This window comes from Pseudorasbora parva, chromosome 24 (assembly GCF_024679245.1).
Source record: "Pseudorasbora parva isolate DD20220531a chromosome 24, ASM2467924v1, whole genome shotgun sequence".
In the NCBI taxonomy this organism is placed as follows: domain Eukaryota; kingdom Metazoa; phylum Chordata; class Actinopteri; order Cypriniformes; family Gobionidae; genus Pseudorasbora; species Pseudorasbora parva.
In genome coordinates this window covers 7,428,479-7,558,469 of record NC_090195.1, presented here as the reverse complement: position 1 = coordinate 7,558,469, position 129,991 = coordinate 7,428,479, and the positions used below count along the sequence as shown (strand labels likewise).

Below are 129,991 nucleotides of genomic sequence, written 5' to 3'. Positions count from 1 at the left end.
TAAACCCTAATGGTTTTCCTCTGCGTCTGCACTTTCACAACGTAATGCCACTTTGACTGCCGGATAGAAGTCCTCTGTGTAGCTTGCAAACTTGTGGGCTCAGCTGAAGTGCGCGTCAAGGGTGCATAGCAGATCGACTTCAAAGGGTCACCCTTCTTTAAAGCTACACTGTGTAACTTTTTTAGTTTATTCTTAGCTAAAATCACTTAGTTCTTTCAAAAATATATGTGCTCATTAATGTATATTTACTTCTTTCAAGTAATAATGCATTCTCGTAATTTTATAATATACCATTGAAAATGCATAAGTGTTAGGGGTTCGGATGGCGGTCGCCATGTTGCTCCTCCATCTTGAAAGTACATTTGCCAAAGAGGGACATACCCGTAAATTCAAGCTTCGCTTTTCGCGTTTTTACACTCGATGGCACCGTGTCGCATGTGAAGAGGAGGATTGCTTGAGGATATGATGATGGAGGATCACTCTTAAGCCCCTTTCACACTGCACGTCGGACCTGCAATATTCCCGGAACATTGCCGGGTCGCCTTCTGTGTGAAAGCAACCACGTCCCGGAATTGATTACCGAATTCGACCCGGGTCGGGGACCTAGTAACATTGCGGGATATGTATCAGAGTCGCCAAGGAAGCGGAAAAGAGAATTAAGACGGCAACGCAACGGGCAAATCAACAAGACAAAAGTAAATACTGGAGTGGCCTTTCCAAGATGGAAAGAGCTCATGAGGAGCAACGATTTTAAAAAGAACGCCGACATTTCCTGCTTTCTTCTCGACAGGTAATATTAATTCAGCCTTTTATTGTTGCTTGGCTAATTATATCATGGTGTGCTGAGCATAACACTAGAACGACGTCTAGGATAGTTTTCCTCGCGTCAATGATGAAAAAGTATTGTTTACCTTATAACATAAATCAGTGTTCTATGACGGATAACATGAGATTAATTTTTGAATTGCATTATAATTTGTTTGCCTTACGCTAGTGATGTCATATAATATAAAGAATAACGATAGCACTGATAAAAAAAAGTTCCTTTACTAAGAATAGCTTGCATTCGTCTGGAACCTGATAGCTGATGTTAGCAATGAAATGGTAAAAAATAACGAAAACGTAAAACTATTATTCATTTTACATATATTAATTTGATCATAGATCATTTGGCAAATTAAATAACTGCAAATTATAATAGTTTTCAAAAGTAACCTCATCACTTGCAACACTCACCGAAGAGGTCGAACTGGAAGCCGTGACTAAATCGGCCACCGTAGGAGTTGAAACGAAATCGAAATTAAGAGGAACAGAAACTATTATACACTGGATGGTCATATACCGTTTAACCACTAGATGGGGGAAAATATCACACAGTGTAGCTTTAAGCTTAAATGACGAATGGGACACCCTGCGGTCTCGTGGATTTAAAGGATTTTGTAAGTCCAAATGGCCGAAAGTGCACATGAAGTGTGCTATTTGGGACAGGGCCAACATGAACATGACTCTTTAGCTCCGCCCACCGTATCTAGTTTTATAAAAAAAATTAAAGACAAAGACTTTTCGGCGATATGAAGGATGCAATACTACTCTATCCACTTGTTAAGTCGTGACGTAAGGAACGCCGTTTCTGGGTCCAAGCCTCAACTCGTTTCACTTGAGAATGCCATTCACGCCTAGCCTAGAAATCTAGACGCACCCTACCGGCAGCAAATCTAATCTGCCCGCAAGTGTCGTCTAGCAACTCTCAATACCCTTCTGAGCTGTATTCCCCTAACTCTTGCCGGGCCAATCACATCGTGTATAGAGTCGGTGGGCGGGGCCATAATGACGACGGCTGAGTTGCGTTTGCGTGCTTCTAGTAAACACAGAAACTGGAGAACGGCGGTCTTTCGAATCAGCTTTGACCGCGACTCTGGAAGATTTGGAGTTAAGCTTTTCTCTGAGAAAAGAACAAAGAACGGCACTGAAGTCATTCTTAAAAAGGGAAGATGTGTTCGAGTTTTGCCGACCGGATACGGCGAATCAACAAGCTCTGCTTCACCTTCGTTGCTCTGGTTGGTGTAGCGCTATCCAGGGGCGTGGGACTGGGGGCATAAAGGGTACTGAGTAACCAGGGCCCAAGGCAGGGAAGTCCGTTTTCTATACATACACATACATGGTACGGGGGCCCAGCAAGATGGTTTGTACCCAGGGCCCAAAATTTGGTGCTACGCCCCTGGCGCTATCCTATCGCGTGCAGAGGGAGTTTGAAAGACAACCGTTTATCCCGCCCCTCGGATTGAGCTGTCAATGGTGAGTTTCCAGACCAAACATCTTGATGTGGGTCTGGCTTGTCAGGCTAATTGACGCCCGTTTATGAGCGCTATTTTTTCATATTAAAAATCAAACATTTAAAAAAGGTAAACATTTTAAATACTTACAGTCTACACAACATTCTCTATGGTCACAGCGTTACAGACATTAACATTTTAACGATTTATAAAAGATGAATTACTGTCTGGCCATCTGGAATTTTGGTATGGAGAAAAAGGTTATTATTATACTTTTTTTGTAGTATTACACCACATTGTGTGTGTGTATATTAGCACCGTTTGTAGTTTTTCTTGTGGTATAAGATAAAGAGTTTGGACCCGGAAGCGCTGCCGCGTGACGTCAGCCTTAACAACCGGATAGGTACTCAAGATTGACATGAAATTGACAGAAACTGTGTGTGATACTCCTGTTTATTATATTTAAATGAATATACACATAGGCCTATAATTAAAAACATTTTACCTCATTTTTTAAAATAAAATTTTCTATAGACACACACATATATACAGTATTGTTCAAAATAATAGCAGTACAATGTGACTAACCAGAATAATCAAGGTTTTTAGTATATTTTTTATTGCTACGTGGCAAACAAGTTACCAGTAGGTTCAGTAGATTCTCAGAAAACAAACAAGACCCAGCATTCATGATATGCACGCTCTTAAGGCTGTGCAATTGGGCAATTAGTTGAAAGGGGTGTGTTCAAAAAAATAGCAGTGTCTACCTTTGACTGTACAAACTCAAAACTATTTTGTACAAACATTTTTTTTTCTGGGATTTAGCAATCCTGTGAATCACTAAACTGATATTTAGTTGTATGACCACAGTTTTTTAAAACTGCTTGACATCTGTGTGGCATGGAGTCAACCAACTTGTGGCACCTCTCAGCTGTTATTCCACTCCATGATTCTTTAACAACATTCCACAATTCATTCACATTTCTTGGTTTTGCTTCAGAAACAGCATTTTTGATATCACCCCACAAGTTCTCAATTGGATTAAGGTCTGGAGATTGGGCTGGCCACTCCATAACATTAATTTTGTTGGTTTGGAACCAAGACTTTGCCCGTTTACTAGTGTGTTTTGGGTCATTGTCTTGTTGAAACAACCGTTTCAAGGGCATGTCCTCTTCAGCATAGGGCAACATGACCTCTTCAAGTATTTTAACATATGCAAACTGATCCATGATCCCTGGTATGCGATAAATAGGCCCAACACCATAGTAGGAGAAACATGCCCATATCATGATGCTTGCACCTCCATGCTTCACTGTCTTCACTGTGTACTGTGGCTTGAATTCAGAGTTTGGGGGTCGTCTCACAAACTGCCTGTGGCCCTTGGACCCAAAAAGAACAATTTTACTCTCATCAGTCCACAAAATGTTCCTCCATTTCTCTTTAGGCCAGTTGATGTGTTCTTTGGCAAATTGTAACCTCTTCTGCACATGCCTTATTTTTAACAGAGGGACTTTGCGGGGGATTCTTGAAAATAGATTAGCTTCACACAGACGTCTTCTAACTGTCACAGTACTTACAGGTAACTCCAGACTGTCTTTGATCATCCTGGAGGTGATCATTGGCTGAGCCTTTGCCATTCTGGTTATTCTTCTATCCATTTTGATGGTTGTCTTCCGTTTTCTTCCATGTCTCTCTGGTTTTGCTCTCCATTTTAAGGCATTGGAGATCATTTTAGCTGAACAGCCTATCATTTGTTGCACCTCTTTATAGGTTTTCCCCTCTCTAATCAACTTTTTAATCAAAGTACGCTGTTCTTCTGAACAATGTCTTGAACGACCCATTTTCCTCAGCTTTCAAATGCATGTTCAACAAGTGTTGGCTTCATCCTTAAATAAGGGCCACCTGATTCACACCTGTTTCTTCACAAAATTGATGACCTCAGTGATTGAATGCCACACTGCTATTTTTTTGAACACACCCCTTTCAACTAATTCAACTAATTGCCCAATTGCACAGCCTTAAGAGCGTGCATATCATGAATGCTGGGTCTCATTTGTTTTCTGAGAATCTACTGAACCTACTGGTAACTTTTTTGCCACGTAGCAATAAAAAATATACTAAAAACCTTGATTATTCTGGTTAGTCACATTGTACTGCTATTATTTTGAACAAGACTGTAAGTATGTATCTATATATAAACGGATTAAAAAGGAGAACTATAATGTAGTATGACGGAATAGCACTTCTGAGAGTATTTCGACTCGGCGCAGTAAAAAGTCCCGGCTGAAACATCCCCTCACATCTCCCCCTCCCCCCTATTGACAGAAATGATAGGGAAGTACGAAGTTCTCTCAGATGTGCTATTCTGTCATATAATAGTTCTCCTTTTTAATCCGTTTAGAAAAGCGACACATTTTATTTTATGTCATCATACTTGATCGTTCAACTATTCGTGTAACTGTATTTAAATCGGAGAATTGTGGAGGTGTTTGGTCACTTCTAACTTGATCTCTGTGTGGTACCATAGTGAATGAACTGGGCTTAGTGGGCTAAGCTAAATGCTATCAGATCGTCACTGCACGTCAGAGAGATTAAGTGCACGCACTGAGACGAGAGAGGGATGTATCAACTCGTTTTAGTGAAGGGAATAACATAGTTTAATATGAAAAAGTTGTGAAGTATGCCTTTAAATTTAAAATGTGTGTGTGCGTGTGTAATAAAAATTAAAATATATTTTATATGTGTGTGTATATAAAAATACATATATTTTATTTAAAACATTATTCTGTGATTAGTCATTCTGAACTGTTGACCACACCCCACTACCTTACGGCCAATCACTTCCCAGAGCATTCGACCTATCCAAAAAGTGAAGGAACTGACTAATTAATAAAAAGCTGCGGTCACCTGACATCTTTTCCGACAGAGAGACAAATTCCCCTTAAACATTTCCGACATGTCATGCATGTCTAATTAGCTGACCGACGTGTTTTGAAATCTCTTCACGTTGTCTGGTCCTGAGGACCTTATCCTGGGTGAAAGGTGACTGATGCTGAGTGATGGGTCCATCGTGGTCGCCCCATGAAAGGACAGAGAGTGTCGTCTGAACAGGTGGCTTCTTAGACAGGGTTCATGATGATGAATGACATCCATTCAGGGGTGCAAGAAAGATTTTGTTTAGTCACATAAAGAGGAAAAAATGGTGTCGCTCTTGGCCTTGGTCTCCAGTTGGATGAGTGACTGACCCTGTACAAATCCTCTGAGCCCTGGAATGGGATTCAGAACATGTTGCCCCGTGACCTCTGAAGCTGAGGGGACAGAAAAGCTGATCAAATCAGATTAGTTACTTCTAAATGCTTTTATTTATCAGATCTGTAAATATTTAGGGATGATTCATGAAATAAGGTTGTTATAAGACTTCATAAACAACATCATAAATAGGAGGGAAAAAAGCATAGTATGGAAATGAAGTGAATATACTAAAACATGTCTAGGTCATATATTTTACCAATAATTGGATTTTGGTTATATTATATTTGGGGAAAAAATATTGTGATTACTGTTGCAATGTGGCAGTATTTTCATACAAATTCGGCACATTTTCCCTGTATTTTTCTGGATGCTTTTTAAATGATTGTTTATAGTAATGTATAGTAATGATTCATTATTACTATAATCGATAATGATTATGATTAGATTTTTGTTGCTAAAATTCTGTAATTTTTTTAAATAGTACAGTAAAAAATACTGTAATATAATGATTTAAAAAAAATGAAAGATTTTTAAGATTTTTCACATTACATATGAATTGAGAAAAATTAAAGTGATTATTTGTCATGCAAAAATGTCAATACAAAAAAAAATACTTTATTGTCTTCACGTATTACAATGTGGCATTATTTTCATAAACATATAAGGTTTTTCTGAATTCTTTTTTATTAATTATTACTATAATCAATAATGATTGATTAGATTTTTGTTGCTAAAATTATGAGAATGTTATAATAGTACAGTAAAAATGCTGTAATATAATGGTTTACAAAAATAAATAATTGTACGATTTTTCACATTACAGAAAAATAAAATTGATAATTTGTCATGCAAAAATGTCAATTCAAAAAAAAAAACAGATGGTCCTAAAAATATACTTTATTGTCTTCAATGTGGCATTATTTTCATAAACATAAGGCACATTTTTTCTGGATACTATAATTGATTATGATTTTATTTTTTATTGTGCTACAATGTACACTTTAATATAGTACAGTAAAAATTCTGTAATAGGCTATAATTTTACAAAAATACTTTTTTTTAAAGGTTTTTCACAAATTTGAGGAAAATGAAAGTGATTATTTGTCATGCAAAAATTGTATATAAAAAAATCCAGATGGTCCTAAAAATATACTTAATTTTCTTTGCTTATTGCAATCTGTCATTATTTTCATAAAAATTAGGCACATTTTCCCACAGATTTTTCTGTGTTTTTTTATTTATTGTTACTATTATTAATTATTAATAATGATTGTTTTTTTGTTTCTAAAATTAAATTTTTGAAATATGGTAAAAAATATATACTTTATTGTCTTCACACAATGACAGTGAAGCGTTTTTCCGTGACAGTGATATTTCAGACCATTAAATGTTTTGGGAAAGAAAATCTTTTGATTTTGGAGCGTATTAAAAGGGAAAAGAGAAAGTGAAATAAAGAGAAGCAGAAAGAGTGTGAGCTCATTATAAAAGACTGTCTTTATGCCAGAGATTTTCATGGTTCGTGAATGTCTTACACAGAGAGTTGACTCCTAGTTTGACCTCTGATTGGCCCGGTCACACATCTTTTCCAATAGAATAAAACTTAATGCATGATGGGAAATGCATGCAATTGTTTTATGTCAACTTTGAGATAGTGGTATATACACTGCACCAAATATCCATCACTATTACTGAGGATCTGTTTGACATTATTAAAAGACTGAATTGATCTGGAGTGATTCATTTTCATTCAATCACAGCTGTAGAGGCCAGACCTCCATCTGGAGTGTGTGAGCGAGTCCTCCATCTGACCTTCACCATCCACCGTCTACATTTTAATCTGAGAAAAAGGAAGGACCCTATAAAGCCCAAACAACCTGCCAGACGCACTGGACTCTGAGAAACAAACATTTGAGTGTGATAGAAGGTAAAAACATTTACTACCTGCAGGAACTGTTTATAAGCTCTGGTCTGACAGACATTCACCTCAAACTCAAATGCTGTTGAAGATTCAATCAGTCCTATAGTAAAAATTCCACTCTTAAAAATACAGACTCCAAAAGGGGGTTCCCACATTGATGCCACAGAAGAACCCTTTTTTGGTTTCCCAAAGAACCTTTTAGTGAAAAGTTCTAAAAAGAAGATAATTTGAATAATCCAAAGAACCTTTTAAATAAAAAAAATGTGTCATTGGTGTCTCCACTGCACAAAAGCTTCTTTATAGTGGAAAAATGTTGTTTAGGTCATCAAAACGCTCTTCACACAAAGAAAAACTAGCTCTTTTAAGAAATGTTCTTTGAAAGGTTCTTCGGGGAACCAAAAATTGTTCTTCTATGGCATCGCTGTGAAAACCCTCTTTTGGGACCTTTATTTTTAAGAGTGTATCTTATCTTGGAAGGTTCCATGGATGTTAAAGATTCTTCATGGAACCATAGACACCAATAAAGAACCATTATTTATTGCCCATGACATTCAAATGTATTCTATTTTAATTTCTTAAAGGGATAGTTCACACAAAAATGAAAATTAGCCCATAATTTACTCAAGTCATGACTCTCTCAAGTCATCCTAGGACAATCGGATTACAATACAATCGGAGTTATATTAAAAAATCTCCTGGCTCTTCCAAGCTTTTTGATGGCAGCCCAAAATTTGGAGCCCAAAAAAGGCCTCAATCCATTATAAACATACTCCACATGGCTCCGGGGGGTTAATAAAGGCCTTCTAAAGTGGATCGATGGGTTTGTGTAAGAAAAATATCCATATTTAACACGTTATAAAGCAAAATATCTAGCTTCCAGAGGACTGCCTTCTGTAGTCCATACTCAGAAAGTGTAATGCCTCTCGCTGTTCAAAACGCTTGCGTTATGTCTGAAGTCATCTGCGCGCCAGTTACATTTTTCCCATAACTTGAATAGGGAATGCATTCTGGCGGAAGTGAGTAAATCATGGGGTAATTTTCATTTTTGGGTGTTTTTAAGTTTTTTTGTCTCATTGCAGATGATTCATTGGTGCAAACGCCAAACTCTGGTCAGGCCAATCACATCGTGTATAGAGTTGGTGGGCCGGGCTATAATGACGACGGCTGAGTTGCGTTTGCGTGCTTCTAGTAAACACAGAAACGTGCGAACGGTGGTCTTTCGAATCAGCTTTGACCGTGACTCTGGAAGACTTGGAGTTAAGCTTTTCTCTGAGAAAAGAACAAATAATGGCACTGAAGTCATTCTTAAAAAGGGAAGATGTGTTCGGAGTTTTGCCGACTGGATACAGCGAATGTTTAATCTATCAACGAGCTCCGTTTCACCTTCGTTGCTCTGGTTGGTTGTAGCGCTATCCTATCGCGTGCAGAGGAGTTTGAAAGACGACCGTTTATCCGCCCCTCGGATTGAGCCCTGTCTATGGTGAGTTTCCAGACCAAACATCTTGATGTGGGTCTGGCTTGTCAGACTACATGAACTCACTTTTTAAGGTTAAACTGTTGTTTTTACAGTCACATTAAAGAAGTAAAATGGGTTTTATATCCATAAACACACCACAAGCCGAGGGCCAAAACCGTAAGTAAGGCCTAAATAACACTGATGTAGAAAAAAAATGTCTGAAATCAAATACTTCCCTACTATATAGTAGGTGAAAAAAGAGACAAGACACTAGTATGTACAAATTATTTCAAAAACAGTTGAGTCCCTGGTTGACCTACTACTTCTGCCGAGATTGTGAAGTGCATATTCAATGGACAACTTACTATCCAATGAGGCCACGGGAGAGGATTTATGAATGTAAGTAAACCAAAGCTACTGACATTGGTAGGTCACATGACACTAACAACATGGCGGATGTAGTACTAAGTAGAATTTCATTCATACTAAATAGAACATACTTTTTTAATAGTAAAAGTACTTTACTTACATACTTTTTTCCCGCAAAGTAAATTCAAATCAAATGTAGTAGCTACTCATACAGTACGCGATTTCGGACACACCAATAATTTTTCCTAATTCATACCCAGACAGTGTGTGGCCCAGTGTGTGCATTTCTTGTGTTCCGGATCTGGGCCGACATTATGTTGCTGTCTGGGCAGGCTATAGTGACTGATTCATTGATAGATCAATAAGGAAATGCACATATCTGATCAAATTTCCATTTAATGGAAAATGTATTTGAAGGGATGTAGATGCGAATGAGAATTACAGCAGCAGGACAGGAAAAGAAAAAGAAAAATAATCCTCATATAATAATTCATCACACACATTCCCTGCCATAGATGAGAGTGACGCAGATACATAACGGTCACCTGATGCTCTTTCATATTGAAACCAAAAAAAAAGAGAGAATCATTACCATATTTACACTGAAAATAAGATGCAATATTATTAATCACATTCTGGAAATCTCTGAAGATAGATACACATTTACATATTAACACCCATACTCTGCATAGTGCTCTAAATATCACAAGAAACATATTCCTTCTCGGTCTAGTACGTCTGTGTGCAATAAAAGATGCCAGCTAACATTACACACGAAAAAAAAAAAAACAGGCTTTTGACACCCTGACACTGCAGACTAAAAGTAAATCGCTGAAAGCATCAACTGGAATATTATTTCACGGCAAGCCATTACCACCAAGTTATATTGTTTTGTTTTATGTCCCTAGTTCATAATTAGCACTCACAAACAGTCAGGGAACAAATATCTGCAGTGTTTCCGCAGAGGAACACAAGAGGATCATTTTTGGTCAGGTTACACTGGATATCTAACGGATGATGATACGTTTGGGTTAATGCTTCACGATTCAAACTCATTTAGGCATCCGACTAGTCAGGTATTACCGAGATGGAATTGGAACGTGGTTTACGTTATTGCACATATAGCTGATTATGTCAGGTTACATATTATAAAACATCTCACAGGCTTCTTTGATGGCCACAGACATAGAAAGACACACAGTAACCTCCTCGGAAGCTTCTCGTCCGGACGTCTTTCCTCTGTGATGAAGTGCTTCTTTCTCCGGGCTTTTTTCTTTTTTGGTTCTTGATTTTTGGATTGCAGGGCAAAGAGTTCTGCCTTTAAACCCACATCTAGAGACTAATGATGAGGGGTGTTTGAGCAGGTCTGTCTGCTTGCCCCGGGCCCAAAGGAAAAATATGCGAGAGGACAAAAAGAAGAAGAGGAGGAGGAGGGATAGCAAAGGGGGACGGGATAGGCCGTCTGGAGTAGGTGCGTATGTCCTAATCGGCGTATATAATAAAACCAGAGAAGGTGCTGTACTTGTTGTTGTTTCCCCCATGGGCTTTTCCCCCGTCTAGTTTGATGTAGACTTCGTCTCCGGGCTCCAGGTGAAGAACGGCGCTGTTGCTGGCGTAGTCGTAGTTTTGATCTGCGTCCTGGGCGATGGCACTGGCGCGGACCTGTGGGAGGAAAGGAACACTTAGTGCAACGATGGCAAAATTGCATATAAGGCCTTCTATGCATATATATTAGGTGTCAAGTCGTTACAGACCTAATGAGACCCAGCAAAAACGACAAAAAAAGGATTGGGTAAGGTCTAGAGTTTAGTGATCACATTATGATTGTATAAATAAGTTAATATTAAATGTATAACACATAAATGTAAACATATATTTGGTAATATTGGCACACCCACAAACCTTTGGTTTCAATTAAAACTGCCTAATTGTTTCTTTAAGATACACCAGGATGTAAAACAGTGGCAGGGAGCTTTGTATTTCATTGTAATATAGATATAGATATATACAGTCTAACAAATGTATTCAGACACCTTCAACATTTTCTCACATTATCACAGTTGATTAGCTATAGTTTAGAAAATGGTAATAAAATATGACAAGAACTCAGAGTTAAACTGTGTCAGAACAAATTCATCTTGATAATGTCAGATAACTTTGATAGGAAGGTGTGTAATGGATTACAATCAACCAATCAGCTGTCAGCTGTTATATTTAAGTACATAATTAGATAATACTAATTTAGGTCAGCCAATGACCAAGCAATGATTCATTTTGTTCAGTCTGTGATGTAAAAGGTTACATTAGCAATGAAAGAAAAACCACTTCAGGTCAAAGTGTCTAATTTTTTACTGGTAGTCGACTGTATGAAGAATTTTGGGGGTATAATATGTCACAGCTTACTTTATTTTTCTATCCTCACTTACATAAATGAACTATAGTGTACTGCACCAGCTAAAACTGATATCTGAATCATTTTTGTGTGATTTTACTGTGTGTGTATATTATTAGAATGCCTTTGTTTTAAGTATGTCAAAATATGACACAATTAGGGTTTCAAGATATATATTGATAAATTGTCATGTGAGCAAAAACTGGATCCTGGTGTTACATGAAGCATGCAAAATTTCTTTTGACTCACTCAAGCTGTTGAATCTATTAACACATTTTAAGTTTTTAGCTAAAGTGTGAACACATTCAAGTCATTAATTTTCACCTTGTGAAACCGTTCACCGCAATATAAAATTTTCAACGCTCTTCCTGAAAACTCAATCCAAATTCCTTACTATAGGACACTATTTTATTGAAATAAAGATGCAGAGATTTTTTCATTAGATTTTTTCCCCTCTTCTTGATTAATTTGCTGAAAGGTGATGGATTATAAAAATGTTTTGTCCATAAGCAGAATATATGGAAGAAAGATATTGTTCATTGTTTCAGAATGTATTTCTCGAATCAGAACACCAGAATATGAACATTTCAGCAGTTGATTTAGTGAAATGGTTTAACAAGATAATAATAATTATGATATTACTACTATTAAAATTATTAATAATTTAATTCATACTTGTTTGTGGTCTGCTCATTTTATCCCATATTATATTTCAACAGCCCTAATGGAAAATTATTTTATCATCTACATATAATTATGAGAATATCGAAGTTTTCGATTCACATATTTTGCGATTTTTGTAAAGCTATACGAATCCTCCATTTGGAATTGAACAGAACATTTTCAAGCGTGATTTTCTGAAGATGGAAACAAACTTAGATTAATCCTGTACAGGTATTTTTATGTACCCCTATAAATATTTTAGAGAGAAATAAAAGAAAGAGGTTTATAATTATGTCTATAAATGTTGTGTCATATTTTAGTGCCTTAAGTTGTGCGCGTGTGCACGCGCGCGCGCTCACCTGGTTGTTCTTACACAGATCAGCCCACATGCTGGTTCCGTCTCCTCCTCGCATGAGCACATGGTAGGTGAAGAAGTATATTCCCGGTATGGAGCAGGTGAATTTGCCCGTGGTGGGGTCGTAATGATTCCCGAGATTCGTGACCACGTCGTCAAACTTCAGCAGCTCGTAGCCCTCATGCTGCTTTTTTAGCCCTGCGTAAAAGGCGATTTTGGGCACGGTGCTGTAGGTGGCCGCGCTGATGGCACCGGTGGCCATATTTGGTCCCGGCTGCCCGGGTAATCCAGGTCGTCCCGGTTGCCCCATCTCTCCGGGAGGTCCAGGGGGTCCGGGTGGTCCGGGCTCACCGGGAGGGCCCCTCGGCCCCGCTTTCCCCGGGCGTCCCGGTTCACCTTTCGGACCTTGTATAAAAGTTGGTAAAGACTGCATAAGGTTGCTGTCCCGGACCGGATCTGCGGAGACCGTGCTGGTCGGGGATTTGGTACCGTAAGGATCGCAAACCATCCTGCAGGTGCCGAGCATCTCGTAGTGCGCGGCGGATGTCCCGGCAGAGCTCACCAAAACCGGGATCAGGATCACCAGCACCAGGACCATGACCACACCAAGCACCCCAGCCGCGATCAGCCGCTTCCTGCCGACGAGTCGCGTCAGCACCGGCCGATCCTCCTGTCTGCTTTTGGGCGAAATTTTGAAGGTTGGTGGGGCACCACAACAGATGAGAAAAAAAAAAAAGTCCGATTGGTTTTGTTAACGAACTTTTGGGCTGGGCCCCAACAGCCTCTCTCTTCCTTTTTTTCTTCTTCTTCTTCTTGTCCTCTACTCTCACTTAACTTCTTTTCTGCTGATGTTGGCTCACTCACAGCCCTTCTTCAGCATCAGCACCTCTCCAGAAGCGCATCACCATCAGCGTCTCTCCACATGTGGACGCGCAAAGAAAAACTCCACTGATGGACGAGAAAAGCTGCCCGAGATCCTTGAACACACCCCGGTATCCTGCCCTCGCTTTTAAAGTCTTTACTCTGCGCACAGAAAACGGGATGAGCTGGATAAAGGTGGATGACATGAAAATCTGGAGAACTGAGACGCTCTGCGTGAGTGCGAGTGTGAGCGCAGCGCAGGACACGAGAGAAAAAAGAGGGAGGGAGAGATCCAGCGCTGGCTTTTAACACACAACACGCGAAATCACAGACATACAGAGATCAAACACAGGACAGACAGACAAAAACAAGTCTAGACTGTTAAAATACACTGGAAATATAGCGGGACATATGTTGTCACACTCTATGGGGAACCATTCATTAACATTGCACCAAGATAAATACCTTTTTTAAAATATTAAATATTTATACTTAAGTTAAAAAGGCTATTCAACATATTACAGACTAGCCTACTTAAAGGATTTCCAGCAATATTAGGCCAGCAAAACATTTATATATATTTAAAATAAATACAATATTATGATCATAATAACAGTATTTAAACAATAAAAAATTTTTTTGGGTAACTGATATTGTGATCAATGAAGAGTATAATTTAAATATATAACTTAAATATGATCTGTAAATATATATATATATATATATATTTATATATATATATATATATATATATATATATATATATATATATAGTATATGTGTATATATACACACATATATTATGTTAAAAAAAACTTGTCAGAAGCGAATTGACAGCATATATATACATATACATATATACATACACATGCAAATATTTCTTAAAATATTTAAATGAATAAGTGTGCATATATATATATTATATATATATATACGCACACATACACACAATAATTACACACAGCACACATGTAAACAAAGTTGTTTTGGATGCGATTAATCGATTTGACAGTATATATATATTTTTATTAGGAACACCTGTTCAATTTCTCATTAATGCAATTATCTAATCAACCAATCGCATGGCAGTTACTTCAATGCATTTAGGGGTGTGGTCCTGGTCAAGACAATCTCCTGGACTCCAAACTGAATGTCAGAATGGGAAAGAAAGGTGATTTAAGCAATTTTAAGTGTGGCATTGTTATTGGTGCCAGACGGGCCGGTCTGAGTATTTCACAATCTGCTCAGTTACTGGGATTTTCACACACAATCATTTCTAGGGTTTACAAAGAATGGTGTGAAAAGGGAAAAACATCCAGTATGTGGCAGTCCTGTGGGAGAAAATGCCTTGTTGATGCTAGAGGTCAGAGGAGAATGGGCCGACTGATTGAAGCTGATAGAAGAGCAACTTTGACTGAAATAACCACTCTTAACAACCGAGGTATGCAGCCAAGCATTTGTGAAGCTACAACACGCACAACCTTGAGGCAGATGGGCTACAACAGTAGAAGACCCCACCGGGTACCACTCATCTCCACTACAAATAAGAGGAAAAAGAGGCTACTGTTTGCTACAGTTGAAGACTGGAAAAATTTTGCCTGGTCTGATGATTCTCGATTTCAGTTGAGACATTCAGATGGTAGAGTCAGAATTTGGGGTAAGCAGAATGAGAACATGGATCCATCATGCCTTGTTACCACTGTGCAGACTGGTGGTGGTGGTGTAATGGTGTGGGGGATGTTTTCTTGGCACACTTTAGGCCCCTTAGTGCCAATTGGGCATTGTTTAAATGCCACAGCCTACCTGAGCATTGTTTCTGACCATGTCTATCCCTTTATGACCACCATGTACCCATCCTCTGATGGCTACTTCCAGCAGGATAATGCACCATGTCACAAAGCTTGAATAATTTTAAATTGGTTTCTTGAACATGACAATGAGTTCACTGTACTAAAATGGCCCCACAGTCACCAGATCTCAACCCATAGAGTATCTTTATGTTGTGGTGGAATGAGAGCTTCGTGCCCTGGATGTGCATCCCACAAATCTCCATCAACTGCAAGATGCTCTCCTATCAATATGGGCCAACATTTCTAAAGAATGCTTTCAGCATCTTGTTGAATCAATGCCACGCAGAATTAAGGCAGTTCTGAAAGAGAAAGGGGGTCAAACACAGTATTAGTATGGTGCTCCTAATAATCCTTTAGGAGAGTGTATATATATATATATATACACACACACACACACACTCAGGTTTATGTTTTATATCAAAAGATAAACATTCAGATGAAAAGTTTGGATGCAATACTTAATTTGGACTTTTGAATCAATTTTTTTTTACAACAAATGTGTTACTTTAACTTTTAGACATGCAACCCAAACTTCTGCATTCTTACAGTCCCCCTTTTAGTCAAGTTGATGTTCTAGGTCACTGCACAGTAAAAAATGAAGCTATTGGAAATGTTTATTCACGTATCCCTGAGAATGAGCTTTGAAGGTAACAGCGCAACCACAAAACGACACGTATGCCAATAGTATAGACCTGCCAGTGATGCACTGCCACTACAGGATGCAGGAACAAATCATTCATTTAACTCCAATCTGGGAATCGACCACCTTGCAGTTGCACGACTATGGGCTACTGAACGGTTGAGGTGCATCTCATTCTGTTGAATTCAACAGGTTAGCAACCTCTGTTTCGCATGATTATTGATTAGAAGGACTGGTTGCCTCTAGAGCAGCAGTGGCATTGGCACCGAATCTGTTGTATTGTTTCGAGTTTTGACTCAGCGAGGTCTTGAACGCATCCAATTATCTTTGGACGACACAATGGGCCACTATCCATACTGCTTACCCTGAGCGCTTGATGAAAGTCTAGGCTCAACAGAGTCTCCGACGACGCCGTTTCATTGGTCGGCATGGGACCTGCTCTCCAGAGGAGTTTCCCTCGCCCCATAAATCAAACGGCAAAAATCAATGACCTCGGTTAGCGAGGGCCGTAATGCCCTTCAGCATATGAGCTGCATAGAGAGTACGCCACGAGAAATCGTTTTAAACAGGGTGATAAAACAAACTAAACAAACAAAAAAAGTAATCAAGAGCAGCAAAATCGCTACAAGTCTGTAACTCAGGCAAGGGAAAAAGACATTCAAGGATTTCTCTGAAAGGTCAGTGAGTAATTGTCGGCCGTGCCGCGTGCATGGTGATCCATCGCCATTCGGACTCATTTTTAAACTTCACCGTCCCACTTCCTATCGACGCTGGCAGAAGGATGGGACAAGCTCGGGTCGGGATCTAAAGAACCGTTTCTCCGCGGGGCAAGAGATTGATCGCCAGAAGACTTTGGGCCATAATGAATGTCCAACAGTTTGTGGGAAACTTTTCAAAACCACACCTCCCCAAGACTCATCATTTGAAACGCAAAGAAAACTTTCCAAAAGTGGATGAAGAATTCAGGAGGGCGAGAGACAAGTCGGAGAGTGTGGAAGAGGTTCGGTGCGCGGTGTGGACTTGGCCATTGACAGATGTTCCTGCTGAGCGCAAGAGGAAAGTGTATTAGGGCGAACGCGCGCTGGACAGATGTGCCTGCTGAGAGTGTTCGACAGAACAGAGAGTGTGAACGAGGAGGACAGGGCGACGCACATACGGCGTCTGGAAGGGGTAATAATAATGTGAGCAGAATATTAGCAAAGAGAGACAGGAAATCCCACGCGGCCCTCATGGACCTTCTACAAACACAAGCGCGCACCCCATCAACATCATCTGACTCACAGCATTGAAAGGTCAGCTCCTTTACCCCTGATCTCCTGTCATGGAGGTGGTCCGGACCATGACAGGGCCTCCAATGGGAAAATCATTTTTAGATGTGATGATCCTCTGTAGCCATTTCAGATCACACCCTGCAAATCAAGCATTCTGCTTCAGAACTTTCTTTCTAACTTTAACTTATTTGTCAAGCACACAAAAATCATTTAATCCACCTCATATTGTTCCAAACCTGTATGTTCCGTATCTTCTGTTGGTAACCAGACAGTTGATGGTAGCCATAGTATGTGTTTTCCTAATATGGCTCCCGTCGACTGTTAAAATATGAACACAAAAGAAGAAAGAAACTCATACAGGTCTGGAACAACTTGAGGGTAAGTGATGACAAAATATTCATTTTTGGGTAAACAAATTGTGCAACTGAGAAAACAGACACAAGAATACACGCTGAAAAAGCTTATTTTTACATGCAAATTTACAATCGGGTTATACTTGTGTGAGCCTTTTTAAGTTTAAAAGCACTCAATTGTCAATAGCGTAGCAATGAATGAAGCACAGCTCACACAGTCACTTTCAAACCAATCAACTTTAAATTGGTCGATTCGGCAAATTCAAGTGAACCAATTTGAACCCATTGTGAAATCTGAGTGGGGAAAATATAACACTCTAAAAAATGCTGGGTTAAAAACAACCCAAGTTGAACCCAGTGAATGGACCCATTCAAACAACCCAATTTCTGTGTTTGTCCATTTTCCATTTGTCCAGTTTTAAACCCAGCTTTTTTTAGAGTGTAAAGAACATAAGGAATCCCTACATTAGGAACAACAGAATTCCGTCACAGAATAAAACATTTTAAAAGATAATTATGACTTTTTATCTCTCATTTGGGAGTTTACCTCTGGCAATTTTAATTTTTTTCACAGAATTGCCAGATGACATCGCAATTGCGAGTTTTTAAGTCAGAACTGTGAGATAAAGGCTCAGTTTCACAAACAGGGCTTAGGCTAAGATAGGATTAGGCCTTAGTTCAATTAGGACATTTAAGTAACTTTTATATACGTACCCTCAAAAAAACAACAACTGGTGTGCATCTTGAGACAAAACAATGACACTAGACATATTTTAAGACATCTCCGTGCAAGTTTCTTTCAGTTAAAGCAGCTCAAACATGCATTTTACTCTAGGACTAGCTTAAGCCTTGAACCTTGACTTTTTTTTGTGTGTGTCGGAAACAAGCTTATATGTGCACTTATGCTGGTTGAAAATTCCCAAATTAGCTAATCATGGTTCTAATTTATGGAGGCAACAAAAATGAGATTTGTTTGGAGAAATAGATGAAAGTAAGCCTGGGGAAAGCGGTCTCATCTCTGGTTGGTGCAGGACTTCCACTGGAATGGGCGTCAGGGTTCAGATAGGGTAGTTACAACACATACCAGTAGGAGTTAATAGAGCCATGCCAACAACAGCTTCATTTGGTTTACATGCACAATATTAAGGAGTAGTTCATGTTCGAAATTCAATCATTTCAATAGGAATCTACGCATTTATATATTTAACATGAAGGCAAAAAATTTCCCCCATGCAGATTTCACAATGGGTTCAAATTGGTTCACTTGAATTTGCCGAATCGACCAATTTAAAGTTGATTGGTTTGAAAGTGACTGTGTGAGCTGTGCTTCATTCATTGCTACGCTATTGACAATTGAGTGCTTTTAAACATAAAACGACACACACAAGTATAACCCGATTGTAAATTTGCATGTAAAAATAAGCTATTTCAACGTGTATTCTTGTGTCTGTTTACTCAGTTGCACAATTTGTGTATGTTGTAAATCTATTCTCACGTAAATTGTCAGATTCAATTAAACGCAAACAATTGTTACATGAATGAGAAGTCTTTAAAGTAAAAAACATTATGTGGTGATACCAGTACCGTTCAAAAGATTGGGGTCAGTGAGATTTTTATTTTCAAAGAAATGTATACTTTCTTTTTGCAAGGATGCAATAAATTAAAGTACCAACTTTTATACTATTCCAAATACATGCGGTTCTTTTAAAATTTCTGTTAAAGGATCCTAAAAAAAATGTTATATGGTTTCCACAAAAATATTATACAACTGTTTTTCAACATTGATAATAATCAGAAATGATTTCTGAAGGATCATATGACACAGAAGACTGGAGTAATGATGCTGAAAATTCAGCTTTGGCATCACGAGAATAATATTTAATTGTAATAATTGTACATATTTTTGGTAATTTGGATCAAATAAATGGAGTCTTGGTGAGCAGCAGAGACTTTTTATTTTTTTTACGTTTAAAAAAAAAATCTTACCAACCCCAAACTTTTAAATGGAAGACACATAGAAGGATGTATGAACTAATGATTCACCTGACTACTGAAAGAAAAACTGAATCGTCCAACAAAATGATAATTTTATTTCAATGTCAAAAATTCAGTACATAGCACACTGATAAGTGTGCACATGATAAAAGATGTGAAAATATTACAACTTTAAACGTGATTTTGAAACAGTTTGTGACCTTTTTTAAAATAAACAAACAACAAAACATCCATAAAAAAGTCAAACTTAAATTCAGCCAAGCTTTGCAGAATTACATGGTGTTAGTGTACGCAATCTGTAGTGAAAGACGACAGCAGAAATGACAATTATTAACCGCAAACTGGTTCTTTACAAACGCTGTATATAGTTCTGTAAAAAGTTGCACCGTCATGTTAACTCGGATACATAGTAAGAAACAATGGCCAACCGCTTCAAAGAACACCATCTGTGGTTTGTTGCGATATCTTGTTGACCCTCTCAAATGGCCACCGGGGTGTTTCTGTCTGGTATCTGCTGTGTACCACCTGAAACTCCCGTTTGCAGCCATTCATATCTGTCATTAAGAGGCAGAGAAGGCAGTCAGCGGTGTACCCCCGGAGACCTGACACAATCCTGCTCAGACTCCACTAAGACCCCCAAACTCCTGCTAAATCCCTCTTCGGCTACAAAACACTCGTCACCACCTCCCACAATTCACTGCTCCCCTCATCTGGATGGTTGAATAGGACAACACTCCCGCCGCCTCTCAAGAGACGCAACAGACACGTGTTCAGGAATCTGATTAGCACCCAACGCAGGTCCGAAGTAGGCAGAAAGTGGCATTGGACAAGGACACTTCTTAAAAATGGAAGTAATGATTGCCGTGTATCAAGCCATTTGGCGATTGCATGATTAACATAATACTGAAGCAATAAAAAAAAACATACTTTATGAATAAATATCAAACGAAGAAGGCACATGCAGTGAGGTTCATCTCGGATGGTCGGTTGAATCGGCTCTTCTTCACTTGTTCTTGGCCGCCAGCGGCTTGCGGCTGATCTTCTTTGATTTGTCGGCATTCTTTTTGGGCGCCTCTGGGTTGGCCTGCATGTGTCGCCCGTAAAGACTGCAAAACACAAACAGACATTGTGTGATCACACCTGGCCGCTCGTAGGTTCTGCAAAAGGCTTGAATACAGAGTAGCGAGAAAGAGGAGTTATATTTTTAGTGTTAACCAGCGGAAAGAGGATTAATTGAGTCCAACACACTGACGGGTCCCCCACTGGGACACTGAACTCTCTGTGCTGTCCAACACCCCTCGGCTACAGCTGTGTATGGCACAGAGAGACAATTATCCACAACTACCCAACACACAGAGCTGAGAGAGAGAAAGAGAGAGAGGAGGACATGTAGGGAAAGCAATTTCCAGTCCAGTGGTCCCTCTCTATTTCAGCAGCACTCAAAAGCTGGGTTCAGTGATATAAAGGAGAAGACAAAGAGAAAAGAGAGAGTAAGAAACAGACTTTAAGTGAATGAGAGTGACAATGTTTATTACGGAGGATTCATTGGCTCTGTACCAAAACCTCTACTGCCTACATATAGGCAACATCCTGAAAGAAACCGATTTGAAACCCTTTACCGAATTCTCTCAAGTCAATTTATGAAGCAGCCATCTTGGTAACGCCACCAGGCAGCTACATTTTAGGCAAACTAGTAAAGCTCCTATCAACTTGATCGGAGATAGAGCAACAAAACAACAATGGCATCATAAATTTAGCTGCTTGTTCTAAAATCACGCACACACACATTTATCAGGCAAAAAACAAAAAATCATTGGATCTGTTAACTGAAAGGCGGGTCTTTCAGATCTTGAAGTCGATATTAACTGGAAATTACAACAGACCTTTCTTCCCTATTTGACTACCTTTCTTCTGTGAAACACAAAACACGATATTTTGTCTTAATGTTTTTTTTTCCCTCTGTACAATTCAATTCAAAATGAAAGCCCATTTCTGCCACAAGAAAAAAAAAACATTTGGTGAATCATAATTACCAAATGATGACATATGAGATAAAAAAAAAAGTCAAAAATCAGATAAACAGTCATAGTTATGACAAATCATAATTATGAGTTTTCTTCCACACACACACACACACAAAATCTCAAGCTTTGGTAAATCATAATTGTCATAATTATGAGGAAAAAAGTAAATTATGACATCAAAACATAAAACATTCCGACATTGTTGAAGTTGAAAATTATTAAACTACAAGTTGAAAATTATGACATTTTTTTTTTTTTTTCCTTTTATGTCATAATCATTATATGTCTTAAAACAATTATGAAGCCATATAGGTCATAATTTTTTATTGTCATTCAAAAGTTGTTGTTGTAGCCCTCAACTGATGTTAATGTTGACATGTTGTGTTTTGGCCTGAAGCTCCGCCCTCCACCTATCTACCAATCACAAAGTCAGTAGTGTTTGGGCATCCGGGTTGCCAGATCTGCTTTAGTTACCACAGCTGCAGCTACAAACTTTCCTGCAGCCTATCTGGCAACCTCGAGTCAGGGGGAGAGGGGATTGTGATTGTAGTACCAGTTTTGGCCACAATCTTACATACAGTTCCTTTAAATTAAATAATTTATATAAAAAAACAGATATTCTCTGTTTATGTAACCCATCTGAAAACAGCAAGAGGTCCAGTTTCTCCAGCGCAGCCTCATTAACTTTAGTGTGACCACACCCACACGCACGCAAATGATTCACATGCAAATCATCCACGAGGAAGGAACCCGAACCTGCAAATGCCTCCGTCACATCACAACAAATGCTGCGTCCCAATTCGCCTACTTATACTACATCCTAAAAGTATGTACTTATTTTGTGAAGAAAAAGTACATACTTTTGAGTGTGTAGCAGAAAAGTATGCAAGCTTCGGGACATACTACTTCATCATCTTTAACGGACTCTGTCTCTTAGTTACATGCATCCCGTCACCGTTTATCTGCCTTGTCAATCATCGTCAGATTCGTCACGGTTAAAATCCTCCACATTCAGTTTAATTTGCTACCATATCGGTGAGAAATGTAGCCGCACATCGTTCTGCCATGTGTGGGTGTTTAATGCAGAGACCCTTCTCGTGTGTTTGCAGTTTAAATATAATGATGCATTTAAAACTTAATGGCCAAACGCGTCATTACAAAAGTTCACAATGCTGCTGCGGGTGTAATATAATGTGGACAACACTGAATAAACATATTTTTGTCAGGTTAAATACTGATAGTTGGTCACTCAAACCCCTTTATCTGAACCTCTCTACTTAACCGTCGGACTCACACATCAATCATGTTTTTAGTTTTTTAATGCTTTTTATCCGCGTTTGTAGTTCTAATCGAATCCTCGTCGCAATGGGTTGTGGGCAATATCAGCCGTTAGAGTGCACATCGATCCGTACTTCAAATTCTGACTGGAAATAGTAAACCATCCGGGCATCTTTGGAATACTCTTTTCAACATACTACGATTTGGGACATACTAATTCTATTTTCGAGTACTATTTAGTATGGATAGTATGCAAATTGGGACGCAGGGAAAGACTCATTGTCTTTCGTCATTCTTCTGATTTTCATCGAGTACGGAAGACACGCTGCGAGTTTACCTTGGATTTACCTCAGAATTAGAAGAACGTGATTTTAAGATGAGAATTTTTTAGGTAAAACATTTAATCTCAATTATATTAGCGTTTAGTGATGCATAAACTTCACATTGTAGGCTACTAGTTGAAGTATTTCCAGACTAAAATGTGTGAAATCAACAGAAACATGCAGAAGTGCGCTTCCATATTATATCTTCAAAATGTTCTGTGTTCACACATGACATTAGGGTGAGTAACTGGTGCAAGAATTTCCATTTTGGTGGGAACTATTCCTTAAAAATGCTGTCTATGTAGGCATCATGCTGGGTTTCAGAACACAGCCTTTATCTGTACAGCAGTTCCGCTGCTTCTGTTATCTCATTAATACTTCTCCCTGATTGGATGTTGACACAGTTGCTGGTGATTGCAGGGTTTGCGGCTCTACGCCAAGCATATCTGGACCATGACTATGACATTCCCAAGTGTAATTAAGAATACTATTTGAGGGAGAATTCTAATTGCAGTGCAGTGAAATGTCAAGCGGCAGCTCAGATTCATGACTAAAGTTCATATCAAATATTTACAAAGGACCACACACGGCCCGAGCGGAGAGAGAGCAGACGTTCTCGGACCAGCTCTTAACGTTTGAACCGTTTTAATCACATTGCAAGAGGAAGTCACTAAATATTCTTACTGTAAGCAGTCATTCAGCGGTTACTTACTGCGAAAGGACTTACAGTTAAAGAGGTTAAAGGAATAGCTCAGCCAATGATGAGATTTATTGCACTTGTATACTTTCAAATACAAAGCGGCAATACATCTCAATGACAAAACCAACAATGTTTGACATATTTAACTTCAAACTGAGCATCTTGATGTGCCATATTTGAAGGGACGAGAATGCCAGTGTGGTTGTGATAACCAAATGACATAATTGATGTGAAACATCTGAGCTACGACGGAGGGTCATCATAAGCAACAAAATGTCATCCTTTTCCCAACACAACTCATATGGCTTCATTGATTTGGAACAGAATGCATGGACTTATGCAGTAGTCGTATAAACTACTTTTATGATGCTTTTGGTAATTTTTGGAGCTCAATGACCTCTGGTGAAATGTTCTTAGTCCCTACTAGAATAAAGAAAAGACAAGATTTATTAATTTACAGATTTTGTTTTGTTTTGGTGACAGCTCATTGAATGCTCTTTACACACTTTTTCAACCAATACCCCACAATCCGAGAACAAAGCAAAGCAGGTTTGAAAAATGAAAACCCCTTTTCCCCACTAAGTTTGTACATGATCTGTTTTTAGTGTTGTGAATTGTCAGTGCAGACAGACTGAGCACTTCTCTCATCAACAAGTCAGTCATTCTCTCTCGTTCATTCTGTCTCTTTGTATCTCTCTTAAGCACCAAGCTGCCTGTCCATCTGCGTGGTCCTGTCTGAGGCTCTTCCCTTGGGGCACGGAGGTTCCCGTTCTTTCCTGCCTCCTCTGGAGCTGCCCAGCCAGGCGCAGAGGCAAGAGCCCAGCGGGGAGGCACTACTCAAGCCCCCACGGACCCTCAGAGTATGACAATATCAGAGACCTCCAATACAGCTTTTTATCTCACACATCCAAGAGAAAAACACACACCCACATGTGGTTTATAGGGACTCTCCATAAAAAAAAAAAAAACTTTTTTTTAACCCATAGGATGTGTCCTCATAATTCATCTTATGTTATAATACCCATGTCCTCATAAACCATATAAGAACGCATATACATGCACACACTTCACATCCCAAAAATTAGCATTGACTGTTAAGTGTATGCATGTGCTGGTAAAGCATGTCTCTTCATATGTTTAAAACAGTGTTTGGTGTTCAAAATACAGTGTATATAAGACCAAGAGGGTTTCACTTACAGGAAAAAGAGAAAGAAGCCATTGCCAAAAAATAAAATGACAACAATATTAACAATATTAATATTTCCAGTCTGTTTGACAGGGACAATACACATAAATTAACACACTGAAGGAAATCTACCACATTTAGCTGAAGATCTTTTCATCCGTTGTCACATTATTGCTAACGGAATGAAACATAAAACATAAATAAAATAAAAATATAAAAGTTGAGTAAAATATTCAAATAACATTAAAATCAAACATAATAATGAAATAAGTAAAATAAAACAAAACAAAATACAATACAATACAGTAAATATAAAAAAATACTAAAAATAAAAAAATGCAATTTATTTATTAAGCCAAATTTAAGCCATTGCTAAAATCATTTAAGTTCTTTTTTTTCTCATTAATGTACACACAGCACCCCATATTGACAGAAAAACACAGAATTGTTGACATTTTTGCAGATTTATTAAAAAAGAAAACCTGAAATATATACCTAAGTATTCAGACCCTGTTCTGTGACACTCATATATTTAACTCAGGTGCTGTCCATTTCTTCTGATCATCCTTGAGATGGTTCTACAACTTCTTTGAGTTCAGCTGTGTTTGATTATACTGATTAGACTTGATTAGGAAGGCCACACAACTGTCTATACAAGACCTTACAGCTCACAGTGCTTGCCAGAGCAAATGAGAATCATGAGCTCAAAGGAACTGCCTGAAGAGCTCAGAGACAGAATTGTGGCAAGGTACAGATCTGGCCACGGTTACAACAACAATTCTGCTGCACTTAAGGTTCCTAAGAGCACAGTGGTCTCCATAATCCTTAAATGGAAGACGTTTGGGATGAAGGAGAACCCTTACTAGAGCTGGCCATCCGGGCAAACTGAGCTATCGGGGGAGAAGAGCCTTGGTGAGAGAGGTAAAGAAGAACCCAAAGATCACTGTGGCTGAGCTCCAGAGATGCAGTCGGGAGATGGGAGAAACTTGTAGAAAGTCAACCATCACTGCAGCCCTCCACCAGTCGGGGCTTTATGGCAGAGTGGCCCAACGGAAGCCTCTACTCAGTGCAAGACACATGAAAGCCTACATGGAGTTTGCTAAAAAAAAAACACCTGAAGAACTCTAAGGTGGTGAGAAATAAGATTACCTGGTATGATGAGACCAAGATAGAACTTTTTGGCCTTAAAGGGTTAGTTCATCCAAAAATGAAATTGATGTCTTAATGACTCACCCCAATGTTGTTCCACACCTGTAAGACCTCCGTTCATCTTCGGAACACAGTTTAAGATATTTTATATTTAGTCAGAAAGCGTATCTAAGTGTATGCACACTATACTGTCCATGTCCAGAAAGGGAATAAAAACATAATCAAAGTAGTCCATATGTGACATCAGTGGGTTATTAGAATCTCTTTAAGCATCGAAAATACATTTTGGTCAAAAAATAACAAAAAATGTGAATTTATTCAGCATTGTCTTCTCTTCCGCGTTTGTTTTCAAACCTCAAATAAAGATTAAAATGGTCATGAATCAGCGGATTGATTCATGATTCGGATCACCAATGTCAATGTGAAATCAATGTGATTTTCAGCAGTTTGACACGTGGCAGTCAATAAGCTGATTCATGACCGTTTGATTCTTTATTTAAAGTTTGAAAACAAACGTGGGACTAAATATAAAATATCTTAAACTGTGTTCTGAAGATGAACGGAGGTCTTACGGGTGTGGAACGACATTAGGGTGAGTCATTAATGACATCAATTTTATTTTTGGGTGAACTAACCCTTTAATTCTAAGTGGTATGTGTGGAGATAACCAGGCACTGCTCACCACCTGTTTAATACAGTCCCAACAGTGAAGCATGGTAGTGGCAGCATCATGCTGTGGGGGTGTTTTTCAGCTGCAGGGACAGGATGACTGGTTGCAATCGAGGGAAAGATGAATGCGGACAAGTACAGGGATATCCTGGATGAAAACTTTCTCCAGAGTGCTCAAGACCTCAAACTGGGCCGAAGGTTCAATTTCCAACAAGACAATGACCCTTAGCACACAGCTAAAATAACGAAGGAGTGGCTTCACAACAAGCCCTGACTTAAACCCAATTGAGCATCTCTGGAGAGACCTGAAAATGGCTGTCCACCAGCAATTACCATCCAACCTGACAGAACTGGAGAGGATCTGCAAGGAGGAATGGCAGACTATTCCCAAAAAGACTCATGGCTGTATTAGATCAAAAGGGTGCTTCTACTAAATACCGAGTAAAGGGTCTGAATACTTAGGGCCATGTGATATTTCAGTTTTTCTTTTTTAATAAATCTTCATTTTGGGGTTTTTCGTACCCACTTTTATATTTATATATATATATATATATATATATATATATATATATATATATATATATATATATATATATATATATATATATATTTTTTTTTTATAATCCTTGAAAAAATTAATAACAGATTGAATGATTATGGGCTTCCAAAATATGAGTATAATAAAAAGAAATGCATTTTATATGTATTTTTGTTCTTTTTGCCATTTTTGTTGATTTGTGGTGACAGCTCAATGTCTTACTAGGCACTAAACATTAGGCAATTTTCCCAATGTAAACATTTTTTGATTTATTTATTAATTGTAGTTTTTAATTAAGAATTTGAATTAAACATTTGTAACTGTCAGAACCAAACGACATGCTCATTCAAAGATCAGGTGACTTTAAAAGGGTTCATGTTTGATTCTCTTGATATGATCACACAGGCAAAAGGATTTTTACAAAGCCGAGAACATCGAGCCCGTATGTCCATGCAAGAAAGAAAACGAAAGTTGTGTTTGTATGTGCGTAGACTGCGAGCCATTTCTGAGCTGACTGAAGGAATCAGTGTTGACAGATGCACGTAGATGTTTGCGCTGGTGTCAGGGCTAAATTGGGCTGTTTTACAGGAGGCTGATATGCAGGGTGGTGTGAGCTGAATCTGAAAGCCATTCTCTCTCTGTCAGTGTCCCGCAGGCTTGACGGACCCTCTGTCAGGAAGACAACACTCAGAGGAACTCCCACCGCATCTAACACAATGTCTAAAGATCAAGCCATGAAGGTCCTGTAATGCTGTCATCAACTGACCAAAGACTGAGTCAGAATCCTGTCCAACAACCAAACTCTATAATGTCAAATACTCGTCTCAAAGCCTTTTTAAATGACTGATGTCTGACTCCTGAATGAATCATACTGATTCACAAAGTGTTTAAAAACTACTCTTTCAACCTGTGCGATGGCTGACAACATAAATCAAAAACAGTGATGAATGACATAAAACACCTCTGGAATACTTGATTCTGATTGGTCAACTGCAGCATTCTGCAATACATTTTTGTACTTTGTCCACTAAACTGTATAAACAACTGAGGCAACTTATTTCTTTACTGATTTGTTTTGCTCTTGTTTTGCGGACTTTTTAGAAATTGAAAAAAAGAGTTAGTTTTTTTTATCTGTAAAGTAGCCACGGAATGGGCCAATGAACTGTCCACTATGTGGTTCAGACTCATGACCGGGAACAAACAAACACATTTACACAACTCCGTTTCTGCATCCACGGTTTCTTTGAGGCTGGGTTCTTTAGGAAGCTGGAATTTCTTTCCTTCAGAACCAGAAACACACACTTCTTTAGTGACACTGTTGATTTTATGGTCTAAAAGCTAAATGACAGCGCTGCCAACGGCTTCAGTATCTCAAACAAAGCACATTGATGGACGTGCTCTCACTCTTGCTCTGGTAGATGTGCGCACACTCTTCCGGATTGTGCCCATACAAGGATTTCTGCCCTTTATGACGTCATACGGGGCCATATATCAGAAAAAAAAGTTCAGAAACTAGTTTGAACTGAAGGAGTGTATTTGGCATAGAAAAACTTGGTCATACGTTTAACTCGATTTTTAAAATTTTGGCCATCTTTAGCATGATAATCCAATTTTAACAGTGTAAATAAGTCAGAATGCATGCATTTGAAGATATCAGCATCTAAAACCTATTGAAATATTTGTATTTGTCATGACATATTGGCATCCGATTAAAAAGAAGGAGGGAAAGATACTATTTAATAACATGTTACATCAGCTGGAAAGAGAACAAAGATATTTCCTGATAAATGCAGAGCTAATGTTGCTGCATCTTTAAAAGGGAAAGTGTCATATAAATCTGCGATTTCACTCTTTATATCGTCATATAACAGCATACCTTCAAAACTGTTGTCTGGTAAGGATGGGAAAATCTTGCCCTGGTCTAAAAAAACATGTTACCACAGCAGCAATGCAGTGCTGAGCGGCTACAGAGTAAACATACAGATTTATTCCCCATTTATCTGCTTTCCTCATCATTTACAGCCAATTAAAAGTGGACCGGGACAGCAAAATCTACAGAAGCTGCTCCCAGACGCAGCCAGAGACTGTCTTTTTCTTGCGAGTGCTCCAGTTACACATGGGATAATTAATCTCAGTTAAAGTCAAGAGTGTCTAACACAGTCAGGGTGGCCGGTCATAAGTGTGTGTGTGTGAGTGTGTCAGAGACGGTGTTTTTCACATAGTGGTTTCTAAAGCATGTTCAGGTATGTCAGAGGTGAGAGGGAATGAATTAATGATAAATGTGTGGGTGACTTGTGAATCATTGATCGGTCATTGAGGTTGGAGGTAATTTGTAATTGATGTTCCAGCTGCTATTGCATTACATGAGATCTGAGATTATAGAGAATGAGATCAGGTAAACAAGCTTTAGACTCATGGATCTCAATACAGCAGTGGCAAACACGGTCTAAATTGAAATAGCTTAAACCTGGGATTTAAATGCCATGCCTGACGCTGGAAAATGTACAGTATAAAAATTATGTAAATGATGTAAAACCTATAATATATAGCTTCTGTTATCTTAAATATAAGAATTTATTTATATATAATTATATACTGTATGCGTATTATATAGTAGTGGCCAAAAGATATCTTCACCCTTCATTTAAAATATTTCTTAAAAATTGTGTAAGCATATTGCATAGTTGTACTTTTTTTATTATGATAACATAAGTATGTATGTATGTACATTATATAATTCATATATACACATTAAATACACACACACACACACACACAAAATTAGATAATGAACTTATATCGTGTATACTTACAAATATAATTTAGATATTACAATAAAATACAATATTTAAAATAATTTTTTTAATGTACAACATTTAAATCAGATTCAGATCATCAGATTAGTACAAAAGCAATGCAGATTCAATCACAAACGAACCAATTTATTATTATTTTTTTAGACATTTCTGATGAATTTACATAAACTGTTTAACAAAACAATACACTAAAGCAAATCAGACTTTCTGATTAATTAAATAAACAAACTGTCCCAATTCACTCTCACTTTCAGATACGTTTAAGCTAAGTTTAGTTTAGTACTCTCCTACTAGCGCTAGCAGGGTTGTGGTAGAACAATGTGAAAACTGTGCAAGAAAAAGTACTTTTAAAAGATGTAGGAAGAGAAAGGGAAAGAGAGAGAGGGAAAATGATGAGGAAGCACATCACACTTTGTACCCTTAACTGCTGTTTAACACAAAGAACCTTGCAGCTAAATTTCTTTCAGCACAAATACACAATCACTAGACTCATCTCAGTATAAAACACTATCCACGCTGACAGGACCAACGGAAATCCATGCACTAGCTAAATGAGAGTAAATGACAATAATGAAGACGGATGGCGAACGGGCGGCGAAGCGGCTCATAACTGATCTCTCCCCTGACGCCCCCATTATCAACAAGATCTGCAGGACCGAGCGACCCCATTACTGCGCAAGACATGAGACGGCCAATCACAGCAGGCTTTACCACTCCTTCTGTACATGTACAGTCATGCTACATTAGATAATCTACAAGATTAATGTTTTATGAAACATTCATTGTTCGGTTGAGAGTTACCCAGCACTCTCTAAGCCGGCGTGAACAGTAAACAGAAAGGCTGTGCTGAGTTTGGGCTGTTAACGTGGCCTTTTATTGATAAACTCTAGCAGGAGTTCCTGTCTGTGAGCCCAAACTAATGAGGAGTGATGGAACTGCTCTCAACCTTTAAAACCCCCAGAACCAAGAGATAAAGAACACAAATACAGACACACACACACACACACACACACACACACACACACACACACACACACACACACACACACACACACACACACACACACACACACACTGAAGTTAGTCAAAGGACTGTTGGTTCCTAGGCATCCCAATGAAAGAGTATTAGAAGGATCAAATGAGCTTCACTGTTCAGTTCTTTACTGTTCGTGTTATTGCTGACAACGGATAAATGGCCGATATTAAAATTCTATTCTATTTTATCTAAACAAATAGCATAAAAAAACACTAAAATAAATTATTTTAAATGCTACAAGTGAATTTAGACATCATATTAAAATGTATAACACATTTTCTAAAGAACAGTGCCATTAAATGAATAGTGTTTTTAAAGATTAACTTTAAATGAGTGGTAAATGATGGCAAAGTTTAAAATGGCTTTAAAAAAAAAAAAATATATATATATATATATATATATATATATATATATATATATATATATATATATATATATATATATATATATATATATATATATATATATATACACATTTTTATATGATTTGTTGTAGTAAATTGTTCATTTCGTGCCAGACAATACTACTATGATAAAATTATAATGTATTAAATCCATTTGATTGCAATATAGTTATATTACAATCAATACATTTGGTCCCTACAATGTATGTAATATAAACAAGTACACACACTGAATTTAGCTACATGGTTTGTACGAACAATAACTCTCATAATATGGTGATCTAACTACAGGTAAACAACTGCTGCTAGTGCTCACAGTACTCGTGTTGAGCACACAATCGAACAAACACAGAGCTTCAGAAGATACTACCACAAAAACAAAAAAACTAAAATGTCAATTAATAAACTTATTTCGGCATTAAAATATCATAGTTGATTCAAAGAGAGTGGGCACCTGCTGACTCTTTAAACTGCAGGACTGTAATGGGCATTATGGGAAAGTTCTGGTGTCAGTTCTTTTGCAGCAATGCATGAATATAATTAGAGAAAATATGGAAAGGAAAGAGTCTGTCTGTGGAAACATGCACAGTGGATTTAACTTACAGAAACTCATAGCATTAGTGTTCAGAACTCCCCAATCGAGCTTTCTCCCATATTCAAACTAACTGCAACTGAGATTTGAGAGCTACAACAGCAAGGAAGCATTTCAGTGAAGAGTGGTTTAAATGTTGGTCTGTTTCTCACACAAAGCAATTGTCACGCACTTGCAGTGTGTGCAGTGTTATTTGGATCTATAGTCACACACACACAATTGACAAATTTTTTACGTCTTCATAAAATATTTTTAAGCGCATTGCCTATTAACAGCTTTGCACTAAAACATTTTTTTTTTTTAAATCACTGTTAGTGAAGCTGTAATAGAAAATCAAGTGGTTTCATGGTTTGTACAAACAGTAACCCTCATAATCAGTCCATCTCGAGAGTATTTCAGTATTGATATCATCTTTAATCCTGTTATGCTAACTGATCTTTCACATCACATTACTGGCACTATGCTGTCAAGTTCTCGGTTTCTGCTCAGAGTAAATTATCAGTGCTCTCGCCAGAGTTAATCTCATCAATAAAATTACTGACAAAAAGTCAGTTGTCAAAGTTTTTATTTTTTTATTTTAATCAACAATAAGACCATTGATTAAAACTTTTGATGCTAAAAAATAACTCTGCAAGACATTACTGTACTAACATTGTTTTTAGAAGAAAATGTTTAAAGTGATTCACATAATCAGTTTGTTAAATGGTCTCAAAATGGCGCATGCACGGTCACAGCCAATGTTTGTCTCCCGAAGTTTTGCAAGTTATTAAAGTGCCAAAAGCGCTTGACAACACCAGTGCCAAACACTTTCATTTCCTCACCAAAACCTACCCTATTTAGATCAGTTGTTATTATAAACTAAAACTATTAAAATAAAGAATAAAAATAAATAAAACATAAAATATAACAATATATAACGTATAACAAATAACATAACATACATATAACATAAAATAACGTAACGTAACGTAACGTAATGTATAACATAACACAACCTAACATATTACATAAATTCACATACCCATAAATAAAAAATAAACAAACAATAAAAAAATTAATTAAATAAAAAATGTTTTCAAAAAAGTTAGTTTCCTTGATCCCTGACTTAAGCCGGGTGCACACTTTGTGATTTTGGCCACGATTTGGTCGTCTGAGACAAATTTAGGAAATCCTAAAAGATTCCTCAGATCCTAGGCTAAAATTTGACGTCTTTGGTCGTTAGTTTGACATGTTCACCGGCAGCCGATTAATGAGCGCTGCGATCAAATTTTACCTCAGACGAAATTCTGGCAGTGTCAGAAGATTTGGCACAGAATCCTGCAGTGTGACTTCTCCTACGACGACAGTCAAATATCTCCGTTTTTCAAGACAAACTATGACCAAAACGAGTGCTAGAGATTTCTTTGTAGCCAGCATTTCAGTCCCGTGTGTAATGCAGCCTACTGTCACTGAACGCGTCATTCATTGATGATATAAAACTCTGGGTGAGTTTTCTTGCGCGCGTCCGTTTTTAGCGCGCCTTCACTATCGTGCAGTCTGACATTAATGTCAACTGAGATCTTACAGTGTGACATGGCGATCATGTTCGTACAGTCTGACAAGGGACATTCGCAAAGGATTTTGAAAAATCGCACAGTGTGCAGGACCCTTTACATAGAATAATTCGACAAATATTATAACTGATATTAAAGTTAAAATAAAGCTATAACGAAATTGATCTGAAAACATAACCTAAAATATGAATAATGCTGTAAGTGTATAAATACTAAAATAACAGTTATATCCACAATACATACCACAACTTACATTTTGAGCAAACAATTAAATGAAGTGTATGTAAGATTGTGACCAAATCTGGTATTGCAATCACTCAAATGACTGTAGAGTGATGTATCCCCTCTCCCCCTCCCCCTCCCCCCTGACTCGAGGTTGCCAGATTGGCTGCAGGATACAGCAGGATCGTTTGTAGCTGCTGCTGTGGTAAATAGAGCAGAGCTGGCAACCCGGATGCAGAAACACTACTGACTTCGTTATTGGTCGATAGGTGGAGGGCGGAGCTTCAGGCCCAAACACAACATGTCAACATTAACATCAGTTGAGGGCTGCAACAACAACTTTTAAATGGCAATATCCTTGCCGGACTACTGTTGTCAGTGATAGAAGTATTTGAAATGAACATGATTTCTTAATGTCAAGTGACATATCAGGGCCAGTTTATGATTAATTGAAATACATTTCTTACATACAGTTAAAATTAAGTGAATGAATTTAAGTGCTAGTCATTCTCAAAAATTAAGTAACTTCCAAAAAGCAGCCAATACTTCAGCACAATTCTCAATGGCCACAGTTTTTAGTGGTGTTGTTTTGTTCATGTTGATGAATCTTTTATTTGTTTGTTACATAAACTAATAAATGAAACTATTTTGATACATTGTCATCATTTTGGAAATCAACAACCAACAAAAAAAACAACAACTAAAATGTTATTATCGTTGACTAAAATATGCCATTATATTGAATTATATAGTATTTAAAATGAATGAATTTAACATCTCATATTAAAGTGACCAAATATCACAGTCAAACAGTGAAAATGTGACCTCTGACCCAGGCTGTCACAGAATGAGAGGTGTCTCTATCAAAAATACACATGCAACAATCTGCGACCTTCCCTTCCCGCTGACTCATACCATTGGTCCACAAGCAGATAGATGCGGGACTTCTTATATGTGTGCATGTCAGGGTCTGTGCCGCTGGGAAGTTAATTGCGGTTGGTTTTTCAGTCAGCCCTGGACAGCTGTGAAGAGAGCTGTGGCGGTTTTAGCGCGGTCAACAAGCGTTTAGAGTTAGCGATGAATAAAAGATGGCGGGAAGACGGCTTTACGATATGTTAATGCATTATGAGCACGAAGAGTCTCCCCAATGCTGTCAGTCAGATATAAGATCCTTCTGTCAGGTTAACAAGCCGCCCCATGAAATATGCATGACAGGTTACCCCCCTCCTCCTCCTCCTCCCTCTCCGCCCATGGTTCATGCTACGACCAAACCTACTGACAGAATAGCAGGATACGAGAGGAGGGTAAAGACTCGTTGTCAAGCGTTTTAATTCCAGACGTCTGTGGAAATTCAAGATAAATGACTAGAATATTCGACAAAACGTCAGCACTCAAGAAGCAACATGACTCATGATCTTAACAGCCATCAAATAAACATCAGTTACAACAAAACTAAAAAATGATATCCTAAAACCATGGATCTGGGAACAAAAATCAGGCTTGGCAAATTTGCTTGGCTCATGAATATTAAGTGAAATGTGGTGACGTTTGCCCACTAGGTCTACCTGATTTGTCCAGTAGTTATACCTGTCTTGCCAAAAGGCACAGCTAATTTTGGTAGACATATATACACACATTTATATACATATTGCCAAAAGTTGGGACGCCTGCATTTACATGCACATGAACTTTAAAGACATCCCATTATTAATCGGTAGGGTTTAATATGGAGTTGGACCAGCTTTTGCAGCTCTAACAGCTTCAACTCTTTTGGGAAAGCTTTCCAAAAGGTTTAGTGTGTTTATGGGATTTAAAAAAAATGAAATTTCAATCAGATCTGGCCAATTTATTCCGACTGACGTGGTTTCATGTGACTTTCTTGTTCTGATTGTACTACTAGTCTGGTTACGATCGGATTATACGGCTACATATAAACACAGCTAATGGTTATCTGATGATATTACAAATTAAATTAAAATACAATACCAATCTACAATACTGGTCGATATACAATGAACAAAAAACATTAAATGTTGGCCAAATGGGATAGATATATTGTGCACACCCACTTAAAATAGATGGAGCATGCCCGGTTAAATTGGTATGACCCTACCAATTAAAAATGAAAGCAGCCTGGATGTGGCTGTCTTCTGCCGCTTTAACATACTGGTATTTCGAAACGCTGGATCAGTGATCTTAAATGAGAAAATGTCCATCAGGAGTGAAAACTGGATGAGGTGAGGAATGGCGAAGAGAGAGGGACAGAGGTGCGAGTCTTGTGATTTCTAAGCTGAAGGACATTTAGGCAGGTGAGAATGAAACTGTTGAACCGTGGACAAACACCTGCTGGGAATTACACACCGTTAACACTTGTCTAATGTGAGACAACTTATTTGTCTCTCTCGCAGGCACATAAACAAACAGAGGAGCAAACACACAGCATCTTCGCGAAGACGTTACAGATGACTGACTTATTGTTTGTGCGCCTCCATTCTGTGTCAAAATACTCAACCTGTCATAACCTAGTGCAGAACCTATAAAATACATTTCTGCTAAGGACGTCAATAAACAACAGTCACAACCAGCCTTAAAGTCAACACGACGACAGAATAGACCAGATTTACTTTCTTTGTGCATTTACCTGACAAACAGCTATTAAGCCATTGTTTTAAGTATCTGTTTTACTAACAATTACTGTATTCACTTACAATTATAAATAGCAAATAATAACATTTGTAGAGAAAAAATGGTTATCATTTAGCATATAACATCATATATTATAATGTCCAGTTTTCACAATCCAAATAATTTCCAATGGATACAATCCTGCCTGCCTTTCCTCAAAAATGTCACATTGCCCATGAGTAAAATGGGTTTTTAATGCCTTTTCTTGTAAAATAGGTTAGGTAAACATGAGAGCTGCCGAGAATAAATGCATTTTTTTGTTTTAAGTAGAGATTGCGATTCTCCCATCATTCTGAACAGACAACTAAACAAAATATGTAATTTACTAGAGGTTCTGACAAATTCAAATTGCTGACGTTCATTTAATTAATTTGAATTAATTATTTAAAACGATTCAATGACTCACTCAAAGACTCTGCTTGTTTCATTACTGAATGAATCGCTTGAATGAATGATTCAATGACAAATACATTTTTATAATACAATTTTATATTTCATACAAATACATTCAGTCACTTCTTGCCACCCACTGGTGTAACAATGTCACTAAACACTATCATAGACATCAGAGTTTATATCCAAACTATAAACTTGTATCCCAGCACTTTTGTAATGATACTGTGTGGTTTAAAAGACTGTTTATGACTGTACATGACAACTGCTCTCTCTGGCTCTGCAATCACATGAACACAGATCTGAATATTTCTTTGTGATTTAAGATCACGCAGGTGTTTGAATCCAGATCTCAATCTCTTAATGATTACTCATGCAGGTCTAGTAAACATGATGATAGTTCATGGATCAATCTTGGTGGGGTTCGAAACTGCAACCTTTGAGTTACCAGCCCAGATCTTTCACCTCAATGCTGCACTACCATTCTGGATGTTGCTCTAGATCTCCTCACTAAAACTTAAAGGAATAGTTCACCCAAATATAAAAATGACCCCATGATTTATTAAAGGAACTGTATGTAAGAAATGGATTTCAATTAAACATAAAATGGCCCTGATATGTCACTAGACATAAGAAATCATGTTAATTTCAAATACTTGAAATCTCCGGCCAGGATATTGTCATTTAAAAGTTGTTGTTGCAGCCCTCAGCTGATGTTGATGTTGACATGTTGTGTTTTGGCCTGAAGCTGGTTGGTCAATGAAGCTATTGACCAATCATGAGTCAGTAGTATTTCTGCATCCGGGTTGCCAGAACTGCAACAGGCGTTACACTTTCTTTTTAAGTTGAATAAGGTGGTCCGCCGGTAGCTTGATATTTTACTACACAAAAATATGGATATGGATAACAATTAAATATGGATATATTACTAAAACAACCCCTAAAATCACTTCAGAAAGCCTTTATTTACCACCCGGAGCCGTGTGGATTACTTTTATAATGGGTGGATGCACTTTTTTGGGCTGCCATTATAAAACTTGGAAGAGCCAGGACATTTGTAAATATAACTCCAATTGTATTCATCTGAAATAATAATGTCATATACACCTAGGATGACTTGAGGGTGAGTCAATTATGGGATAATTTAAATTTTTGGATGAACCATCCCTTTAAGAAGTAATTCTGACTATATGTCACAAAGTACAAAAGATAACTACAGAAAGATAAATGGTGGTCAGAACTGCTTAGACTCAGATATTGGACTCAAAAATCTAACCCATACTGCAGTTTTGATGACTGCTTGACACAAAATGGATGACAGCTCCAGACTGCATTGATTCACTCAAAAATTCTCATTTATCAAACCAAATCTGCAATGTCAGCTCTCAGCGACGTAACCCTCAAACCTTGTGGACTTCGACACAAAGCAGCGTACAGAAAGTGTCCGATGCTAAAGCGAAATATTGAGTTTCACGCATTGGAACGGATGATATGCAGTCAACATATCGAAAATATTCAAAACATTTCAAGCAGCGGTATCTGATTATTACACACTGCATAGACGTTCACGCATGCGCGGTCACGGTGTCAGCACACACTGAGATGCGCGGTGGTTCTGACTGTGCCCGTAGGGGAAGATCAGTTCCGGTAAGTGGGTTACGATGGTCCTCTCCAGACAGCGGCACAGCAAGCAGCTAAATGATCAAACAGAGGGGGATTTGCCTCTCCTGTTCAGGGGGATTGGTAAGTGGAACAGGGCCGTGAAACATATACCACAATTAGTCTGGAAACTCCTTCCCCCAGGTCAAACGGATTACATCAGGTTTGTCAGGTCTGAGCCATATTTGTTTAGTAACATATGATTTTGACTGCAATTACATATACTTTTATAATATAAAAACATATATAGTATACATACACTACTATATATGTTGCTATGTTAATATATACTAGCATATGTTCTTAAAAAAACTATTTTTTATATATGTATACATTTCATGTTTTGTAATGCACTATATATACACACACACACATTATACTGCTATTATATACTATGTATATACAGTAAAACTATATATAATAACATAATAAATATTGAGATAATATATTCTAAAAATGTATCTCTCCACATCACAATGTCATTTTTATTTTTTTAGGGTCACACTAGATTATTGAGAGTAAAAAAAGCTGCGCTATACGGCTAGTGCTATTGTCACCCGATGCAAAAAGTCACTGTTTCAAATGAATGAAAATAAGTTATTTTTTTGCAAAAGATTTTGTAGTATGCAAGGGGAATGAGAAAGATACCGAAAGAGAGAGAGCGACAAGACTTTCAGGGTAACGCCTCGAGCTTTCATTTTAATTAGTTTGATTGTGCATTAAATCATCAGATCCTGAAATAATAAGAGAACTGCACCTTTCCTCGCTTTCATCACCATCCTAAGGGTTGTTCCAGAAAAATATGTGCCACAATAAAACTGGCCTGTATAGGAGGACTAAATTTATACTTTGTATTTAGCAAGACATTCAGGACATTTCTCTTACTTAAAGACCCAGTGAGGGTGTCCAAATCAGGGCTGCTGATGTGCGTTTGATCTAATATGAGTTCCACGACGAGCATCGGGTTTTACAGGCTGGAGTTGTAGCATCCGATGCATCATGAGATGAGAAGGGCCGCTGTTGGCCTCAGGTTATTGAAATGCTGGCACATCTGACTGCGGGCTGAGCAATACGTCAAGCAAACACCCCAATGACTCTTTAGTGAATGATGACGGTGTTCAAGATTTTTTAAACCTGGAGGTAGACGAGATGATTTGTCTCGGTCACTACTACTAGGGATCGAACCTTCGAACTTTGTGCAAGCAGCTAGGATCCCTAACCATCAAGGTACTATATCTTCTGTGTCACTCAGATTCATTGTACATGCTCCTGGACGTTTAACAGCACAGAGGGATGGAGAGATTCACTTACTACTTGTAGGTCTCTGAGCGAATGTATTCAAAGACATGAGAGATGCCCAACTGGAACTGGTCTGCTATGGGAATCACCCAGGAGTTATTCTCAGCCTTAAACACCTGCTTTGGGCCGGTTAGGTCCAGGTTGCCTAGAGAGAGAGAGAGAGAGAGAGAGAGAGAGAGAGAGAGAGAGAGAGAGAGAGAGAGAGAGAGAGAGAGAGAGAGAGAGAGAGAGAGGGTGAGAAATTAGAGATTTACCAAAAGGGAAAGGGAAAAGGGAAAAGGGAAAGGGAAAGGGAAAGGGAAAGGGAAAGAGAGAGGGGGGTAAGGTAAAATCAGACAAGGAGAGGAGATTAAACAAGAAAAAAGAAGATACAAGAAGACAATAAGATGCAATAGAATGGTTTGATGGAAACTTGAGGTGAGACAAACAATTAGAAAATAAAAAACAACAAGAAAACAAATTAGATGAGAAAAGAGACAAGTAAGAAACAATATGAGATAAGACATGAAGAGATCAGTGAGATAAGCAAACAAGGAGGAAAAAAAACAGTTAGATGAGATGAGATGAAATACGAGACAAAGCAAGAAATGAGAAGAGACAAGATGAGATATGAAGAGAACAGACAAAAAAAGGTGACATAAGAGAGAAGACAAGATGAGATGAGACAGGACAAGACGAGATAAAAGAGAACAGGCAGACAGAAAAGAGAAAGTGACTATACAAGATGAGAAAATATGAGAAAGATGCATAAAACAACATAAGAAAAGGCTAGAGACAATACAAGAAAAAAGAGGTGATGAGAAAGAGAGACAAGAAAATGACAGTAGACGAGATGAGACAAGAGGAGATGAAAAGAGGAGATAAGGAGAGAAGAGGAAGGAGACAAGATGAGAGGAGACAAGATGAGAGGAGACGAAAAAAGAGATAAGGAGAGAAGAGGAGAGCTGAGGAGAGGAGAGGAGAGGAGAGGAGAGGAGAGGAGAGGAGAGGAGAGGAGAGGAGAGGAGAGGAGAGGAGAGGAGAGGAGAGGAGAGGAGAGGAGAGGAGAGGAGAGGAGAGGAGAGGAGAGGAGAGGAGAGGAGAGGAGAGGAGAGGAGAGGAGAGGAGAGGAGAGGAGAGGAGAGGAGAGGAGAGGAGACGAGACGAGACGAGACGAGACGAGACGAGACGAGACGAGACGAGACGAGACGAGACGAGACGACGAGACGAGACGAGACGAGACGAGACGAGACGAGACGAGACGAGACGACGAGACGACGAGACGACGAGACGAGACCAAATGAAACGAAAGAAGAGTAGAGGAGACGAGACGAGACGAGACAAGACGGAAAAAAGAAGAGACCAGACGAAACAAGAAAAGAAACAGATGAAAAAAGACAAGACAATAGCAAAAAAATTGAAAAGGGATGAGACAAGTAGAGACATGACAAAAGTGGGCCAGAAGAGAACAGATGAAAGGAGAAGAAAAGAGACAAGATGAGACAGGAAATGACACGTGACGACAAAAGACCAGAAGAGAATCAGTTCACATTGTGCAGATGGAACAGTCCAGGTCAAAGTGCTAATGTGGCTCATCTCAGCTCACAAGGGGGCTAATTAAATAGTTCCTGATTAGCAAGTGTTGAGCGGCCTGTCAAAGAGGGGGTGAAATTAAACCTAGACCCTGGCCACAATGCCACACCTCAAAAACTCAGTCAGACATGACCGTTAGTGTAAATCTGCCCTGAACCTAAAAGACCTAGACGAGAGACCTATATGTACAACTATTTCAGATCTCAACGGTCGAGCAGACGTCTGCTGGTCCAGGTTCAATTTCCACCCTCCTCTTCCTCTTTTCATTTCAACATTTTAAACAGTTTAAAGCATCAGCTTTACACATGAGATGTTCTGAATGGTAAAGACTGTCTATCTGTCCTCTTTCCACACTCTCGTTCACATCCCTTGCTTTTTTCTCCTCTCCTTTTCCTTTCCTGCTCTTGGCATGTGCGCTTGGTTGCTCCTTGTTAGCTTGGCTCTCCTCTCACACACATACACCCATCTTAACGAGGCCGGTCTGTGGAGTGGGATTACAGGGACATGACAGAGGGGTCCTAATAAGCTACACACAGGAAGAGTCTGCCCTACAGAGAGCACAGGACAAAGACCTGCTGACCAGAGCGTTCACACACACCTAGAACGGCAACAAACAACTGCCAATTGCTAAACTCTACTAAAATTTGAAGACAATGCTGTTTGCCTGTGCAAAACCAGTCATGTGCTAGTATGAATTTTGCTATTTGTAGCTCGTTTCAACCACATGCACCTCACAAATTCAAGCTAGCAATGGGCATTTTTTTCATGCTTAAAAATAATTGTGATCTTGTAAACCGCTTTGTACACGTACCCTTCACACAACATTTATATGACACTTAAGGTGAGTGCTGACATAATGCAGGAATACTTGTGCACTAGATTCATAGATTAAACTGTTGGAATGGAACTAGACAGGAGGAAAAACTCCTGTCAGAAGGGCAGTTGGTGTGTGTGAGTCTAGGTTTTCCCAAAGTGAAGTCACTCAGGTAGAGAGCAGTTTAACCTGGGTTGACCCCAGCAGTCCCACTCTGAGGTGTGATCCGACACAGAGCTTCCAGCCAATCACACAAGAGATGAAAAATATGTAGCCAATTAAAATGCACAATAGGGTGACCACCTGGTTTTTGCTTTGCTGCAGGACAGAAGATGTGATTTTGAGGTACAATGTGGGACATGTGTGAGAGATACATTTACTATCATTATACTATTCAAATATTGATTTACATTAGTTGGAAAGCCTATTTGCCATCCCATTGGATGGTAACATTTAAATGGCAAAATAAGCTTTGTTAATTTTGACTGGCACTCAATTTGCCCAGTTGTACAATGTAATTTACTCTACATGACCTATTCAGTCTGCTAAATACAAAGTGCTTGCATGAAACACTAGATTGGCCCTTAACTCAATCAGCTTGCAATCACATCCATCTCAGGGCACAATTTATGTATCAGTAGCCAATGAGCTCGCTGATAGACCTTCAAATACTTGCAGAGCTTACAGAACCTTCCCTTCAATTTTGGGACTGTCCCACATGGTGGTCACTCTGATGCACAGCTGTGTCTGGTAGTGTAAGTGTGGATGTTTTGTTTTGTTGGTTGAGAAGGGTGTGTAGTAGCTTGCATTCCTATCCATCAGTCACTGTACTCCAGTTTTAAGGTCAGACTTTGATTGATTGGAATATATAAAGGATTTGGTCCGGGAACACGTGCTGCGCACGTCTTACCAAGTTCAGGAGGCAGTACAGTGAGTCTGTTCCCTTGAATGTGAAGTTCCTTCAGCTGAGCGAGATCTCCGATCTCTTTGGGAAGAGAGATGAGGTCATTGTCCCTCAAACTCAACTGAAAAAGAGAGAGTGAGAAATTAGAGAGTGAAAAAAAAGGGTTAGTTCACCCAAAAATGAAAATTCTGTCATCAATTAATTACTCAGAACACGATCATGATTTGGATCACCAATGTCATGTGATTTCAGCAGTTTGGCGGTTTGATACACGATCCGAAACATTAATCAATATGCTGATTCTTAACAGTTCAAAGCTTTGTTTTGAAATCGGCCCATCACTATATAAGTCGTTATTTAGTTTTTTTGCGCACAAAAACTATTCACGTTGCTTCATAAAATGATTGTAGAGCCGCTGTAGTGAGATGGGCTTTGTAACGACGTCTTTAGTGCCTTTATGGGTCCTGAGAGAGGAAATGACATTGGTGTCAATGGAGGCCATTCTGAACCATCGGATTTCAACAAAAATATCTTCATTTGTGTTCTGAAGATGAACGGAGGTCTTACGGGTGTCGAACGACATTAGGGTAAGTAATTAATGATGGAATTTTCATTTTTGGGTAAACTAACTCTTTAATAAATGTTCCTGGTCTTATTGAGCATTATTTGTATATGAAAGTCTATGGGACAAAACATTTCACGTATACATAATATATACCGATCAGGCATAACATTATGACCAGGTGAAGTGAATAACACTGATCATCTCTTCATCATGGCACCTGTTAGTGGGTGGGATATATAAGGCAGCAGGTAAAAAAAAATCCTCAAAGTTGATGTGTTACAAGGAGGAAAAATGGGCAAGCATAAAGATTTGAGCAAGTTTGACAAGGGCCGTATTTTAAAGGTGTCGTGAACTGGCTTTTAAAAAATTTTTATACTGTTGTCTGAGGTCAACAAATGATGTTTGTGTGGTTTTTACATTCAAAAACATCATAACTAATAAGTAATAGGCTATTTTCTACACTGGTTTTGAGGCTCTCTCCAAAACACTGGGTTTTGATGGGCGTGCAGCACTGGAGACTTGGAAGTAAACAGACGAGCTACTGGAGCTCAAATTGCTCAAGAAGTTAATGCTGGTTCTGATAGAAAGGTGTCAGAATACACGGTGTATTGCAGTTTGTTGCGTATGGAGCTGCACAGCCTCAGACCTGTCCACTACCGAAAACGTCAACAGTGGGCATGTGAGCCTCAGAACTGGACCACGGAGCAATGGAAGAAGGTGGCCTGGTCTGATGGATCACGTTTTCTTTTACATCACGTGGATGGCCGGGTGCGTGTGCGTCGCTTATCTGGGGAACACATGGCACCAGGATGCACTATGGGAAGAAGGCAAGCCGGCGGAGGCAGTGTGATGCTTTGGGCAATGTTCTGCTGGGAAACCTTGGGTCCTGCCATCCATGTAGACTTCCATTACTTAAAATTATTCCCTGCGATAACTGACATCATTTCACATGAGTGCACCATTTAATATACTAACACTTTGATCATAAAATGCATGGGTGAAATTACACCTTAATTTTAACGCAACACCAAACCTAAATAGTTAAATGTAAAGTTGTAATTATCAGCTGTTTTATGTGACTATGCCCTGCATTGAGTCTGTTCCTAGCGAGCACAAGGGTGAAGATCAGCCTCTAAATCACCTCACACCACGTCTGATAAAGAACACACGCTGCGGAGAATAAATCCAACACACAAGGCGCAGAGCTCCACCACAAAAGCAATTGATTTCAGAGGGAATTTAGATAAATTACTCACTATCTGTAGCTTGGCCAGTTTGCCGATGTCGGGGGGCAAAATCTCAAAATCGTTGTCACTGAGATAGAGTGCGCGCAGGGTGGCTGAAATGAGAGAGAGAAGTGTGTGTGTGTTAGAGGAGTATTGCAAACACTGATCAATAGAAATGGTCATCTCTGATTGATACAGCATGGCTACAATCTTACACCCAAGCACATACAATATCAACAGATCGACAAAAAGAATCAAATATACACTTACACTGTATACTTAGCTGCTACATGAGATAAACACATGGTCAAACATTCAGAAAAGCATTAACCAATTAAATAAATATAAATAATTTTCTGAACAAAAATCATTTTCAAATCCTACACAAATAGGGCCCCAACTAACAAGTATTTGCCCGACCATTTCCTGTCCATCTATATTTAAACAACAACAACACAATCATATCCATTTCAAATAGTTTTAGAGTCAATATCACAGCCGATATGACAGCCACTCCAAACCGCACTGATAAAGAGGTGAGTGCGTGCGTGTGTGTGTGTGTGTGGTAAGAGATCAGAGACCTTGATTAATGTTAAGATGGTGCTTTCATTATGTGGCTGCCATTAAAATAACAGGTTATTAGAGCCCATCACTGCTCATCAGTATCCTCTGACGGGACCAGCTGATTGGACTGATGAGGGTTAGATGATGAACTTAACAGTTATTTTGTTTGCATATTGTTAGTAGGTAGTCTGGTCCTCGTTGCAGCTTATTCTGCCAAAAAACTACCCAAATTGACTGTCTTATTTCAGCAACCAACTACAATTCTTACTCAAAAACCTTTGTGGTCAAAAAAGTATACGTTTGGTCTTAAAAGGTAATCAAAGTGAAATTGAGTGAATCATTTCATTTGATGGCCATTTTGGTGACCTCATTTTCATTCCTTATAATGAAATGGGGAAAGACTGCAATCTCTAAATTTCTGTGTCAACATCGTTTTTTAAGTCTCTAAGCATCACTCAAATCAATATCATGAATATAATATATGTTGCTTCTTTTTAATTAAATCACACAATAAAAAAGTGAGATTTGATATTATGAAGGCCCTAATATAATTCGAAGAACAAACTGGTGTGACATCATTTTGAAAACTATCTGGCCAAAACAAAGTTTGTTTTTGTAGGTGTGTTCTGAGTCTCTGCCTTCTTTGACGAGGAAATCTTCTCAGGTTAATTTCTTCTGGTCAGTCCACCGAGGCAGACAGACAGCAGTGTGGGCGGCATTAAGATTTTGCTAGAAGTATACAGCTCGTCACATATTTCAAACTTCTTTTTACCCCCAAAAGAAGAACGAAAAAGCACTTAGAATAGCACCCTAAAATAAAGTCACACTGGTATTGTCCATGCTCCATTGTCCATGCTCGTCAATATAATGGCAGTAAATAGACTGGCAACAAGCTTTTTAAAAAAGGCATACAAGTTCTGAGAACTCAGAATTAACAAAAACACAACATTAAATACATTATCATTCTGTAATACTTTTATGTCTTTTTAAAAAGCTTGATGCTGGTTGCCATTCACTGCCATTATATAGACGAGCGAGAGTGGGACATTTAATACAAATTCTTCTTCTGTTGTCCATAAAAGAAAGAAGGGCATGTGACATTTAGAACAAAACCAGGATGAGTAAATGATGACTTACTTTTCAAACTGACTGGGAAATGCAACTTTGTTTTACGGAAAATAAGTTTAAAAACTTGCACTTGTAAATTAACTTTCTACCATTTCTTTTTATTTTAGTTTGTAATATGCATCAAGTGGTCTATGAACAGTCAGTCATTTGTTATAAATTTAATGCAGGTTATACTGGTAATACAGGGCGTGTGATGTAGACTTACTGAGGTAAAAGAAATTCCCAGGTAGGGAGGACTCGTTCAGATTGTTGTACGTCAGATCCAGAACCTCCAGCGCCGGAAGAGATCCGAACCCTCTTGGAAGAGTGCTCAACCGGTTCATCCTACACATAAAGACAATAAAATGCCATTTTAACCAAATCATCAGCTTCAAATAAAAGCGCACACTGCACGTCCACAAGCAGACACACACTTATAAAACACCCGTCAATTCTTGACACAGGGGAACCCATTGAAAATCCATAGCCGACCTACCCGGAGACATGAGACAAAGACATGCAGTGTGCACAGATCCATCTCACTGATTTTGATTGATATTTCGAACGCAACAAAGATTTATAACACAACTCTCAACAGATCTTCTCATTTTTTACTTTTATAACCTCAAAGTTAAATAGAGAGGGGTCCAAAAGTCTGTGAACACTAGTGAAAGTGTGAAACCACTTACACTTTTAATTTTACCAATGTAATAAAACATTTTCGATTACCAATTATATTATCATCAGCATAATCTGAAGGATCATGTATGTGACAATGAAGACTGGTGTGATGAAAATTGATGCTTAAAATTCAGCTTTGAATCACAGCAATAAATTGTATTACAATTTAAAATACACTCACCTAAAGGTTTATTATGAACAACATACTAATACTGTGTTTGACCCCCTTTCGCCTTCAGAACTGTAATTCTGTGTGGCATTGATCCAACAAGATGCTGAAAGCATTCTTTAAGAAATGTTGGCCCATATTGATAGGAGAGCATCTTGCAGTTGATGGAGATTTGTGGGATGCACATCCAGGGCACGAAGCTCCCGTTCCACCACATCCCAAAGATGCTCTATTGGGTTGAGATCTGGTGACTGTGGGGCCATTTTAGTACAGTGAACTCATTGTCATGTCCAAGGAACCAATTTAAAATGATTTGAGCTCTGCGACATCAGAGGATGGGTACATGGTGGTCATAAAGAGATGGACATGGTCAGAAACAATGCTCAGGTAGGCTGTGGCATTTAAACGATGCCCAATTGGCACTAAGGGGCCTAAAGTGTGCCAAAAAAACATCCCTCACACCATTGCACCACCACCACCAGCCTGCACAGTGGTAACAAGGCATGATGGATCCATGTTCTCATTCTGTTTACGTCAAATTCTGACTCTACCATCTGAATGTCTCAACTGAAATCGAGACTCATCAGACAAGCCAAAAAAATTTCAGTCTTCAACTGTCCAATTTTGGTGAGCTTGTGCAAATTATAGCCTCTTTTTCCTATTTGTAGTGGAGATGAGTGGTACCTGGTGGGGTCTTCTGCTGTTGTAGCCCATCTGCCTCAAGGTTGTGCATGTTGTGGCTTCACAAATGCTTTGCTGCATACCTCGTTTGTAACGAGTGGTTATTTCAGTCAAAGTTGCTCTTCTATCAGCTTGAATCAGTCGGCCCATTCTCCTCTGACCTCCAGCATAAACAGGGCATTTTCACCCACAGGCCTTTTCACACCATTCTTTGTAAACGCTAGAAATGGTTGTGCATGAAAATCCCAGTAACTGAGCAGATTGTGAAATACTCAGACCGGCCTGTCTGACACCAACAACCATGCCAGCCTCAAAATAGCTTAAATCATGTTTCTTTCCCATTCTGACATTCAGTTTGGAGTTCAGGAGATTGTCTTGACCAGGACCACACCCCTAAATGCACTGAAGTAACTGCCATGTGATTGGATTAGATAATTGCATTATTGAGAAATTGAACAGGTATGCCTAATAATCCTTTAGGTGAGTGTATATTGAAACAGAATGCAATGTATTTTAACTATTGTAAAAATATTTCACAATATTACTGAATTTTTGATAAATGCAGCCTTGGTGAGTATAAGAGACGTGCTTCAAAATCTATGTTTGAACAGTAGTGTTTTTGAAACCCAGATTTTTTTTGGTCTCAGACATTTAGACACCATGGTTTATTTATATATATATAAATATATATTTCTAATTTCAGATTCCATGTTCTCTGTCGGAAGAAATACCTAAAGTTTTTTATATATAAACTTTAGGTATTTCTTAATGAAAGTTTAATGTTTAGCTAGTTCACTAATATTAAAAATGTGTGTTGTGTCTGTAAATGTTCAAATCATATTCACCCTTGAACGATAACGGATTAAATTTTGGCTGAAAAACTTCCGACAGAGAACATGGAATCTGAAATTAGAAATGCTCAAGGTGCCCGATGATGCAGTTAAAAAAAACGGGAGAGAGCAGGGGAGAGAAAAAAAGAGCGGGGCGCCAAATCAGATGCTGATTAACTCTTGCTTATTTAAGCGTCTGTGCTCTGGCTCTTTCTTTCAAATGACACTTGGTTGACATGAAGACACGGAAACTTTAGCAACAGATTTTAAAGAAACAAACAAATTGATTCCACCACATGTTTGTGAAGCAATTACACAAGAAGGGGAATTGTTTTGACAAATGAGATCAGGATAACGGGCGGCCAAGCTCACACACACATCCTCACGTTTTGAGTCGAGAGTAGCGGCCGGGAATACAAGAAGCCGGCTTATGTTTTCAAGATTATGTGTAGAAATGGTGCGTCTGACAGCAAATCGATAAAAATGTGTGGTGCCGGTCGAGGGGCAGATTGTGCCGCTCTTTAATCCTGCGTGACATTGCGAAGGCTCCGCCCTCGGAGGAGAAGGAGAACCCTTGGGAATCGGGTGGGGCTCAGGTGGGCTCTAAACACAAGGGGATGACCAGGGATGAAGTAAGTCAGAGAGGAAGAAGAGCAGAGGAAGACACTGTCAAGGTTTCTTAACCTCACAAAAAAGGATTCCTAAAGTAGGTGTCTGATCAACAACATACAGTATTAGTAACTAGAATTAATGCAGTTAATGCAGACATGATTTTTGGGAAATTATTTCTGACCCAGAAATTTTTGGTTCAGAAACCATGAGGAGAAAATAGGATAGGAGCAAGCTGAGGAGAGGAGACAAGACGAGAGGAAGGGAAGGGAACAAAAGAGAGGAGTGAAAAACCAAGACGAGACAACATCATAAGAGAGATGAGAAAAAAAGTCAAGAAGAAAGATATGACAAGAAGAGAAGAGTCAAGATGAGAGAAGAAAAGATACAAGAGGATTTGAGCGGAGAAGAGATGAAATTTTAAAAGACAAGAGAAAAAAATGAGAAAATGAAAATAAAATAAATGAGAGCAGGGAGGTGATAGAAGAAGACAAAATGAGACAAAAACAAATAAAATAGTAGAAGAGAGACAAAACAAGTTGAGCGATATATGGAGAGATTAGACAAGAGGTGAACACAAGCGAAGAGAAAGGAAGAAACAACAGGAGAAGAAAAGAAAAAAAGATGGATACAAGAGGAGAAGGGGTGAAAGTATAGAGATGAGACAGAGGAGGGAAAATAAGAGGAGATAGAAGAACCAAAAGCAAAAGCAAAAAACAAAACTGCACAAAGGAGTGAAAAGTGGAGAAGAGACGAGAAGAAACTAAACAAGTTGAGAAGAGACGAAAAAAGAAAAGAGAAGAGGAGATAAGAGCCAAGAGGATGGAAAAGGGGAACCAAGATAAAATATATAAAATATATAATATAAAAGAGAAGAGAAGAGAAGAGAAGAGAAGAGAAGAGAAGAGAAGAGAAGAGAAGAGAAGAGAAGAGAAGAGAAGAGAAGAGAAGAGAAGAGAAGAGAAGAGAAGAGAAGAGAAGAGAAGAGAAGAGAAGAGAAGAGAAGAGAAGAGAAGAGAAGAGAAGAGAACAGATGTGAACATGAGAGAAGAGACTGAAAGAGTTGAAGAAAAGAGAAAAAGAGATAAGTGGATACCAGAGGATAAGAGAGATGAAAGTATAATAGACAACAGACAAAACGAAACAAAAATTAAACAAAGAGGGAAGAGTAGAGAAGAGGCCAAACTAACTGATAAGAGATGAGACAAGAAAAGATGAGACGTCAGACTAACCCAAGGTTCAGATGTTTAAGTTTTTGAAGGCTACTGATCTGAGTTGGAAGCTCCTCAATCTGGTTATTGAACATGTTCAACACCTCCAAGTTCTTCAGGTCTGCAATGTTTGGAGGCACAGCTGAAAAGAGAGAGAGAGATGGTAAGGATCAATTATTAAACAAGAACAACTTCAATCTCATCAATCAAAGCGTTTAAATTGACTGTATTTGAATCACCAATACAATCTTCAAGGTAAAGCATTCCCAAACGAGACATGAGGCCTAATGAACAGAGGCCGAAGGTCTGACCTGTCGAGGTTTAATGGCTAATTATCAGAGTCAGCAGATAGACGTCCCATCTTTGATGGCTCAATTATGGGTCACTCCCCCAGCGATAGATTTGACACTTTAATGATGGAGGCCTTAGCATAACGGATCATCAGCACCCCTCCCTCCCCTCCTGCAAGGCCATCCTGCCCCCTTCTGCTGTCGACAGAGATCGATGGGCCGAACGGGCGCTCTATCCGATTACTGGCTGATCAATGGCCCCTCATTACGGAGGAGGGGAGGTGGGAGAGGTTTACACAAACAGCATGACACGAATACCTCCAGAGAGATCAACGAGAGCTGCTCCGCGCCAGACACGGAGGAACAAATGATTCAGCCGTCACACATACAATCCAAAACAAAACAAGCATGAATGCACATGATCTCTTCGGCATATGCTTGCTAAGAATTACTTTATAATATCATTATTATGATAATTAATAAATTAATTGGTAACACTTTAGAATAATGGTCATTAGTTAAGGTATTAACTAACATGAACTAACCATGAGCAGTTCATACGTTTCTCTTTGTTAATCTTTGTTAATGTTAGTTAATAAAAATACAACTGTTCATGGTTTGTTCATGTTAGTTCACAGTGCATTAACTAATGTTAACAAGATTGTAATTATGTATTAGTAAATGTTGAAATTATCATTAACAAAGATAAAGGTTTTATAAGTGCAGTTCATTATTAGTTCATGTTAACTAATGACCAGTATTCTAAACTGTTACCAAATTAACTTATTAGTGAATGTTTATTGTAAAGTGATACCTGTTTCTTTTTAACATATAATAATATTACAATATAGTAATAATAATAATAATAAAAATTATTATTATTATTAGTAGTAGTAGTAGTAGTAGTAGTAGTAGTAGTAGTAGTAGTATTAATACATCAATAATTGAATAATAAATATACCAAATGGTATGTAATCAGTATATTGTGTTCATTTTCACAGCCTAATTCAGTAAATGCACTTATTAATAAGAAACATAAAATAGTATTATTATTATTATTATTATGTATATTTATTATATTCAAAAGACTAATTGCTCTATATTTGGTCATTTTAAGATATTGTATCATATTTAAATATTAGCCAATTTATTATAGACAGAAACATCAATACCATAATAAAAATCTGTCAAATATAAATATACAAATAAACATTAAAATAGTCAGAAAAGTTATTAAACACACACACATATTAAACTTGTGCATGTTGCATATAGTCATATACGTTCCCTACCGTAAATATATCAAAAATTATTATTAGTAGTAATATCCATTGCTAGGTACCTCATTTGGAGACGATTTTCTCAATATTTAGATTTTTTTCAATATTCAGATTCCAAATTATTAAATAGTTGCATCTCAATCAAATATTGTTCTATCCTATTTATTTATTTTAATTTTTGACAGACCAATATATATATATATATATATGACATTTCAAACTATTTAAATGTACGCTTAAAAGCTATAACAATGAAAGTAAGACAGAAATGTACATTTTAGACACAAAAAATGTGTCCATGCTAGTTGAGTATGTTTCAGATGGACCCTTCAGTTCCCAATTTTTGCATCAATCCTCTGACCTTTTCATCTATAAAAGATTCTTGAAACATACGATTTGTTTCCCAGTGTCTCAACGGAAGTGTAAACGTACCAAGAGACACTGCAGGACACTGAACTCTGCGCCCCATGTCAGGGTCCCTCTACTCGTCTCCAAATGACACACAAGATCGATCTATTCAGCCTTTTCCATCCTTAAGACACATGTCTCTACCACACATCTACAGTTTATCTTCCTAACCACAGACAGGGCTCTCAAGCGCTACAGGCTGTCCTTCTGCTGACTTTTCTTGCTTGAAAATATTTTTGTATGCACAAGTTGTAAGCACAAAACTACTTGTAAACACATGTTTAAAGTGTGTGTGTGTGTGTGTGTGTGTGTGTGTGTGTGTGTGTGTGTGTGTGTGTGTGTGTGTGTGTGTGTGTGTTTTTGTGAAATATAAGGACACAAATGTATATAACGATATGGGTATGAAATAGGCTTTACAAGGAGAGGATGAAATAAGAGGACATTCCCAATGTCCCCACTTTTCAAAATGTTTATAAATCATCCAGAAGGGGACCAAATGTCCCCACAATGTAATATAAACTTGAGATCACCTACATTATGGGGACCAGCCAGCGATCCCCACAATGTAAATAGATTCATAAACATACTAAATTATGTTTTTGTTTTGTTTTTTAATGTAAAAATGCTGAATGTTTCCTGTGAAGGGTAGGTTAAGGGGCAGGGGCAGAGTAGGGGGATAGAATGTACAGTGTAAAATCCATTACCCCTATGGAAAGTCCCCACAAAGTGTGTGTCTTATTGGAGTGTTTAAAACAAGCAGAAAATGCTGATGGTAATAGGACAAAGAGTACACGGCTATATAGAGCAGAAGGTTTGCCCCTCTCTCCTCTCCGTCTCATTACCTGAGCTACTGCCTGCCCGGGCCGAACAGCAGCCCTGCTTTACTCATGAGCCACTAATGAAAGGGTTCCAAATGTCACTGTAATTCCTGACTACCCTGAAAAGTTCAAAAGATGGCAGATTCCCTGTCTCTGCTCTTTAAGTAGGCAGGATGAGGATGAGAGAGAGCAGAAGAACAGAGAAGGGGAAATGCAGAGTGGTGAGTAATACACAGAAAAAAGAAGGGAATAAAAATACACTATATCTCCTCCTCCTTTCATTACAATGAAGTCCAGGAACAAATATAAATTTATTTATTTTTAATACAGTGAAATTATGTTCATATTTATTATGACATACGTTATTCAGATTCATAGAATTGTAATTATTATAATGTAATATACACTTTGTTTTAATGTGTCATTGTTACAGTGTATTAATATATTTAAGCACTAAGAAATGTGAATTAACTACATGTACTTACTATAGGGTTAGGGTAGGGTTAGTTGCATGTAGTTATGCATAATTTACTGTCATTAATATGGTAAGTACATGTAACGTATGTAACAAGAACATTGTAAAATAAAGTGTTACCAATATAATATTATATAAAGCAAAATAGAAGCATTTTGCTATTGGTCTCATGCATTTGGACCTCACTATGTATCCATAAAGTTTAGTTTTCTCCCTCATTTAATCAGCTACAGACAAGCGGTTTGACCCATAACGGAATGAGTCATTTCCTCATCTTCAAATCTTATAAATCATATTAAAAGGCTTTGATCATCACTACAGACGGTACCTGACAGAAATGTGCATTATCACACTGAGATCTTCATGGAGATTAAGAGAAAAGATTCCTGCATAAACAAACAAATCCCCACTTCCCGTTCAGATCAGATGAGAGTTAACACGGCTCAGAGCGATTACCATGAACCCAAAGATTATGTGGGTGTGGAAAACAAGAGCCAAACTACACTGACAAACATATTTCTCCTAATAATAACTCATAATAATGCTCAACTTACAGAAATTATTATTAAACTCACTTTTAAAAGAAAGACAGAAATGTGCGCAAATTACAATCAAGATGTAACTTAACTAAATATGTAGTACTCATGTTCACTCATGGTACTTAAACTGAGCACAACCTAAAAAAACAACAACAACAAAACAGTGATCAAGGACAAGACAGCCCTCTAGTGGAGTTAACCAGTTCTACAGCCCTCATAAACCTCAATACAATATTAAACTTGTGCAATAAGTTAAAGGTGCACTTTGTAGTATTTTTGCAGTAAAACGTTCAAAAACCACTAGGCCAGTGTTATATTGTATACATATATACATATACATATATATATATATATATATATATATATATATATATATATATATATATATATATATATATTGTTGAGTACCTACAATATCCCAAATGTTTCCAACTATTTGTAAATTGAGAGAAAATTGCTATGTTAACTAAGGATCGGGACGTTTCAGCATAGCGTCTGAGGGAGTCGCCTGTCAATTGCGTCATATCTGCGCTACCCTCGGTTTTGGGTTTTATCTCAGAAGCTCTTTACTCTTAACATTGTGAACAAGCGAGGGCACGGAGGAACGTCATAACATCATAACATCCTTTTCAAAATACTTAAATGTATCTAATATGATAAAAAGAGCTGCAATACCTCCTAATCATAACCGGAAGAGCGGAAATAGTGCAGGCGCCCGGCGAATGTGTCCCGTCCCGTCATGATAAAAGTCACGTGGTTCGCGAGGCAGGTATTTGTGTAACAATCGCTCCAGCGGCCGTGCTTAGCTCCACAACACTCGGTCCTGCTCTGCTTTACACTACAGTAACGTTAATAACCGCATGCATGAACGTGATTTCTGCCCGTGTCCTATTTTCCACCGGCTGTGAAGTAAAGACCACATGTCCCAAGATGCTGCGCTCAAATTTTGCGTCATCAAACTATGCATTTGTTTTGAATAGGTGAACTCTGGTGGACGGAAAGTTGCATAGTGCACCTTTAAAGGGATAGTTCACTTCAAATGTTTTATTTGTCTATGATTTACTCACCCTCAAGTCATCCTAGGTGTATATGACATTATTCTTTCAGACGAGCTTTATAATGGCAGTGAATGGCTGTTTATGTTTTGATGTCCACAAAAGTGCATATATCCATCATAAAAGTGCTCCACACGGCAGAGTCCTGCATGGGTTCGGGTACCCGATGAGTCGACCCAAAAATTTTGCTGAAACGGGTGAAAAACATCAAACTGTGTCGGATACAGGTGCGGGTCGGGTCGGACTAGGGGGAAACACGGGTCTAACACGGGTCTAACACGGGTTTAAAACAGTCCCATACGAACGTAAAAATATATGCATATTTTTAGGAACACATCTACAAAAATATGTCTTGCCTGTATTTCAAGCACTTTTATGGACTTTAAAACAAAAATAGCCATTCACTGCCATCATAATGCTTTGAAGAGCCAGGAACTTTTTAATATAACTCAGATTGTATTCGATCTTAAAGAAGAATGTCAAATACACCTAAGATAACTTGAGGGTGAGTAAATCATAGAAACATTTTTATTTTTGGGTGAACTATATTTGATACTGATCAAACGCATCACAATAGCATTGCTTTACAAAACGGCCTTTAAATGGCATGAGGTGTGGTGCACATCAAAGACAGGCAAAGCAACAAATTTATATTATTCAATATATCCTAGATTTTACAGAAAATATCGTAATCATTAACATTTTCATAAGCAACTGTAATTTAATTACAATTTTTATCTCAGTAACTGTTATATATTACAGTTCCGTTTATTTTGTAATTAAATTACATAATTGAGTTACATTACTCCCCAACACTGGGAACAGCCATGCTATAAAACCTACAGAACTCTTACCATCTCTCAAAGATGTAACTTAATGGACTACGTTAGCTGTAAATAATGTAATATAATAATGTAATATGTTATTGTAATGTATTGTATGTTGTAATATGTAATTAATTATTTAATTCATTCATTCATTCATTCATTCAATCAATATGTTAAATTAAACGCAACAATAAAATACAATAAGAGAATTATCTTGAGAACTTACCACTCAGCTTGTTGTGGCTCAGTACCAGTTGGGTTATGTTGGACAAGGTGACTACAAAATAAATATTAAAAAGTAAAAAAAAAGAAAGAAAAAAAGACATGTTTACTTGGTGTCATTGCATCATAACGTCAACGTGATGACGCCACTAATCTCCTTCTGCGATCATATATTGTAAATAGACACCACATACTATGACAGCCACATATTTACAGTGTAAACGTAATTAATGAACATTCGTATTAAGCTAATTAACATTAGCACAATATAAAACTTTAAACTTGTAAAGAAATGAATACAGTAAACTCACACAATCCAGGAATATCCAGCAGGTTTGATATTCCTCTGTCACACATGTCCACCTCCGGGATATTCTTATCCCGACTCTCCTCCACTATCTTTTTTAGGGACTTTGACATTTTCTACAAGAAAAGATTGACAAATTAAAGACCGAATACACACTGAGAATCTTACGAACAGAGTTTTGGCACTTTAGCCAATAATAAGTGTTAAAATCTACTCCTTAAACTCAAATAAAGAACTCCCTCAGTAATTACCTAACTGTATGGAAAAAACGGGAGCATTCAGGAAAAGCAGACAACAAATATCCAGGCCCTGAAAGCAGTAAAACCAGATATTTTTGAAGCGAGACAGCCGCTCACACCCAACCGGAAGTTGATAGTATGTCTGTAAAAGTCTCGCATTCCTTCCATAAAAGGGTATTTCCGGGGTCCAGAGAAAGGAAAAGAATGTCATGCAGAATTCTGTTTCACTGTCCAATCAGATGGTAGAGATTTAAAGGTACCGTTGAAAAAGGGCACACGAATGTCCAATCGGAACGCGTGACGCTGCAACATGTGTATACTTCTGCAATCAAAAAGCATTCTACTGATGTAACTTGTTTCTGGTTATAAATGCTACATATTGAATGATGTAGGCCAAGAGTTTTTAAATGAGATATAGACTTATTTTATTTTAATCTAGTATTATTTTATTTTAAATAAAATGTATTTTTAATATCACATTTGTTGTGATTATTATAAATAACCCACGTGCAACACACACAGGTTGGGTTTTCATGTTTCGTGGGGATTTTTCCATAGACATAAAGATTTTTATAATGTCAAAATTGTGTATTCTATCCCCTAATTCTGAAACATCCCCATCACCAACACTGGTTAGTAGCTACATTAGCCTACTACATGTAATCAGATTGTCACATGACATGCAGATAATATTTTTTTAAATCTTTTTTAGTACATGTTTTGTTTTGATTGTTTTATTTTTAAATGATTTAATTAAATTGGATGACTTAATAGCTTTTCACTCACAAATCCCCCCCCCCCCCCCCCCATTTTAAAAACCAATACAAATTGTTTTTTATCCTATTCAAAAAAATCTGATAAACGAGTCAAAGGTAATCTAAAAGTAGCTAATTAAAAAGTAGTCGGAATACATTACTTACAAATGAGTAAGTAGATTACATTACTTACAAATTTTTGTCATGTAATATGCAATCAGTAACCAGCTACAATCTACCCAGCACTGCCCATTACAGAAAACGTTCTGCATTTTCACATTTTCAAAAAGCATAATTTAGCATGATATATAAGCTGTTTTCCTTTATGATAACCAAAAATGTCCCCCCAAGGCCAAAGATTTCTGGTAGGATGGCAATAAACACACCATTGACACCTAGAACCAGAATAATGACAATTAACCACGTTTCTCCCCAAAATTCACGCTGCTGTTATTTTATGTGTCTGGACATACTTTTGAGTTTTTAATGATTTTCAAATAAATAATTACATATATTATCATAATTGAAATCCCTTACAAGAAACAACCAATGTGTATCAATACTAACAATTATATTATGCAACTCTGTTACAAAGAGCACTTTCCCTTCAAAATGTACTTATCCATCCACCTGAATAATGTCTTGGTGTGGGCAGCTTCTGTCCCGCCCAGATCCCCAACTTTCACCTACCTTCCAAGAGAGGCACATTGTTTAGACGTCTGCACAAGGTGGAAGAGCAATATGAGTTTTCTCTGTCTCCTCCTTTTACAGAACTCAGCATGAGGCAGAGGTGTGTATGCTACACTATTCCTTAGGTTCCTGTCGTCCCAGATGGAACCATCAACAGACTGGATCTTGGTCTTGGCTCGCTCCTTGCTTCGTCTGTCTCTCAGTCTGTGTCTGGTTCTTGCAGGGTTGATCATTTCTATTGGGGACTGAAAAACAGTGGCTCTATTTATAGGCTTGATTATATTTGGTGAGTGGCAACAGATGCTTCAGCATGGTTGAACTTTGCTTTGCAGAGCGGGAGTTCTGGATTCCAGGGGCAAAGCTTGTTTATGTTGTAAAATCTTTAACCAACACCCTCGGCCAGAAGCCAATAGAGATCGGACGCATACAGACATGGCATGAGGTCATGTGGAGGTGTGTATTTTATTAGAATCTACATAAAAGACCTATAAGCACTAACACTTGACCAAAGTGGGCAGTGAGTTGGGAATGCACGGATGTCTGACTGCTCTGCTCTTTGATTTATGAGGTGGTCTCAAATTATGTGCCCGAGAAAGCAGACCACCAGCGTATTGCTCAATTTGAGCTGCTGTTTGTCCAGGCTGCATGTGGATTTTATGGTTTGTCAATTATGTTTTTATTTAAAATAGGGAACATTGGTTGATCATTAAAAATGTATATATATATTTTTTCATCAAATGAAATGAATACACTATTTTATCCATCTGCACTATTCTGTTATATGGTCTTAAGGATAGCTTAAGTATTTGAGCTAGTTTGACATAGGCCGGCTAGACGACTGGGTCAGAGCATCTCAAAAACTGCAGCTCTTTTAGGGTGTTTCTGGTCTGCAGTTGTGTCAAAAGTGGTCCAAGGAAGAAACAGTGGTGACCCGGCGATAGGGTCATGGGCAGCCAAGGCTCATTGATGCACGGGGGGAGCGAAGGCTGGCCTGTGTGGTCCGATCAAAGAGATGAGTTACTGTAGCTCAAATTTAAGCTGACTTGAGAAAAAAAAGATGTTAATGCTGGTTCTGATAGAAGGGTGTCAAAATACACAGCGTGTCGCAGTTTGTTGCGTATGGGGGTGCATAGCTGCAGACCAGTCAGGGTGCCCATGCTGACCCCTGTCCACCACTGAAAGCATCAACAGTGGGCACATGAGCATCAGACTGGACCACAGAGCAATGGAAGAAGGTGGCCTGGTCTGATGAATCACGTTTTCTTTTACATCACGTGGACGTCCAGGTCCGTGTGCATCGCTTACCTGGGGAACACATGGCACCAGGATGCACTATGGGAAGAAGGCAAGTGTGATGCTTTGGGCAATGGTCTGCTGGGAAACCTTGAGTCCTGCCAGCCATGTGGATGTTACTTTGACACGTGCCACCTCTCTAAACATTGTTGCAGATCATGTATGGCCTTTCATTGAAACAGTATTTCCTGGTGGCTGTGGCCTCTTTCAGCAGGATAATGCGCTCTGCCACAAAAGCAAAAATGGTTCAGGAATGGTTTGAGGGGGACAACAACGAGTGTGAGGTGTTGACTTGACCTCTAAATTTTCCAAATCTCAATCCAATCGAGCATCTGTGGGATGTGCTGAACAAACAAGTTCGATCCATGGAGGACCCACTTTGCAACGTACAGGACTTAAAGGATCTGCTGCTAACATCTTTGTGCTAGATACCACAGCACACACTCAGGGGTTTAGTGGAGTCCATGCCTCGTTGGGTCAGGGCTGTTTTTGCAACAAAAGGGGGACCAACACAATATTAGTCACAATGTTATGTCTGATTGGTGTAAACACAATAAATTCATCTTCATAAAATATGCTTATCATTTCATTATCATTTAATCTTTTTTTAATTTGTATCTGAGTTAATATAAACAGAAAATATAAAGCCCTCATTGCAATAGTAGTAATGGTCTCCTGAGGCCATTTTCTTGCACTGTTTCCAAGGTCGACACATTTTTGTGACACAGAGCTTCTCATGAACTTTGACCTTGTTAGGAATAAGGAAAAACTATTACAAAATATTTGTGGAAACCATGAGAAAAGGCCTTAATACCAGATGGTAATGTCTCAAAGCTCTGTTTTTCTGTTGATCAGACACTTTTCCTAGACTTTTCTTTGACCTTGATGGGAGTATTTTGCAGCGTTTAGAATGAAGCAATGAAAGCTTACATGAAATGTTTGTTTACTTTCTCTATATAGAATTATTAAATGAAGAAAGCTGAAGCCTTGTCTCCCTCTACAGAGCAGATGCTCTGCCATTAATGCTTTCTGTATCCATCTCAGACAGCTTTTATCTCCCTCCAAATTCTCCATCTCTTCATTGTCACATTTAGCCTTTCTCTGTGTTGTGTGTGTACTAAGATACTGTAATTGCATCAGGCTTGAGATGTCAGAGTGAGCGGTTTGGATGAACTCCAGAGAGAAGCTGAGGATATCCAACTATATTTAACACATAAAAAAATGCTTAATATTCACAGCTTTTGAAATGAGTGCAAGTATGCAAGTTTACTTATTTTTTGTTTAAAAAACACAGCAGAGATTTTCTTAAGAACTCATTTGACAGCAACAAAGCTACACAAGAGCTACACAATTACATAAGAACAACATGAAACAACTTTATTTTCCAAAAAAACATACAAATACATACATAAATTCATTTTTTTAAACAATTATCTACAAATGATAGTTCATATTACATTATGTTTGATTTGCCAGTTCTTCACTCCATGTTCACATGATTGCGAAGTGTGTTTACATATTTATGTGTGCAAATTTGTATTTTTTATTTCTTCTCAGCTGCTCCAGGTGAGTCTGAACCCAGATGGAAGAACGGCAGACTGGGCTGAGAACTTCACAAACACAAGGTTTGAAGAAGCTCTGAAAGGAGCGATATTTGTCTCCTGCAAAAGAACAAAGAACAATTATATATCTATATAATAATTTTGTAGCTATATACACTGCTCTTCAAGGCTGTATTTATTTGGTCAAACATACAGTAATACTGTAAAATATTATAACAATTTAAAATAACTGTCTTCTATATGAATATAGTTTAAAAGTAAAGTTAGCTACTCCTGTAATCAAAGCTGTATTTTCAGCATCATCACTCCAGTCTTCAGTCTCACATGATCATTCTAATATGCTGATTTGCAAGAAACATTTCATATTATCATCGATTTTGAAAACAGTTCTACTTAATTTTTTCAGGAATCTTTGATTAATAGAAAGTAAAAAAAAAAAAAAACAGTGTTCATTTGAATACAAAAGCTTTTGTAACATTATAAATACCTTTACTGTCACTTATGATCAATTTAATGTGTCCTTGCTGAATAAAAGTGTTAATTTCTTTCAAAAAAAAGAAAATAAAAAGATTCTTACTGACCCCACATTTTTGAATGGTAGTGTATACACTGCCGTTCAAAAGTTTGGGATCGGTATGATTTTTTATGTTTTTAAAATAAGTCTCTAATGCTCACCAAGGCTGCATTTATTTAATAAAAAAAAACTAAAAAAAAAAACTGTATTATTGTGAAATATTATTAGAATATAAAATAGCCGTTTGCTGTTTGAATTTACTGACCCCAAACTTTTGACCGATAGCGTATGATGTTACAAAAGCTTTCTATATCAAATAAATCCTGTTCTTTTGAACTTTCTATTCATCAAAGAATCAACATTGATAATTTCAACATTGATAATAATCAGAAATGTTTCTTGCATCAAATGAGCATGTTAGAATGATTTCTGAAGGATCAAGTGACACTGAAGACTGGATGCTGAAAATTCAACTTTGCATCACGTTAATAAATTACACTATAAAATGTATTAAAATAGAAAACAATATTGGTAATGCGTTAATGCGTATGAAAATAACTATGTAATCAGATTACTTTTTCAAGTAACTAGTAAAGTAACGCATTACTTTTAAAATGTACAACAAAATATGCTTTTTCACATTTATTTGACGGACAGCTCTCCTGTCCCCATGTTGAGAAAAATCTAGAGTAAGTGCAGAGGCGTTGTGTGTGAACAGGTTATTGTAGTTCTAGACTAAATATGAGCATTTACTAATCTCACTCACACAAAAAAGATTCCTCAAAATAAATACAATCAGTCAAATGCAAAATCAGAATACTAATCAAACCTCTGATAATTAAATGTTAAATAAAACAAATATTTTTATGCATTTAATCTCACTTTATTGACAAAAGTCTTGCTGCTGCTGACCAAGCAATAATGAATGTAGATTTTTTTATTGGTGAAGTAATTGTTAAACTTTTTTTCTCCTGCATCCTATTCTTCTATTATCCAGATTGGCAGCACAGCTGAAAGGTTTGTTTGAGCGGCCCCCTCTACTCTAAACCCATGAATTTGCATTTATACCTCAGCCTGAGGCTTATAATTTCAATTTTAGTGTGAAATGGTCTTTACATTTGCACAAAAAAAAGAAAAAGAAAAAAGAAGCCCTGCCCAGGTGATAAAAAAAAAGTTACACAAAAGTAACATAACGCATTACTTTTCCTACTTTTTAAAGCTACACTGTGTAACTTTTTTAGTTTATTCTTAGCTAAAAACACTTAGTTCTTTCAAAAAAATATATGTGCTCCTTAATGTATATTTACTTCTTTCACCTAATAAAGTATTCTCGTTTATAATATGCTATTGAAAATACATACGGGTGAGGGGTTTGAATGCTGGTCGCCATGTTGGCCCTCCATCTTGAAAGTACATTAGCCAAAGAAGGACATACCCGTAAATTCAAGCTTCGCCTTTCGTGTTTTAACACACGATGGCACCGTGTCGAATGTGAAGAGGGGGATTGCCATGTTAATCTTGGACTAAATCGGCCACCGTAGGAGTTAAAATGAAATCGGAATTGAGAGGAACAGAAACTATTATTCACTGGATGGTCAAATACCTTTACACCGCTAGATGGGGGAAAATTTCACACAGTGTAGCTTTAAGGGAGTAATGCAATACTGTAATGCATTACTTTTCAAAGTAACTTTCCCCAGCACTTTTTTTGTTGTTGTTGTTGTATTTTTAATCAAATAAAAACAGAGGCTTAACAGAAGTGTTATGCTTTTGCAACCACCCCACTAAAATGTCACACATACCGATCCACAGTATGGCCCAACAACAGGTGAATTAGCATCTGGTCCGTCATATAGCTTCAAGTAGTTGTTCTCGCAGTCTCCTGGGTCATCAATGCTGATCTGGTTGAATGTGACTGTCACTATTCTGCCACCAGGAGCCCTGATTCCCCATTCACAAGAAGTGCCGTTGGCGTAAGTGCCAGGGTAGTTTGGACTGGCGAAAGAACCGTGGTCTCCATATAGCACACCTCCACATCCTGGACACACACATACACACACAGTTAGGACTCATTGGAGTGAGGCAATCATTGCAATCTAATTATTGGTTATTAGTGGTGCGTTTCTCACCCTGCGGAGAGGAAGTCCAGGTGATCTCAAAGCCATTGCGGGATGTAGTAAAGTCACTCTTGAAATGTAGGAAGAGCTGGTTGGCTCCCGGGAAGACAGGACTGGGCAGTGTGCTTCCACAGTGCTTTCCTAACAGAGGTGATGTAGCGGTACTGCCGTTTCTGATCTGCATTAGCAGAAAGAAATATACATTAGACAGAAATCTTCATCATTATTATCATCATCAGGAGGTGCTAGCATAACATAGTAACATACTACTTTTACTGTCTGCAGTATGAATACAGTATGCAGGTTTTCTGTATGTATAAAATATACATGGATGATCTGTATTTGCCCAATGGAGCAGCATCAGATCATTCTGGACTGGGTACTGTCTATATCTGATAATGCAATGCACTCGGCTTGACACTAATGTGAGAAATAAAGCTGTAATATAAGCTATGATTTGTACTATATTTTCTATAGACCCATTTGGAGCAGACATCAAAGTTATGTCACTTGCAGCTGTGCTTGCATAGTGGTGGCAGAGAAATAGTGGTATAGAGTGGAGGAAAATGGGCAAAATCCAGAGAATAAGAGAAAAAACCTTGTGACTTTGTATGTCAGAATGCAAAAAAAAAAAAAAAGTGTTTATGAGTTGGGATGTCATGTTCGATGTCAAGTCACTTTCGTTGGAAAAAGATGGCGGTCTACCTTAACTACATAAAAATACAGCAAAGTTTTTAAACTCTGCTTCTAGAAAAGGAAGAACAAAGAATGTGTATTAGGTGTGTTTTGCTTTTTATGTTTTTTCTGACAAGTCTTGAACGCACCAACATTTTACTGCTATGTAGGTAGTGCTTTGTCTGGGAATCCAATGCACTTAAAGCTACATTATGTAACTTTTCTGTCCGCTAAAGGGCGCCTATTTCAAATAAAGGCGCAGTTTGATGACGCCAAGTTTGAGCTCAGAATCTTGGGACATGTGGTCTTCACTTCACAGCCGGTGTAGTATGAAGCAGAGCAGGACCGAGTGTTGAGGAGCTGAGCAAGGCCGCCAGAGCGATTGTTACGCAAACTCGTCTCACGATCAGCAGGACTTTTATTATGAAGGGACACAGTTGCCGGCGCCATTTCCGCTTTTCCGGTCATGAGTATGAGGTTACGCAGCTCTGTTTATCATATCAGATACATTTAAGTGTGTTTAAAATAATGTTATGACGTTACTCTGTGCGTTCGCTCAGCGGCTGCTGTGACATGTTCACACTGCTGAGAGTAAAGCGTTTCTGCCAAATAAAACCGAAACCGAGGGTAACACAGATATGACACAATTGACAGGCGACTCCCTCAAACGTCCCGGCTCCTTGGTTAAAATAGCAATTTTCTCACAATTTACAAATACCATAGTTGGAAACATTTGGGATATTTTAAGAACTCAACTGAACAAAATATATAACACTGGCCTAGTGGTTTTTGGATATTTTACTGCAAAAATACTACATAGTGCACCTTTAATGTATGTTCAATATATGTTTGCATGTTTATTTCTTCACTTTGTAGTTAATCTGGTGATGGTCCAGTATGTTTATGCTCACCTCAAGATAGTCAAAGCTGCACGAAGGATGATTCTCCACATCAAAACTGTTGAAGAACAGAGAGATAGCACTGTTCTGAGGGGCCTGCAGTACAATGCTGCATTCAAGATTATGAGGATATATGTCAGGCCAGCCTGGACTCTTAAGATAACCGTATTCCTGTTCATAAACCCTGCTGCAACCTGCAGGTAGATCACATACAGACATATACACACATGGCAATATAAATCACACCGAAAAAGACTAAAAACATCATAGGGAAAGACTCACCTGCCACCTGATAGGTTAGACTGATTCCATTTCCAGTCATGAAGGTCTCTGATTTGAAGGTGATGTGCATGGTGCGGCCGTAACTGTAGAAATCTGGCACATGCGAGTCTCCGCCACAGAATTTATGAGACTGTCCATAATCTCCCTGAGAGATTAAACAATCATGGTTTTAATGGTTTTGAACAAATTAAGGCATTCTGGTGTCAGAATACAACCTAAAAGTGAAGTAAACTTCAATAAAGGCTAAAGGCAGCATTTTAAATAAATTCAATCTAAATAGCAAAAAAAAAATTTTAAACAAACAAGCTGACAAAAGCACTTAACAAAATTCACATAAAAAGAAAAGAAAAGCGAATTCAAAATATGAATAATAAAAAAAAAATTATATATATATATATATATATATATATATATATATATATATATATATATATATATATATATATATATATATATATATATATAAATAAACATAAACTAAAATAACCGTGCATTGTGACTTAAGATAGGGATAGTTCACCAAAAAATGAAAATCCTCCCATAATTTACTTACCCTCATCCTAGGTGTATATGACATTCTTTTTTCAGACGAAAACAATCAGAGTTATATTAAAAATGTCCTGGCTCTTCCAAGCATTATAATGGCAGGCTAAAATCTGAAGCCCAAAAAAGTGCATCCATCCATCATAAATGTACTCCACATGACTGCGGGGGGTTAATAAAAGCCTTCTGAAGCAAATTGATGGATTTTTGTTAGAAAAATAGCTTAACACTTAATACTTAACACATTATAAAGTAAAAATATCTATCTTCCGGCAGACAGCCTTTGTGTAACGCATATCAAAGTTCAAAACGCTTACGTTACGTCTGACATCATCATCGTGCCATTTACTTTTTTTTCCTCATAAGTTGAATACAGAAGGCGGTCCAAGGTGTTAATTGTGGATATTTTCTTACAAAAGGTTTCAGAAGGCCTTTATTAACCTCCCGGAGCTGTGTGGAGCACTTTTATGATGAATGGATGCACTTTTTTGGGCTTCAAATTTTGGGCTGCCATTCACTGCCACTATAAAACTTGGAAAAACCAGGACATTTGTTTATAACTGTCATATAATGTCAGTTAAAAATGTAATATAAAACCTATAGGATGGCTTGAGGGTGAGTAAATAATGGGGTGGGTCATTTTCATTTTTTAGGTGAACTATCCCTTTAAGAGATTCTAAATCATTTTAGCTATCTAGTAAGACTATCTTTGGGGCGACTGTGTCTCACCACAGGAAAGTCCTTAAACTCCAGGAAGTTGCTCTCGCAGCTCTGGCTGGACTCCAGGCGAAACTGTTGAACAGACACTTTCACCACCTCCTGAGGAGGAGCATCCAGCACCCAGCGGCAAGAAGTGAACGGTGGGTAGGCATTGGGATAAAACGGGGATGTGATGGTCTGAGATGATGCTGAGGCATTGAATGCTCCTCCACAAAGACCTAAACAGTGAAAAGGCAATTTAGCATCAACATGAAATTACCTCCAATGATAAAGCCACTGGGACAACAAGTTCAATCTTACTGTCCACTGCACTGTAGGTGACATTAAAGCCCCGGCGTGAAACGGAGCCGTCTGTGATAAAGTGCACAGTCAGGAAGTTACTGGCCGAGACGAAGGGGGCAGGTACTACATTTCCGCAGAATGTGCCAATCAATGGATAATTAGCACTGTCGCCATCATAAATCTGCAAATGGGTAAAACGTAAGTATAAATATATTGGAAATTATGCTGCAATTTAAATTTTATTTGTTATACAGAGTATACCTGGACATAGTCATATCTGCAGAGGGTTCCAGTGGGGCCCTCAAGCTCAAAGGTGGTGAATGTGAGGTTAATGCCCTTGTTGATTTCGACAGCAATGATCCACATACAGTCCATCCGTGGCTCGTACTGCCCATTAAAGTCAATATCAGGAGAACCAAACATTCCAGTGGAGGAAGACAGGTAGCCACCACAACCCTGCTGAGGACCTGGTGAAAACGAGGGATGAGGAGATGGAAAGACAGTGAGAGAGATTTAAAACAACTATAGGATGTACTTTCAAGAAACCACCTGCAAGAGGCAGTAGAGTCCACAAAAATGACAAAATGTGAGATGCTAATGTACTCTATATGCTATAATGTAATGTACTATAATGCTACAATTATATGCTTTAATGTAATGCACATTTTATAAATGCAATTTGCATAATGCAAATATATATATATTGTGTGTGTGTGTGTGTGTGTGTGTGTGTGTGTGTGTGTGTGTGTGTGTGTGTGTGTGTGTGTGTGTGTGTGTGTGTGTGTGTGTGTGTGTGTGTGTGTGCACGAATATTAGAATTGTATAAATGCAAATATAATATATAGATATATAGATGCATTTATAAAAACTAAAAAAGTTGTAGGCTTTTTGACTGCACTAGCCGATAAAGACTTATTTCTTGTTTTCTGTCATGGTGAAGGACAGACTCTTGTAGGTCTGAATGAGTTGCGTTGTTCACAAAGAACAACAGCGGTGGTTGTAGGATAGGGTGGTTCACTCACACCACCATAGACGAGCTACAAAAGAGTTTACAAATAAGTTTCTTAAAGAGCCTGGTCATCCTGAAGTGACTGGAGCATTAGACGCTTTAGAACAAAACGGTTACAAAGAACACAGTGTATTACCCCTGAACACTTTGTTCAGTCCTCAATGAGATCTCTGTCTTTGTAATTCACTATGAAATCATTATTCATCCTATACCAGAATGAGAACCATAAAGGAACAATGTCAAAGTATCACACATTTTGGTCTGTGAGTAACATGTCAAATACAATAGTAACATGAGTCTTTTGAATCAGATGTTCTAAAAAATCCTGGTGTTCTGCCTACTCTAACTAGCCAGCATTTTGTTGGACTGGGATGTAAATAGTCCACCATGCTCATTATATACATATATATATATGAGCTGTGAGTTCATCAACTGTGAGTTCATTCTCCTGTGCCCTTACGTGAAGAGTGTTGTGGTTTATTCACTTGATTTCAGATGTTGCCATGTACAGATAGCAGGGTTGCCAACTCTCACGCATCTGGCGTGATTCTCACGCTTTCAGGCTCTGTCTCACGCTCTCACTCCGCCCAACTCAATCTCACGCCAAATTGCCAAACCTGCTTTTGATATTAAACAAAGCTATAAGCTTTAATTTTTTTAAATGTGTTTTAATGAAATTCAAACAATAAATAGCGTTTTGGCGGTAATGTGGCATAAAGCCAGAGTCGTTGAAAAGCGGAGTTGCATGCTCTCGTCTCCCTGCGGTGCGCGCTGGTCACGTGGCCCATGAGCGCTCAATACTTCTAGCGCTGTGCCAATGAATTTAAATGGCTTAAGCGGATACACAACAGTTTCACCATATAGATGTTTGCTGAAAGTTTTGGTAAACAGTACAGCATAGTGTTAGTGTTTATTCATTATTAAGTCAGCCATATTTACAGGATCGTTTTATTATGGAGAGTGATAGAGATTCAACATTGTTAACATTAATGTTATTCTTGTATTTAGCCCTCAGGTATTCCTTACTAATAGGTCACACTCATACTCATTAAATTATATTTATTGAATATTTTGAGGAGATCTTTTGGTACTAAATACTATTTGTGCAACAATTATTGTCAATAAATGACCACTTAAAATATTTTTCTTCTAATATTTGTATTTCTTCTAAAATTTATATTACAATTAGTGTAGTAATTAATATTAAAATAGAGAATTCCAATTCAAAGAGGCAAATTAGAGTCATTTTGTGGCTAAAAAATATTAATGTTTATTTGTAATGCCATTAGGTGCCTTATGGCTCTTTAATAAATATACATGTATCTAATCTAGTTGCTCAAAAATATATTGCAGTCTTTGCATTCTAATAAATATTTAGATATGATGATCAAACACTAGATTTCTTTAAATGTGAAATTTCAAAACTTAACTTGCATCCTAATCTTTTTAATGAATAATGATACTTATATAAGCAGTCACAAGTGAATATTAAGGAATGGCACATATAATTTGACCCAAGAAATGTTTAAACTAGTGCCAAAACAAACATATTATTATGTACAGTATATATACTAGATATAAACTGATACTGAATCAAGATCAAAAGCATCCCCCCCCCCCCCCCCCCGCGCCCTCAAAAAATCTCACTCCAACCTAAACTTAAAAGTTGGCAACCCTGAGATAGCAGGACAGCTCAATACGTTTTAGAAAAGTAGACAAGACAAATACTACCTAAAGTCTCACTGTAGGTTGCTCTCCAACCCTCCGCCGCAACTGATGAATCTGTAACAAACTCGAGGAACAGATGATTGGATGAGGATCTGAGGTTTGGCGGCAGCTCACGTCCACAAAACCTTCCCATTAGAGGGGCCAGAGTACTTTCTCCATTGTACACCGCCACATAGTCAAAGCGACAATTCGAGGAGGCTTCTAGACCAAAAGAGTTGAACCTATAGTACATAGGGAAAGGAAGAAATACATACAGTTGATGATCACTATGGAAATGCTGCAGAACCATCAAGATTCTCAGAAAGTGATACCAATAATGGGAAGGGTCCCTTAAAGAAAGCCTCTAGGGATAGATTATGAGTGAAGGGCTTCCTGTCTGGCATCAGTACAAGTGGGGTTTACAGCACAATGGGAATGACAGGAGATCAATACCAGAATGCTTTTCTTTCTGAGCATATGTTTCTCTGGTGGAACATAGCTGGCATGATGGAAGGCTAGGAAGATTTAAACTGTAAATATGTTTTATTGTATTCCTGCTCCAATTTAGAAATAGAGAAGCAGACCAAAGGGAATGCCACTTTAGGGTGAGAAGAGGTCCCATTTAGAGTTAGTAGGTGGAACTTGAGGCTTTGACATTTATTTTTATCTGGTCTTAATGTTAAGACTTACCACAAGACACTGAATAAGCTCAACAAAGGCTTAATCATGCAAAATGTTTGGTTATCTAAGATATTAGTACAGGCATTCAGGAAGTTTTTCATTACCAGTTTCTTTGAATTTTCTTTGAATAAGAAATAAAGCAGGACGTGCTACACATAGCCAGGAGCAACACAAGGTTTGACTGACTTTTGTTAATTTAACACTTATATTTTTGTGAACTGGGAGGAAGTTTTGAGTTCTGAATCTTCTTATATTTTCATAGTCTGCATTATTAACAGGAAGTAGTTGAAACTCACTTGAGATCGATGACACGGTTGTCACGGACATATATGTGGTATGTGCAGTTGATATTGTGATGGTAGTCGGTGATAGAATGCGATGGACTGCTGATTGTCCCTGCAGTGCCATTAAACACACCTCCGCATGCTGTTAAAAACACATAAATACACATATTTATACATTTACTGTATACAAAGGAATTATACAAACCGACATGTGGAGCTGAAATTTGTAAGAAAAGCCATACACCTATTAAAAAGCCTCGTTCATGTGTTGGAGGTGGACAACTGTTTCCTTTAAGAAATATGAACTATCTTCCTATATAGCACAGAGTCAACGAGCACCTGACTGTGCATTTCTATTGTGCAACATTTACAGTGAATGAGTTTGTTTGTGGAAGTAACAGTGGAATCTGCAATGGAATTCTCTTGCATATTTGCATATTCTCCCAAATCCCCGCATATTGTTTGAAAAACGCAGCGTCCTCTCATTCCAGTCATTTAGCTCATTCCACATTTCTGGGCTCAGTGAATCAAATCTGCATTACTGTCATGATAAACAATTCAAACTTAATCTAGCACACCTACATCCAAGCCACACCCACACCACACAGACCTCCATTTAAGCCTCACCCACATCTGCAGTTACATATACTATAACACACCTACACCACAACCATTTCAAAAACACACTTGAATTATCGTATACAACTGATAGTATAGTATATATAGAGAAACAAAAATGATTGCATTTAGTACAGTTTATTTTATGGTTGTAGCTTACGTATGGTTCTGTATTCAGCCAGGAAGCCATTGTCATGGATTATAATATCAGCGTAGAAGTTGATGAGCATTGGTCCAAATGTGGTGAAGACTCCTGGGATGGTATTTCCACAAAGAGTAGCCAGTGGAACACCACTGGTGGTCGTGCCTTTGTAGATCTTCACACCATCGTAGAGACATGAGGAGTGTGCTAGAGAAGATGGAAACACATGATTGCTCAGCTTATGGAACTGCTGTCTTCTTTAAGTTATTGTAAAATCCATTATGTCAAGATGTATGACAATTTTTGTCTTTTGAAAAAGTGCATACCCTCTAACTGGAAAGTTTTAAAAGTGAGCACAATCACGGTCTGATCTCCAGCATTGATGATGTAATTACAGTTGGAGTTTGCTGGGTAGTGGTCTGGGTAATTTGGAGAAACTACACGACCAGTTGGGGATGTGAAATTGGCACCACAACCTAAAAGACGATGTAAAGTAGATACATGACATTATGGACAGAGGAAGAAAAACAAAAAAGAACAAACCAAGCACACACTCCCACGATACATACTAGTGTAGAATGCAGCAGAGAAGCCTTTGCCAGGTGTTTCTGAGGACTGGAAACGAGCCGTAATGACATTTCGGGGTGCAGTGACTACAGCAGGGGCTGTAGTACCACAACCAGTGGTCAAGAGATTCTCATCATTCTGCATGTTGTCAGACCACACCTGTCAGATAAACATAGGCAGAATACACACAAATAAATCCCTCGATCCAAATAGCTCTTATGAAATACAAAATCAAAGGAGATTTCTTACAGAACGGTCATCTTGTTACCTTGATATAACTGTTTTGACACTGTCCACTCGAGTCTGGAATCTGAAAGTCACTGGCAAAACCCATTTCCAGATGGTTTCCATCATGGGCGATGATGGTCCAGGAACATTCAATATTGGCTGGGAAATTCTGAGGATAATTGGGAGATTTGATGGTGCCTGAGTCAGCATGGATGATTCCTCCACATCCTGAAGAAGAGAAAGAAATTTCAGGATAAAATGTACCACGCCTACAGTCCATGTCACATTTAAAGTAGGACATCTTGGGACATCTTTTTTTTTACTGTATACCTGATGAGTCTGTTGACCAGGTGGCAGTAAATCCTCCTTTGGACACTGTATGATCAGCAAGGAACACCACAACTAACTTGTTCGAGCCTGATTGGATAGTTCCTGGAGAATTGTGGCCACAGTATTGACCAATGATGGGGGATCCTGAAGAGGCTCCATTGAAGATTGTCACTGAGTCCCAGGTGCACTGGCTGTGCTCCTCCACTTCAAAGTATGTAAAAGTGAGCTATACAAGAATATATGGAAATTATGTTATATAAATGCAGAATTTCAGTGTTGGTGTTTAAAGAAAACAGTAAAAGTAGACCCATGAAGCAACCGTGACTTACAATGATTGTGTGACCCACTGGAGCCTCAAGAAGCCAAGTACAGCGACTCGGGCTGGGGTAGTTGTTGGGATATCCCGGGCTAGAGATGGCACCTCCCTCTCCACTCTGTGACCCTCCACATTCTGAGAAAAGTCAAAGTCAGTTGAGCTTATGCAGATTTTTAAAGAGTCGAGATCCATTTGTCCAAGTGTTACTGATTGACGGATGATACCTGAAAAGTAATATGTGGCTTTGAAGCCCAGATCACCCACAGCTTCATCTGACAGGAAGTGAACCCAGAGTTCAGGGGTGGACACTACTATGGGGACTGGAGGAGGGGACTGACCACATAAACGAGTTAAAAGCTCTCCATTTGCATCTCCTGCATTAGAGGAACAGGCAAAACATGACATAAATGTTTGCTCATCAGCAGCAGCTTTAAAATGGAGTCAAACTTCTGTAAATGGTACATTGGACCGTGAATAGAGTGTTGTGTCTCTCTTAGTGTGTATTTGGAAAATCTTACCCAGTCTGAACTCCAAGTAGTCCCACTCACAAGTTTGGTGATGCTCTAGATGAAGCTCGTCTATAATAACCACAATGGAGGAATTCATATGATGCGGGTTCTGGATCAGCCATTCACAGTTCAGGTTGTTGCTGTAGTTTCCATTGCCAAAGTCAGGCGAGGTGAAGTTTCCAGGTTCACTGAGTATTCCACCACACACTACCAAAAGGGCAAAGATTCATCAATCAAATCAGGACCCCAAAATCAATCCAACAAACAAACACAAAAAAATCACTAAAGTAAAAGTTCTTCTCGTTCACCTGCTGCCTCCTCTGAGGAGTAATCTGCTGTGAATCCACCATTGGACACAGATGAATCGGTGCTGAAAATTACAGTCATAGTATTCCCAGATGATTTCAGTTGCGTGCCAGCCGGGACTGTACCACATAAACGACCCAAATGAGGGGCACTGGGTGACAGACCATTTAGGACCTATCAACCCAAGAGTCAAAACAAGATTAAAAAATATGGTATGAATGACTAATTCAAAAACGGTGTGCATAAACTCCACTGTAGCATATGCATGATCCAACTTTGACCCCTCTAAAACATACACATTGCCTCACCTCCACAAAGTCAAACATACAGGTCCCATGATCCTCTAGCCTCAGGTCATTGATTGTAAGAGTGACCCTACGACCTTGAGGAACTGTGATTCTCCAGCGGCATATTCGGCTGTGGGGGTACAGATTGGGGTAGTTGGGAGATGATATGGTCCCAAATGCTGCGTTCAGATCCCCTCCACACTCTACAAGAGGAACAATGTTATCTTATCACCAGTTTCCCAAGAAACTGCTCCATATCCAACAGCATAACTTTGTAAGTAGTCATCTGTTATCTGAAACTATTTTATCCAAAACATTTTTGCAAGGACAATTCCTCTGGTGTAAAATGAGGGTTAGTATCATCCTCAAGGGCATGGTTTATTCATAGATTTCACATTCAAGGGATTAAACCAGCAACATTCTGGTAACCAGTCCAGATCTTTAACCACTAAACTATATAACTCTAACCAATAACTGTAAGGATTTAAAACACTTGCCTTCAACACTGGCTTCAAATGATAAACTGAACCCTGCAGCATTCCCACTGCCATCACTGACAAACTTTACATATGCAAAACTGTCTGCAGTATCCAGGGGAGATGGAAGGCTGTTTCCACAGTGTTTCCCCAACAAGCGACCTGGTGAAAAAAAAGGGTTACATTACTACCCTCAACGTTAACTCTCAACTCTCATTTGTGTAAGGAGAACCCATACCTGAAGCATTGTATTCACGTATTTCCACATAGTCATTGTCACAACTGGAGGAGCTCTGCAGGTCAAGGGCAGTGTAGGTAAGGGTCAGGTAGTGTCCGGTGGGACCTTCCAGGTACCATTCGCAGTTGGAGTTGTCTGGATAATTTGAGTCCGGATAACCGGGGCTTCTGATGACACCACTCTGACCGAAGTAGGTGCCTCCACATGTAGCTAAGAAGGAAATATTCTTTGAGTCATTGAAACAATGACATTAAAAAAATGGATGGAATGTTATAGGGATTCAAATATGGATTACCAATGGAGTACTTGGCTTTAAAACCGACATGCGTGATGCTGGCATCAGTTCGGAATCGTATATACATGGTAGTGCCAGATGAGTGCTGTGTAGATGGGCGGGTGTTGCCACAAAGTCTGCCCACCAAAGCAGCGTCTGATGTGGGACCATCACGGATCTCAATGTAGTCATACAAACATCTAGGAGAGAAGATTGGAGTCACTCCAAATGGTTAAATGCTATATATACCAAAAATTGGATTGTTAAACACATACGAAAAATACCCTGTATGAGGCTCAATGTAGAAATTATCCTCAAAGTCGAGTTGTACAGCCTCCCCATTGGGAACAGTGATAATCCACACACAGTCGATATTTTGAGGGTAGTTTGATGGATAGTTAGGAGACGTGATATATCCTGGTGGATCTCCATCATTAAGCTGAAGGAGACCACCACAAGCTGGAAACAAGCATCAGGATTTACTCTTATTATTTTCATAATATCCATTAATTGTCAAAATAATCTCAAGTTATTGGGATATTATAGATATTAGCTCAAGTATTCACCTGAACTGTGGGCCTCGAATACCAATTTAAAGCCATTCCCCTCATTGGAGGCATCAGATACAAAGTGGGCATATAGGCTATTGTCTGTGGTCTGAAATGTGGAAGGAGCATTGGACCCACAGAGACGCCCTGATAGAGTTGGTGAGTTGCCATCAGGTCCATTTCGTAACTAATAAAAAACAAATAAACTATTTAAACTTTTAAACACAAAAAGGACTCTTTGCAGTGTTTCCCACAGATTCAAAAGCAATGTGTGGTGGTGGCGGTGAGGGGGGCTATTAACGTTTAAAAATTAAAAGAAATCTAGTATTTGACCATGTCTAACACGTATTCAAATGTAAAACCTAAAAATAAGTAAGCAGTTATTATCTGCAATACTTTAAGGGATTTGACTATTATTTATTAAAGAGCCATACATGCACTTCGTGGGTAATAGCATTACAAATGAAAATTATTATTTTTCCGGCCACAAAATGACTAATTTGCCTCTTTGCGTAGGAATTCTCTATTTTAACTTTAATTACTACACTAATTGTAATATAAATAATATAAATATTAGAAGAAAAATATTTTAATTAGTCATTAATTGACCATAATTATTGCATAAATAGTATTTAGTACCAAAAGATCTTCTCAAAATATTCAATAAATATTACTAAACTAAAATATAGTTTATTTAATAAAAAAAATTGTATTTTCAAATGTATTGATTGACACAGCTGGTTTGTTTAGAACTATTAAGAGCGCCGTGATCACTTGACCGTGCGCTGCCGCGAGATGAACGCATGTCGCAACTCTGTTATTCAACGGCTCTGGTTTTATTGACTTACAGTCGAATGCAACGCACAGTGTGCGTGTGTGTGTGTGTGTGTGTGTGTGTGTGTGTGTGTCTGAGTGAGTGAGTGAGTGTGAGTGTGAGAGAGATGCGCGAGATGTGGAGGGAGAGCTAAGGAAATGCAGCTGAACGAATATGCGTGCGTCTTTTAAATAGCGTAAAAGAATGAATGACGAAACGCAATATGTGGTGGCCGGTGTTGTGGCGGACTGCCACAACTTAGTCTATGTGTGGGAAACACTGCTTTGTATAATGTACCGGTTCTGTTTTGGAAAAGTGCCTACACGTTCTCCTATAGTCACTCACCTCCAAGTAGTCACCTGTGCTGCACTGATTGCCAAAACCCTGTATTTGGAAGGGACTTTGGAAAGTTACAGACACTCTAAAGCCTGGGGTGACCATTACTTGCCAGTTGCAATTCAGGTTGGGCTTGTAGTTCTGTGGATACTGAGGAGAACTTAGAACTCCTCTGTCTGTATGGAGGAAACCACCACAACCTGACGGCGAAGGCAAGAGAGAAACACATTTTGTTTGTACATTGACCTATTATGCACATCAAAAATATTTTGATTTTGTTAATGGACTTCCTGCTCACCTCTGGAAAAGGATGCATTGAACCCCCTGCCATTAATGCTACCATCAGAGCTGAATCGCAGGAACATGGCATCACCAGTAGAATGCAAAGAGCCAGGCAGTTGCCGCCCACAAACCCTTGCAATCAGTGGAGACAAGTTGGTGTCACCTTAGGAGAAAAACATACCTGAGACTCAGTATTGAAAGTCAACTTTGGTGTTGAAGTGACTTTATTTGACAAAAGCACTACCATCTCTGATGGCCAGGCTGTCATGGAGACATGAAACCTCATCTTCCATGTCCAGAAAGAGTAGATTAAACTCAATGATAGAGCTGGGAGACCGGATTACCCATGAACACTCAAGGTTATGCTGATAAAGCTCAGGCCAACCAGGAGAGAATAAAAACTTAGGAGTGTCTCCTGTCATCAATGTTCCTCCACATGCTCCTGAAAAGATAAGACATATTGACCAATTGTGAAATGAGACCATAGAGTAAGGTTTTAATTAGAGCATGATCTGAGACACAGAATCCTTAGGAAACTAACCTGGTTCTATAGTTGGCAAGGGCCCAGAGCCCTGAACGGCCATCCACTCGACGAGGAAGCCTTTCCCTCCAAATACATTATCAGATTTAAACTCAAGAGTTATAGTGCTTCCTGAACTTCTTACTGGGAGTGGCAGAGTCAGACCGCAGAACTCACCCAGAAGTAAAGCATTGGTGCTCGGACCATCATATATCTAGGGGAAGGAACACATCCACTCAATCTACATCACATACCTGCATAAACTTATTTTCTATTAAACCATTATAGCATTTAATGGATATTTTTTAAATAAGAGTGCAGACCTTGAGCTTGTCATAATAGCAATTGAACACATCCTCAATATCGATGTCCAGGAAGTGTATCTTTACATGGGAATCTGAATTCACTGTGATGGTCCAACGGTAATCTGCGTTGTTTGGGTAGGTGCGTGGGTAAAGAGGGGAGGCTATCTGTCCTGAACTGCCTGTGATCTCATTTCCATACACTGAAAAAGCAGAAAAAGAGTACATATGTTCATTGAATCCCATGCAAGATTTTTTAACTTCTGAAGATTTTTACCAGTAATGCTTCTTTGTACAACCAGAGCAAAGGTTTTAGGTAAACATAATGACTATTTAGCTCCAGCAAACCAGCATTAACCAACCTAACATTATCCCTCCTGGATCAGAATGAAAATTCAGGATAGTGTTATCTGGTCTTTTTTTAGTAGGGTCCAAATAAAAGAAAAAAGATTAATGCATCAGTCTGACTTACGGTGGGAGAATACTGCTCTGAATCCAGCTCCGCTGACCGAGGAATCAGAGACAAACTTAATCCAAAGGATGTGGCCCGTTATAGAGGTGTAGTTGGAAGGAAGGGAGTCGCCGCAGAAACGACCAACCAGAGTGCCATTTGAGTGTCCTTCACGAACCTCCAGGTAGTCATTATTGCAATCTGAACTTTGTTGCAGCTGAAACATTCTGCATCACAAAAAGTACAGTTGTTTGTTTTAATGAACTCATTATACTTGTGAGATCCATGTAACATCCTAATCTGCTTACACGAAGGACAGTTGTAGACGGTTCCCAGGGGAACTGGTGATGGTCCACACACACTCCACATTAGGTGGGTATACATCAGGATAGTTTGGACTGTTGAAAGCACCTGACTCCATATACAGATGTCCACCACAGCCTGGAAAAACAGGTAACCAAATAGTGTTAAATTGAAAGTTTGTTAAAAAAATTATTATGTATTTTGAAATAAATACTGAAGTCTGACCTGAGGTTGAAGCCATGTAGGTTGCTCTAAAACCTTTCTTTCCTACTGAAGCATCTGAGACGAAGTTTACCACAAGGGCATTGCTGAATGAAGTGACTGGGTGTGGCAACTGATTCCCACAGTAGCGACCTGGACAAAAAGTTGCTAGTTACAAATGGCTATTATTGCATCAGTCCTTTTACATAACCAACCAATCATAATGCAATAATGTGTCAAGCAATAAAAGCCATTTTCATAAAAGATCTTTATAATATCTCATTTGTGTGATAATCTTCTAAAAGTATGGTTCCTTGATGATCAGATGTAGTCTTTACCGATAGATGGGGCTTGAGAATTGTCTCCATCCAGGATCTCCACACTATCATGAGTGCAGTTACTGTTCACCATTTCTACCTCAAAGTCAGTGAAGGATAGAGTCACGTGGTTGACTGAAATAAATATAAGATGGTAGATATTAGAGAATCTGCTAAAAATCATTGATTTGTATTAGAGACGTCAAAGGAGGAGTTTGCAAATTAAAACATGGGTACACAAGGTGGTCTGGGCTTTGACTTTGAGAGTATGGATCACTTACATGGCTCCTGTGCCCATATGGTCCAACTACAGTTCTGATTAGGTGGGTAAGAGTATGGATAGCGAGGAGACGCAATCTCCCCTCCCACATCGTCAGCTATTATAGAGGATCCACATGCTGGAAATCATAACAGTAATCAATTAAGCTTAACAATGAAACAAAACCATGATCAAATCATTTGGGCTAATGAATCCCACCTTCTGAGAACTGGGCACTGAAGCCTTTCCGGTTCTGACTGTGATCTGACCTGAAGCGAACATAGATGACGTTTGTTGAGGACGTAATGGGAGAAGGCCTGGATACTCCACAAACTTTACCCAGGAGTGGAGAAAACTCATGTGGACCATCATGGATCTAGAGAGAAGAGCATGATTTGTTTTGTCCATAAATTGGTCTGTGATATCATGTAACATCAAGAAATAACAAATGTTGCCACTGTGTTGGTATGAAACGGATCACACGCAGACAGAAAGGTTAATTACTCACAGCGACGTAGTCAAAAGCACATGAGCTCTGATTTTCGATATCCAGATCAGTGAAGTTGAAGAAGACCCGATGCCCTACGTCCACTGTGATGACCCAGGAGCAGTCCACATTGTCAGGGTAGTTGTTGGGATACTGTGGAGAGTGGATCTCTCCATTAGGAGCTGTGACAATCCCTCCACATCCTGAATTTTCAAAGCAAAGATTTTAAGAAGTTCATTAGCAGGAAACTCAAATAATATAATTGCATTATATTCAACTACAGATACAATAATTCTGTAACAGACGGATAACTAACCTCCTGGTACCTCTACCCAGGTTGCGTTGAAGCCTCTGCCACTCACGACATGATCAGATGTGAATCGAACGGTGACAGCGTTACCTGTGCTGGCCACCTGCAGAGGGTTATTGGGAGGGCGTGTGGTGCAAAGCTGGGCCAACCGTGGGGCGGAGAGGTCAGGCCCTCCATACACCTGGACAAAGGTCAAAGGTGAGGTGATACAGGCTTGTCATTTTGAAGACAAAGGTAAAATATCTGAATGTCGCTGCATTAGATAGCAAAATCTCAAACCAAGTGGGTCCAAAAATTAAATGATTCTAGAGCTTTCCTCAGACTTGACTGTTCTTTGACATCATGAATTTTGTCACCAACTAGTCCTAAAGTTGTATGTAATTTAAATAGTATCTAGCTATGGACATTTTCTACTTCCTTAATTCTGTCATTTATTACTCACCCTCATGCTGTTCCAAACCCCTTGAAACCTTCGTTCATCATTGGAAAACAAATGAAGATATTTTGGATGAAATCCGACAGCTTTCTGACCCCCATAGACTGCAACGTTTATTAGCATTTTGAAGGCCCAGAAAGGTAGGAAAGACATTATTAAAATAGTCTATGTGACTCCAGCGGTTCAATCTAAAAGGGGTCCTATTGTGTTTTTCACTTTTTCAACTTTAGTTAGTCTGTAATGTTGTTGTTTGAACATAAAAATGTCCACTACCACGAACTACAACACCATTTTTCTGTATCTTGTGAAGTCATAATGTTCCTCATTTAAATAATCTGTGCCCATGTTATACGCAAAAAATATGGGGGAGATACTGAGCTGGCGTTCTGACCTAGATCCCGGAAGCTCTACACTGTGTTTACAACGTGAACAACATCAGAGAATGACACAGAAGAAAATAAAAATGCTGAATACAGTTGTGCACAAAAAGTATTCTCGTCGCTTCATTTCATTAAGGTTGAATCACTGGAGTGGAGTCACATGGACTATTTTTACAATGTCTTTACTACCTTTCTAGGCCTTGAAAGTGGAAATAATGTTGCAGTCTATGGGGTCAGAAAGCTCTCAGATTTCATGAAAATATCTTAATTTGTGTTCCAAAAATGAACAAAGGTCTCACAGGTTTGAAACGACATGAGGGTGAGTAATTATTGACAGAATCTTAATTTTTGGGTTAACTAACCCTTTAACTACCAGAAAGTGTCAACATATCAAATTCGATCCAAGTTTAAAACAGAAGCCTATATCAATTGTTTTATATTGTGATATTTTTAGCATGAAAAGTTTGCTTGTACTGTCTTTCTTTTTAAAAAAAACTCCCCTTTCTTTAAGACAATCATGCTTACATTTCTAACTTAGGCTTAAATTTTTAAATATTGATGCAAATGGCATTTGCAGACACCATCACATATTAAAAATGTATGTGATGACCAGTGATGTAACGAACTATAGGCCACTGAGAATTATTGCGGTTTTCAAAAAAAATCAATGTCTGGTTTTTAACAGGCATCTGTGTGGCACAGAAAGTGTGTGCGTGTGTGCATGTGAGACGGTCTCTAAGCCCTCTCTCTAAGCTCCGATTTCCTGTTAATTTCTGCCCTGTTGGCTCTATTCAGTGCTACAGTGGAGGTCAGCATTCCACAGGTCTACGCAACAAAACATACACCCACAGAGCCCAGCAGATGCCAACGGGGCATAAGCAGGCAAACACCCACATAAACACACACACACACACACACACACTTGAATCTCATAATGAACAAGTGAGCCATTTTGACTGTAGGGGACAGAGTAATCTAATACACATCACCTAATATTAAAAGATAATAATATTTATATGAGCCTACTGCTTCCTTTTTTTAATGCTGTATCTATCAATAAGCACAGCAGTGTTACACTACATAGTAATAGGAAAAAATAAAACTTGACCATGAACACTGGAACTGAAGGTGTACTGGAGTGTACTGTGTGTGTACATTGTGGGATGCAGTATCTAAAAGCGTGCTCGGTGTAAATGTAATAGGGCATATTCGATGCACACAGAAATATTGCATACTAGCCTTTTAGTGTTTTTGCATACCTCCAGCTTGTCATAGTTGCAGTCAGGATGATACTCCACGTCAAACTCAAGGATGGTGATGGAGATGCTACTACCAGGGCTGGTGTGGATGTGCCAGATGCATTCACGGCTAGCTGGGTATTTGTCAGGGTAGCCTGGGCTGTTGAAGGCACCAGCAGGCCCGAAGAGTTCTCCACCACAACCTGCAGGGGGCGAAAGTGAGGCACTTTGACTTTCTTTCCCTGTTTTTTATCAGGGAGGGATACACAACATATTCAAGTTCAAAGTTTACGAAACAGAACATGTTACAAAATCTAGCAATTTCAATAGACCATCCAAAGAGCACTATGGCACTAAAATTGACTTTTTGTTGTATTTATCATGGTTATAATCACACTTCCCTGGTATCTCCATCTTATATTATAACAGTGAGGCAGTGTCTGCACTACTAAGCAACTTGTTTAGTTTCAAGAGACTAAGAGTAAATGTGGTCTGAGATGCTGAAGAGGACAGACAGTTCCATTACAGTGCCCAGACAGGAAAAATGTCTCACATCAAGCTTATCAGAGGAAATATGAAACCATATTGACCCTCACCGCAAGCAAAGCGGTAGCAACAAGACTAAAATGCGGTCAGTGTAATGCGATAATCACTGAAGATCGGTCAGAAGGGTTTCATTCTCTCCACCCCCCCACTGTCTTAATCAATAATAATCAATCTCAACAGCGTCCACAGGTCTGTGAGAGGACAAAGGAAGGGTGGAGCTACGTTTTACATCTTCCAAATGGATCAATTGGCTTGTGGCCATTAAATAATGTGTTAAATTGAGGAATTTCCACAGCACTGGCATGATTTATCCATCAATTTACTTTCTCTTTTATGATAGGAGTGCTTTTTGTATCTGTTTTTACTCTTCGTTTGTCATGTTTCTCTCCCTCTGAGGTTTTTTTACAGCTGCAGAACATATTACATAATAACATTACAGTGTTCATTCTCTACACATTGTGTCCATGGAAACCAAGACCATTTCCTTCCAAATAGTGACATCATCGCAGACAGGGGTGCATGAATAATTAAAAGTTCCGTATGATTTCAGAACGTACATCTCTCTCTCTCTCTCTCTCTCTCTCTCTCTCTCTCTCTCTCTCTCTCTCTCTCTCTCTCACACACACACACACACACACACACACACACTGATTCTGCTCTGACTGCAAAAATAACAGTCCACACCCTTCAGCAATGTGACTCGAAGTCAAGCACAAAGACAGAGAAACACACACAAAGCATCTGAAGCGTGGCTGCACACCGATATATAGCTCAGAAATGTCTTGTTCGTTCTTCTGTGATATATGAGTAGGATATGGATTAAATGAAAGGTTTGCGGTGAAATTAAATGGATTCTCTGTCTTACTTTGATTGATTGATTTGTGTTGACTTTAAGTTTGACATATACAGAGCTAAACAGAGTCATCTCTCCCAAGACAGAGAATAAGGACAGAGCTTTATTGGGCCGCTCTCTAGAGGAGCTTGTAGCCTCGTTTTCCACTCTGTCATTCTGGGACGGATTTTTACAGGATATAAACAACTAATACGTGTGCATAAAATCCACTACACCAGCAGTAGCTACACTTAATCTTTCCCGTCTTTCTTTGCTGGATTCATTCATCATTGGTAATCAGCTCTTTCCCTGCTGGCCAATCAGAGTGAAGCCTTCCTGAGTGATGTCACTGCTTTGCCCATTAGGACTGCTATTTTTCTTACAGATTCAGTGTCATCATCCCTCAAGAGACTACAGGTCGCTGACCTCTGGCTGCCCAACTGTGACTCTGCATGTGTTATTTCCTTATATTCTGAGAACCTCATTTATCTTTCCACTGTCATACACATTCAGGTCATGCATGTGATACTTACCATGAATGTCACAAATCCTATTAAGGTTAAGCTCTATTTTGTACTCTATTCAAGAAATGTGCCCAATCAGCATTGTGTTGGATCTTACCATTCTGGTACCAGTCCATTTGAAAGCCTCTGTATGAAACTGACATGTCGGACCGGAACACAACGTGAAGGCTGGAACTGGTGGTGGTACCGGCCGGAGGAGGCGTGTTCCCACAGAATGTACCAATCAGAGGAGACTGTTCATTTGGACCATCATATAGCTAGACAGGAACATGAATAGACATTATTTTTTACAAAAATATTTAGTCTTTACATCTATCTATCTATCTATCTATCTATCTATCTATCTATCTATCTATCTATCTATCTATCTATCTATCTATCTATCTATCTATCTATCTATTTATCCATCCATCCATCCATCCATCCATCCATCCATCCATCCATCCATCCATCCATCCATCCATCCATCCATCCATCCATCCATCTATCTATCTATCTATCTATCTATCTATCTATCTATCTATCTATCTATCTATCTATCTATCTATCTATCTATCTACCAATTATCCATCCATCCATTAATCTATTCATCAACCGATTATTCATCCATCCAGCTATCAATCATCCATCCAGCTATCTATCCGTCCATTCATTAATGCATCTATTTATCTATTCACCTACCGATTATCCATCCATCCATCTATACATCTATTAATCTACCAATTATCCATCCATCCATTAATCTGTTCATCAACCGATTATTCATCTATCTAGCTATCAATCATCCATCCATCCAGCTATCTATCCGTCCATCCATTAATGCATCTATTTATCTATTCACATACCGATTATCCATCCATCCATTTATCTATTCATCAACAGATTATCCATCCATCGATTTAGTTATCGATCATCCACCCAACCACAAATCCATCCATCCATCCACCCTATGATTGATCATCCATATATATAACACACATATATTTAGCAGTGAACTTTCACAGGAAATGCAACCAATAATCAACCATCGGTAATTCAGACCATCTGTTCTACTGCCTTCGGAAAAAAAAGTGTGCTGAGATACTGTTGGCTTGCACACAAAATTTTACATTCCATATAGTAGGCATCATCATATTTCAAAATATCCAACGCACTTTCTATTTATTTACCCAGTGGATGAAAGCCCATCTATGGAATGAGGTTTTTGAAAATAGAAAGTACGTAGCCTTTCTCAAGACAGCCTGAGGAAAAGAAAAGGCTCTGCGCTCAGAAAATAACTTCATCTCTACAAAAAGGCCCCATGACATCATCACTGTTTGGATTGCCATGGTGATGAGTGAACTAAGAGGAACTCAAAGGCACATTGTACATTTACCCATTGTACTCTGCCAGTAAATCAGTGTAGTGTAATTGAACGGCATTGAATTAAACTACTTGACCCTTTCAAAGAGAAATAATAAGATAATACAAGCTTGGAAAGACATGTAGACATGCCTTGAGTCAGAAAAAATAAACCAGTCTCTCAAAACAGATCTCTTAAAGTCACCATGAAATAAAAATCCCTTTTTTTCTTCTTTTTTTTACGATCAAACCAATTCTCGATGTACCAAATCAAGTCCTGCTCTACATATTCCTTGTTCGAATGTACGTCACAATAATTTCATGCCAACTTTAGGGTCAACTTGAACCAGCGTTCACAACTCATTTCATTTACACAGTTACATATTTCAATGCAAACCAAGATAATTAGTAAGGAAATGGGTGGGGCTTGATTCTATCCATCAGGAATTGATTGGATCATAAGCAGTGGGCGTTTCATATCAAAATGGAGCCTGACTGAAGGTCAAACTCACTATTTAAAGCATATCAACACATCCTTTTCTTTTTTAAATCTATCATTATTAGTAACTATACAAAAAAAGAATCAGCCTGAAATTGATGCCTAAATAACTATAAGGCTATTGGTATTGGTCCTTCAGAGGCAGAGAAAGTTATTCATTTATTTTTATAGACTAACTTTTTTATCATAAAAAATTAAATCAGAAAGTCTACTAAGAAAGTAAATATAGTCCATTCTGATTTCATGCTGACTTTAAGCAACAATGTTGAGTACCTGTATATTTTAAGATGTTGCCTTATCATGAATTGTCTTTTTAAGCTTGTGCTGACCTTCACATAGTCATAGGAACAGTGATTCTCCACTTCAAAGGCTATAAAAGTGTAGTTGATGGTGTTGCCCATGGAGGCTTGGATGGTCCAGCTGCAGTCAGCACGAGATGGGTAGTCATTGGGGAAGTTCACACTCTCAATCTTTCCCCGGCTCCGATTGGCAATCAGCATACCCTGGCAAACTACAGGACAAAAGCCAGTCCTGATTAACATCATATTAATAATATAAGACCGGAAAGATTATGTAATATCAAGAACTTGGACCAATAAGTGCAGTTTTAAAGCAGGGATAGGTTAAAACTAGTGGCATCTTGCCATAAGAGCAAGAGCTGGATTTGACCCTGCAGTAAAGTTTTAGAGTCTGGGAAACACAGTGGCATGTGACCACTGACAGCCAAAGAAAAGGCAAACGACTAAGAGAATGGACAAAAGAAGATAAATAACGCTGCACTGAACTCTAAACTGTGACATTTCACCTCCACAGACATAATTAAAACAAGACTAAAAAGCAGACATCCAAAACAAGTCAGTGTCCTCTGGGTGAACTGAACCGCCACGTACAAAAACAGGAGCACTGAAGTGGATTATTCATGGATTTAAAACCACAGCACTGTGACTGCAGTAATCTTTAATTATTCATTCACAAAAAAGTACCATGTACCTATTTCTATGCTTTTTTGAATGTACCATAGTAATACCATGGCATTCTTTGACATTTCATTTAAATATCATAGAATCCAATGAAAAATGATTTTGTCGTTCAGTATTTTTATATTGTTTACCATCAAATCTACCTAGACCTTAATATGTGGCCCTTTTAGATGATCAACAATATTCACTTCACCTGTGACTATTCATAATAAGGTTTTCATAAAGTTTTAATACATTAAAAACTTCCACTGATGCTATCTCTGTACCATGGTATTGCCACAATACTTCTTTTGTAAGAGCTTTGTCACTCACTGGTTTGGTAGTTAGCCAGAAATCCTCCTGTGTGGATGATGCTGTCTGTACGTAGTTTCACATACATGTTCTCTCTGGAGGAGTTGATGGGAGGTGGGATCTGATTTCCACACAGCTTGGCAACCTGAGCGGCATTGGTGCTGTTGCCATCATACACCTGGTTAAACATAAACACATCAGAGAAAGATTTAAACTTAATACCTTGAATACTCAACAACTGTTTAGTGAATTGTCAAATTCATCGTTCTCTAACCGCCAAGTAGTCATAGTAGCAGTTGACACTGTTCTCCAGATGAAAGTCTCCAAAGCTGAGCATGACCCTGCTTCCAGCACTGGTTTTGATGTGCCAGTAACATTCAGCATTGGGATGATAGGGCAGAGGGTAGTTGGGTGAGGTGAAACCACCGACGCTTGTGGTCAATGTCCCACCACAACCTATAAGAGAGATGGCATAAAAGTCCACTGACAATCTAGTGGATATTACATGTTAGACTGGAACTGTTATGTTACAATCAAATTACTATGTGATTTCAGTCCTATAATATTTGCTGGTTTTGCAAGGTTTATTCCCTAAAATATTTGAAAGATACTCCGATTTTTTTTGCACCTGAAGGACTCTCAGACCATGAGAAACTAAATAATCTGGTCTGATGAAACAAAGATTGAACTCTTTGCACTGAATGGCAAGTGTCATGTCTAGAGGAGACCAGGCATCGCTCATCACCTGGCCAATACCATCCCTACAGTGAAGCATGGTGGTGGCAGCATCATGCTGTGGGGATGTTTTATACTATTGGAAAAGTATTGTTATTGTTAACAAATAGGTTTGCACAACGCCAACGTACTAAAAACATACAGACAACAAGATTTTTCGAAATAATCACCATTCTTACGGATCCGCGGAAAAGATTAAAAAAGCTGTATTATACATGCCAGGCCAGTAGTAGGTGATGTCACTGTAAAGAAACACTACGCGCCTAAAGAATTAACACACATAATAGGCATGCACATGGCATCACAGTTTTAACAAATTTTGTCTTTTACACGGAGACGATGGTATCGTTGAGAAATAGTATCGTTTTCAAAAACGTGCATTTTGAAACCAAATTTCAAAAGTTAGCATTTTCAGGCACCCAAAATGGCGTTGTCGTGTTAATGAACAAATTATTTTATTTTTTTAAATGTTTACATTTTCAGTTGAAAACGGAGTCGTGTAAATGACCTATCAAAATATTTCTTTATTAAAATAAAGCTGAAATAAAATATAAATACCACATGAATATCAAGTGAAAACTAGAAATGCTGCATTGGCAACTAACTAAAAATAACAAAAAATAAAATAAAATAAAAGTTAATAAAACTAATAGTTAACATCTATTATAAATATTATTAAATATAATAAATTACAAAAAAGCCAGATATAATTATTTAAAAAAATAAAATAGCAAAGCACATAATTACTAAAACTATTAATAATTTTTAATAATTTTCTTTATTGAAATAAAGCTGAAAAAAACTATAAATATTAGATTAAAAACTTAAATGAAAATTATTAATGCATTGGCAACTAATTATAAAACATATTTCATTATAAATACTGTAAAATAATAAATATTATGAATTACTAAAAAATAAATAAATACCTGTCTGTGTGCCATCCCAGTGGGCTTTAAACCCCCTATAGGTGAGCGAATGGTCGGATCGGAATTTTAGCCACAGCCTGTTGCTATGGGACACTATTATGGGTGGACCATTTGTTGAACAATATTGACCAATCAGGGGGGATGTTTCATAGCCTCCATCTCTGTAAAAGAAAAGTGTTTTAAAACAAAATAGTGACCAAACAGTGACTCAAGATACTGGAAGAGTCCCCCACCTGATCTCTAAATAGTCAAAGCCGCAGGAACTGAATCCCTCCAGCTCGAAGTCTGTGATGTTTAGCATGATCTGCATGTTGACTTCCACTATGATCCTATAGACACACTCCCGATTGGTAGGGTAATTGTCAGGGTAGTTGGGTGAGCTGAACTCCCCCGTGGGTGACCTAAACACCTCACTGCAATCTGCATAGATTTAATGACAATAAAACAATATAATGGAGACAATATATGTATAATATTTACATTGTTTTGCTTGACTGGCACTTTGCAACAACACAGCCATGTTTTCTGCAGTGACTTTCAAGATGTTTTCTATAACAACGCCTGACATGTTTATATTTTACATGTCGTGAGAAAATGGCATAAACCGTGCGAAATCCGACCAGAGTCCGAATCAGACTGAAACGGATTTCCAAAAATGCGTATACATAACAAATGTAGCTTAAAACAGATTAGTAAAAATGGCATTTTATGTGATTTTTTAACGCACTTGCTAACTATGATCAGGTTCCAATCAAAATCTGATTTAGACTGAGAGTCTGAACAAGGCTTTAGTCTCTACATACAGCAGAATGACACTTGAATTAAAAAGGCCATCTAAACCAAAGCTACCCAATGAGATCTGCACGTTCATGGATTCTCAAATTGGATTTTCATATCCAATTACTGCAATAAAATGATACCTGTGCTCGCATCGATGGAGACATAGGCGGCAGAAAAGCCTTCCGCAGACAGACTGGAGTCAGAGACCAGCAGGACGGTCATCAGACTGTCTGTGCTGGTAAGAGATGGAGGAACTGACCGCCCACAGAACCTGAGCACAAAATAACCAACATTTTCCAGCATATTCATTTACACAGCTTTAATTAAGTGGCCTAAAACGTCAAGCTTTTTGGATTCTGACCTGCCTAGAAGAGTGCCAGTCAGCGCTGTGCCATTGTCATATACATCCACATAGTCATATGCGCAGTTCGTGTGATACTCCAGGTTGAAGGTTGTGAATGACAGACGGATGAGGTTTCCGGGCGGAACAGAGATGTACCAGGTACAATTGGCTCCATGCGGGTATTCAGTGGGATGACCTGGGCTAGTGAATGAACCTGTTGGTTCGGTGAGAGTTTCTCCACAACCTGCAAAAATGATCACTTATTTTCATAATCATTTGTAGACGCTTTTATGGGAATCAAACCCACAACCTTTCGGTTTCCCGTTCAACCTCCAACCAAATTGATTCCAAAAGTTTGACGTTAGCATGTTGCTAATCTAACAGCTAAATACTAGCAAGCACAATTTAAGTCAAGTTTTTTTAATTAGTTTGAACCACTTTTCACTATTGATTTAAATATAAGCATTATGTATAATAGAGACATTGTACATCTTGGATTAACTTTTTGACTTACTTTCTATGCAAAGGATACATGCAAAAAAATAGTAATTCTGCAAAATGGTACAATAAAATAGTAAAATAGTGTAAAAATAGTTTTAAAAAATTAACAAAAAGTTCAAGATTGCATTATACTGATGTAATTTTACAATATAAATACTATCAAAGTTATTAATTAACATATCATTTATGATGAAACGGTAAAAAGAATCCCTGCATTACCCATCAATTATTATTTGTTTATTGTTTTTTTTTTATTGTTTTGTTTCTTCTTATTCTGGATATTATTAAATGTTATTAAGATGTTATGTTATATTTTCTATTGCATTATTTTAATTATTTTAGTGTCATCTGATCTGTGTTACCCTGATAGTCTTCTTTGTATATGATCCTGCTTGTACACCATCTATACCGCATATGAATATTGGCAATATTCATATGCAATACTGGCCACTTACGATAAAATCATTGAATTCACTTATGATTCATTGTTGGTTTTCTATTATGCCCCCTGATATATACATTTTATATCACTTGAAAAATATGGTTAAGTAGTAAAATCACCAATTCTGTAAAAATTGTCATTGTTTATGGTGAATTTCTGGCAACCACAGCTGCAAATTGTTTACTCTAAATTGAATAGGATATTTTTTACAGTAACATTTAATTTTCATTTAAATATACAATCTTTATATAAAATAACAAAACTGTAGTTTACCTTGCTCCGCGGATGCAAACTCAGCAGTGAAACCATGGTTGGAGACACTTGAATCAGTTTTGAATTGGATGAACATGGACTTTTGGGTGGACTCCAGCATGGGAGGCATGTTAATTCCACAATATCGACCAATCAGAGGGGAGCTAGCGCTGGGACCATCCCTCACCTGAGCAAGCAAAGAGTGACGTTTCAGAATAAATGCAAAGTGAAAGCTGTATTTTCGATTAACAGAATGTTAGCGTTGTACCTCCACATAATCGAAGGCGCATGTGCTGCTTCCCTCGACGTCAAAGGTGAGGAAGTTGAGAGTGACGACAAAGCCCTCTGGTTGGTTAATGACCCATTCACACACTTTATTGTGGGGGTACGGGTCAGGGTGCATGGGAGTGCGGATCTGACCGGTTCCAGAAAACGTTCCTCCACAAGCTAGCAAAAACAGTTAAACTCTGAGACTGGGTGGGGTATACACTGTGATGCACTGTGTATTTTGAGATTAGAAACAGCATTTAAGCTACAGTAGCTCATCTGTTTGATTGGAGCACACGTGCCTAATATATCCCACCCACTAACAGGTGTCATGAAGAAGAGATAATCAGTGTTATTCAAGTCACCTGTCAGTGGTCATAACGTTATGCCTGATGGATGTGTTTGTTGTTAATTATTACTCGGTGTAATTATAAATTTAAGCACTAACATGGGCACCATAAAATAAAGTGTAACCCTAAGTGAATGCAGTTAATTATTGCTCAGTTCTTAAATGTATAATTACACTGTAACATGGACACCCTAAAATTGTGTAACCGTGTAAAATTCTTCAATTACATGTCATTGCATAACAAAACTCATAGTGGTATGCAATACACTTCCAGTGATATAATAAGTGTCTCAACAATATTTTAAAGACATTAGTGTACTAAAATGGTGAAACAGAGGAGCTAATAGCTAAATGCATGTTTTCGATCATATTGTGAACAGTTAATCTGTGTTTAATACACGTTTCTTTTTTTATGTACCATTTAACCAAAAGTATAATTTGACCTTCCAGTGAAAACAACAGGTTTCTCCAAAAATGTATGGCACTTAAACCTGTCCCTGCAAGAGTTTGCATGCATAGAGTATTTAGAGTTAGAGAAAAATGACATTTGGCATTCAGTGTGCGTATATCCTTTACATAAAAAGGAAGTTTTATTGTCTCACCAAGTTCATACATGGCCCTGAAGCCAGCACGGGACACAGAGCTGTCGGACTTGAAACGGATCCAGAGTCCATTAGTGGTGGACAATATTGGTGCTGGCAGGGTACTTCCACAGTACTTCCCAATGAGTGGGTCAGTTTCACCCGTTCCATCTCGAACCTGAGATTTGATAGAGAAGGCGACACGATAAGATCAAAATGCTACATGCTTTTCCTTTTACTTCTCTCATCCTCTTATTCCCTCTCATCCATCCATAAATTACACAGATCATACCTCCACAAAATCAAAAAGACAGCCACTGTGAGTCTCCAGGTCCATGTGGGTGAAGTTGAGCCCCACCAATTCACTGCGTGGCTGTCTGATGATATAAATGCACTGCCTATTGTGAGCATAGTTATTAGGCCAGTTAGGAGAGATGATGATGCCTTCTGTGTCTGTAAAGACGCCTCCGCAGCCTGGGTCAGCTGATGGCACACAGAGTTGATTGCATTACACTCAAGTAATTTGTTAGACTGGGTAAACCCAGCCCGATCTGTCTGCGATTCGATTTCGCCCTGCAGTTCGGACTGGAGACCTTTACATATTTCTATCCTGCTTCTGTTACAATTTAGCGGGGACCAATCACAAACCGTCTTATTCACCTGGCGTGCTATTGGCGGGTTTAAACCAATGACAGATAGAGAAGTGATGGCTCGTTGGTCTGATTTGTTCAAGGACTATCCAATTGCGTACGGAGTCATTTGAACTATGCCCGTTGATCACGCCTCTTGTAGTCTGATTATTTTAAGGACTATCCAATTTTGCATAGAGTCATTTGAACCATGCAAATGAATCATGGCTCTTGTGCATTAGAAAACACTGACCAGACTCCCCAGACCAATGTTCAATCTTAAAAGATTGAGCTTCGGCTGGTAATAGCCAGAAAAGCAATTCGTCCCAATATTGCAAGAACTTTGGCTTTGCCCATTTGATCCTACATTGGACCCAGGATCATGTTCCACTCTGAGTTTACAACATTTAGAATGTGACTCCTGACTTTTAATATCTAGATTACTCCAATAAACTGCTTTATGAGCATTTAAAAGGACAGTAATCCACTGATGGATTCGCTAAAATGAACCATAACATAGTTACTGGAATTACTGCTAATGCATTACAAATATCATATACCAAATCAGCATATTAGAATGATTTCTGAAGGATCATGTGACACTGACAACTGGGGCAATGACGCCAAATCCAAATCCAAATTTTTAAGGTGTATTATCCTGCCTAAAATGTCACACAATTCCCCTGTCTTGTGTTTTGATGGCATGGACTTTACTTACATGGTGAGGTAGTGTATGTAATGTGAAATCCCCGATCACTGATGCTGAAATCAGAGTGAAAGTGGATCCAGGCAGATGGTCCTGTTGTCTGTAGAGGTGCTGGTGATGCTGTACTGCAGTATTTCCCCAGAACTGAGTCCTCTGGAAGCAGTCCATCTCTGATCTATAAAATAAAGCAGGTAACTGAAGCATTTTAACACATATGCACAGAAAACATAATTCATTTTCATGTAGATCCAGGATGCAACAAGCTTTGCATACCTCAAGGTAGTCAAAGTTACAGTTATCATGGTGCTCCAGACTGAGGGTGCCAAAAGCGAATGTGATGAGCAGACCAGGATTCACATTCACTGTCCAATAACAGTCCCGGTTAGGTGGATAGTTACCTGGGTAACCGGGTGACTTGATGTCACCATATGTATTGGTCAACTCCCCACCGCACACTAGAGAAAAAAAAAAGAGTAGTGGAATAAGATGCGATTCATGCTAATACAAATATTTGCTATTATCCCAAGGTAAGAAATTATTTGGATCAGGAGAGGTCACATTTATATGGAAGCCCGTTTCTCTCAAGGAAGTCTCAATTGTGAGAGAAAAAAGTCAGATTTGTGATGCAATTACTCTTTAATTTTTTTATTTGGTTGCGTAAACTGGCTTCCATACATTTACCATTTTTCCGCGAATTTGTTAAGGGATAAATCAAGTCATTTTAATAGGAATCCACGTGATTGGTCAACGAAGCATTTCCCCAATGCACATTTCATGATGGGATATAGTTGATCACATAGATTCGCCATGTTAACCAACAGAAAGCTGCTTGATTTTAAAGTGACTTCTGTGTGAGCTGTGCTTCATACAATCATTATTTTACTGACAATAGACTTTTGTTACAATAGTTACTTTTTACCCGCAGAAATTTAACCACCACAAATGAAAGAGGACCTATTATGCTTTTTTACATTTTCAAATTTCTTTAGTGTTTAATGCTGCTGTTTGAGAATAAAAAAAGGTCTGCAAAGTTACAAAGCACATAGGCAATGTATGTAAAAAAAAATTCAATTAATCATAAAATGGCCCTGATATGTCACTAGACAAATCATGTTCATTTCAAATACTTATATCACTGACACCAGTAGTCCGGCAAGGATATTGTCATTTAAAAGTTGTTGTTGTAGCCCTCAGCTGCTGTTGATGTTGACATGTTGTGTTTTGGCCTGAAGCTCCGCCCTCCACCTATCTACCAATCACGAAGTCGGTAGTGTTTGGGCATCCGGGTTGCCATCTCTGCTCTAGTTACCACAGCTGCAGCTACAAATGTTCCTGCTGCCTATCTGGCAACCTCGAGTCAGGGGGGAGGGGGAGAGGGGATACACCGCTCTACAGTCATTTGAAAGTGATTGCAGTACCAGTTTTGGCCACAATCTTACATACACTTCCTTTAAATTCCAATAGGAAAAAAACCTCACTCCTCTGGCATTTTTTGAAACACACTCAAACCAGTTGACCAATCAACACACTGGTCCAGACGACCAATCAGAGTGAACTGCTCTTTTTGGAAAAAGGGGCAACAGACACTAAACAGGGGTGCATTTCCCAAAGCCAAATATGATCGCAAGTTCCGTAATTACCAATAAAACTCAACAGAATTTGGAACTTTGGAAAACGCACCCCTATTTAGTTTCTGTCGCTTGATTTGTCTGGCTGGACCAGTGTTGTGATTGGTCAACCAGCTAACGACACTTTTGGTAAATCCACCCCTGAGCGTTACTGACAGACTAGTCTGAGAAGTGCTGCAACAATGTAAAATAAAAATATATATATATGTTTTAGGAAAAATTCAAGCATGAGATCCTATTCTAGTAGACCTTAAAAACTAAATCATGATTTTGTAAAAATATGGCCTCTTTAAGGGCGCTCTTCGTTTACCTGGTGCCTGAGATTGCCAGGCGACGGTGAAGCCACGGCCACTGACGGAATGGTCGGAGCGGAACCAGAAGTACAGAGAATTATGAGAGCTGAAGAGTTCGGCTGGGGAGGCGGTGCCGCAGTATTTCCCAATCATGTAAGCGGAGGCAGTCTCGCCATCGTGGACCTGCAGGAAATCAAAGTTGCAGGAGGCGCTGTTCTCGATGTCAAAGAACGGGAAGGTAATCCGCAGAATCTGGGAAGAAAAAAACGATTACTGAAGCACAAGCACAAAACCAAGTGGCCCGAGTTTTAAAAAGGTTCACTGATGTGCCAGATGACTTTACTAACCTTGCTAGGGTCGGTTCTGATGACCCATGCACAGCTGACCTGGTGATCATAATCACCGGTTCCAGGATTTGTAGGGTAACTGAAAGTGCCAGCTGGACTTTCCAAAACTCCTCCACACTCTGAAGCACATAAAAGGTCATGATGTCACCATATGAAAAAACATACGCTATCACATACTCACTTGTGCAACAAACACACCTTGCTGTGGAGTTTGGCACTGCGGGCCCGTCCATTGCGAGGTGCAGGTACAGGTGTAGCCATTGATGCCGTCGGTGCAGGTTCCTCCGTTCTGGCAGGGATTGCTAGAGCACTCGTTCACGTTCTGATCACAATTCTGACCCGCCCAGCCCGGGTCACAGCGACAGATGTAGCCAGTGGCCGTATTCTTGAGAGATCAAGACAAAAAAAACATGTATTTTTCTGAAAGCAGAAGAGAGTCTGGAAGTTAAAAGAGATTATTAGAGATGGACACTTACCTCGCACTGGCCATTTACACAAGGATTACTAGTGCCACAAATGTCGCTGATCTGAGTACAACCCGTTGGTCCATAACCATTACCCACATAACCAGGAGGACAGGTGCATGATGGGATAATACTTCCTGGAAGACCAAAAATGAACCCATTTATAATGCAAATCAGAAATTATTATTTTACTCGTTCTAAATGATTGTTTTTGCCAATGATATAAAGATGAGACAACAAATGTGCATCCTGACTATATAATAACAATTTTAAACACATATAACACATATAATAAAAACATATGTTTTTGAAGAATATGATTAGTGGAAACAATAACCAGAGATGTACAACAAACGTAATATTACAATATTTAATTTGTGGATTTTTAAAAAGGCATCTGAAATAATAAACCAAGTGGTGTCAAAAATATTGTTTTTCGATATGTACCGTCGATAGATACTGAAATATCTAAAACGCGTCCAATACTCGTTTTCCGCGGAATAGATAGGGGGAGAGCAGGGGCGAAAGTACCATTTTTCAGAAAAACGCACTTTTATAAGAAAATATTTTAGACAGAGATATACATTTGCTCTGGTCAATAACTCACAAGTGTGGTCTATCAATAGCAGGTGGTATTTTGTACAAATACAGAACGACTATAGTATAATATCACTTTGAACATAAGATGAAGATTGTTACTTTTGACCCCATCAGTTGGGTCAAAAGTAACACAACAATATAAGCTAGATTGTTTTGTGTTACTCTTGTTTTTATTAAACATACCTGACTATGACCTTGTTAATATGTAACTGCAAAAATATTTTGTAGCTAATTTATCTTTGCAAAAAAAATATTAAATTACATTTTCATTTTACATTTTAAGTTTAATCAAATGTTTCAAATATAACCTGACAGTACAAACTTGTAGGTTTAGTATATTTTTTTGTGCAATTTCGATCTATTTGATCTTTTTTTTTTTCAACAATATGAAAATAAAATTTAGGGGTGTCAACAATAATCGATTCGGCGATGCATCGCGATGCGGGGCATCAACGATTCAGCATCGATGCGGCAAAGTGCCATAATCGATTATGTCACTTTTTATTTTCTGGCGGACGATAAAGTTGTGAAGTTTCAAATACTTCCGGTTCCGGGAGAATAACAACAACAACAAGGAAGATGGCTGAGGCGGAGGGAGATGACCGCGATAGACGGGTTATTAAAAACGCGCTAACGACCCGAGGTGTGTAGGATTGTACGTATATATTTTTTGAGGTATATATGAGGCAGATGCTGAATATACTGGTAAACGAGCTCTGACGAGGTCATATGATGATGGTATTAAACATCTGCTCAAACTGAATCCTTCCAAGCTCCAAAAGGTAACGAAATAGGTTTTATTTTATTAATCTGTAGCTGTTACTCTAAAATCAGGAGTTTTATATATTATCACGACAGGTAGAGGTCTATCCATGTTAAATATAGATCTGGGTCGCTAACGACCTGAATATGTAAGAATGTTTGGTGAAACAGTCATGCATTTAAGGGTTAATTGCATTTTATTTAATTTTATTTAATTACATTTTATTTTATTTAATAACTTTTATGTCAAAGATACAGGAGACACATAGCAGCCAATACAATCTGTTGTTTAATATCTGCTTGTATTGCCTCATGACTGATGAAAAATTTGCTTTGTGTGCAGTAGAATTTTGATGCATCACAATGCATCGTAGAATCGAATTGAATCGAATCGTTACCTGGTGAATCGTAATCGAATCGAATCGTGAAGGCAGTGCCAATGCACACCCCTAATAAAATTAGCATAATATGCATTATATATATATATAAAAGTGGGACAAAAGTAACAAGTGTTACTTTCGTCCCGACAGGAAGTCCTGACATTTAAACACAATTTACTTTTATACTGAAAAACTCTGAAAGGACAAACCTTCAGGATGTGTAACAGCAATAAATAATCTGTAGAGTGATCATTACTGTGACACATGAAACGAGAAACACAACTTGTAATTAGAAAAAAAAGTACCGCTTCAGTAATTTACTTTCCGTACTCGAAAACTATATTTCGGACCCAGCTGTGGGAAAAGATGACGAAATCACATGATTTTTGGCAGGTCCATCAAGGGTTGCGTGCTGAACGAGCTGTCATAGCTTGGAATGCAAATGTAGTCAGGGCTCTGAGAAAATCGCTTTGTTACTTTCGTCCCGCGTTACTTTCGCCCCGGTTCTCCCCCAGATTACCAGCTGTGCTTTCTGGCACTCATCTCTCCGACAGCGAGTTGACACACAAACCTGCCTCCCCGTCATAATATATATCATTTTTTTACTAAATTTAAAATGGCCAGTATGGGAAAATTGGGTATCATTCGACTCAGCTTGCTGCACCAAATCTAATGTTATTTGCAAAACTAGCAATTTTTCATATCACCTGACTGCTAGGTAGCGCCAAAACTGTGCAGGTAATCTCAGGTCATGGTTATCATATAACACACACAAAGTTTGGTAAGAATATGCTTAAGCGTTGCAGAGATGTAGCCACACATTCGCTTTGTTTGCACGTTATGCGGCTTGAAGAATCGGCTTAAATTCCATAACTTTTTGTCGCCATGGTCTGACGATGTTCTGGTAACATTTTTATGAAAATCAGAGCAACGGCCTAGAAGGAGGAGTTCTAAAAGGTAGGTTTTTCAGAAAATTTTCGTAATGGAAAATGACGCCATACGGTACAATCAAATTGTCTTAAGAATTTGGTTTCTAGGCACTAGAGCGATTGGATTAGATACTCCAAATTTGTTATGGTGAAATTTCAGACTGTCTTCTATCTGTGTGGCAAATTTCATAACTTTCCAGCAAACAGTTCTATGGGCTGCCATGACTCAAGAGCGAAAGAAGAAGAATAGAAAGAATGCCAACGGATATAATAGGTGGCCCCTAAATATCTACAGGGCCGTTTTTACCCATTGTCTCAACGTCAAAATTGTGGCCAGTGAAAATGCTGAGTAGCTAGCTGGTATTTTTGGAAAACCACTAGCTACAGTGGCTGGTGAGCAAAAAAAGTTAAAGGGGGGGTGAAACACTCAGTTTCAGTCAGTGTCATGTCAATCTTGAGTACCTATAGAGTAGCATTGCATCCTGCATATCTCCGAAAAGTCTTTATTTTTTTTATAATTATATAAGAAAGATGCGCTGTTCCGAGTCTTTCCGAAAAAAGCCGAGCGGGTGGGGGCGTGTCATGTGAGCGGAGCTAAATAATGACGTGTGCAGCAGCACGCTGCAGTGAGGAAAGTGAGTCGCTCTGTGAGGAAAGTGATTCGCTCTGTGAGGAAAGTGATTCGCCCGCCGCGTGAGGAAAGTGATTCGCTCTGTGAGGAAAGTGATTCGCCCGCCGCGTGAGGAAAGTGAGTCGCTCTGTGAGGAAAGTGATTCGCTCTGTGAGGAAAGTGATTCGCTCTGTGAGGAAAGTGATTCGCTCAGTGAGGAAAGTGATTCGCCCGCCGCGTGAAGCCTCGTTCACACCGCCAGCGATTTTGTCGCTGCATGTCGCCAGCGCCAGAGATTCATGTCGCTAGTGGGCGTTCCCACTACACGGGTTGCATATAAACGTCATTAAATATATTTGTACTATAGTACCGTTTTTATTACTAGTGTTTTGCAGAACAGAGCAAGTTATTAGAATACATACACACTGTACTGTAATAGGTAGACCATATTGCATGCAGTTTAGTCAAAACTTACTTTATATCCCCACAATCCCAGACACGTTTTTCCATGCATCATTTTTTTAAATGTGTCTCTGTATGTAGGCTACACAGAGACATATTAAAAAGAACAGGGGGTTTGCTAAAAGCTAATATCAACAACTCCTCCGGACACCGCAGTAAAGCAGACGGATCACGTGCACTCCACTGACTTCACTCCTATTGGTTGTCGCTCGCAAAAATCGCTTCTCGTTTGCATAAAGTTGAAATTTCTGAACTTTTGTCGCTCGTCTCGTGTCGACACGCCCACATTCTGTCGCCAACGGTCACTGTCGCTCGTGTCGCCGGAAGTCGCCAGCGCTCCATTGAAATGAATGGGATCGTGTCGCTTTGTCGCTGCGTGTCGCTGGCGGTGTGAACGAGGCTTGAGGAAAGTGAGTCGCTCTGTGAGGAAAGTGATTCGCTCAGTGAGGAAAGTGATTCGCCTGCCGCGTGAGGAAAGTGAGTCGCTCTGTGAGGAAAGTGATTCGCCCGTCGCGTGAGGAAAGTGCTAATACAGATCGACCGCCGGCCTATCAGTGGGTAAGTCAGTAGCTACTGGTTATATCACCTGTTTAGCATCCTACAAGCCAGCGCTTTGATGGGCGTAGGCTGTTGCTCTCTCTCTCCCTCTCTCTCTCTCACGCGCTTCCGGTAGAATTGTCCGTAAGGCCCATACAAGGAAATTCCTCCCCCGTTAACGTCAAAGGGGACGCATGATCTCAAAAAACTTGCCGAAACTTATGACTAACCGGAAGTAGTATTTTTGACAAAGAAATACTCCCATCAAACGTCCACCTTAACTTTTGAAACTTTGTCTATGTTTAGTATGGGATTCCAAGTCTTTAACAGTGTAAAAAGATCAGTATGCATGAAACAGCATTTCACCCCCCCTTTAATGTCAAGATCTGCATTAGTGACTATCTGCTAAATATCTGCTAACTCTTTATTTTGATGCTCCCAAAAGACATTCTACTGACTATAAGTCACTTTGCAAGTACATATCAAATTATTCTATTAGCTGACATGCAGTTGCAAAGTTACTAATAGTTCGTAGAATGTCGGTAGTAGACTATCAAAATAAAGTGTAACCTAATTTTTGTCAACAAAAATATGATTTACAAAAATTAGAAGCCATTTTAGTTGGAGTAAAATTGACTAAAATGAACAATTATAACACCATTGACTAAAACAAACAAACCTGTAAAAATGCACAGAGATAGCAATAATGTCTTGTATAGGAGGTGACATTGCAACACAAAGTTCAACACCTTTTTATTGCTCGTTATAACATAAACGCTACTGGTCATGCGCTGCTGTTAAGGATAACTACAGTTAATAAGTGAAGTTGTGTTTGTATGTTTGTATGCACGTGCACCTGGAGTAGAAGCACAGGTAGCCAGTGGATAACATCCTCCGTTGTTGGTGGAGCAGATGTCGGCTTGAGTGCAAGTCTTCCCGTCTCCCTCATAGCCTGAGGACACACACATGGGGTCAGCAGTCTCATCTTACATTTAATGGCTATTTAAGCTCAATCATTTCAGTGTGTCTGGTCTTTCTCTGCAATCTAGCAGTCGACAGAGACTTGTAAAGCTGAATGTATTAGCAGGATGAGCAGACAGCACTGTCCTCAATGAACCTTGCAAATGCATCTCTCCACCTCTAGCTCTCCATCTCTCCCAGAGGGAATATAATGAAACTTCAGCTCACACAAGCATCTGTCTCTTATTTGAAACGTACTACAGTGAGCAAAAAACATGATTCAGCTGGATTTTACAAGCCAGGCTATGCTGTAAGCAGGACAGAGGACCAGCAAACATATGAGATGTACTAAAAATAGGCAGGTTTCTTTTTCTCAGCCATCTCTACAGGGAAATTATGAAGCAAAAGTGAATAAAAAAAAATACAAGATCAACAGAACTACCTCAAGGGTTTGATTCTGAAGATTAAGATATTAAAGGGTTAGTTCACCCAAAAATGAAAAGTAGCCCATGATTTACTCACCCTCAAGTCATCCTAGGTGTATATGACATTCTTCTTTCAGATGAATAAATGTTGATTTATATTAAAAAAGTACTGGCTAATCCAAGCTTTATAATGGCAGGGATTATAGCACTGTTTTTGAAGTCCATAAAAATACATCTGTCTGTCAAATAAAATGCTCCACACGGCTCCAGGCGGTTAATAAAAGCATTCCGAAGCAAATAGTTGCGTTTGTGTAAGAAAAATATCCATATTTAAAACTTTTATTTAAAGTTCCGGACGATCGCCTTCCGTAGAAAAGTGTTGAAAGTGCCTTCCCTGAGTTCAAGATGTGTTCGCGACGTCTGACGAGCATAATTGGTCACATAAGCCTTTGAACTGCAGAGGCACTTTCAACACTTTTTCCATAAACTGAATACAGAAGGCGAAAAGTTTACTTTATAAAGTTTTAAATATGGATATTTGTCTTACAAAAACGCCTCAATTCACTTCTAAAGGCATTTATTAACCTCCCAGAGCCGTGTGGAGCACACTTTTTTGATGGATAGATGCATTTTTATGGACTTCAAAAACAGAGCAACAATTCCTGCCATTGAAAAAAAAGCTTGGATTAGCCAGGACTTTTTAAATATAACTCAACTTTTATTCGTCTTAAAGAAGAATGTCATATACACACAGGATGACTTGAGGGTGAGTCTAATGGGCTAATTTTCATATTTGGGCGAACTATCCTTTTAAATGAATAGTATACCCAAAATAACTTAAGTTTCAGAGTACGGCCCATTTATGGAAAATATTTTTTTGCTAAATAAGAGAATAGGTACAACCTTTTTGGAGCATGAGCCTGATGCATAGACTGTTTTTTTTTTATTTTTTTATTTTTTTCAGACCGTACGCTTAGAAATCGTACACTTAGTACCTTTAAATAGGGCCCTTATATTTCAAGTAAAGGCAGTTTTTATGAACTTTTTATTCATTATTCATTTAAAAATCCTTAAATAAATGTATCACATTCACAGTTCTTTGTTTGTTGAGCAGCAAATTATTTCTGAAGGATCACGTGACACTGAAGACTGGGGTAATGATGCTGAAAATTCAGCTTTGAATCACCTGATTTTTTGTTGTTGTTGTATACTATATTAAAATAAATATTTCTTAATTGTTATTTTTTTTACTGTATTTTTTATTACATAAATGCAGCCTCAAAAAGAAAGAAATCTTACAGACCTCAAATTTTTGAGTAGTAATTTTTGGGTGAACTATTCTTGTTTTGACAACAGCTCTTATGTTAAATTGCATGAGAATCAGGATGTGAGCTAAACCTGGAGGACACTGTCCGCAGTGGAATGAGCCCATGGTGTTAAGACAAGGCACCATGGGGGAAGTGGAACAGCCTCCGTTGTTTGTGGCACATTCATCGACATCCTGGCAGCTGTAACCGTTACCCTGCCATCCTGTGGGACACACAAAATTAACTTCATGAAAAGATGTTCTTGATAAATATCTGCTAGTCTTCCAAATGCCTTCAGAAGTACACACATTCACAATATTTTACATAAACCAAAGTAATTGACATCTTGGACATTAGAACAATAATCCCATCTGATGTGGCTCAGCTGGGCTGAGCGCTCTAACCTGCAGGGCAGGCGCCGCAGTAGAAGGAGCCCAGAGTGTTGAAGCACTGCACGGGGGGGTTTGTGGAGCAGGGCTTGTTCGGGAGGCTGCACTCGTCAATATCAGCTGTGCACGCTGACACTCCGGGTGGAGACATCCAACCAGCATCACAGATACACTTATACTTGGGCTGAAAAGAGGGAAGCATGCTGTGACTTCATTGTGTAGAACACAATAGGAGATATTAAGCAGAATGTTCACACTGTTCTTTAGCATAATGAAAGTAAATGGTGACCAAAAGTCTATGTATATATAATTTATGTGCAGTATTCCTTAGTCATATGTACATGACACTATGTTTGGAGTCAGAAAGGTTAACTTTTATACACATTAAATAGATCAAAAGTGACAGTAAAGGCATGTATAATGTTACAAATAATTTCTAATTCCACTAAATTTTGTTCTTTTGAACTTTTTAATCATCAAAACATCCTGAAAAAAATGCATCAGTTTTCACAAAACATTACGCAGCACAACTTTTTTGATAGAATAACAATATAATATTAAAAATATTGCCAGCACTTTCATTTCATTAACTTTCCATTCATCAAAGAATCCTGAAAAAAAATGATATCAAGATTTCAACAAAAATTTTGAGTAGCATAAGTGTTTTAAATAACGATAGTAATAAGAATTGATTCATGAACATCAAATTAGCATATTAAAGGTCCCGTTCTTCGCGATTCCATCTTTCAAACTTTAGTTAGTGTGTAATGTTGCTGTTAGAGCATAAATAATACCTGTAAAATTATAAAGCTCAAAGTTCAATGCCAAGCGAGATATTTTATTTAACAGAAGTTCCCTTTCAAAGCCTACAGCGAATGGCCGGTTTGGACTACAGCAGGAAGTGCAGGGATGTAATGCCGTCACTAGAACCGTTTGTTGACTAACCCTCCGCCCACAAGAACACGCAAAATAGGGGGCGTGGTCTTGTTGCTCTCCCACGTGGAGAAGAGCGAGCATTCAGCGCTTGCATCTCCCCGTTATGGTAAGAGGCGGGACCTTTCCGGGCAAAGTGCGCTAAGCTGCTGTCCAATCACAACACGGGAAGTGCTGGCCCAATCAGAACTCGTTACGTGTTTCTGAAGGAGGGACTTCATAGAACAAGGAAATCATCAGGCCGTTTTTAGGACAGAGAAAACAGCGCTGTACAGATAAGTAAATTGTGTGAAAAATACTGTTTTTTTTACACGCGAAACATGAACTCATGTTATATTGTACACTGTAAACATAATCAAAGCTTCGAAAACACGCGAAGAACGGGACTTTTAAAATGATTTCTGAAGGATCACTGAAGACTGGAGTAATGATGCTGAAAATTCAGCTTTAATCACAGAAATAAATTACATTTTAAACTATATTAAAAAAGAAACAGCTATAATAAATTGTAAAATATTTCAAAAATTAAATAAAAAAAATCAAAATAAATGCAGCCTTGTTGAGAATAAGAGACTATAATAAAATAAAATCTTACTGCCCCTAAACTTTTGAATAGTAGTTTAAAAGTCAAATGACACTTTTATGTGAAGAACATACTGAAATCTTAGCCTATTCCTATAAGAATACTTGTCTTGTCGAATAGACATATTTTATGGTGCTCTTTGTCATTTTTGGAGATTTTCTGCTTTTATCTTCCATGGATTATGATAAAAATTACATGGAAAAACAATGCCTGAAACTTTGGCATATTCATCACACAAAACTACTGTATGACTTTAAAAGACTTAGAATACAGAGAACAAGTTGTTTGGACTACCTTCATTATACATGATATTTTTATGATAAATTCTTACGAGGGTGACAGAATATTCATTTTGGGGTGAACCATTGTATTCCGTGTCCAAAAATGAACTTATGAGTACTGAGAATGAATACACATCATGTTGAATCACCTCATTGGGATTGACTCTGTCTGAATCAATGCACACGCCGTGAACACACAGATCCTGGCTTCCCCCTGCACAGTCATCATAGCGAGATGTACAGTGTGGGCCGTACCATTCTGGAGTACAGGTACAACTGAAACAAAAGAAAAGAAAATGATCAGCATATAAGTCCCATAAAACGCTAAAAACCCCAAGACATGCAACGGAGGTTTACGTGTAAGTTCCAGGTGTGTTCACACATGTGGCGCCGTTCTGACAGCCCAGCGGAGTTCCTGCTAACACCTGACACTCATTCACATCTACAGCACACGTGGGACCCTGAAGAGACGTTGAGTGTCAGTCAGAATCACATATGAACAGTACAGCAGCACAGACGTCTGTATGAGTGACTGACCTGCCAGTTGTCAGGACAGAGGCAGAAAAAGGCGTCCAACAAGTTCAAGCAGGTTCCTGTGTTCTGGCATGGATTGCTGTTGCACGTCTTCCGCTGTACTGTCTATGAAATACAGAATATCATAAAACTGAAATTAAATCGTAAAAGCTGAAATGGAAAGGCTGTATTTACGCAAGCAATAACCCTCGAGAGAATCTGATGATTAAAGCAATAATACCTGTTCTATTGTCTGAACTTTTGACTCGAGTGTAGTCACCCTGGTGTTGAGCTGATTGAGCTGGTTTGTAACCTCCTGAGATGGGCCGCTGTTCTTTATGGTATTGATGTCATCTTTGTTAATTTTGATCTGGAACAGAGGTTCAGTTGATTAATCTACTGTGTTACAACTTCTCTCTGGTGCAAAGGGCTTCAACAGCGCAAACAAAATGCTTGCTCTGTGCAGACTCGAATAAAGAAAACTGAATGGAAATGGAATTAAAACTAAATAAATAAATAAAAAACATGTACACAACACACACACACACACACACACACAATGGTTTTTATACTTTACAAACTGTATTTTCTATCCCCTTACACTGCCCCTGCCCCTAAACCTACCCATCACAGGAAACATTCTGCATTTTTACTTTCTAAAAAAACTCATCCTGTATGATTTATAAGCCTTTTGAAAAGTGAGGACATGGCCAATGTAATCACCCTCTCCTTGTAATACCTGTGTCATACCCATGTCATTATACACATTGTGTCCTCATATGTCACAAAAACATGCCGACACACACACACACACACACACACACACACACACACACACACACACACACACACACAAAATAATACAAGTAAAAGAAGGACATTGAACAAAACAAAACAGAAAAAGGCAACACAACAAACAATTAAATATAAACAAAAATAAATCACAACAAAAACAACCAATTCAAAATGCACACAAAACAAAATAGTAGAAAAAAACAACAAAAATATTCAAACAAAATAACCCAAAAATGAAACGCAACAAAAACAACAAATCAAATTAAATTGCACAAAAAAAAACAAAGACAAAATGAAACACAGCAAACACATTACATTTACACAATCAGTCAAACGTTTGAAAACTGTACAATTTTGATTGTTTTTGAAAGAAGTCTCTTCTGCTCACCAAGGCTGCATTTATTGATCCAAAATACAACAAAAATATTTTTACAATTTAAAATAACTTTTCACTATTTACATTTTAAAATGCTATTTACTTCTGTAATTCAAAGCAGAATTTTCAGCATCATTACTCCAGCCTTTAGAATCACATGATCCTTTAGAAATCAATCTAATATGATGATTTGCTGCTCAATAAATATTTAATATTATTCTAAATGTTAAAAACAGTTGGGTACAATTTTTTTTTCCAGAATTGTTTAATGAATAGAAAGTTCAAAACAGCATTTATCTGCAACATTATAAATGTCTATACTGTCACTTGATCAATTTAATGCATCCTTGCTGAATACATTTATTAATTTCTTTAAGTTCTTCACCCCCACCTAAAAAAAATCTTACCAACCCGAAACTTTTGAACGATAGTGTATGATGCTATAAAAGCTTTCTATTTTCAGATAAATACTGTTCTTTTGAACATTCTATTCATCAAAGAATCACAAAAAAATAATAATAAATAAACACTGATAAGCAAATCCTCATATTAGAATAATTGCTGAAGGATCATATGACACTGAAGACTGGAATAATGATGCTCAAAATATATTAGTTATTTTATATTTTAATAATATTTTACAACATAACAGTTAAAAAAAAAAAAAAAAAAACATAAACAGCCTTGGTGAGCAGAAGAGACTTCTTTCAAAAACAAAAAAAACAGAATAGAACAATTTCCAAAATTGTGACTGATAGTGTAAACAAAAAATAAAAAATAAAACAAAACAACAAAAACAAACTAACTAAAATTCAACAAAATAATTTTTTTTTTTTTTTAAAAAACGCTTCACGTATAAAAGACAATAAAACAATAAAAAAACAATAAAAAACAATAAAACAAAACAAAAAAAAACAACTGATGAACAACAAAAAATAAACCATACAAATTAAATTACTTTTCATAGGCATTTTGGGATTATTTTTTTTTAATCAATTTTTTTATATTTTTATTTTTTTTATATTAAATCAATAGCCAACCACCTAATTTCAGATGAAGTTCGTGATACTGACATCACCATAGCATCACAACATGCTTGACCAACAGAAATATATTCACTTGTACCTTGTATTGCAATTATCCAAATCCAAACGATCCAAAATTGTACATCTAATGTTTCAGTCAAACCCATGAACTCACCTGATTTATCTGCTGGACGAGGTCCTCGGCGCCCACCTTCACACTTCCCGTCCCTGAGGTTGTGAAGCGAATGTCTTTGTTGTAGCCAGCGGAGAATGTGAGGTGACCGTTCTCTGATATCATACGAGGCCTGCAAATCAATTACCAGGTAACTTTGGAAATAATGTCCTCACTTAATATATAACTCAGCAGAATAAAATAAAAAATTATTATATTGTTCATTATCATCCATTTGATGTCAAAAACTTAAAATTGAAATCCCATGACAGCATCTGAAACTGTGAGAAATGTATTCAAATTTTAGGTGGTCTCAAACAAGGAAATGTATCAGTCTTTTCCAGCATCTTTCAAGCAAAAACTAACAAATAATACATTTAAAAAACTTACTGCTCAGTGCTGATGTCCCGTTTTTGTCTGTTGTGGGGTTGACCACCACCATCACACTGCAGTCCAGAGAGCAAGAGGAGAAAGACGAAGGGCCAGGAGAAGCTCAGTGTCCGAGCCATGCTGAGAGAGCTCGTCCCAGGACGCTCATCAGACACTGTACTGAACCGTCACACCAAGATCTGCCTAAAGCCCAACCGCCAGAGACGCACTTCGACCCTGAAGTCCTAACACCACTGCATTTCCCAAAATCACTCATAAAGAACACGTAAGTGTGTAGAGGACATTTATCTCAGCTGCATGCGAGTGATTTGACTTTATTGGGCGAGTGTCAGGGGCTGTCACATGTGTTTTGGAGATCAGTAACCAAAGTTAAAGATGTGAACCTGCTGCTTAGGGATAATTTTTCTCTGAACGTGAATAACTTCACAGTAAATGACCGGCAGCATTAAAAATCATATAACCATTACAAATGATATAGCATAACAGGTTATTTAAAACACATTTTAATCTACATTATGTGATCAAATTAGAGAAAATGTCAAACACATCTTGTGGCAGTAATAACAAAGCAAATGTACTGTATAAATAACATTTTATTCAACAATATAAAACTTTACAGAAAGGATGATTATATATAAAATCTAATTTCTGATTTCAAAATGTATATTATGAAATCATGAGACGTATAAGATGTGAAACCACATGGACGTTCAGGCTGTTCCCCAGGACACGGTACTGCTGCTTAACGGAAATTTCCTTTGGAAATGCTGAAACACAAAATATATGTAATTGAACGACATTATTATCAAATTTCACATTGTTGTTTTTTATGTCTATGACAGTGTGAAATCAGTAGTTCTAAAAAAATGTGTGTGAAAGAGTTTTAAAATCGTACAGAGAAGCAGAAATTACTCTAATCTTCTCCTTTTCCCTGTCTTTAACTTGACTTTAACTTAATGAGTTAAGAAACGTTGAGCGAGCATATGGCTTTTGCATGGCAAAAAGCCGAGCATCCGTGCCAAAAACAAAATATGAATCCTGAAACTGTTAATTATCTAAATGGAAGCCAAGAGTAAATAAAGGGAGGTTATTCATTAACCTTTTCATATAATACCATAAAACACATATCAGCGCATAGTAATATTATGTTTAATAAGTGTTTTCTTCTGTGTTGTGTGGGTGAATGTGTGTGATGAGTGTCTTACTGAAATCTGCAGGGAAGCCCATGAGGTTGGCGATCTCTCTGGGTGTGAAGTATCTCAGCTTTAACTGGAGGAGCTGCTTCAGTTTGTCCTCTTCAGAAAGCAGCTCCAGGCTCTTAAACACACTCTCTAGCTCCACATCCACACAGGACTGGAGGACGGAGCCCGTGCCCTCCACATAGTGACCATAGCTACACAGAGAGAATCAACGGTCATATACATATATGATGATACTTTTAATATATAAAAAATGCTATTATAATGAGGAAACACATATACACTGTATATGTAATATTTATATTATAAAAAATGATGAAAATAAAAATGTTTACATTATAAAAGATAATGAGGAAGAAAACCAAATTATATTATATTGATGAAAATATCACACACACACACACACACACACACACACACACACACACACACACACACACACACACACACACACACACACACACACAAGCATTACATTATGACTAATATTGTGTCTGTCCCTCTTTTGCTGCAATAACAGTCCTGACCCGTCGAGGCATGGACCTCACTAGACCCCTGAAGGCGTGCTGTGCTATCTGGCGCCAAGATTTTAGCAGCAGATCCTTAAAGTCCTGTAAGTTGAAGTGGGACCTCCATAGATCGGATTTGTTTGATCAGCACATCCCCACAGATGCTCGATTGGATTGAGATCTGGGGAATTTGAAGGCCAAGTCAACACCTCGAACTCATTGTGCTCCTCAAACCATTCCTGAACCATTTTTGCTTTTGTGGCAGAGCGCATTATCCTGCTGAAAGAGGCCACAGCCACCAGGGAATACCGTTTCCATGAAAGGGTGTACTTGGTCTGAAACAATGCTTAGGTAGGTGGTACGTGTCAAAGTAACATCCACATGGATGGCAGGACCCAAGGTTTCCAGCAGAACATTGCCCAAAGCATCACACTGCCTCCGCCAGCTTGTCATGTGTTACCCAGGTGAGCAACACACACGCACCGGGCCATCCACGTCATGTAAAAGAAAGCTTGATTCATCAAACCAGCCCACCTTCTTCCATTCCTCTGTGGTCCAGTTCTGATGCTCACGTGTCCACTGTTGATGCTTTTGGCGGTGGACAGGGGTCAGCATGGGCACCCTGACTGGTCTGCAGTTATGCAGTCCCAAACACAACAAACTGATGTGCAGTGTATTCTGACACCTTTCTATCAGAACCAGCATTAACTTCTTGAACAGCCTGAGCTACAGTAGCTCATCTGTTTGATCAGACCGCAAAGGCCAGCCTTCGCTCCCCACATGCGTCAATGAGCCTTGACCGTCCATGACCCTTACACCAGTTCACCACTGTTCCTTCCTTGGACCACTTTTGATAGATACTGACCACTGCAGACCGGGAACAGCCCACAAGAGCTGCAGTTTTGGAGATGATCTGACCCAGTTGTCTAGCTATCACAATTTGGCCCTTGTCAAACTCAAGGGCCAAATCCTTATCCTTACACTTGCCCATTTTTCCTGCTTCTAACACATCAACTTTGAGGACAACATTTTAATTTGTTACCTAATATATCCCCTCCAGTAACAAGTGCAGAGAGAAATAGATAATCTGTGTTTTTCACTTCACCTGTCTGTAGTCATAATGTTATGCCTGGTCGTCGGTGTACACACACACACACACACACACACACACACACACACTGAAGTGTATGTTATAAAATATAATAATATTAATAAGGCCCACACCCTTTAGTAAAGCAAACTGATCTCCTGCTACTAGGCTGAACTACATCCATCAGTAGAGCGTATCTGAGCAGGGTTCTGGGAGGCAGCAGATACTGATCCATGTCCTCCTCTTCCTTCTGCAGAAAGTCCTGCAGCCTCTGGACGGTCTCCTGTTTGTCCTGATTCCTCTTCTTTTCCAACTCTTGTTCAGTCTCCAACTTAAAATGATCGTCCCATTTTTTTCTCTCACAGATTCAGAAGGTGTAGGACCTTGGTGTGAACAGCGAGACCGTCTGGGAATTCAGACAAGGGGAAGCCCTCTATAATCTGCCAGTAGATAGAAAGATTTAGTATTTAACAGCAACTACATAGTGGTCTCTTAGGCCCTGTTTACACGTGGTATTAAGATGTATTTTGGTCGATTGTATAACAAGTAGATGAGGGTGTTTTAATCGGTCTCTTTTGTTCACTTTCAACCACTTCCGTCCTGATTTCTTGTAGGGGAGGTTCTATGGGTAAATGCATGTTTTTTTTCCAGATCTTTCGATCTAATAGACAAAATAAGCTTGTGCAATTTACATATGAAAACAACCAGAGATGACAGAAAAACCATCAGCTTTCCTTTCTGCTCTGACAACCACAATACCACACCGAATGCGGTGTGTGTTAGAAATCAGGAGTGGTGAGAGAACATTGTGCTTGGTATGTTTTTTGCCTTCAAACCAAACTTGAGTCTCCAGCCGACAAAGAGAGCGCGTTTCCCGTGATGTTTGCGCGTTAGGTTAGTAGGAGGAGAGTAGACGGTCTTTTGTGGCTGTTCAAACACGTTCAACCACATGACCGTTTACACTACGAAAGCAATCCTGGCGAATGGATTTTCAACGATCTCTGGAAGTGGTCAAAAGTAGACAAGCTCAAAACTTTTTAGACCCCGTCTACACCTACATTTAGCATCATCCAATTGTGAGCCAATAGACCAAAACACATCTTTATACCAGGTATAAACAGAGCCTTAGAATAGATCCAAATGGAAAAGTACCTCTGATGATGTTGGGAATGAAAAGGATCCCGGTGGTCTCTTTGCAAGAAGGAAGTATCTGAGCCTAGAGTTTGGTATCCCAAGCTGTAGCAATAAAACAAGACTTACATAAACTTTCTGAGACTTTAACAATACTTGTTCAGGAAGGAAGAGACATACTTACAGATGTTGGTGAGATCAGAAACTCCTGAAAGCTGTAGTCGCACTCTCTCAGTGTCTTAAGCAAAGCATCCCTGTCAAATAAAATATATTTAAAGACTTAAAACAATGATAAGACCATTTTTAAGGCAAAGTATGTACTTATTCAATATTAAAATACTCGGGTTAATGTGCAGAGACAACTACTGTATAAGGTTCTTATTAACACAATACATGGTGACAGCAACACAGAGGGATACCCATGACCCCATTGGCTCATAGCCACGTAACCATGGTGATCTCAAAGCTCCTGTGCCGTCCTGGTTACCTTGCAGCAGAAGTCTCAAAGCCCTTCACATTCTCCAGCAGAATGAAGCGCGGCCGCTCGCTGAGCCTGCGGGGAGAAAGAGAGGTGCATTCTTTCACAAACACGTTCTGGGAAGGAAATAAAACACCTTGGCTGAGAACGGGAATACACAACAGACTTGAGAAAATTGAGAAGGAGCGAAGGGAAACCATTCTTCATTCTTTTATTAGACAGAAATGAATAATGAATAATTTGCAAAAATACTGTAGAATGAACGTTGCCTGTAAACTTGGCTTTGTTCATAGGAAGTAAGAGAGAGAGAGAGAGAGAGAGAGAGAGAGAGAGAGAGAGAGAGAGAGAGAGAGAGAGAGAGAGAGAGAGAGAGAGAGAGAGAGAGAGAGAGAGAGAGAGAGAGAGAGAGAGAGAGAGAGAGAGAGAGAGAGAAACTAATCAATATCAGAGAACTTATTTTCATTGACTTGTGCCCAGACTTGTGGCTCCTAAACGGTGGTCCTGCGTCATGCAGTGAAAGAAGTATCTTTGCAACCAAAGATAGCCTGCGATCATTTTCTGACAGTGTCAGAAATGTAGCATGATCATCTGACGGTGTGTTTGCTGCTACGACCAACATCCACTGACTAGCCAATAAAAATGCAATGTGAAATGGTGTATTGATCAATGCAATATGCTGCTCAAACTTTAAACTACTTACCTCAAGCTCCAATGACCAAACTGGCATGCCAAGTTGGCTTCTTTTCCCTATATTACTCCTCTTTCGCTTCCTCTTCTGTTTTTCAGCACACATAAAAATCACAATTGCCAAAATGCGGTTCATCTCGCTCTATTTGTTTACCACTAGCGCATGCTGATGAGGTTTTATTCTTCTATACTAACTTAATTGGGGTCATCATCGTACAGTCTATACATGTCATTAACAAGTTTATTAGATCCATGTCGTACAGTGTGATTTGTAATGATCTTATGGGATTGCTGAAATCGCACAGTCTGTGAGGCATTGAAGAGAGCACAGATTGATCAGACTGACCTTGGCAGAAGGTCCAGGATATAAAGGAAGCTCTTTGTTCTGGGGTCAGCAATATCTCCCTGCAAACCAATCCTATTGAGAAACACACATCAGCTTTAGGTCAACCGATGATTGAGCAGCCTTTTTCATACTACAGACCTAGAGGGAGATGCACATAAACAGTAATACACTGCTCAAAAGTTTAGAATTTGTATGATTTTTTTTATTGGTTAAAATAATTAAAATTAAGTCATTATTTACTCAACCTCATGTTGTTTTAAACCTGTAAACCCAAATAAGTTGGCAAAACAGTCACTCAGTTATGTTGTAATCATACATTTTAATTTCTCTGAACTTTAAATATTTGAGTGAGCTAATTCATTCATTTAACTTAAAAATATAATGTTAATCACACAGTTTTGAAGTGGAAACCTGACTAGCTTTAGCTAGCTAATTCAATAAATGCCACCTTGCTAATGATTACACAATGCTTTGGTAGCATTAACATAACATTTGCTGAATGAGTACAGTAATATAAAACATTTAATATATATTATATATATATATATATATATATATATATATATATATATATATATATATATATATATATATATATATATATATATATATATATATATATATATCTGTTCTCAAACTAAGCTTATGCTCCACTCATCACTGTAATCACACAGAAACTTTTCTAAACTAGCATAACAAAACATTAAACTGTACTAAACCTCCCACTTAACGTTAATCTTGCACACAAAAAAGCACAATATAACACTCTATTTTGGCATTTACTGTCCCTTTTGAGTGTCATGGCAAAGCATGCTGGGAATTAGAAATCCCAGCCCAGTTTCAGTTAAATTTATTTTTGTCTAAATTTAAAGAAACAAGATCATAAAACTCAAAACTATTAAACAATTCAGATTACTTAAAATGTGTCAGTTTTGTGAACTCAAAAGAAAAAGAAAGTTCTAAATTCTCATAAAAGTTCATTTGAGTTAAATATGTTGTTTCATTTGAGTTGGTTCTACTCAAACCAATTCATTATTTTGAGCATCAGTGTATGTTTCTATTATGGAACACAAACAGAAATTTTTTTAAGATTTGTACAGTCGCTCTTTTACATGCAATCACAACACTTGGGAATGAGGCATACAATCTAATAAAGCATGCGAAAGAACCATAGAGGATCATGAGAGACTTAAATTAGTCTGTTTCTCACCAAAAAAAAGCTATGCTCAAGCTGTATGAGCAACAACTATGAAGCCTTTATGGTCCCTTTCCAAGCTTGAAAGCTCCAGTCTCCATTTACTGTAATTGCATGGAAAAGAACGACCACCACTCAAGACTTCTGTTGTGTTCCACAAAAGAAAGAAACTCTTTCTTTCACTTTGAAACACTGTGTCTGAGAGAATAAAGACAGAATTGTAGTTTTGTGTGAAGTATTTCTTCAATGAACAAGAGAAAAACTAACCTGGTGAATGGTTGACACGGTGGGCTCATCAAAATCATGTCAAAGTTCAGCTTGTCAAAGTCGTGTAGCGTCATTCCCTAATACATAAAAACCAAAAGAGCTAGCATTAAACAAATATTTACACAAGACATACACAAAAACTGCTCTCCCTTTTTTATTAAAAAGCATAAGCTTATCCTACAAATCACATTAATAACAATTCACAGAGAGACATACGACAAAGTTATTTATGCTTACATAAGTCTTGAACTTAAAACACTTTTAGTGCATCCAGTTTTACAAGAATACTCCACAATAATAGCATTTTAATAGCTAAACCATATTCAATATCATTTTTCAAGCACTGACTGTTGTATATTCTTCTGAATTGAGGCCAGTAGCGGGTACATTATTACCATGCTGACAAAGCACGAACCTTTAACCACTTAGTTACACTTTACCTCCTATTGCTTTTAAAAACTCAGTCATGGGACTATGTGCCGGTAGGACTTACAGGGAAATGTCATTTTAAGGATGTTACAAAAGAGATGTGTCGTTAGGAATGCAATAAATCAGTTAAAAAAGATCGCTTTTGATTGCACATGCAGAAAGGTGATTACAGTGACACATCTACGTAAGAAATGCAAGTCAGAGGTTACATCTTACTTTAAATTATGCATATTGTTTGTCTGTATTAATTGGCATAAAGAAGTGGTTGATTTAAAGGAACGCCATACAAAACCTCTTATGGGAGGCACTTGGTATGTGAATGCGTCCAAACAAAATGTGTCTAATCATTTACATAACCAAATTAGATGCATGTGGGCAAGGACTGACCTCGATAGTTTTTGGCAAGAGTGGGGTACTGGGGAAGTTGTGTTTGTAGATTTCATTGGCTGTTGTGTTGACATCCACAGCAGCCACAACCTCAGCTGGAACTGAGCTCTCTGAAAGAAAGGCGAATTAATTCAACTACTGAGAATTTTAGCTGTTCTTCACAACTCTAAAGAAAAGATTTTGTCCGATTTAGACTGTGAATCGGTTGCATTTCTAGTACGTTGTACAGTACGGGAACAGTGACACCTGTGGGTTATTATCATACAACAGAGACTCGAACTTTACCAGTGTCAATAACTTGATAAGAGACAGAAAGTTTGCAACTGATTCTGTGTCAGTCATGTGTGTAAATATAATCGCGATTCGCTCCACAGTCCAGATTTGAACCAAATGACGTACCCTTTAAAGCATAATGCATCCCGCCTATTCCGCTGTATAATTCCAAAACACGGAGTCGGCCCGTGTTCTCCATTCTTCACTGCTGGATGATCTTTATAATATTTTGACAGCGGCTCAGACATGCCACATGTGCACTCACGAATACATGACCGTCTAGAAACAAATCCATAGACGAAGCGTTCCGCCGTATTTGCTTTTCTTCCTCTTCTGTTCATAATAATAATAATACTAATACTACTACTACTAATAACAATAATAATAATAATAATAATAATAATAATAATAATAATAATAATAATAATAATAATAATTTACGTTCAAATGTAATTTGTATTTTAAATTGCTATAGTATGACGTTCTGTTAAAAAAAGATAAACTACCCATATTTTTATTTGATGTCACATAATGTTTTAATAATGATATATTGTATAATAAATTAACAATATAGTCTATCATTTAAATATATAAATATGTTTTAGGCCTATTTATGTAGCCTATTTATTGTCGTACTTAGTAATTATTTGAAATAATATTTTGAAATATGTATTTATGTTTACATACTTTTTAAAATATAAATAGGCTACAATTTATACTAAATAAAATTGTGTAATTTATGTTTTAATAATAGTATATTATTTAATACATTAATAATATCATTTGAATATATTTTGTATTTGTTATTTATTTATTTTCGTTGTAGTAATTATTTGAAATATTTATTCGTTTACATTATTTTTAAATATTATTATTCATTTCTACTAATTACAATAATATATACGATTTATTATTAATGTTTAATAACCTAATATAGGCCATTGTAGTATCATATAAATTAATAATATAGCCTAGTATAACATTTGAATATATAAATATTTTGTATTTATGTATGTATATTCGTAGTAGTAATTATTTGAAATAATAGGCCTAGATGTAGTCGTTTACATTCTTTTTCAATATTAATAGGATACACATTATAAAAAGTGGTAACCTGCATTACCTTTAACAGATAAAAAATATATAAGGGATAAATTAATATGCTACATTTCATATTTGTCATAATCAAACTTTTAATTGACGGACATGTTTGACGTTAATAAAGTTTGCCTACTGCTAATAAAGTAGGCTAAATAATAAATAAAAAATAAAAAAAATAAAAAACACACACACTGTATAGCCTTTATTTCTTTCTACAAACTAGGCTATATAACTTTCCTGTAGCCCATTTGCCTGGTCAAGCTCTTTCATTAATGGAGTGGCACATCTTGCCCCTCCACCCCGACACGTCTACGTCACTAGACCTCCCTGCACCGTTATGTCATTAGCATAGGGAGTGGGCTATAAATGCGAGCTGAACCTCTGCAGTGGTCTTGGTTGGTCCGGACAGGGTGCGGTAGTTGGTGAAAGTAGACGCTGACTTCAACACGAACCAAGAACTAAAGGATTACAATGGCCAGCTCTTCTTATAAAAGGATGTTCGGTGGGGAGCGACCAGCGATGTCTCGGTCCACTTACTCGAGTCGGCAGTACAGCAGCCCGGTGCGCACAACCTCGCGTGTGTCCTACAGCACCGCGTCCTCCGCGTCTCCATCCATCTACATAAGCAAGGGCGCGAGGGTGCGCACCAGCGCGCCGCTGCCCAGACTGGCCACCGACACACTGGATTTTGGGCTCGCCGACGCCATCAACACTGAATTTAAAGTCAACCGAACCAATGAGAAAGCGGAGATGCAGCATCTCAACGACAGGTTTGTCAGTTACATAGACAAAGTGAGGTTTCTGGAGCAGCAGAATAAGATCTTGACGGCGGAGCTGGAGCAGATGAGGGGCAAAGGCGCGTCCCGGGTCGGTGATCTGTACGAGGACGAGATGAGAGAACTGCGACGACAAGTGGACCAGCTCACCAACGAGAAGGCCAGAGTGGAGGTGGACCGGGACAATATGGGAGAGGACATCGATCGCCTCAAAGAGAAGTATGTCCAAAAGACGTGCGAGCACACAAAACTGATCAAAGTTTCAAATATTAAACATCTGGCAGGTGCATTCATACTTTTATAATGATGGATTTTGCCAACTAGATTTAGAATTTTAAGTCCAAGTCAGATTATTGTCATTTCACATTTCATATCACCAACATAAATTGCCAACATATCACCAACATAATTATCACCAACATCATTTTTACTGTGTAGTGCATTTCTTTTAGAACAAGCTCTTCAATACAGGTTTTTATTTTGTACCACACACACACACACACACACACACACACACACACACACACACACACAGGTGCACCTTCATACTTTTTATAATAGATTTTTCAAGCCAGATTTAGGGTTTTGTATAAATCATATTACTGTCTTTTTGCATTACATATCTCAAACATGAACTGAAAAATTTGGCTAATCATTTTTATTTTTTTTACACATTAATACAAATACATTTGTATATATTTTTTACCAAAATATAGGCTATTTTATGCATTTTGGAGCTTTAGACAGCCCACTGTAGTTTAAAATCATACATATTTTGACATAAGATCATGTTTAATAACATTTTCACCTAGGCCTATAATTATATGTTACCCCATTTATTATTATTTTTGGCAGTGTAATAAGCTTCTTATAGGCGGAGTTTTCTCTTTACCAGGTCAAATAAAACCAAAATGTCTAAAGCTTCATATTTCATTTCGCCAGATTATGAAATGCAATATGAACTTTAATTCAATAAGAAAATATATAAAGATTTTATATTTCTGTGAAATATATATATTTTTTTAAATATGATTTGATTTCTCCCTGACCTGACTTTTAAATGACAAAAAGTTAATGGATTCATATTAAATCACATTAATGACTTCAATAAAAGTAGGTAAATGGTGTAATTATTTTTACTGTGTGGATTTCTTTTACAAACAAAGCTCTTCAATACAGGTTTTTTTGTTTTTTTTTACCAGATTAAGAATAACCCATCACTGGTTGAATTTCTTTAAGCAACAAATGAGAAGAAATGTATTTCTTTTAGTTTAAAGACTTGAACATATTTTCATTGTGAGATGCTCCAGTGGGTTTGGTTGAGTTATATGAGGGCGTGGCTCTGCTTAAATATTCATATCATTTTCAGACTTAATGAAGAGATGCTTCAGAGGGAGGACGCTGAGAACAACCTCCGGAGCTTCAGACAGGTATACATCTGCATATGGTCAGAGAAAAATGATCCACTAAAAACATTTTTTAGACATTATTGGACCTGATGTTTGATTGAGCACTACCAAAGCACCATTAACATTGTGATCAGTTAGTGTTCCAGTCAGTGTTTGCAAGACACTACTGATTGTGACCAGCCTCCTTACAATAAAAGGGTCAGTGCAGGCCTGGTCAAGCTGCCTCTTGTCCGGCATTAGATTTAGACACACAACTGAAAAGAGAGCTTTGTCTGAGAGCAAGCTGGTGCGTTCATGACAAAGCAAACTGTTGTACGAGTGGGAGTGGCCACTGTTAACCAGGAGACATTGGTGACTTACGGTCGCAGAGAAGAGGGGGTGTGTGTGTGTGTTTGAAGGGTGTCTGCCACCACCAGCTGCAGCTCTACAAACAATAAACAGCAGGCGAGCGAGCTATTGTTATTTAAATCAATCAGGAATGGTTTAGAAGAATTTCCACAAGGTTAGGGGTCAGTAAGAGAATACTTTTATTCAGCAAAGATGCATTAAATTGATCGAAAGTGACAGACATTTATATTATTACAAGTGTCTGTTTAACATAAATGTTTTTCTTTTGAACTTTCTCCTCAGAATTGGACTTTATAACTCGCAATTGCAAGTTAATACCTTACAATTCTGAGAGAAGAAGTCTCACAATTCCGACTATATCTCGCAATTCTGAAAAGCAAACTCACAATTGTGAGATAAAAAGGTCGCAATTACCTTTAAAAACGTCTTATTCGGTGGTGGAAACAAGCTTCCATAGATTTCTGAAGGATCTTGTGACACAGAAGAGAGTAATGGCTGCCTTGTATGGTGAGACTTAAAACTTTAAAAAATCTTACTGACAGCAATCTTTTGAATGGTAGTGTGTAATGTGATTCTGTTTAGTGCAGAGAAAGAAGAATAAAAAAAAGGAACTGAGTGGAATTCAGATGCAAGTGGAAGTTTAAAACAACATTCTTAGGAGAGATGGCTGGTTCGCACATATAGATTTGATATTTGAATATTTTACATGTGTTACACCCACAGGATGTTGATAACGCTTCCCTGGCCCGTCTGGACCTGGAGAGAAAGGTGGAGTCCTTACAAGAAGAGATCGCTTTCTTGAAGAAGCTTCACGATGAGGTACTGAACCACCTGGAGACAGAAACATAAAAAATTAGAAATCTTTAAAGGGATAGTTCACCAAAAAACGGCAATTCTGTCATTATTACTCACTCACCCTCATATCGTCATCTTTCTGATGAAATCCGAGAGCTTTCTATCTCTCCATTGACAGCTACACCGATGGCTCAGAAAGGCCTTCATTGACACCAATGTCATTTCCTCTCTCAAGACCCATAAAGGCACTAAAGACGTCGTTACAAAGCCCATCTCACTACAGTGGCTTTACAATAATTTTATGAAGCGACGAGAATAGTTTTTGTGCGCAAACCTGATTCTGTTATGAATCATGAATCAATACACTGCTTCGTAACGGTTCAATGCTTTGTTTTGAAATCGGCATATCATCATATAAGTCGTTATTTAGTTTTTTGCACACAAAAACTATTCTCATCGCTTCATAAAAGTATTGTAGAGCCACTGTAGTGAGATGGACTTTGTAACGACGTCTTTAGTGCCTTTATGGGTCTTGATAATGTGATATTAAAATTATTTTGTGGCCAATGAAGGCCTTTCTGAGCCATCGGATTTCAACAAAAATTTCTTAATTTGTGTTTTGAAGACGAACGGAGGTCTTACGGATGTTGAACGGCTTGAGGGCAAGTAATTAATAAAAGAATTTTCATTTTTGGGTGAACTAACCCCCCTTTAAATGCAAATGGTAATTTTCACAGATTATGCTCCTGAAAAAAAAGGCTCAGAATAGTGTCTCAGATTTGCCAAGATATGCAATCAAAGATGAGAGATTTTGAATTCAAACATTTCTCTTCCGATTTTTCTGAGACCAAATGATCTGAGAAATACTATCCTGTTTATAGATCTATAAGGAGAAGCATCTGTGACAAAGCAGGCACTTAAAAGAACCAACTCAGAATCTCCTGCGCTATAAAGAGCAAGCTCTGAACAATACAATGATTTGAATTTCCTCTGGGAATTCAACTCTTCGGCTCACAGTGGCGGTTTTCTGGCTGACTGACACTTTTGTTGGGCTTGTTAATATCAGGGGATTGTCAGGCATGTGTGACCTGCTGCCATAGTGATTAAATGGGTTGTGGAAAAGGGAGGAATTCCAAGAGAATAAAGCAGAGACATTGTTTCAGGATCAGGACGTACATTAGTTCAGGGCTAATAAACTATCGCTAATTTATTTCAGAGTGATATTTGTTCTGCTATACATTCAAATCACAAAATAAAAATATAATCTACAGACTATAATTTGTTAAATCTATCATTTACAGACAAGGCTTAAATCCTGGACTAAAATGCATGTTTGAGCTGTTTTAACTGAAATCAACTTGCACTGACACATCTTAAAATATGTCAAGGCCATTATTTTGTCTCAAGATGCACACCATTGGTGTTTTTTTCTAAGACACATTTATAAAAGTTACTTCAAATGCCCTACGGCCTAATCCTGGCTTAATCTAAACCCAGTCTGTGAAACCAGGCCTATTTTTATTCAGCAATAATCCATTAAACTGATTTTAAAAAAATACATTTTTTAATGTTATCACTTTTAAATAAATTCCATTCATCAAAGAATCCTGAGAAAAAAAATTCACAAAAATATTAAGTAGCATAAGTGTTTTAAATAATGATAATAAAAAGAAATCAGCATATTTGAATGATTTCTGAAGGATCATGTGACACTCAAGATGCCATCAAAGCAAAACATTTTATTTTTAAATATATATATATATATTTAAAAAAAAAAACATTTTAAATTGTAAGTAGTATTTTACAGTATATGTACTCTATTTTTGATCAACCAATTGCAGGCTTGGTGATCTTAAAGGTACTTCTTTCCCGAACCCAATCTTTTGAACAAACTTTGCATTTGGAATGCTCAAGTCATTTTTTCCATCATCTTCACAGGAACTTGCCGAACTCCAGATCCAGATCCAGGAGCAGCATGTGAAGATTGATATGGAAGTGTCCAAACCTGACCTCACCGCTGCTCTGAAAGATGTTCGGCAGCAGTACGAGACTCTGGCTTCCAGAAACATCCAGGAATCTGAGGAATGGTACAAATCCAAGGTCAGTCTCTCCGCTGTCTAATTAAACGGTTTTCCATCACAACAATGTACAATAATGCATAATAAAGTACATATTTATAATGTCTGTAAAACCAGGCCTTAGAGTAATTTTAAGCAGTGATGCCAGTAATGCGTTTTATATAAATATATATAGCTGAATGTAACTAATAAAGTAACTTGTAATCTTACTTAGTTACTTTTAAAATCAAGTAATCTGTAACGTAACTAAGTTACTTTTTAAAGGTGTCATGAACTGGCTTTTTTTTTTTAATGTATACTGTTGTCTGAGGTTATCTAATGAAGTTTGTGTGGTTTTTACATTCATAAACATCAAAACTAATAAGTAATAGGCTATTTTCTACACTGGTTTTGAGGCTCTCTCCTGAACGCTGGGTTTTGATGGCCGTGCCGCACTGGAGACTTGGAAGTAAATGCCCCATGGCTAGGATTGGATAAGATTTGGATATTAAATGAGCTTCTGCTCCCCTTCTCAGTTCAGTTCACATGAGGGAGGGATTGTTTTAAAAGCGGCAACCGGAATGAATCTCTCACAGGACTCGTAAACGTCTTTATCTAACAAACACAATGATTTATTTCTCATCCACCTGCGATTGATTGGAATATTATTTCTGTATTACATGGCCCGCATGATCTGTGGATGTATGCGCGAACACACCCACGACGGGCGTACGTTTTGGTAGACCGTCTGAAAAACACTTAGCCCCGGGACTACTATTAGCCTACATATAAAAAAGACGTTTTACTCACATAAGTTTGTTGCACCATTCCTGTCGGATCCAATATAGAAGGCACAACATTGTGTCTGCAAATCCAGCACTTGATACTTGTTTACAAACGGTTCAGCAGTGAAATGAAGCGAACACACAAACGTTCTTCCCCACGTGAGCTGGAACTTCATTAAAATTACATGAAGTATCACACATCCCTAATATTAGGATCCAAAGGAAGCTTTTGCAGCGACTGTTCTTCCACAATATCTTGCTATATTCTTCGGCATGTTTATTCCTGGCTATAGCGTGATCTGATGAGTCGGTGGGCGGAGCTACTGAATCACACCTGCTTATTATTCTGTAGAGGCGTGTTTCGCCACTAGATGTCAGGATGAAGTACACAATCGTTTTCTGGGCTTGCCGTCTATAAAAGCTTTTCTTTGACAAACAAGGAAGTTTTCAGCTCTGAAATGTACAGGGTAGTCGTATATTACCATGACCTTATGTCAAAAGCTCAAGGGAAAGTTGATTTCTCAATTCATCACCCCTTTAAAGGAGTAATCAGTAATCAGATTACTTTTTCAAAGTAACTGTGGCAACACTGATTTTAAGAGTCTGAGCTGCTTGCTAATTTTATAGCTCTATTACTGTATGTGTATTTCTCCAAATGAAAGCTGATGAGCATCAATTAAATCTCATGAGATACTAAAGAGCAACAAATGAACAATAAAACGAAGGAAAGTGCTGCTGATCTTGTAAGACAGTGTGGGATGTTTCAGGATGTTTCAGGGAGAAAGTGTCAACTCAGACATGGCAGATGGTCGCCGTAGAGGCTTGTGTGGATTTCAAGACCATCTGCTCTTTTGTCACAGTATTGATCATCCTAATGGACCTATTGATCTATTAGCCTACATATTCAAACTTAAAATGAGCACAATCATTCAGCTGTAAACAGAAAACAAAAGCCAGAGAGGCAGCTGGAGCTTAATCCTAATCTCAGACTTTCTCTTTTTGTAGTTTGCTGACCTGTCTGAAGCTGCTGCCCGCAACAATGACGCGATCCGTCTGGCCAAGCAGGAGGCCAATGACTACCGTCGCCAGCTTCAGTCTCTCACCTGCGACTTGGAAGCTCTTAAAGGAACTGTGAGTACTGGAGAAAATTATATTAACATAAGTTATTTTAGTATCATTGAGGTAATATAGAGGGAACATTCTCAGAACTTTAGCTAACATTCTGGCAAGGTTCTATCAAAGTTGTGAACAAACATTCTTCCAGTAACATTAATAGAATATTAGTTCAAAGTTGCCTGGTATTTAATAATGTCCTCAAAACATTATCACAAAAAAAAAAGTGTTTCGGAATGTTCAGAGAACATTCAAAAGTAACATTTCATTAATGTTTGAAGACAGATCAAATGGAATGTTCCTTTAACATTTGCATTACCAAGAAAATGTTTCAATGGTTTGAACATTCATAACGTTATGAGAATGTTAGCTAAATGTTCTTAGAACTAATTTTGTTAGATGGGTTTATAGTTTTTATTTTTATTTTATTTTATTTTTAATTCGATTTTACATTTTATGTTCATTTTAGTTTTAGTTTTGTTTCATGCAACAAGTTTATTTTTATTTTTTTATTTCAGTTTTCGTTTAATACATCAAGTCAAATTAAATAAAAATGAGAAATTTTGAAATAGAATAAGCTTGCAGTCAAATCGATTAATCGTGATTAATCGCATCTACCATAAGTTTGTTTATATAATACAGTATATGTGTGTGTATATACATTATTATATTTATATAATGTGCATACATAGATAGATAGATAGATAGATAGATAGATAGATAGATAGATAGATAGATAGATAGATAGATAGATAGATAGATAGATAGATAGATAGATAGATAGATAGATAGATAGATAGATAGATAGATAGATAGATGGTTTTAGTCAACTTTAATAACCCTGATAATCATTTATTAAAGTGCTTTATATTATGACTGCTCAAATGCCAAATTATCGGATCTGTCATTTCAGAATGAGTCTATGGAGCGTCAGATGAGAGAGATGGAAGATAACTTTTCCATCGAGGTAAACGGTTACCAGGACACCATTGGCCATCTAGAGGACGATATCCGTAACATGAAGGATGAGATGGCGCGTCATCTACGTGAATACCAGGATCTGCTGAATGTTAAAATGGCCCTGGATATTGAGATCGCCACCTACAGGAAGCTGCTGGAAGGGGAAGAAAGCAGGTGAATTTTTGCTTTTGCAAGTTTATTTTTTATTTTTGGGATTTTTATGTTTTCTTAAAAGGTGCACTCAACATGGAATTACACCGTATAATGAAACTTAGAGGAATGAATGCAGCAGCATGAAAAATAATAGTTTTTGGTTACTGATGTAATTGCAGAATTTTAACATTTTAACTTGTCGTGTTATTTTAGTATTTAGTATATAGACCTACTATTTATTTACTTTTATATTATTTATCAGAGCGCCATGATTAATCATTAAAAGACCACAATCACCCACACAATCTTTTTCCTAAATGCCAAATTATTTGCTCTGTTAAACCTTTAAATAAAAAAAATTATAAATTAAACCTTTAACAAGTATGATCACATCACAGCGAACATTCAAATCTGTGGCAGTGCTGGCACAGAGCCAGGGAGAGCAGTTGTCATATACAAGTAGAACTGGGATAACACTTTATAGTCCGGATATAAACACTGATGTCTAAGGAATCGAACTACATTTTTGAAAGTGACTTGACACTTCAAATAAAGATTGCAACAATTACATTGTTACACCAGTAGGTGGCGACAAGTTATCGTTACTGTATTTGTCATTGAATAATTCAAAATATTTGTTTAAAAAAGCGGTTTCATCCAGTGAGTGAGTGTGTCATTGAATCATTCATTCATTCATTTAAATTATATAGATTGCAGCAATTTATATTTTGTCAGAACCACTAGTAAATTGTTATTTTGTTAAGTCTATTTATATGGTCAGTTTTCATTTTCATTGTAGTTAAATTATTATTAATTTTGTTATATGCTTTTGTCATTTTTAAGTAGTTTTTTAGAATCAAACTATTTAGGTTTTAATTTTTTTTCAGTTAGCTTCAGTTCAGTCTTAGTTTAGTGTTAGATTTTCTTTTTTTCTTTTCTTTTGGTTTTATTTCAATTGACAAAAATCTTTTATTACTTTTAGTTTAAGTTAACATTATCATAATCATTAAGAAATATAAAAACATTTTAACCCTGTTAACTAGACATTATTTTATTAATTTAATTCGAATTATTCTGTGAGCGAATAGTATTCAGCTGGTCACTTGATCTCTCTCTCTCTCTCTCTCTCTCTCTCTCTCTCTCTCTCTCTCTCTCTCTCTCTCTCTCTCTCTCTATATATATATATATATATATATATATATATCTAATAATATATATATAAATATATCTTTCAAAAGTTCCATTTAGTTATTTAGGGCTAAACATTTTTAATAATTTAAGGATAATCATTTTTCTTTATTTCTCTCTAGGATCACCACACCATTTCCCAACCTCTCATCATTAACCATGCGAGGTATGTGTGCTTCAGATCATCCGAACATTTGGAAAACAATGCTGAATGGAAATAATGTATGACAATTAACCATAAAACCATGTATACTTAAAATATCCCATTTTAAAATAGATGCTTAAAAGAAGATGCTTCACATCCCATATTTTAAGTTAAAATTCCATCCAATCATATCAAATCAAATACATTTTTACATGCATGCAATAAACATGGTTTTTGTATAAATCAAAATGGTCAATTTTCATATTCAGCCCAAGTGAATATGGTTGTGCATATTTTGGGGGCTTTTGCAAGAACATTAACATAAAACGAGTTGAAAATTTTGTATTAAAATATAAGAGATCTCCCTCTGTCTGACCCCGTTAAAGCACAATCACACTTTAACAATGAGATAACTAGATCTGGATTGATATTTTGCCTGCAGAGTCCATGAGGGAAACCAGGCCTATGATGGACAGCCAGTCAAAGAAAGTCGTGATAAAGACCATCGAGACCAGAGATGGGCATGTGAGTGGCATGAAAAGAGTTTTATATACCATATTAAGTTCTTATATGAAAAATTATAACCTTCTGACCTTTCAATCATCACAGGTAATTAACGAGTCCACCCAAAACCAGGATGACGAATGAACCGCATGCGTACCTGTGACCAGTAGGGGCACTAGAGAGCTGAAGATCCACGCCGAGTAGAACGAGGAAGAGAACGAAGTTTCCTTTGTTGTTTCTGTTAAGAGTAAAAAAGAAAAACAGCTTTAAAGTGCCTTTTTTTGCATTGCCACATTAGAGCGGTCTGTAATAGAGCTGTATTAGAGCTGAAAAGACAACGTTGGCCACTGAGTAAACCAGCTTTAACCAGGTTTATGTTTACCACGACGTCTGTAGTTTACACTGTTGAAGACCACAGCAACACTGCTTCAACATTTTCTGTTTTTTATAATTATTGCAAATGACCAAAAACTTGATGAACTTGTCTCTTTCACCATAAGAATACCAAACTGTCAACAAATTTCCACAAATTCAATAAACCTTTAAAAGAACAATCAGATTCCATTATTTTATGAACAGTGTTTGTCTTCCATTTCCTCTGTGGAAAATGAACTAAACTTTTGAGGAATGCTTCTCTGTTGCGCAGTAAAAACCTTCCACGTCACAATAACAGATTATTTGCAAGATCTATCAGGGCAATGAGCAACAGAACATATGATTTAATTCAAGGTTAGCCTATTTGTTGGACACAATCATCAGTCCTAATGGCTTATGAAAGCATCATCTCATCATGTTTAGCGATTCGTTCTCTGCACTGCATGCTTTACAAGATCAGCAGGTTACCAGTTGCAAGCCCACATTCACATTCTTTTTTCAGAGTAGTGTTAGAAATGTCATGGTATGAATTTCTCTAAATGATTTAG

The 129,991-nt window shown here is 38.0% G+C and overlaps 5 protein-coding genes across 7 annotated transcripts; 1 reads left to right on the top strand and 4 right to left on the bottom strand.

Moving 5' to 3' along the window:
- Positions 1-9,646: 9,646 nt before the first annotated feature.
- On the bottom strand, positions 9,647-13,956 carry c1ql3a (complement component 1, q subcomponent-like 3a). Its single transcript, XM_067435376.1, has 2 exons — positions 12,683-13,956; positions 9,647-10,930 (listed from the first exon to the last, which is right to left on the bottom strand). Exons 1-2 carry the CDS (start codon positions 13,274-13,276, stop codon positions 10,751-10,753), a joined length of 774 nt encoding a protein of 257 aa, XP_067291477.1. The 5' UTR covers positions 13,277-13,956; the 3' UTR covers positions 9,647-10,750.
- A 5,767-nt stretch (positions 13,957-19,723) lies between these two features.
- rsu1 (Ras suppressor protein 1) lies at positions 19,724-59,200 on the bottom strand. Of its 2 annotated transcripts, none has more exons than XM_067435364.1 (9): positions 59,013-59,200; positions 57,333-57,444; positions 57,026-57,076; positions 51,129-51,249; positions 47,153-47,271; positions 45,286-45,368; positions 43,471-43,585; positions 40,187-40,319; positions 19,724-20,754 (listed from the first exon to the last, which is right to left on the bottom strand). In XM_067435364.1, exons 1-9 carry the CDS (start codon positions 59,028-59,030, stop codon positions 20,652-20,654), a joined length of 855 nt encoding a protein of 284 aa, XP_067291465.1. In that variant the 5' UTR covers positions 59,031-59,200; the 3' UTR covers positions 19,724-20,651. The 2 variants fall into 2 exon arrangements, with proteins under 2 accessions (XP_067291465.1, XP_067291466.1); XM_067435365.1 differs by lacking the exon at positions 59,013-59,200 and adding an exon at positions 57,580-57,712.
- Positions 59,201-61,577: 2,377 nt separating this feature from the next.
- Positions 61,578-110,012, bottom strand: cubn (cubilin (intrinsic factor-cobalamin receptor)). Its single transcript, XM_067435161.1, has 66 exons — positions 109,744-110,012; positions 109,357-109,486; positions 107,227-107,355; positions 107,010-107,111; positions 106,830-106,933; positions 106,622-106,748; positions 104,691-104,859; positions 104,378-104,509; positions 102,451-102,546; positions 97,327-97,451; positions 97,049-97,235; positions 96,851-96,969; positions 96,521-96,755; positions 94,856-95,037; positions 94,595-94,757; positions 93,540-93,730; positions 93,269-93,425; positions 92,319-92,497; positions 92,072-92,237; positions 90,874-91,099; positions 90,653-90,783; positions 89,966-90,152; positions 89,733-89,893; positions 88,343-88,524; positions 88,090-88,246; positions 87,127-87,308; positions 85,055-85,214; positions 83,077-83,258; positions 81,008-81,182; positions 80,713-80,894; positions 80,424-80,580; positions 80,227-80,343; positions 79,967-80,080; positions 79,653-79,781; positions 79,433-79,565; positions 79,146-79,351; positions 78,695-78,876; positions 78,393-78,585; positions 78,096-78,293; positions 77,868-78,014; positions 77,579-77,769; positions 76,438-76,606; positions 76,156-76,330; positions 75,893-76,071; positions 75,598-75,807; positions 75,381-75,521; positions 74,905-75,086; positions 74,599-74,770; positions 74,300-74,497; positions 74,006-74,155; positions 73,795-73,916; positions 73,466-73,691; positions 73,176-73,363; positions 72,910-73,066; positions 72,667-72,816; positions 72,359-72,547; positions 71,593-71,722; positions 70,640-70,857; positions 68,161-68,366; positions 67,918-68,080; positions 67,627-67,835; positions 66,355-66,499; positions 66,085-66,266; positions 64,511-64,676; positions 64,184-64,419; positions 61,578-61,966 (listed from the first exon to the last, which is right to left on the bottom strand). The coding sequence occupies exons 1-66, from the start codon at positions 109,860-109,862 to the stop codon at positions 61,859-61,861; spliced, it is 10,875 nt and encodes a 3,624-aa protein (XP_067291262.1). The 5' UTR covers positions 109,863-110,012; the 3' UTR covers positions 61,578-61,858.
- A 295-nt stretch (positions 110,013-110,307) lies between these two features.
- On the bottom strand, positions 110,308-118,037 carry trdmt1 (tRNA aspartic acid methyltransferase 1). Its single transcript, XM_067434812.1, is given in 11 exon segments — positions 110,308-110,510; positions 110,949-111,136; positions 112,676-112,909; positions 112,911-112,981; positions 113,694-113,777; positions 113,857-113,926; positions 114,160-114,225; positions 115,184-115,255; positions 116,646-116,722; positions 117,462-117,571; positions 117,861-118,037. Coding segments are annotated over 11 exon segments (1,146 nt in total). The 5' UTR covers positions 117,934-118,037; the 3' UTR covers positions 110,308-110,409.
- Positions 118,038-119,173: 1,136 nt separating this feature from the next.
- vim (vimentin) lies at positions 119,174-129,744 on the top strand. Of its 2 annotated transcripts, XM_067435304.1 has the most exons (9): positions 119,176-119,830; positions 120,981-121,041; positions 122,092-122,187; positions 124,102-124,263; positions 126,011-126,136; positions 127,032-127,252; positions 128,542-128,585; positions 129,007-129,089; positions 129,174-129,730. In XM_067435304.1, the coding sequence occupies exons 1-9, from the start codon at positions 119,307-119,309 to the stop codon at positions 129,210-129,212; spliced, it is 1,356 nt and encodes a 451-aa protein (XP_067291405.1). In that variant the 5' UTR covers positions 119,176-119,306; the 3' UTR covers positions 129,213-129,730. The 2 variants fall into 2 exon arrangements, with proteins under 2 accessions (XP_067291406.1, XP_067291405.1); XM_067435305.1 differs by lacking the exon at positions 128,542-128,585 and having other exon boundaries at positions 119,174-119,830; positions 129,174-129,744.
- The last annotated feature ends 247 nt before the right edge of the window (positions 129,745-129,991 follow it).

Coding starts and splice junctions, on each gene's coding strand:
- c1ql3a (XM_067435376.1), bottom strand. CDS start 13,276: ATGGTCCTGGTGCTGGTGATCCTGATCCCGGTTTTGGTGAGCTCTGCC. Junction 10,931..12,682: donor ATCTGTGTAAGAACAACCAG/GTGAGCGCGCGC, acceptor TTCCTCCCACAG/GTCCGCGCCAGTGCCATCGC.
- rsu1 (XM_067435364.1), bottom strand. Junction 45,369..47,152: donor TGGGAATTTCTTTTACCTCA/GTAAGTCTACAT, acceptor CTCTCATTTCAG/CCACCCTGCGCGCACTCTAT. Junction 40,320..43,470: donor TGTACTGCCTCCTGAACTTG/GTAAGACGTGCG, acceptor CTCTCTCTCTAG/GCAACCTGGACCTAACCGGC.
- cubn (XM_067435161.1), bottom strand. CDS start 109,862: ATGGCTCGGACACTGAGCTTCTCCTGGCCCTTCGTCTTTCTCCTCTTG. Junction 78,877..79,145: donor CAGAGCAGTATTCTCCCACC/GTAAGTCAGACT, acceptor CTGCTTTTTCAG/TGTATGGAAATGAGATCACA. Junction 67,836..67,917: donor CACCTACAGTGCAGTGGACA/GTAAGATTGAAC, acceptor TTCACTGTTTAG/GTCTTTGTGGAGGAGCATTC.
- vim (XM_067435304.1), top strand. CDS start 119,307: ATGGCCAGCTCTTCTTATAAAAGGATGTTCGGTGGGGAGCGACCAGCG. Junction 121,042..122,091: donor ACCTCCGGAGCTTCAGACAG/GTATACATCTGC, acceptor TTACACCCACAG/GATGTTGATAACGCTTCCCT. Junction 126,137..127,031: donor TGGAAGCTCTTAAAGGAACT/GTGAGTACTGGA, acceptor CTGTCATTTCAG/AATGAGTCTATGGAGCGTCA.